At 46.8% G+C, this 134,037-nt stretch overlaps 4 protein-coding genes across 5 annotated transcripts; 3 read left to right on the top strand and 1 right to left on the bottom strand.

Moving 5' to 3' along the window:
* Positions 1–12,360: 12,360 nt before the first annotated feature.
* LOC144933481 (3-oxo-5-alpha-steroid 4-dehydrogenase 2-like) lies at positions 12,361–23,763 on the top strand. Of its 2 annotated transcripts, none has more exons than XM_078858286.1 (5): positions 12,361–12,755; positions 15,101–15,264; positions 16,425–16,526; positions 19,512–19,662; positions 23,126–23,763. In XM_078858286.1, exons 1-5 carry the CDS (start codon positions 12,466–12,468, stop codon positions 23,190–23,192), a joined length of 774 nt encoding a protein of 257 aa, XP_078714412.1. In that variant the 5' UTR covers positions 12,361–12,465; the 3' UTR covers positions 23,193–23,763. The 2 variants fall into 2 exon arrangements, with proteins under 2 accessions (XP_078714412.1, XP_078714411.1); XM_078858285.1 differs by having other exon boundaries at positions 19,474–19,662.
* Positions 23,764–31,653: 7,890 nt separating this feature from the next.
* On the top strand, positions 31,654–32,565 carry LOC144933252 (proteinase-activated receptor 1-like). Its single transcript, XM_078857930.1, has one exon. The coding sequence runs from the start codon at positions 31,654–31,656 to the stop codon at positions 32,563–32,565; it is 912 nt and encodes a 303-aa protein (XP_078714056.1).
* Positions 32,566–53,978: 21,413 nt separating this feature from the next.
* Positions 53,979–54,887, top strand: LOC144933251 (proteinase-activated receptor 1-like). The gene has a single exon (XM_078857929.1). It carries the CDS (start codon positions 53,979–53,981, stop codon positions 54,885–54,887), a length of 909 nt encoding a protein of 302 aa, XP_078714055.1.
* Positions 54,888–63,167: 8,280 nt separating this feature from the next.
* Positions 63,168–123,201, bottom strand: LOC144933480 (serine/threonine-protein kinase D3-like). Its single transcript, XM_078858284.1, has 18 exons — positions 122,806–123,201; positions 87,568–87,706; positions 82,987–83,118; positions 80,255–80,373; positions 76,782–76,983; positions 75,318–75,395; positions 74,482–74,611; positions 74,208–74,328; positions 73,042–73,119; positions 72,220–72,577; positions 71,464–71,516; positions 70,864–70,936; positions 70,021–70,127; positions 68,594–68,755; positions 68,164–68,262; positions 67,721–67,991; positions 67,136–67,221; positions 63,168–66,728 (listed from the first exon to the last, which is right to left on the bottom strand). The coding sequence occupies exons 1-18, from the start codon at positions 123,070–123,072 to the stop codon at positions 66,522–66,524; spliced, it is 2,682 nt and encodes an 893-aa protein (XP_078714410.1). The 5' UTR covers positions 123,073–123,201; the 3' UTR covers positions 63,168–66,521.
* Between the last annotated feature and the right edge of the window lie 10,836 nt (positions 123,202–134,037).

Below are 134,037 nucleotides of genomic sequence, written 5' to 3'. Positions count from 1 at the left end.
TGGACTTGCATAACAATGACTTTGTCCCACCTCTGGTTTCAAGCGTTATTATATTTCTATGCCAGTAGTTTGTTTTTTATCTCCCCATTCTATCCTTACGTTGATTCCTGTTGCAACAATGTGTTTTCCTTCGCTTGCGTTTCCACGCGCGTTTTCTTCTCCGCTTTCATACCATCTATCGTTTCGCACAACACGAACCCGACACTTTAATAAGCCGCCTCTCCTGGGCACTTCTCAAAGTCTCCATGAACAATGGTGCTGGCCGATGCATTTGCGCGACCGCTGTGAAGGCCCCCATGCGTCTTCTAAGGAAGGGGGTCCTTGTGAAGGCCACTCACGCGGGACCCCCTTGAGCTTGCACCCGTTGCGCCACGGTCCCCTTGATGCCTTAATCCGCGACACGGTTTACACTTTCATAGCGTAGCGCGAACATTCCGGCACCGGATAACAAGCCTGCCCCCGCTGAGAGATGCCCAGGCACCTCAAAGCAAGGCGGTCATGGACAGGCATCTTGGCTCAGCTGAGGTGCGATTACAGTAATCGGGTCACTGCATCACATTTCTTTTGTTTTCGCTGCTGCTTATCACCCGCACTGTGCACACCGACGGTAAACACTCCACCTGCCAGAACCAATGTTGTATATATTATAGACGATAAAAGTGCCCGGTAAAGGGCTCTGTCTGCTTTCTGTTGGGGTTGGTGTGAGACTCCACGGGAGGTGATTTTACTTGCTATACTGATAATGAGGATATTTTGTGCAAGTGTTTTGCATTAGACGTATATCAATGTTAAACTTTGGGCTAATTTAAGAGTGAAATTAATCAACATTCGGCCATAATGTTCGGGACCCACATTTATGCGAACATATAATTGTATTTATACCCAGTTTCTATTTTCCAGGACTTACAGACCATATTTACAATCTATATTAGTCCCTGAGTTTGAATCCCGGCAGCCATCTGTGAATACATTGGGGTCTCGAGTGTAATGAGTTGATGGTCTCCGCCCAGTTACCAACGACTGAACAAACAACCATCGTATTAAAATGGGATTTGCACATAATTTGGCTGAATTTGACGGTCATGCAACAAACATTACTCACAGTAGGTGGCAGTACGTTCACGCCCGCTCTCCCACCAAGGACAATGTTCGTCCGCATGAGTCAAACCGATATTCTTAATTTTCAGAGCTCAAATTGGTTCAAATTGACTTCAAAACCAAATTGACAACCAGGCTGACACTATCGACTCGCTACGTTTGAGATCCCAAGTTTAATTACAGACAGCTGATCTGACTCGAGCTCCAAATCTCAGCGGTGCCGGATCAGCACTTTACCCTCTGAGCCACAACGTCCACCTCCAAACGAACCGAAAACAATGATGACCTAATTGACCCTCATCCGTGTAATAATAATTGTTTTAATTTGTATAACTTCATTCATGCCAATTGCAGCTCACGACGCTGTACACTGATTATATAGGGAGGGCTAAATTCTATTTATAACAATGTTCAAGTAAATGGAACCCTCGTAAAAATGATTAAGCTAATAAAATAATGGCATGAATACAAAAGGCATAGACAACAATAACAAATAAGTTATCACAACGGAGCAATTAGTCCACAAATTGACATCGCAGAGCACAATCCCAACTTTAGTGCGGGCTGGTGAGCTGCGATAAGCGTTGGGGAGCAGCTCTCACACTCCAGCGATACAATCCCATGAAAGCATGACCAGGATAAGCCAACAATGCCTACAAGCTTGAGATGAAACGATAGCGAAGTAAATCAATAACAAAGACGCTCAAACATCGGGCAAAGACAGTGTCAGATGGTGAAAGTTTAAGGAAAGAGATTAAGCATGTAAAATAAGCACTAAGACTGAATGGCTACAATAATGCTAGAATTAACAGAGCATTCAATGCCAAATCAGGATCGAACAACAATACTGCTGAAAGTGATCAGATTATCAAAACAATTAAAATACCATATATCTCGGGAGTTACACACAAATTAGGCCGTGTTTTGCAAAAGCAAAACATTAAAGTGAGATTTTGACCGGTACACAATTCTAAAACTAGTGTCTTGTACTAAAGATGAATTACCAAAGTTATCAACAGAATGTGTATATCGGACCAATTGCTTATGCGGTAAGTGATAATTGGTTCTTTACCCTTCTATCTGGCAACAAAACTGACACCTTTTTACAATGAGTCATGTTTGCATAGACCGCAATACCTGCAGTCATAATACAAACAAAAGAACATAACTCTGATAATGTGCACTGTCCTTAAAGTTGATTGATCCACACCCGAGACAGCTTTCCTTAGAGCCTAGTCTCATATGGGTTGGACCAGATGACGCCAAAAGGCGCACAACTCAAAGAAAATGCACCATCAGAGTATGAGAGCTCGGGGCAAGCATCTACACTATGGGAACCTCATTTGCCAGTAAAAATATGATATATGAGACTAGGCTCTAAGGAAAGCTGTCTCGGGTGTGGATCAATCAACTTTAAGGACAGTGCACATTATCAGAGTTATGTTCTTTTGTTTGTATTATGACTGCAGGTATTGCGGTCTATGCAAACATGACTCCTTGTAAAAAGGTGTCAGTTTTGTTGCCAGATAGAAGGGTAAAGAACCAATTATCATATTTTTACTGGCAAATGAGGTTCCCATAGTATGCGGTAAGTGTTATATTGGACAGTAACATTAGCGTAAGACTAAAAAAACACCAATGGATCATTAAATTCTCCCAAACACAGCTGTCAGCAGTGGCAGAGCATGCTTGCCAACAAGGACATTCAATTGATTTTGATAACGTTGAAGTGTTATGCAGAACTAATTATGACTGGCCAAGATTAGTTAGAGAATCAATTGGAATTGAGAAGAATTCAAATAATTTCAACCGCTGTGATAGCTACAGACTCAGCGCATCCTGGAAGCGCATTATTACGTAATACACAACACATTGCAATTCCTTACAGGTGAGTCACATGCTAAGTGGCTGATTGCTGATCTATTACATAACTGCATACATCCCCACCCCCGCCTCTGATCTCGAATCCTGATGGGGTTCGACAATGATGACGTCATCCTGTACTATTTAAGACCGGAAGCAGGTGGATGGTTTCACTATTCTGACAAATCGCCCGAAGATGCTGGATGTTATTGCCAGCGAAACGCCGTACTCAAATTGTAAATGTTGTGGATTCACTTTTAAACACACCGGTGGACTAAAATAGTGTCGGGTGGTGGAGGGTTGCGACACATTTATAAATAACGCGATCTCACCCAAAAAACCTTTATTATGAACAATTTTTGTTTTATACAACCCTATGTAATTGAAGATTATTGCATTTTTCAAACGCAGTTGCAGAGAAAAAAACTAAAGCATTGCTCCGTGATGACGTTTGAACAGTGGTGGGCCTTGGGTTGTCACTTGTCCTGGGTTTCCCTGGATCGTCCTCTCTTTTTTGGAGTAACCGTCATGGGAAGTCAGCATGTCTTCCTGGTTCATTAAAAGTTTAGATTTTTGGTCACCTGAGTCCGACCACACCACTCAAGACAACGCATTCACGAGTACTTCCCCGAATTGTGAGATATTCCTCTTCCCACGATATGTCCTGGGCTTTTTTTTGTACTTCAGAAGTGGAAATCCTAGGTGGGTCTAAATCACCCAAAAATGTTCTAAATAAATAAACCGACGAGTTACACCTAATTCCCACATGTACTTTGGCAACTAAATAAAAGTAAAGTTTACACATCCAATCAGCCACACATCCTTCTTGGAGTGTTTTTTTTTCTTTTCCGGCAGCATTTATTTCATACAATCAAACTCTGGACTGGTCTCGACATTCAAATATGTACTTTACTGTGCATTTACATATTAAACAACGGCTGTATTTCACAATAGGAATTGGGTCTATACTACATAGGCATATTGCGACGATGCTATACATTTAATTAATCCGTGTATTTAACGCAAATGCAATACCATATTTATACAGGTAGGAACAACAGGTTCCACACTGCCCACCAGAAATTATTTGTCTGTCGTGCATATCCGGAATTCCGCCCACCCATGCCCCTCCCCACCGAACACCGAGCTACGCCGCGATTGGTTGACGATGTCGGGGAGGGTGGGGGGGAAGGGTCAACACGCCCACTCATCCAACTGCCCCCCCCGCCCCACCCCCCTGAACGCCGCGCTGTCCAACCAAGTTCCTACCTGCCCACTCCGAAGGAACGTGTTTTTGTACAAATTAAAGCTGCTGCTCTGAGATCTACAGACCTATTTCTCGAGTCGACACATCTGACTTAATGTGATCACACGAGTGAGTCTTCTTCTTTGGATGGCTCACATTTGATGTATAGCTTGATGTAGAGCAACAACTATAGGTTTGCATGCAGGTGGTTGAGCCAGATGTTTGCATCAGAAGTGTATCGCCGTGATGCCTCCTTCGTATGTGTGAATGGGGCATTGAGTCGCTATATGTCCCATGGTCTGTTCTGGGTGGCCACATTCGCGCACCGGAGATGTTTTCATTTCAATTTGTCCATCAACTATCAGCTGTCATCGTGCAGATGTGGTTTAGGAGTTGTGGTCCAGAAGCTCCGTGGAAGATCAAAGCCATCGGGTCTTTCACGAGGTGTTTGTTTGTGACCTATTGTGAACTCATTTGGCTTTCCCACCATCATCATCAGGGGTTGAAGTTTAAACTATATTTTACACATTCCGTTTTTAGCATTTTCCTGTTGATAGCCTTTTACTGGATATTCCCACCATCAATTATCGCAAGCGCGTGTGGGTACGCAAGTGCTTGCACGCCGTCAAGCAGTGGTATTGAGATCGAGTGAGTGATAATGCTAGTCGAGACGTCACGACCCAGTGCGCCACTCAACTTATTTATTCGCAATGTGACCTTTCTGCCTGCCCATAATAAACATGACACGCGCTATTGTTATCAATTCGCGTGTCGGAATTGAAGACACCGATTGACTCTGCTACCTAGTTTTGAAAACCGTGACATTCTCAGCAACGTATCCCTGTCGTCATCAGCCAAGATCAAACCAGTGCTGGATGACAGCACACATCAAGCCATTCCTATATAACGTCCAGTAAATGCCTTACACTGCAGTAGAGTAATTACAAAGCGTGTGACATTTGATTTATTGGTCGATTCCAATCGAGTGTTACGCTCACGATACGTATACATGTTATCAAAATTATTTGGCGACATTGCGTTGGCAGTGATGTACAATCACTGCCAACGCAATCAATCAAATGGTATCTGCTACGAAGAAGCGCCATTGAACCAAAGCGTCACCCATTATCTATGTTTTTTCCTTTTAAGGCAGTGTTGACGAATGTATCGAGTTGAAATGTGTATATACTGTATATAGCATTGTGCGCCTGAGAATTGAGTCTTTTCTATTCGGAACATGTATGCACGTTTTAGAACAGAATATGGGGAAATGGCCCAAGCAAAACAGAATTGAACAAACGAGACAAAACAACACGGACCAGAATGCACTGAAGGCGACCTGCTCGGGCGTGGGGAGTCAAGTGGAACGGAGCGGTGATTTGCAGTTTTTTGTAAAAATAGAAGGACGCTACGGTATTAAACGTATTTGGAATGTAACAGGGCCGCGCCTTGCGTGCGGTACACATGCAGGTAGGCAGGTTTGGTCCGGCCAACGCGTCTGTAGATCCAGCACCGGTGGCCATTGTTGGTGGATCACATCGCAAAACAATGCTATACCCTGGCTTGCTAGGAGATGCACATGTGTGGACTCCACCTATTAGGTCTGCACGGGATAGAGTGTTGCCCCCTCGCACACGTGGGTTTCCTGCAGGTGCTCCGGTTTCCTTCCACGTGTTAGCACTCAATAGTTGGCTGCTGATAACAGTCTCACTATATGTAGGGGACCGCGGAGCTCGGGCCCACCGCGTGGCTGCTGCCTTCCCACTTGTCCGTGGGTTCTTGCGCCTCCGAGTCGCTCTCTGTCTACGAGATTGAGTGACTGGTGATCGCGCTACGAGTTGAAGTGATTCCCATGCACCACGGCCAGTCGGTAGGTGGGTCGCGTGAATGAGGTACTTCAAGTATGAGTAATCCCAAGGCTGTAATTGTAATATATATTGGGGGGGCACATCCCCCCCAATATATATTATTCCCCCCCCCCCCCATATTCAAATATGCTCAAAATGTCAATATATTGCGAAAAAATAGATTTCTGTTCATATGATTGTGGTTATGGTTGTACTTTATTAATCCCTAATCTCTACCATTACATACAATGAAACAAGTAAAGGTAAAAAAAGATAAAACAGAGCAATGTAATACAATACACTATTAGTCATTATTGTAAAAAAAAAGTCCATCCCATGTGTTAGTGAATATTTTCATATTTTAGGCAGGAAATGAGTTTTCAAATTTAGATTTTTTTATGGGGGGAAGACCCCCAGACCCCCTGGAAGATTTGGTCCCCCCCAACGTTGACTCGACGGCTACGGCCTTGAGTAATCCCACCTTTTACAACGCGTCTGACCAGCGTGTAAAAGCAGGCCCAATACCGTAGTCGTATGACGTTATGCTTTACACGCACGGTATTACACGAATTCGTACAACTGGGTTGTAACACTCCCGCGGCTATACAGCCCCGCCTTCACCGAGCCGCACTCAAGAGGGATTTGAAGGACGGTCAAACAATCCCCACGACCCGCACGGTGCAAGTCGGGGCCCTCATCCAGCAGTGGATCAACCAGGAGCTAAGGGCAATGCAAAGCCACTTTTTAATGCTGCCCATTCAGATAACTCTGCTCAGAAATTACTCGATGTGCTTTTGCGATCTGGATTTCATAAGCCTGTTCTTTATATCCACATAAAAAATGGTTTATTCTGTTTGACCGGATGGAATTCCAGACGTATGTAAGCGAGTGGAAAGTGTTTGAGCATGAATACTTTGAACCAGTTTTAATTTTTAGGATCTCATCAGCAGAGTCTAACTCCCTCACCAATTCTCCTCTGAAGAAGATAAATCTGGTCTCATTGATCCCCTTGCCTTGTACAATCATTCATAACGTACTTCTCCATTTTCACTTAAGCTTCAGTTTCGCTTTGCAGACATTGCCCTCTCCTGGCGCAACTTCGAAATGTCTTTGCTCACGCGGTGAGCGAGGAGCGGGAAAGTTCATACTGGTAGGAACCTCCTGGTTACACCAGCCCACAAGCGATTATTGTGTCCGTCCGTCCGTCCGTCGTGCAGGGAGGGGCTGGGTGGGGAGGGAGGGCCTGGGTGGGGAGAGGAGGGTGGGGAAGGGCTGGGTGGGGAGGGTGGGGAGGGGCTGGTCACCCCGTGGTGCCCTTATAAAACTCAACGTTTAAACTACTCACGCCGGCTTGTGCCCGCCCTCACAGTCGGCCATATTTGCGGAATACACCACGCCGCCGTTGACCCTGGCCATTGACCGAGCAACCCAACGTTCCTACCAGCTCCCTTCGCATGAACGTGTTAGTTATACCACCTAGCAGGCTTTCGCGGATGTGCTAGGTTCAGCTCTCCGATTGTGATGTCGGGTTGCACCACGTGTCGTTCGGCACGATGTCCGAAATTACGCTCAACGCGCTGGAGGCTTCTTCACGGAATGAATGATTACGCAGCTGCTCGGACGCAGAAGAGTTCTACATTACGAGGAGAGCGTGGGCGCGCGTTTTGTCCCCAGTTGACTCAAGCGGGCTTGCTGCCCGGTCGGGAACATCATAATAATAATAAACACATCGAATGTTTTTATACCGCTTTGGCAATGGTGCACAAGCAATAACACCCAAATCGCAACTTTGTACAAACCTGAGATCTTTAAAGATGCACTTTTCAAACTACATTGCACACATTATTTGCTGATCCCGCTGCGTTGGCGCAAGCACACTCGTCAACAACACTTTCTTAAAATATCTATAAAATCTGCGACGTTTCGGGCAATGGCCCTTTCTTCACGGCACATATCTTGCGCGCCAAAAAATAATGCCTATAGCCAAATTACCCGCAATGCGACGAACTTGTCAGATCTAGCGAGCTAAGCAGGTCTGAGCCTGGATACAACAGAGATTGCGGGGCTGCATGGTGGGACAGTGGTTGGGTGGGCTGGGTGTTCGGCAAATCCAATCGTTGTGTTCCGTACTTTGTCAGCTACCACGTCTACAACTTCCTGCCTTCAGCGTCCCGCGCCGACCAAGCGTGATGAATCATGGTGTTTTATTTCCTACATAAGTGGCGTAGCAAGCGCTCGCCAAACTGCGAAATGCTGTGAGATGTAAACCATCAGGCGTGTAGTCATCGCTGACGACTGCCCAATATCAGCCCCGCTGTGCTCTGGTGGAACAATGGGAGACTCAATTCGCCTAGCACCCCGAATGCCGCTGAATATATTTACAAAATAATAATGAAAACTACAATTACAGTAATTTCAACTTGTTCCTTTTTTTCTCTCAAACGCCATACGAAAGTGTATCCCGTCATTTCTCGCACCTCCGATTAGTACGGTTGGCTACGTATGGTGCGAAAGAAGTTCAACGTACATACATGACTACTGACACGTCTTGAGGAGACCTTCATTCAGCAGTGGATTGATAACAAAAGGGTGCCATGCACGGCGAAATCACCTTGGCACATCCATGAGAGCTGGAATGCACGAACGGAAAATAGCGGTGCCTGCAGCGTGTCGAGCCCACTATCCACCTGAAACTCTGAAAGCCGAATGCGCTCATTACGTTACATAATTTAATTACGTGACAAATGGGCAATACATCGAATTTGCAGCTGCGTGCAAAACTGCAAGGAGTTGAATGGCGCAATGCACTCCATGCGCCGCACTGGCTCCAAACTTAAAATGCTATGCAGACGAAGAAAGTGAATGCGCTGAGTCGTAAGAACTCTGCGTACGGGTGCTTCCAAACAAAGAGCCCGTGTTGTCGGCATCTGGACAGCCTGGACAAATAGCGGGCGCGTGAGGAATGTGGCCGCAGAGACAGCTGATGCTACCGATTGGTATTCCTCCAACTTTTGCGTCGAATTGGAAATCAACCGGTCCCAAACCCCCCCCCCTCAAATCGCCAACCACATCCCCACTTAACCAGACCCCCCCCCCCTCACGTGAACCCCCCCCCCCACACACGAGGAGATGAGTCACCGCCAGCTCAGAGGACACAACCCAAAGATCGTCCCCCCCCCCCCCACTGAGTGTTCTCTCGCCTTGTGACAGTCCGGATAATGCGACGGGGTCCAACACACACACCACACCACACACACCACCCACCACACACACAGACCACACACACCACCCACACACACACCACACACACACACATCCAAACCTCAGTGGAAAGAAGGCTGCAGTGAAGGCTGTAAATACGGCACGCTAATTGACGGTGCCTTTGTCAATACACTGTTCGATTTCTGACGGTTCGAGGTCGTTTTTTTGTTTGGGTGGAGCGGCGGTGCAGTGGCTAGTGTGATGCCCTTTCGAACCACGTCCACCTGAGTTCGACTTTCGGCCAGAGAGAGAGAGAGAGAGGTATCTTCTCCGATCGGAGTGAGGTATGGTCAAACGACTCCCCATGACCGACTCGGCGTTCATCCAGCAGTGAATTGACAAAGGGCTGGAGTTTTTGTATTTAGCTAAACCAGAGGTCATCAACCTAAAGACCCGGAGCCGCATGCGGCTCTTTAAGGACCGCTTCACGATTGTCGCCAAGTAAAACAAAAAAAAACCTCCAAATTATTTTCGATAAACGATGAACGTCCGAAAGCCCAACAATGATTTGTAGATATGGTATTACAAATCATTGTGCGTGTGCTGTTCTTAAATAGTGATTACAGGCTTGACGGTATTCATCAAGTACCATCTTGTGTTCACGTGCCATTGCGGCTCTCGAAATATTTCGGGTTTTTTGACCGAATTCGAAGAAAATCGCTCCTTTTGTAATTTTGATTGCCAACCCCCAGAGCTGAACTTATGCCACACGGTCACGATGGGCTCGTATCACCTGGCCACAGACATTACCTTCACATAGTTTACACGGCGCCTTGACCGAGGCGCTTTACGGATAATAAACAATGCTACGTATGAATATACGGTGATAAACGGTGCTTTTTCTGGAAGACTTTGCTGTTTTTTCCTGGCTTTTTCTGTTGCGCTTAGTCACTTTAAGATGTTTCTTGTTCATGTTTTTGTTTCTTGCGGTTGCACCCGATTCAAGAGCCGCATGGCTCACAGGGCTATACCTAATCAATGAAACTGAAAACTGAAACTGAGAGGTGAATGAAATAGACGAGAGGAAGCAACTGGGCGAACCATTGACGCGCGATTGCGTCTCGACACTGTGAACGCGCTCGTCCCGGAGTCCCGAAGGTGAAGTCATCACTCATTCTGAAGACACAAAGCTTGTTGAAGAGTAGAGTGTGCTACGCACGGCATTATGTAAACCACTCGACACTCGAGAATTTCTCGCTTTCAAGGAACCCTGCTTGGAGAGAGGAATGGAACATCGCAAACGCAGCTTTAGACATCGCGACATGCGCTTCGTTTCAGCCGGAATAGAGTGCTTCACTATTCCAGGAATGTGTTACTGGAAGAAACCTCCTGGTTACACGAGCCCGTGGAGAGGGGATGGTGGGGAGGGGCTGCGTGGGGAAGGTGGGGAGGGGCTGGGTGGGGGAGGTGAGGGTGGGGCTGGGTGGGGGGTGGGAGGGGTGGGGCTGAGTGGGGAGGGTGGGGTGGGGCTGAGTGGGGAGGGTGGGGCTGGGTGGGGAGGGGAGGATGGGGAGGTGCTGGGTGGGAGGGGTGGGGCTGGGTGGGGAGGGGAGGGGAGGGGCTGGTCACCCCGTGGTGCCCTTATAAAACTCAACGTTTAGCCTACTCACGCCGGCTTGTGCCTGCCCTCACAGTCGGGCATATTTGCGGAATACACCACGCCGCCGTTGACCCTGGCCATTGACCGAGCAACCCAACGTTTATACCAACTCCCCCCGCTGGAATGTGTTAAGGAAGACCCACCCGTCTCGCCTTCTACGGTATTATAGGATTATAGGAATACAACATATGCACTAGTCGTCTCGTGGTATTACGCCGATAATAATCCCATGTCCATGCCAGCCTAAGCAGCGTTCTGGAAAGATCGAATGAGAAGTCAAGCCCTGCGTGTAAGTAATATCGCATCGGACACACACAACTATGTGTGTGTGTGTTTATGCTGTTGCCAAGAAGCCAACTCAGGTAGCCGGTGTCAGGAGCGAGTGGGATCTAAACGGGTCCTGGGTTTCACCGCCAGCACCTTCATCAACGTACCCTGATCAGCATGGCAATTCGTAGTGCCTTGCTGAGATCTTTATCCAACAGTGAATTTACAACAGGATGCTGTCTTTTTTTTGTATATATATAACCTATAGGCCATATGTGACCGCACACGTTACAAATGGAATTACAACACTATTGATTTGAAGCTTTCGTGACTGCAGGAATCCATACTCTTTGGTTCTTTCGGTAAAGTTACGTAGGTAGAAAAATAATAGATCACGACGTTTCGATCGCAACACAAGCACTCGTCATCAGGTGGGACAACCACGCCTACTTCAGCAGTTTTTTCTCGCTGTGGTTGTCCCACCTGATGACGATTGCTTGTGTTGCGATCGAAACGTCGTGATCTATACATTTTCTACCTACGTGACTTTACCGAAACAACGCAAGAGTATGGATTGCAACACGTTCATAGCTACCATCCTCAAACTATAGCACAGAGCGGCGTTCGTTGGCGCTGGCCGTCCCAATTCCACATTTTCAGGGCGGGCACTCGTATCGTCTGTGGCACTGTACAATGCACACGCGAGTTAAAAACACTGCAGTAGTATCACTGCGACAGGGATGAGCGTGAGGTTATTGCTCACAGCGACCCAGTGATCTCGCACGGTCTAAGGGGCATAGGGATTCCCCATCCACCCTTTGCAGCACGGCTAAAAAGAACAAAGCGCGACTATTTCACATACTATGAAGAAGGACCATTGCCCGAAACGTCGCCGATTTTATATATAACATTTCTTTCGAGACAGTGTTGTTGTTGGAGTGTGTTGATTCGTTTTTTTGTTATGCCACGTGTTTTTGCTCAGGTGCTCTTTTCCAGCTGGCAGCCCAGCCCCCACGTGCTTGCAGCAGCAGCAGCCAGCAGCAGCCCCGAGACAGCCACCCACCGCAACAATGCCTCCTCTGCAAACGCGGACCGCCCCGCGCCCGCCGCGTCATGCACACTTCAGCTTATAAGACAAAAAAACCAGCCACTCTTTCTCCATTTGGAAACAACTCAAGCCGTACAAACAACACGTACATGCGCACGCCTGACCCCCAGGCCGCATAGACAACAGGGGCAGTAGCAACGAGCAACAACGCCACCATCACCCCCATCACGCAGCAATGCCCACGCATTGCAATGAGGTTCTGCTCACCTGGATGGGGCTGTGCATGGCCGCGGCAGGTGTCCTCAACACGCTGGCCAAGGAGATGGCCTACGGTCGCTTCTGGGACCGCGAGGGGCAGCCGCGTGTGATGCTTCCCGCAAGGCTGGCGTGGTGCACGCAAGAGCTGCCCTCTTTCGCGGTGCCAGTGATCCTCCTGCTGATGCACGTGGGCTCCTCCGAGCGCGACTCCGTCGATACGGTGAACATTGTGCATCTCGCAATGTTCTGCGGGCACTACTTCCAAAGGTGCGTTGCGTGTGACGCGGAGTCGGGAGTGATTTCTCTGCGCATTGATCACCAGAGGTGTGGTTCGAGGCGCGCGGTCTCAAACATGACACTTTGACTCGCACCAAGGGAGGGATTGATTGAGGAATGCATGCATGGGTGCCACGATGGCGAGATGTTAACTTCCTTGCCTGGTTTTACAGGAGATCGTGGGTTCAATGCCGACCCTGACGCCTGCATATCTAGATTTTTCATGTTTTCCCCGTGGTCACGTGGATTTTTCTCTGGGTCTTCTGGTTTTTCTCACCACAATTTAAGAATCATGCGTTTAGAGTATTTGTCTGCTCTCCATTTCCACATAAGCTACTTCATTGGGCGATCATTTGTGACTAGGACGCTTCTGAAAAAGAGCTGTACATCTCAGTGGACCTTTGCTGGGAAAATAAAAATGTAGTAGCTGCAGTGGCCTAACATTATTGATCATGTCAAAATGAAACAAATGACCTGGTGATGCTCCATTGACGGTGGTGCACAAGCACACTTAACAATAAATAAACACCTCAAGGCGTTCATCAATAGGCGATGTCTTGAGACCAGTGGTTCTGAACCTTTGTTTCTCAATCGTTAAAAAATTTATACAGTAATGCTACTCAATACATAGGTTTATCCATATTTTTTGTTGTAGTACAGAGTTATACGTATAACTTTCATCTAAATTGTCTTATGGTTGTTATTGTTTGACTTGCATCCCACTGGCATTTTTGGCACACAGCGTTGATATACGGTGCTTTTCCTGGAAGACTTTGCTGTTTTTTCCTGGATTTTTCTGTTGCGTGTAGTCACTTTAAGATGTTCCTTGTTCATGTGTTTTGCTTGTTGCGGTTGCACCCGAGTCAAGAGCCGCATGGCTCACAGGGCTATACCTAATCAATGAAACTGAAAACTGAACTGAAGTCGTACTTACGAGCCCGTGCTTAATTTGTGTTTCGATTATTTACCTTCCAGAAATGGCATCTCGCATCCCCAAGGGGCGCATGCACCCCAGGCTAAGGACCACTGTTTTAGACAATCGCCCTTATTATCATTATTATCCATGGCACCTGATTGAAGAAAGGCCATTGCCAAAAGCGTCGCCGTTTAATTTTTTTTTTGTTTCCTTTAAGGCGGAGTGCTTTTTGACGAGCGCTTTGTGTTTTTCCCTCCACATTTAGAATCATGCGTTAAGTGGGCGTTGAAATGAAGGGGCGACCCTCACAATTGTTCTCGTCGAGATGCTGTTTCATCGTTTTGTTATACTCCTGTGACTTGTCCCCCATATACAGTATATGCACAAGTATGTAATGCAACCACTTGACCAGGTTGCAGGGCCTTTGATATTCACATTTGTTTTTATTGCGCATCGACATACTGCCGGATATCCGTTCAACAAAACAATAACCGATAGCGTGACGCCATCCTTGAAGTGAAACATGTTAAGTGATTATTTTTTATAAAATGTAAAAAAAAAATCTGGGACAAGGGATAGTTTTGAGAAAGAAAAAAACACAATCTAGCGAAAGTGTAATTTCAACATCTTTCAAATAGTTAAATATTTAAAAAAGCATTATCCAGACTACAAAATTGGCATAACTTGGCATTTAACTAACTCTTAGTTACCCATGTGGGTTTCACCTTCATTTAAAACGCACCTACCTTGATCACGCGAAACGTCATCCACGATGTGTTCGCCTAAGACCCTAAGTGAAACACACCAACGATAGACCCAGCATCCACTGGCCCTCCCTAGTGATGGTTGACGAACGCTCGTGTGGATTGTGGCGTCACCGGGTGATAGGGCTGAACGATTTGGGATTCAATTTGTTGAAGTCAAGCTTCAGTTAAATTGTCACTGTGTAATAGATTTAAAACATGTGATGGAGCATTGCCACATGATACCATCAAAATATTAACTGCTCTATATATTCTAAAGCAAGGATGAGAACTTAAAATATATTAATTGCTTCCAACATATATTTATTAAATGTTTTAATTGAAATAGAACAATCAAACATAGAACCATTGTTAAGTAAAATAAATAAAGTTATACTAATAAAAAAACAATTCCAATAAGAAAGTAATAGGACTTTTCAAATCGCAAACAAAATTCAGCTAATCGCATCGTTTAAAATTGCGATTTCGATTTTAAATCGATTAATCGTTCAGCCCTACCGGGTGGCAAGGGACAATGGGTTCGGGCTGGAGGGAGGGGGCCATGGACCTGCCCCTGATCGGTGAACTGAAGTAGGACTTTATTTGTCGTGCGCTCGTCAATAGGCGGGCAGTACCTGCGCTGATGGCGGTGTGCGTGCGGTTACCTCTCCCCGCAGGACATTCATCTTCTCATTGCTGTCTCGGGGCCGCCCCACATCCTTGTCCGTCATGGTGAAGGCATTTGTATTTTGCGCCCTCAACGGATACCTGCAAAGCTACAACCTTCTGAAATGCAAGAGCTACCCGTCGGACTGGCTCACCGATGCACGTTTTCTCATAGGTAGGGGGCCAACACTGTGGTGTGGCTACCGAGTGTGCAGGCGGTGCTGCTGCACCAGGGCGCACACGCCGGAGGTGCCAGGCACCGGGCCACAAAGGGGTGGAGAGAAGTTTTTCATTCCTTGCACCAGGGATGCATGCTGACGCCACTCGGCTAACAACCAAAATTGTCCACATACAATATACAGTACAAGGTCCTGGAGAGCCTCACCGAGTCTACACATTGTCGATGTATTCGTTGAGACCATTTTCAAAGCAGGGCCTTGCTTGTGACGTTTGGCCAGTTTCGTGAATGTTTTCAAATATGACAAGGAAGTGGAGTGCCTGGAAAACATTAGGTGAAATACTCTCTCCATGTCGAGGTGATGCAGAAACTCCACGTCCAAAACAGTCATCAGAGGAGTGCGCCGCTAAAGTGAACGAAACCAAACCTTGACCACACGAGGGCGTGGCTGACTCAGAGCCCTGCTGGTTTATGTACAAGGCTTTTAGCTGCCCGTAATCGGATTAACGTTTTGCTGTTCTGCTTGTCTATTCAATTCCAAATGATCCATTCCATCAGCTGTATCGATAATCTCCTTTGTACATCAGGTGGCAAAGTCCGGATAATGTGTTACATAATTCCTACACTGCCAAACTGACAGAACAAGATTATATTGTTCTGTTTTGCAGCAACACACTGAACACAGCATGACTTGTAAATGCTCTAGTTTAATCCTTCATTGGCAGCACGGTTGAATAGTCTGGATTTATAAATTGTATAAATATAACTACATCCCAAGGTCAATTCAATGTTTGGCATGGAGAGTCTTCTCAAAGAAGGAACAGTCACACACCAAGGAATGACAGCCTTCAACTTGGATATAAATATGGTTTGGGCAGGAAAGAGTTGCAAATGTGGGTGTGTGTATTATACAGGTGTGCGTGTGCGTGTGACTACGAGCTACCTGGCCAACACCAGTGGCGATTATCTGAACCGGTCCTGGGACTACCCTTTAATGCGATGTGTAAACATCGCCACTAGGGAGACAAAGGTGGTCGGGCGTGATGCTGGTCACAAACCCCCTCGTGTGCCATACTGGCCTTCATTGGTGCTCGCAAACAAATGTCGGTTCAGGCTATATGGTTGCATCTTTGTTGTTTTTGTGTCTGTGCTGCTAGGCTCCATCATCTTCCTGGCTGGCATGGCTATGAACATTCACAGCGATCGGATCCTTCGAAATCTGCGGAAACCTGGGGAGTATGTGTACAGAATCCCACGTGGTGAGAACCCATGAACCCTGAACTGCAGATTCACTATTGCCATCTACTTCTTGACTTGTCAGTCACCGATGTTGCCCCCAGTCACGCGCAGATATAACCATACACCCCTTGCCCCTTCATCAAGCCGTTCAACATTTTAGTTTGCAGTCACAAGTTTGTTTTAATTACAAACTGGCAGAGTGGCCGTGCGGTGGTTGGTGTATTGCACGATGAACCCGGTAACTTGAGGTAGCTAGGTGGTTCAGAGGGCTGAAATGGTGCACCTGAGATTCTGGGTTCCAATCCAGGTAGCTGGCTGTGATGAAATTGAGTTTTTGAGTGAAGCGGGTAGATATTCTCAACCAGGTAACGAATAAACTTAATTTGGTTCTGAATTTAATTGGCTAAATTCCAACTCTGGGAATTCAAAATATCAGGTTGACTGTCATTTGACAAACATATCTCGGTCACCAAGCCCCACATACCCCCACCTATAGACGCAGTGCGAGAAGCCCTCCCTTGTTTTGGAAAGTTATTTTAAAACGTGATCGCATGGATTATTTTCTTCGCGTTTAAAGTATTTGACTGCTATAAAATGTCCACGTGATAAGCCACTTCGTCGAGCTGTCATTTGTGTCCAGGTCGCTTCTGAATAACGAGCCATATCGCTCAGTGGGCATTACCTGGTAAAATAAAAATAAAAGTTTAGTTTTGCAATCCTCAATGATCTGACATTCACTTATCTTCAGAAATGTTCATACAAAGTAGAACATTCTCTTCCAGATTAATATGTTTGCAGTCGAGTTCAACAGGTTTGCTTATAGTGTAGTGGATTCACTCCTTCATAAATCATGATGTGTCACAAAATACCTTTACAGACCACTAAGAATAACACATTCGGTAAACCCTCATTCATCCATGAGTCACGTGCCTGTAGCACCATCCCCTTCATCCCTTCTACAATTAATGTGGGTCCCCTCTTAACTGTACGTAGTTAACCGTGCTAATCGGAGAAGCTGAGTGCAATCGATTCTGATCATTGTTTCTATATTATTTGAGTATTCCATCGTATTGCTCTATAACAGTATTTTCTTGAATAATTTTTACAAAAGTCGACACCGATATTGTTGACTTTTCTCTCCTTTGTTGGTTCAGCTCTGTACGTTTAGCCTTGTATTACAGATTGGGCAATCACCTTTGACCCAGATTAACCTCAAAATAAAGTCTTAAGATATCAATGGGCTCTCGCCTGGGAAAGTATAGTATCTTCATAGAGTTTTATAATAGCATGTACAGCGTGGGCCGTAAGAAACTACCGGATTTATTTCGCCTATAACTTTGGAAAATTGAAATAAAGACACAAACGCAAAAATAGAGCATTATATTCATACTCTTTGGTTCTTTCGGTAAAATCACGTTGATAGAAAAATAAATAATAAATCACAACCTTTCGATCGCAACACAAGCAATCGTCATCAGGTGGAAAGATACAGCAGTAGAACTGCTGAACAGCAAAGGGCTGCTGCAACACAAGGTTATATCTAGGTTTGAGGTGGGTGTCACCCGAGGGTAAGTAGGCGGGGTCAGAGATGGAAAGCAGTCCCTTCGCCGCACACACGCACAGCAGCTGCGTGAAAGGGAGAGATTGGTATGTTAATGTAAACTAGTTTAATGGGAAATGTACACCGTCGTCGCACCCGTTCAAGTCTTAATATATCAGCGATCGTCTCTCTGTGTGGAGATAATTGAACAATTGTTTCTGAAATACATTTACACTATTCTTGCACGCTGCTGAGGTGTATACCGGTTTATCGTAAACTCCCAGGCTTCTACTTTATTTGTGGAAAAAAATCAACAAAATAATAATTTAACACAAAATACCGCCATTACAAAGCAGGTTAGTTACTTATGGCCCACCCTGTATAAACACAGCAGGCATATCCGCGTGTGTATGTGCTCTCCTCACAAGCGCACTGTCAGTTCAGCAACAAAAAAAACAGACGTTGGAGCACAGCGCAGCAGATGATAACATTGGGACACTGTTTAATGTTGGGTTAGAAAAGTAAAATGTGTTTTTTTTCATGCCTAAAGTTACTCACCAGAAGTAGTCATTGAGAGAGAGAGAGGAGGGGGTGGGGGTGTGTTATCATTCTATGACTACTGTTAACTGATTTTAAAATGACACAGACATTATGCCGGGGTGTTTCCTGAACTCCAGTCCTCGCGACTCACCACTCAACGTCTTTCCGCAATGACCAATTTCCCAGCGTTCAAATGAACTCGTTCCTGGCTGCACGCGCCCGATAGCAATGAAACGATGTCTGCGTTAATCGAGCCGATTCACATGAAGATTGGGAGCTGAGTGTGTGTGTGTTGCAGGTGTGCGTGTAAACGTGCTCCACGTGACGCGGGCAGATTTAATTGCTTAGCACGTCACGTGGCACGTTTATCAATCACCAGGAGCATGTGAAGTCTGGAACGAGTTCATTTGTATTTGAAAGGGGAGTAAATTGGTAATCACGGACGGACGTTACGTCGGGAGTCGTTGGGACTGGAGTTTGGGAAAGCCAAAGTCGACCACGGTACATCACACCAAAGTGCATCTACAAAAGTTGTGTCATTTTTAATCCAGATCATGAGGGTCCTGCATATAACCGTAGATAACCATCACCTCCACTCAAGTTCAGCAGGGGGGTGTTGATAACCAGAGTTCCAGTAAAAAATGGTTTTCAACAACTGAAAAAGCAGGCTTGTAGAAATGAACAACACGTAATTCACAGAATATGTTTTTTCTCACAGAAAATAACATTTGCATTCATTTCTACTATTTATTTCTAGCACAAAACTAGGTTTACTTAATTACCAACATGCATCCAAAACCAATTCAGGTCTGTCTATATCCTTTATAATCAGCCATGTTCCATCCACTGCTGGATGAGGTGTTCTTACTTGTGTGCTTGGCCACCAGTGCCTCCAGTGCCTGTCTGTGCGCTGGTGCGGCTGCAGGAGGGTTGTTCGAGCTGGTATCCGGTGCCAACTTCCTGGGCGAGATTGTGGAGTGGATCGGCTACGCCCTGGCCACCTGGACCTTCCCTGCCTTTGCCTTCGCTATTTTCACCATCGGCTGCATCGGGCCTCGCGCCCTGCACCACCACCGGTGGGCTTCCCGATCAGCCACACGAGTTGGCATGGGTCACCAGGCAACAGAGGTGTGGACTCGAGTCATGTGACTTGGACTCGAGTCAGACTCGAGTCATGAATTTGATGACTTGCGACTCGACTTGGACTTGCATAACAATGACTTTGTCCCACCTATGAGATGTGGACTCGAGTCATGTGACTTGGACTCGAGTCAGACTCGAGTCATGAATTTGATGACTTGCGACTCGACTTGGACTTGCATAACAATGACTTTGTCCCACCTATGAGATGTGGACTCGAGTCATGTGACTTGGACTCGAGTCAGACTCGAGTCATGAATTTGATGACTTGCGACTCGACTTGGACTTGCATAACAATGACTTTGTCCCACCTATGAGATGTGGACTCGAGTCATGTGACTTGGACTCGAGTCAGACTCGAGTCATGAATTTGATGACTTGCGACTCGACTTGGACTTGCATAACAATGACTTTGTCCCACCTATGAGATGTGGACTCGAGTCATGTGACTTGGACTCGAGTCAGACTCGAGTCATGAATTTGATGACTTGCGACTCGACTTGGACTTGCATAACAATGACTTTGTCCCACCTATGAGATGTGGACTCGAGTCATGTGACTTGGACTCGAGTCAGACTCGAGTCATGAATTTGATGACTTGCGACTCGACTTGGACTTGCTTAACAATGACTTTGTCCCACCTATGAGATGTGGACTCGAGTCATGTGACTTGGACTCGAGTCAGACTCGAGTCATGAATTTGATGACTTGCGACTCGACTCGGACTTGCATAACAATGACTTTGTCCCACCTATGAGATGTGGACTCGAGTCATGTGACTTGGACTCGAGTCAGACTCGAGTCATGAATTTGATGACTTGCGACTCGACTCGGACTTGCATAACAATGACTTTGTCCCACCTATGAGATGTGGACTCGAGTCATGTGACTTGGACTCGAGTCAGACTCGAGTCATGAATTTGATGACTTGCGACTCGACTTGGACTTGCATAACAATGACTTTGTCCCACCTATGAGATGTGGACTCGAGTCATGTGACTTGGACTCGAGTCAGACTCGAGTCATGAATTTGATGACTTGCGACTCGACTTGGACTTGCATAACAATGACTTTGTCCCACCTATGAGATGTGGACTCGAGTCATGTGACTTGGACTCGAGTCAGACTCGAGTCATGAATTTGATGACTTGCGACTCGACTTGGACTTGCATAACAATGACTTTGTCCCACCTATGAGATGTGGACTCGAGTCATGTGACTTGGACTCGAGTCAGACTCGAGTCATGAATTTGATGACTTGCGACTCGACTTGGACTTGCATAACAATGACTTTGTCCCACCTATGAGATGTGGACTCGAGTCATGTGACTTGGACTCGAGTCAGACTCGAGTCATGAATTTGATGACTTGCGACTCGACTTGGACTTGCATAACAATGACTTTGTCCCACCTATGAGATGTGGACTCGAGTCATGTGACTTGGACTCGAGTCAGACTCGAGTCATGAATTTGATGACTTGCGACTCGACTTGGACTTGCTTAACAATGACTTTGTCCCACCTATGAGATGTGGACTCGAGTCATGTGACTTGGACTCGAGTCAGACTCGAGTCATGAATTTGATGACTTGCGACTCGACTTGGACTTGCTTAACAATGACTTTGTCCCACCTATGAGATGTGGACTCGAGTCATGTGACTTGGACTCGAGTCAGACTCGAGTCATGAATTTGATGACTTGCGACTCGACTCGGACTTGCATAACAATGACTTTGTCCCACCTATGAGATGTGGACTCGAGTCATGTGACTTGGACTCGAGTCAGACTCGAGTCATGAATTTGATGACTTGCGACTCGACTCGGACTTGCATAACAATGACTTTGTCCCACCTATGAGATGTGGACTCGAGTCATGTGACTTGGACTCGAGTCAGACTCGAGTCATGAATTTGATGACTTGCGACTCGACTTGGACTTGCATAACAATGACTTTGTCCCACCTATGAGATGTGGACTCGAGTCATGTGACTTGGACTCGAGTCAGACTCGAGTCATGAATTTGATGACTTGCGACTCGACTTGGACTTGCATAACAATGACTTTGTCCCACCTCTGCGAGGCAACGATCGTGGCGTTGAGCCATCTCATACTTTTGTAATGTTCTTGGAGGGAGACGGAGTCTTCGTAGAGGCAACACGCTTTATTTCACCAAACAGTTACACTAATCCCTAACACAAAGGGGTAATGGCCCCTTTCACCCACAACCTGGGGAGGTACAGCTTCCGGGCTATGGTACCTACAACTCTCCTTACTTCAGCCCTCCGGCTGGCTAGACCTAGGGGAGGCTGACCCACCGCTGACCCGGTGGGTCCCTGACCACTGGCCCGTCCGGACCTGGCCCTCACAAGGGCATCAGGCTGAGGAAACCTCAGGGTCCTAACCCCACGACCACTGGCACCGCAGTGAGCCCTGGCCCTTAGAAGGACATCGGCGGCTTGGGGTCCAGGGTCTTCTTCTTCTTCCGGCGGCTTCTGGCTTCGGCTTGAGACGGACTGCCTCGCGCTCTCAGGGACCCGCCTTATATACTCTTTCTCCCTGAGGGGTGGGGTTCTGGGGGATCGTAGCTCCTGCCAGCCCCCTTCCCTCAGAGGGGTTCCAACCGCCATTGGCCCAACAGGTCCGGACCGGTTCTACCCCTCCCCCTGGGTGTGGCACGTGTGTCAATCATTACCACCACACTTTGAACAACTCAACGCCGCATTCTCACGACTGCTTGAGAGTTAGTCAACCCTGGTTCATAAATGGGGCAAGTGGGCTTCCCCCAGATTTCCACAGTAGCGTCACTGAGCCAAGCCAAATACACGGCAAAAAATATTACAAAAGTAATGGATTGATTGGGCCAGCATAACTTTACCCGAGCCTACATTACACGAAATAAAAATTTAATATAAATATACATTTGGCACAGGTCATCGTCACCCAGTGTCAAAGTATTACACATCCTCAAAATCCACCTAATATTGAAATCTCTTTGGTAGCTGAAAATATTACACAGGCAATGCCAAATATTATCAGCAGTGGCTGAATGGTTTAATGTATGGAGACATCACCGGTAATTATTAGTAATAGCTTTAAAAACGAAAAAATGCTGTGTGCTGAGTTTTATCACTTGAAACAAGGTATTTTTTTTTTATAAACAGTATATAATTGAAAAACAGCAAAGTAAAATCAATAACTGTAGTAGTTGAGCCAATACGGAATATATCAGATATCATCTGATGAGGCCGATACGTTTCCACCCTTACTAAAGAGCTGACAAATACTCCATCAGAATGCTGAGATGCCATTACTGAAGCTGCATTACAATGTACAGTTTTTAATTGGTCTGTTTGCCATGAGATTAACTCATTATGTATATTTTTTTCTCTCTTCTTTCAGATATTACCATGAAAATTTTTCAGACTATCCCAAGTCAAGAAAAGCTTTAATTCCCTATTTTCTGTAAAAGGCCACTTCTGGCCTTAATTGAGTTGTCATTGTGCTTTATATTTTAATAAAACATTATAGAATTTACATTTACCACTTTGAACGCCGCTACCAAGGACAGTATAACGAGAACTTGATGGGAGGCTATATTTGGGGGCTGATTCGTGAAAGTGATTTACATTAACATCGTAAATTAAGAAAAACTACTCCCTTCTAAATTTGTTGTCGTCATTTTTGTATTACTTTAGTATAAATACATGTAAATTTTGATTCATGTGTTGTTTTTTCTGACATTATGTGAACGTAAAGACACAAATTCGCCCGTTTGCTCATTGAAAATAGGTAAATTTCAAAATATCACTGTTCTGGTCATAAAAGCAAAAACTGTGGGGAATAATAGCCATTTTCTGTACTCATAAGTGCTTCTGTTTAATAGGCAAGTTAATAAACGCAGGAGGCATCACATTGAGTGAGTGAGTTATGTTGGCTACTGGCTTTGATTTTTTTGGTCGTAGATTTAAGTTTTCTCAGTTTTTACCAATGGTGCAAAATGGTTACTACATAATGCGCATATACATGTACAATTTGAGTGGCTGTATATCAATAATTCACAATCGAGTGACAGCTTTTCAACAATAAACACAACATTCAAAGTTAACATATCTGTACCTGCAGGGCTTTCCCTTGCAAGAACTGTTGTCATTATATGTGTAGTGACATGGAATGGGTCACTACATAGCATAGTGCGGGTTGCTGGCAGAAAAGAGAATCTGCAGTTGCAGCAGCCCTGTCAGCAGGTCACGTGATAAGCCAGAGAGAGAGATGTCGGGGAAAGGTGACAGAGGGGTCCCGTGAGGTAAGCCCGGGAACCCGCTAGTATGTTCTAGAAGGGGGGCGTGGCTGGGGCGAAACGAGGCCACGCTGGGAGGATAAAAGGGGACCCTGAGCGAAGGCTCGGGGCTGTTGCCTGGAGTGGGATCCCCTCGTCGTGCTGCTGGAGTCTTCGTCACCGTCTACGTCTTCACCATCTCGGCGTCGTCAGTCAGGCAGTCTGCCAGCTGTGCTGACTGGGAGCTGTAGTTACCTCTTGTGAACTGTGATGGCTATTAATAGAGTGCCTCCTACTCCTAGTGTCACCACATATGCATTCAACTAAGATTGCATCATACAGGAATGTCAATAGGTGATGCCAGAAACGTGAATTACCAGCACCCTGTCAAGACCGTCCATACTTTATGCCAGCAAGGCATTGCCAAACTTAATTTTGCTGTTTGTGTTTAGAAATAATTATCTAAGAGTATCTGCCACAAAAATGATTTGCTTTGGTGGACAGCGTACTTGTACAGCTGGGCTGATGTACATTTAAGTACAGGTGAAAACCTGACTTTTAAGTGAAAACACATAGCAACTATTGCACGTGGCAGGGACAGCAACTGATTGGTGACATTGCTGGACAAAATAATCAGATTCTTAGGTTTTTTTTTCGGTAAAGTCACGTAGGTAAAACATTTAAATTACTTGATACAGCTATCGTGCTGTGACGGTTCCACCTGCAGACGGAAGCTTGTGTTGCCTCCGAAACGTCGTGATTTTTATTTTTATTTTACTTTTATTAATTTTAATTTTATTTTTTTTACCTACGTGACTTTACCGAAAAAACCCCCCCTAAAAATATGAATTTTTGCAGTCACGAAAGCTTCAAATCTAGAAAATAATCAGAGTACAGTATTTGGGGAAATATGTATTACATGTAGTGGTGGCAGTCAATATATTTGTAAACAGTAACCTGTACTACAATGTTAAACAATGACAGCATTTTTTTAATTAAAATAAGTATACTTATAATTGTACAGCCATATCCATTTCTTCCAGTGGTGTTCTATTCCCAACCTGATATGCCACCATCACTCGCCGGGCAGGCGCTGCACAACAAAAAGAATACAGATGGTTATCTATCGGCTTAACTCATGCTAATCCCGTGCACCACCATCCACACTCCTTGCCACAGATGCCCCCCCCCCGACCTCTTGACCCCCCCCCTAACACCCTATAGAAACACCTTGTCTCGTAATAACTCTCTTCACACGCCTCAGTAATGTTGCTGGAGCAGTCAGCACCTGATGACGGTTGCTTGTGTTGCTTCCGAAACGTCGTGATTTAATTTATTTTCTCTTTTTTACCTACGTGACTTTACCGGAAAAAAAACAAAGAGTAAGTATACTCTACATGATTGATAACCGATACGCGGAAGGGTGATGCAGTGATAACACTATATGTCCGACTTGGGCACCTGTGTTGGCGTTTGTATGTTCTTGCCTTGTTCTGCATGGGTTTTCTTTGAGTTGTGTTGTTCCCTCCCATAGCTAAAACAACCTAATATAGTTGGTATTGGCCCAAACATCCCGATGCAGAATTATCTGCAAATCACTTAATTGGGATTACAGACAACGGCAACATCATCCCCTCCTGCGAAACATTGGCAGAACCCTGCTAAAAACGAGTTTTGAGACGCGGTGAGGCTTTCCTGGGTTTAACAAGCAAAATAATAATACAAATAAAAACAAGAATATACCTGAGCTCGGAAACTAAGCTGGCTCGAGCCTGGATAGAGCTTGATAGGTCACCACTGTGCACCAACGGCGTTATAAACTGACGTGACGTATATGTTACGTGATGAGCAACATAAGGCCGAATGCGGCTCATCCTCACGCCCACCAGGGGTCACTGCAAACAATAGGACGACTTTCCATGGAGCGAATGCCAAAGCCAAGTTTTCAAAAGACGGCCACGCAAGGTGCGTCGGGAATTTCGCAAAGGTCCCAGAGACAACAGGAATCTTTCCTGGGAGGTCTCTTGAAATAATCCCCTTCAGACAATAACGCACACATTCGATTAAGTGGGGACTCCCTTAAACAGATATAACAGCGAACCTGACCCTCATGGTGGCAGCTACGAAGCGCTTGTGAATATCTGTCCCAAAGGAATCCCAGGACCCCGGTATTGGACAGCTTCTCGAATGGATTTCATCCCGTTCAAAAAAAGGCAACGAAACACTTTGGGAATCATAAAACAGGGCAGGAAGGCGGAAAGCAGATCCTGGTCGAAGGGGATGTGTCCGCTACCACCCCTTCACAGAGGAGACGTAAACACAGCTCTATGCCTTTAATGTGTTCTTCTGATGAAAACGGATACATTCCTAGGAGATCAGAATCTTTAGACCCATTCCCCAAGCTGCACCGAGCAGAAGGGGGGGGGGGGTTTGTCCTCCTGCACGGCCTGCAGCTCATCGGTTTGTCTGCTGATAATTTAATGGGCTTCGGGGACATTTCCAGCACCTTTTGCACAGTGCCGGATTATCCCAGTTGCAAAAGTAGATACATTTGTAGCTACGGGGCCCGCACTTTCAAGGGCCCCGCGCTAAATTCTTTCAAGCTATCAATTCCGGTTCAGTGATTCTGCACTTGCTCTATTACTATAGTACTATACCGCCTTCAACTTTTAGGAACGACTGGGTGTTAAGGTTAGCGATTTGTCGTATTATCTGGCTGTATAGCAAATGAAAAATAAAATGACTTTACTATGAGCGACAAAGGATACCAAGTTGAGCATGGACAGGCCTTCTTATTGACCAAGACAGCCTTTCGCAGGGCTTTGATATAACGTTTAAAAAAAATGTTTTGCAGCAATGTAATTGTCCCTGTCGAAGTTGTATGGGCGAGACCGCCTCGCGAGAGGGGCGCCCTCTCCTGGCGAGTTCATCTCCATGACCCCCCCCCCGACCCACCGCGTGCTTCTCAATAAATAAAACATTCTCTTGAATTAAGATAAATGAATAGATGTATGACTCGCTCAGGCAACCAGCGGTGGCAACTGCACTGTGTAATGTAGTATAATATGTATAAATGCTGACAACAATCGGATACACTCTTCTTGATTGCATTTTGCGTTCATAAGTATTGACTCTACACAAACGAGGTACGACACACTAACAAAAAAAGTCTAAGATTCCAAACTGGAAATATGCAGGGAAGGTGCTGTATCTCGGCCTCGCTGTGCGCTGCGTTGCACCGCTAGTCGAGTAGATAACCATGTGTTCAATAAACCCTCAGAGCCAGGATGACCGTCCAACTCCGATCGTCATTTATTGATTGTAACAGGTAAAACTGGTGAGAAAACACAGATACAGCATCTGTTATAATTCGGAAACACCCACACAATGAACACCACAGCATCAGAACATTGTCTCAGATAACAATAGATCCTGGAAGGACCAGGCCCCCACATTACCCCTGAACAACTAGACAAAGGCACAAGCTGGTGCGTTGCATACAGGCACATAGTGTATTCATCCCACTGCACCCCAAATGTACAGCATTACACTTAACACTAAACTGTGGATGAGATACTTCGTCATCACTCTCAGGATCGCAACATAGGCACAAATCTGACTCGACCTACTAAATCACAAGTAACATCCACAATAAGGAAAGTCACAGGCTTCGTTACTAACTAGGCCTCGTATTTACTACAACAACTTAACGGCACCATAAAGGCATTTACATTGCTATAACGGTCATTCCAACATTACAGCAGCATTTCCAATATTATAGGAATATAAACAACTTACAGATAATGCTTCTTAAGCTCCCACAATGGACAAGTGCGGCTGTGGTCTCACTGAGATGCGATGCATGCCGCCATCTTGACTTATCTGTGTAATGGCCGACGCCCGCGTGGTACAGTGGAAATCTAACACCGTCACTTCCTGGTCACGTGACCAACATTAGCATAAAAAAACAGGACCTTCCTGTGAACGTACGCTCCCCATCTGCCGTGAGGCAAGACATGCTGCGTTACATTTTTATTGCATTTTAAGAAATGTTTTGGGACCTTTTTGGCAATATCAAGTATCTTTTTGATACTGGCAAAAAGGTAACATTTTATAGCTGTTCACCCCGAGCTATAAATGCTCTGATAGTGGCATTGTCTCACCAGTGTCAGACGAGGCCCTAAAGAAGGCTGTCTCTGGTGTCGGCCAATCAGTTTAAAAGACAATGCCATATTTTGCTCCTGCGAGAAAACCGGTATGCCCAGAGAAAACCCAAGCATACGAGACGATAACACATAGGTGTCTGCACAAATGGCTTCAGGGATAACACATTCCTGCGGAGGGAGCTGGTAGGAACGTTGGATTGCTCGGTCAATGGCCAGGGTCAACAGCGGCGTGGTGTATTCCGCAAATATGGCCGACTGTGAGGGCGGGCACAAGCCGGCGCGAGTAGGTTAAACGCTGAGTTTTATAAGGGCACCACGGGGTGACCAGCCCCTCCCCACCCAGCCCCACCCCTCCCACCCAGCCCCACCCTCACCACCCAGCCCCTCTCCACCCCACCCTCCCCACCCAGCCCCTCCCCAACCTCCCCACCCAGCCCATCTCACCCTCTCCACCCAGCCCCTCCCTGCACGACGGACACAATAATCCCCTGTGGGCTGGTGTAACCAGGAGGTTCCTACCAGTATCATCTACTGTAATGCCACACCTAGCGGGGTTTCAGATTATCACAAATCGGCATCGCCCACCAACACGTGCCTCCAAATTTCTGGATCACAGAGGTGTTGAACCACCACACCTGACTCAAGGTAAGGCCATGTACCTCCGATTAGCACCGTTGGCTACGTATGATGCGAAAGACGTTCAACATGCACACATGTACATGCCCATCTTGTTGGAAACCAAAAATAGTCGTTGGTAGCCCTCAAAGGAGACAAGGGATATTGTGTAGCCAAGAGGGATCTGTGAGATGTCTTTATCTCTGAAGATGGGAAACGTGTCCTCTTAGCGTATTACATCGCTACATCCACTTGAACACATCACGGTTCATTTGCTTACTCAATCACTGTTGATTTGAGCCTCTGTACAAACAGTGCGAAATACTTTACTGGAATATCACAATAAAATCTGATTCCAACTCATCTGGTGCATATTGATAGCGGGTCAAATGGATAATAACGCCTTGTTGACACAAACTGTGAGTAAAGGGCAAATTACAATTTCCATGAGACATTTTGCGAAATTACAACCGTGATTCATAACCAAACAAGACTGTGTTCCCTTTTTTTTTTAAACATAAACACATAGTGGTTTTACGCTGATACCAGGAACTTCAGTCACTTGCACAGAAGGCTTTATCATGCGGGGCGTATTTACGTCTGATGGTTTTTCAACACGACTTGATATCTGTGGGACATCACCATCTCGACGCTGAAGACAACGGGCATAGAAGACATCTGGCTACTACAAAAGTACGTTTACCGCTTTTGAAGTTGCAGTAATGTTGATGTGGTAAAACGATTAGTGGGTTTATATAATAAATTCAGAAATGGTCATCTGTAAACTGCCAGTATGAAGTGAGCCTCTGGCATATGGTAAAGCTCATCATTTCAGAACGTTTAAGAAAACAGAGCAAATTCAGCATAATGCAATTATAACCAATGAAAATGCAAAAAATCTTATTTTGGGACCAAATGTTGATATACCACATCAACACAGGTACCCCAGACTATAACGGTACAATCGTATATAGTTACTGCAATAGAAAATCATAATTTAATATGACTAAGCGAAAGTGTTGACACATGAGCAATGAAATTCATCACTAAATAATGATACCACAATGTGTTTCATATCCATATTGGGTATAATATCTTACTATTATTTCTTGTTAAATTTATTTCAAAATAGCCAATGAAATCGATTGAATATAATTTGCCCTTACAGTTTCGATAAGAGGCAAACCAATGGATAGTTGTGACTGCAAACAAATGTTTATTACTGCACTACACAACGGGATTCTAGATTGAAAACTAATTTATTTACAAGTTATTTTATGTTTCGTTTGTTGTCCTTCCCCCACACCTCCGATTAGCATGGTTGACTAAGTACGGTGTGAAAAAAGTTAAACATACATGCATAACAACATTTTAAAACTCTACATAGATTAAGTATTTTGTTATATACATAAGGCTCACGATAATATCAAGTATTATCTTACTTTTCGATTTAAAGCTTTCGTGACTGCAGGGATTCATATTTTTGGTTCTTTCGGTAAAGTCACATAGAAGGGAAATAATAAAATAATAATAAATTATTAAAAATCAAACATGATAAAATTCTCACGATGTTTCGGCCACAACGCAAGCAGCCGTCCTCAGGTGAAGAACAGAGCTGTCGGAAAGACAGCATCCTAATGAACACTGCTAAGCTTGGCAGCGTATTTTAAGCTGGGTGGGAGGAGGAGAGCGCCTTGACAAAGGAGTTTACATATCAACAGGGTAATTTAGCATGTTGATGACAAATACAGATATGGGGTGAGTCACTCCTTGTCGAATGTGTAGGCGGTGGGGGGTCTCAAAGTCATATTATACTAGTGTATTATGTAGGATTAGCAGTAATAAAGGGAGGGAAATTTTACTAAAGGTACTAAGAGGGAGCAAAGAAATATGTCAATGGGAGAGTGGTAGAGGGAAACTTGCAGCGGAGCAAAAAACTCCCATCCGTGAGGAGAATACCAAAGCTATATAGTCAATGCCAGCGAAAGGAATGCGGTCTGAAAGTCACCGTAAACGAGAACACAATCAATAAAGACCCGAAATGGTTTATCACGTCCTTCCAATGATTGCTGAGCCAGAATCCATCTCCTCGGTTAAAATTGTATATTTGCATATGTGGATGGCCTCATGAGCGAATCTTTCATGGTAGCCGGATGGCTTGCAGAGAACCTCCGTCTTGGAGAAGTCAATGGCATGTGAGCCCACTGAATTATAACAATGATCTGCTACGGCTGAGCATTTTATGTTTTATTTTTATGATTTTATTATTTCCCTTCTACATGACTTTACCGAAAGAACCAAGAATATTATCTTACTGTTAATTATTTTAACTTCCCCCCGCCCCCCCATTGAAATGGCAAGACGATTGCCACCATAGACGTGTGGCATTGTCAACACTGGCTCGCGGTCGCTGAGATGAGCATTAACTGATGCTCATTTGCGTAATAGCGTCAGCGTCACTAATTGCGCTCTGATGTCAGTCATGACACAAATACATTCCCACTCGAAGCTGCCACAGGAAGCCGTGTAACACTGCCCCCACGTTAGAGAACGGCCCCCTGGAAGGTGACATCACAGAACTACATCTCAGGTCCCTTCAAGTGCCTCTCATCTCACTGGCTGCTCAACCTCCTCGTGTGCCCTGATCAAGGGAATTTGATTGCATACCTATTGAACATGAATATTGTTCGAAATATAATTTCATTATGTGCATATCACGAATTTATTGGGCTTTTAAAGTATTTGTTTTACATCTTTATATTGTCCAAATACGTTATTCAACGGGCACTGTAGTATTGTGTAAATGGATACATTGATAACTAGTTGCTGTATCTGTATATTGACGTTAACGTCACTCATCCAGGTCAACTATGCACTTAACCGAAGACGTGGTGCCGGCTGTCAGCTGCCTGGTGGTCGTGCTCGCCCTGCCGCTCAACCTCGTGGCCATCTACATCCTCTGTGCGTGCATCAAGAGGAAGTCCTCCACCACCATGCTGATGATCAACCTGGCTGTAGCAGATGTCCTCTTCGTCTGCTGCCTATTCTTCATCATCCCGTACTACTTCAAGGGGAACGTGTGGGTCTTCGGACTTTTCCTCTGCCACTTCATCTACACGGTCTTCTTTACGACCACCTACGTGAGCATTTTGTCCGTGATGGCCCTCTCTGTGGACCGCTACTTCGCCATCCTCTACCCCATCAAGTCCAAGGTGTGGAGGAACAAGGTGTGGGGCTGCATGGCAAGTGCCATCATCTGGGTGGTGGTATTAATCCACATTTTACCCATTAATCTGGTCAACTTGATGAATATCGACCCAGCTCACAACACGAGTGAAGCCGCCTCCTCCTGCTATGATAATTTCAGCCAAGATGACTTGCATTTCATAGAGGGTCTTCGGTTAGTGCTGTGCATAGTCTTGTACGTGATTCCGCTGTTCGTCACATCCTACTGCTACGCCTCCATCATGAAAGTGCTCCTCTCCAAAAATGTTCTCAGCATGCGGAAAGAAAAGAAGACACGTGCCATTAAGCTGATCATAATTACGATGCTCATTTATCTGTTTTGTTTTGGTTGTTACAATGCTACGCATGTCATCGGTTATGTTAGCCACTCTAACATATGGTGGCGCCCTCTGTCACTTGTGTTCAACACCTTCAACTGCATGCTGGACCCTCTCATTTACTACTTTGCCTCATTCACCTGCCAGGAGGTCCTGAAACGATACTTCAGCCAAAAAAGACGGCTCAGCAATGGCAATGAAGCACCTCTGGATACCTAGCATCGAAAGCAAAACGGATGTGCTTGACTTTTCAAGAAAAATATGACATCTTAAACACTTTCTTTTCATTTTAGCAACTGCAGAGTATAAAGGGTGTCCATAGAGCCCCTATCCATTTCATTGAACTAATGGTATATGCACGTTTTTTTGCAGGACCCTATGAATATGAACGTACAAGAAGGTGTGATAGTAGTAACATTTTCAATAAAATGGGGTTCCTTGTCATTACGCAAACATCGTTTAGAAGTACCTGAATGAACGTTTTACAAATCGCTTGATGAGACGCAGTGGCATCAGATCCCTGGACAGCTCCATCTCCGGATTTAACGCCTTTGGATTTCTTTGCACGGGACTTTATCAAGTCAGAGGCGGTATCAAACACGAGCTAGAGATCTGCAAGGTTTAGGATATCATACCTATATATGGGCGGCAGTTCCAAAAAAAGAACTCCACAGATGCTGCAAAATGTGTTCCGCAATGCGGCTGACATATTTGAACTGTGCCCAGATATTGACGGTGCTGATGCTTGAGTGTTAAGTTTGGTACCAGTGCCAATGCTGTGTGCGGAGGTGAGACCGAATACGTCTAGTCGATACCTTCCCTTCCCCACCAGTGACATGGGCATTCCAACGTCCACGTAGCGAGTCTGTCCATCGCCGGTGTTCAGCCTGTCCGAGACTCATCCCTCTCTCCCTTCCATACTGACTGGCATCACGCACACGCCCCTTCACCCGTGTAGACGTTCCGGGCTGGGCCCAACCGGGTTACGTGGGTCACCCGGCCACCGGGCGCTTGTCGGCGAACACCACCTTCAGGACGAACTGTGATTTGTATTATTGCGTAATTTACCTTAAATTGCTTTGCTTTCAATAAAAGTAGAGGGGCGTTTCATGGAAGCCCTGTATTTTGTATGCTCAAGGTGTCCGCAGAATCGGTCACTTGCTTCAACGAACGTACTCTTGAGTCTTGAGGCCTACGGTGGAATGCAAAATGCATGCGCTTAAATTAGATGGAGACTCAGTATGTTACAGGCATCAATGGGATTGGTAATTTACTTTAAATAAATAAATAATCAATTTCTTCCCCCTGATGACTCCCCTCGTGGTGTCTTAACTGATCAAAACAAGCCTCTCACCAGTTGAAATTATGACAAAGTATCCATGTTTGTACTGAGGACACTTGCCATGGCATAATTGTCAATCTATGTCGAGTATTACATGCGCCTGTTTGTTGGAGGTTGAATCTACCATATGTGGGATTCAGCCTTAGGGGTTTCATGAGTACAAATTATCTTTTATTTGTTTTGACTTGGTTAGTAATGGTTACTCCATTACGATATAAATATGCTCAGTTTAAAGCGTACATTTCACGCATTTGGCATAGAAATCGTGCTTCCAATATCTCACACAGCAACGATGCTCACGCAGAATTTGTACTTTTCAAATCTTTCAGAGCAACTAGAGGCTGCTCATCACCCACTTCTTGAAATCGTTCATCTCCTTCTCTGCTGTTGGTATTGTTAGGTCCAATTGTGCCAAGTCTCTGTCGACTACGTCTTCCAATCTGCTCTGAGCTCTTCCTATTTTCCATCGTGTGTCGGTTTCTGTTGCATCAGCTATCACGATATCCTCAAACCTGAGTAGATACCCGAACTATTGTGACCTCTTGTCTCATCCTTTACGTGTCACCTACTTTTGTTTGCCCTTGGATTCGTATAATCTTATGCAGGCAACAATGCTCGCATCCCGCCATTGATCAGTCTCACACCACCCGCTGGACAAACTCATACATATTGTCCATCTTCTCAATTTGAAGTCTGGAAAAATCTTACACAAGCCGACATGTATTTGTATTCTCTTACATGTGTTGTTATTTCGTAGACAGCCAAAAGGAACTGTATAGTTTTGCCAATATTTTAACAAATGTATAAATGATATATCATTTTGTTCCCAGTCCACCTTTAATAAGTGCACGAGGTATATATATATTGTGATGCGTTTCCAGTTGTCTCCCAAACAAATATTTTAATTTTTTCAGCGAACTTGTTGATGATGAATTTAGTTTTTTTTTCATCGTGATCCGAACTTTAAAACAATTACCTTCAATCTTGATTTGAAGCTTTGGTGACTGCAGGAATCCATATTCGTTGGTTCTTTCGATAAAGTCACGTAGGTGACCGAAAGGTTGGTGACTTTACCTTCAATAATTCATTTTCCATTTGTTATTGTAATCATTGTATCATCAGCAACACTGAGATGTATATATGGTTATCCATTAATGTTTACGCTCTTATTTCCCCAATTAAATTTATGGAATAAAACATTTTCTGATGTTCCTGTGAAGAACTTTGGTGAAAGTATCTCTCCTTGCCTGACTCTCCTTCTGATATGTAATTTGTTTAATTGTGACATGTAATCTCACTGTGGCTGTTCCATTGTTGAAAATGTTTTTCGTTATTTATTGATGTCTTTTTTATATCGGTCTTAATTATTGGGAAACTTCATCGTGTTTCAACGAGTCAAATGCTGAATCGTAATCTGCAAAAGCAAGGCATAATGTTACACGATATTCATTGGATTTTTCCAGAATATTTTTCATTGTATGTATGTGATCGATGGTAGAGAAACATTTCCAAAGCCTGGATTGCTTACAATTTCTGGATGGTCTCAAATGTTTCTCCTGATTTTCTGTTCCCATTGGTCATTGTGCATTCGTAGAGTGGAAAGTCATGGAGTCACCCAAGCTCTCACAAACCAAGGCCTAAACAACATATATCTAGAAAATATAAAAACACATTTACAGAGATAGAACAGCTACACTGAGATTGCATGAAGAAAGTAAACAGTGCATATGTTATAAGGGCAGCCAGGCAAGGAGATACATCTTCGGACACAATGACCACAATTCACTAATTCTTCAAAGGGATCCTTGACAAATACAAAAATGAGGCACATTTCCCAACAGCTCCGAGGACATATTGCAAATGCATTCTTAGCATCATCGCTGTTTGATATTCACAATGGTTGGAGAAGACAAAATTTCAACCTCTACTTGGTGAGTACACAACAATATATGCAAGCCTTGGCAAATTTTACACCATCTTGGCAGATTTACTGGCAAGCACACTTTAGATTTTTATTACAAGTGAACACATGCCAGAGGTCACGACTGACTTAGAATTAAACTTCACTCAGAATAGCACGTTTCTGCTCCCAGAGCACCGCCTTTCCCAAACACATTCCTGTGGAGGGAGCTGGTAGGAACGTTGGGTTGCTCGGTCAATGGCCAGGGTCAACGGCGGCGTGGTATATTCCGCGAATATGCCCGACTGTGAGGGCGGGCACAGGCCGGCGTGAGTAGGTTAAACGTTGCGTTTTATAAGGGCACCACGGGGTGACTAGCCCCTCCCCACCCAGCCCAACCCCTCCCCACCCTCCCTACCCAGCCCCTTCCCACCCTCCCCACCCAGCCCCTCCCCACCCTCCCCTCCCCACCCAGCCCCACCCTCCCCACCCAGCCCCTCCCCACCCAGCCCCACCCTCCCCACCCAGCCTCTCCCCACCCTCCCCTCCCCACCCAGCCCCTCCCTCCCCACCCAGCCCCTCCCTGCACGACGGACACAATAATCCCCTGTGGGCTGGTGTAACCAGGAGGTTCCTACCAGTATAATTATAAGTCCTGCTGCCTTCTAACATCATTGAGATACTAACAAATACACAAGTGTATATTCATCAATGCAACCGATTTGTTTTCCCCAAATGTATTTCAATGCCTTTCATTACCGTGGCTGTTATTCCGTAAGCGCTACGTAACCAAAGTTTGGAATTCGCACAGAATTTGGTGAAAAGTTAACCCAAGCATACATACTTGGCTTTGTTCAACTGACATCTGGAACGCATGTGTTAGATTGTGTATGAATTACATTTGCCATTCCAGTACAAACAAAATCACACATTATATTTAATTAATATCCGTTGCAATTCAAAATGTATATGAAATATGTGCAATTAAATAACCGTTTAAGGTGGAAATCGCATTGTAATTTCACAAAATATTTCAGCGACAATTAGAGCAAAACACACGACACTGAATTGTAGTTATGTCAGCTTAAGGCCATTCGTATATTTGGCGTTATTTTGGCTAATTAATGAGTTTTTTTACCTTTTCAGTTATCCTAATTTTAACAGATGTATGTAATGCACATGTATAATTTGAGTGACTCTACATACAGGAATACACAAACGCGTTATCATTTCCCAAGACTTATCACAACACGAAAATACAAAATTAACATATCTGAACCTGTAGCATTTTTCCTTGCGAGAACAACTCTTATCATCATATTCTTAGGTTTTTTCGGTAAAGTCACGTAGGTAAAACATCAAACTTAATGAAAATAAAATAAAATAAAAACAAAAATCGCGACGTTTCGGAGGCAACACAAGTCTCCGTCATCAGGTGGGACCGTCACAGCCGAATTAGCTGCATCAAGTGAGGCAATGATTCAAGAAGTAATCCCTTATAAGCAAGTTGAAGGGGGGAGGAGAGGGGGGGTAGCTCATCAGAATGTGGTAGCCAATAAATGGAACGTATCGGGAGGGAGGGGGGCGGGGCTCAAAGACAGCACGGAGTGCTAAGTACAACGCATCGGGAGGGGGAGGGGGGGTGAGCGGGGCCAAAACAATGGACGACGGCTTGGACGCGGTTGCTGCTGCACACGCCAACACAATGGACAGAGAGGGGGGAGGGGAGGTCTGATACACATGATAGACAAAAGAACGAAAATGCCCATGTTTATACCAATGCTGGCTGAACAATGAAGAGAGCACTGCCAAAAAATAACTGGGGATGTTAACACTCGGTAAAGTAAAGTAAAATAGTGCCTGTCAGATAAGATGGTCCAAAAAAGTGTAATTAAGTCTTTTTTGCGTGGTTGATAACATCTTTCCAATGATTACTAAGTTTGTACCCATCATCACGGTTGAAATTATGTCTGTGTTTGTATATTTGTATGGCTTCGTGTACAAACCTTTGATGGTAGCCGGGAGGTTTGCAGAGAACCTTGGTCTCGGAAAAGACAATTTCATGAGAGCCCACCGAGTTGTAGCAATGATCGGCAACGGCAGAAGAATCAGTTCTGCCGTGTTTCAGATCTGACTTGTGCTCGCGGACACGATCAGAAACATGACGTTTCGTTTCTCCAATGTAGCAATCACCACAAATGCAACTCAATTTGTAGACTCCAGGATACTGTAAGTCAGGAACGACATCCTTCACAGATGGAATCAGATCACGGATTTTATGCACTGTACTGAATCGGACTTGGATCTTATGTTTGTTTAGAATTTTGGAGATCTTTTTGGTCACGCCTGCTATGTATGGTAACGTGATGGTTTTGGTCGGAGTTTCAAGTGGCTGTTTCTGTGTGGTGGGAGAGACAGCTTGGTGGATAGTACGGTCAGAGTATCCGTTCATCCTGAGGGCCCGATGTACATCTCTTAATTCACCGGTCAGGTGGTGTTTGTCAGAAATGCCATGGGCTCTGTGGTATAGCTTTTGATGAGATAATTCTTTTGAAATGGGTGGTGGTGGGAATCCGGTTTCAAGTAGGAATCTGTGTGGGTGGCTTTCCTGTAGACAGAATGTCCCAAGGATCCGTCAGGCCTCCTCTCAAACAGAATATCCAAGAATGGTAGTTTACCGTCTTTCTCCACTTCCATGGTGAATCATCATTCAACCAACAATGCACCAGACAGCATTGTCTTCAGGTGAAGAGAGAAATGCGAATCACGTCGATCCTCTCAAGATCACACAACGCCTTAATCTATGCGAGCAAGGATCGAAGTTGTCAAACTTGATGTTGCTGCTTGTGTTTAGAAGTAATGAATCAGCCAAGAGGATCTGCCACAAAGATGCTTTGTTTCGGTGGGCAGGGTACTTGAACGGCTGTGGTTGATCTAAATTTATGAACAGGTGAGTATACGTAGCAACTACTGCACGTGGCAGAGACAGAAATAGATTGGTGACATTGCTGATGCCGTATGATAGGTTAAAGCAAAAGTAGCAGAGTATTTGGGGAAATGAGTATAACATGCGGTGGTGGCAGTCGTCTTTTAAAAAAAAAAATACAGAGATTATAAAAATGTTCATCAGTATACATAGCCAGTTTTGACTGTTCAACGCGTTTATCACCTTCGATTAGCATGGTTTGGTATAAAAGAAGTTCAACAACATACACCTTCACTACTCAATGTATACGAATAGAAAACCGTTCGTATATATACTCTTAGGTTTTTTCCGATAAAGTCACGTAGTTTAACACGTAGGCTTTCGCGACCGATATTATTCATAATCAACGTTTTTGGGTTTACAATGTAAATGTTGTGGTTTGACGCTTCAACACACCGGTGGGCTAAAGCAGTGAACTATTTGTCTTTTGTCAACGTGACACTTTTTTACTGATTGGCCGTGTCGGGTGGTGGAGGGTTACGACACATTTATAAATAACGCGATCTAAACCCAAAAACGTTGATTATGAAAGTCACGTAGGTAAAAAATAAATAATTAAAATAAATAATTAAAATAATCGAAAACATTATTGAAATCTAACCTATATAATTCATTTTTTGTCTGTCTGTCTGTCTGTCCGTCCATCTGTCCGTCTGCGTACGCTCCCTTGCGGGGGATGTAGCTCTCGGACCGTGGGGTTCGCCGAGATTAAATTTTGCAGGTGGGCACGCCCCCGGCCCCGCGGTAAACTTAGGCATTTCTGATTTTTCGTCTCTAAACTTTAAATCGGACCGATTATCGATTTAGTGCGATTTCTCTTTATTTATTTATTTAACGCTTTATTTATTTATTTACTATTGCCGACCGGCGCGGCCCACGGTGGTTGCCCCTGGCAACGGGTAGCAATGCCTTCACTGCGGGGTGGACGCCATTTTTAATTCCCGTTAAAAATATGCGCACGCATTAACACGCGACTCTGAGGTAAATTCATCAAAGTTTCACGTCCTCTTCACTCCCCCCCCCACCCCAATGTGTGCAATTACTATTATAGGGTCGGTAGATAATAAAATTATAGCGATTAGACAGTATTATTGTAGCGCGGGGGGGGGGGGTAACGGCCCCAGTACCCAGCCTCAGCCGGGTGGGCAATCTAGGCGAGGCCGGAGGCTCTGCACGGTACTAGGCCTCGACACCCCACACGTGTCAAGCGACGACTTTGTGGTATAAACTCGATATACCCAGCGTTGCCCGGGGGGAAAATACATTTAAAATCTTCTGAAAACTTTAAAACATTACATACCAATGAAAATACAACTGTGTAATTACTTTTAAACCCGACGTGCCAAGAATCGATTCTCTGAATCGCGCAAAGGAATCTAAGGTTGTAGATTCCTTTAGAATCGGACGATTCCCGTTTACTATAAGTTGGTTATAGTCGATATAAACTGCTACGAACGGGAAATATCCGGCGTTGACCGGGGCAAAAATGTAATTAAAAACTCCTGAAAACATTAAAACATAACATACCAATGAAAATAAAGCTCTGTCATTCAAAACGTAAACCCCCAACATGCCAGGAATCGATTCTTTGAATCGCACAGAGGACTAATCGAAGGTTGTAGATTACTTTAGGATCGCGCTGTTCCCGTTTAATATAAGTTGGTTATAGAGTTGATATGAACTGCTACGAATGGGAAATATCCGGCGTTGACTGGGGCAAAAATATAATGGTGAGGGTGTGATTTGTGAGGATGAGTAGTGAGGGTGAGTGGTGAGGGTGAGTGGCGGTTGTGAGTGGCGATTGTGAGTGGTGATTAGTGAGTGGTGAGGGTGAGTGGTGAGTTGTGAGGGTGAGCGGTGAGCGTGAATGGTTGTTGTGAGTGGTGAGGGTGAGTGGTGAGGGGTGAGAGATTGGTTAGTGGTGAGGGTGAGTGGTGAGGGTGAGTGGTAAGGTTGAGTGATGATGTTGAGTGGTGAGGGTTAGTGGAGAGTGGTAAGGATGAGTGGTGAGAGAGTTGTTAGTTTTGAGGGTGAGTGGTGAGGTTGAGTGGTGAGGGTTAGTGGAGAGTGGTGAGTGGTGATTGGTCAGTGGTGATTGGTCAGGATGAATGGTGAGTAGTGAGGGTGAGGTTGAGTGGTGAGGTTGAGTGGTGAGGGTGAGTGGTGAGGGTGAGTGGTGGTTGTGACGGTGAGTGGTGAGTGGTGAGAGTGAGTGGTCAGGGTGAGTGGTGAGGGTGAGTGGTGAGGGTGAGTGGTGAGCGGTGAGGGTTAGTGGTTGTTGTGAGGGTGAGTGGCAGTTGTGAGTGGTGATGGGTGAGTGGTGAGTGGTGAGCGTGAGTGGTGAGGGTGAGTGGTGAGGGTGAGTGCTGAGTGGTGAGGGTGAGTGGTGAGAGAGTTGTTAGTTTTGAGGGTTAGTGGTGAGGGTTAGTGGAGAGTGGTCAGTGGTGATTGGTCAGTGATGATTGGTCAGGATGAATGGTGAGTAGTGAGGGTGAGGTTGAGTGGTGAGGTTGAGTGGTGAGGGTGAGTGGTGAGGGTGAGTGGTGGTTGTGACGGTGAGTGGTGAGAGGTGAGGGTGAGTGGTGAGGCTGAATGGTGAGGGTGAATGGTGAGAGTGAGTGGTGAGTGGTGAGGGAGAGTGGTGAGTGGTGAGGGAGAGTGGTGAGGGTGAGGGGTGAGTGGTGAGGGTGAGTGGTGACGAAGAGTGGTGAGGTTGAGTGGTGAGTAGTAAGGGTGAGTGGTGATGGTGAGGGTTAGTGTTGAGGGTGAGTGGTAAGGGTGAGTGGTGAGGGTTAGTGGTGAGGGTGAGTGGTCAGGGTGAGTGGTGAGGGTGAGTGGTGAGGGTGAGTGGTGAGTGGTGAGCGGTGAGGGTGAGTGGTTGTTGTGAGTGGTGATGGGTGAGTGGTGAGTGGTGAGCGTGAGTGGTGAGGGTGAGTGGTGAGGGTGAGTGGTGAGGGTGAGTGGTGAGGGTGAGTGCTGAGTGGTGAGGTTGAGTGGTAAAGGTGAGTGGTGAGGGTGAGTGGTGGTTGTGACGGTGAGTGGTGAGTGGTGAGGGTGAGTGGTCAGGGTGAGTGGTGAGGGTGAGTGGTGAGGGTGAGTGGTGAGCGGTGAGGGTGAGTGGTTGTTGTGAGGGTGAGTGGCAGTTGTGAGTGGTGATGGGTGAGTGGTGAGTGCTGAGCGTGAGTGGTGAGGGTGAGTGGTGAGGGTGAGTGGTGAGGGTGAGTGGTGAGCGGTGAGGGTGAGTGGTTGTTGTGAGGGTGAGTGGCAGTTGTGAGTGGTGATGGGTGAGTGGTGAGTGCTGAGCGTGAGTGCTGAGCGTGAGTAGTGAGGGTGAGTGGTGAGGGTGAGTAGTGAGGGTGAGGTTGAGTGGTGAAGGTGAGTGGTGAGGGTGAGTGGTGGTTGTGACGGTGAGTGGTGAGTGGTGAGGGTGAGTCGTGAGGGTGAGTTGTGAGGCTGAATGGTGAGGGTGAATGGTGAGAGTGAGTGGTGAGTGGTGAGGGTGCTTGGTGACGAAGAGTGGTGAGGTTGAGTGGTGAGTAGTAAGGGTGAGTGGTGATGGTGAGGGTTAGTGGTGAGGGTAAGTGGTAAGGGTGAGTGGTGAAGGTTAGTAGTGAGGGTTAGTGGTCAGGGTGAGTGGTGAGGGTGAGTGGTGAGGGTGAGTGGTGAGGTTGAGTGGTTTTTGTGAGGGTGAGTGGCAGTTGTGAGTGGTGATGGGTGAGTGGTGAGTGGTGAGCGTGAGTGGTGAGGGTGAGTGGTGAGGGTGAGTGCTGAGTGGTGAGGGTGAGTGGTGAGACAGTTGTTAGTTTTGAGGGTTAGTGGTGAGGTTGAGTGGTGAGGGTTAGTGGAGAGTGGTGAGTGGTGATTGGTCAGTGATGATTGGTCAGGATGAATGGTGAGTAGTGAGGGTGAGGTTGAGTGATGAGGTTGAGTGGTGAGGGTGAGTGGTGAGGGTGAGTGGTGGTTGTGACGGTGAGTGGTGAGTGGTGAGGGTGAGTGGTGAGGCTGAATGGTGAGGGTGAATGGTGAGAGTGAGTGGTGAGTGGTGAGGGAGAGTGGTTAGTGTGAGTGGTGATGGTGAGGGGTGAGTGGTGAGGGTGAGTGGTGAGTGGTGAGGGTGAGTGGTGACGAAGAGTGGTGAGGTTGAGTGGTGAGTAGTAAGGGTGAGTGGTGATGGTGAGGGTTAGTGGTGAGGGTGAGTGGTAAGGGTGAGTGGTGAGGGTTAGTGGTGAGGGTGAGTGGTCAGAGTGAGTGGTGAGGGTGAGTGGTGAGGGTGAGTGGTGAGCGGTGAGGGTGAGTGGTTGTTGTGAGGGTGAGTGTCAGTTGTGAGTGCTGATGGGTGAGTGGTGAGCGTGAGTGGTGAGGGTGAGTGGTGAGGGTGAGTGGTGGTTGTGACGGTGAGTGGTGAGGGTGAGTGGTGAGGCTGAATGGTGAGGGTGAATGGTGAGAGTGAGTGGTGAGTGGTGAGGGAGAGTGGTGAGGGTGAGTGGTGATGGTGAGGGGTGAGTGGTGAGGGTGAGTGGTGAGGGTGAGGGGTGAGTGGTGAGGGGTGAGTGGTGAGGGTGAGTGGTGACGAAGAGTGGTGAGGTTGAGTGGTGAGTAGTAAGGGTGAGTGGTGATGGTGAGGGTTAGTGGTGAGGGTGAGTGGTAAGGGTGAGTGGTGAGGGTTAGTGGTGAGGGTGAGTGGTCAGGGTGAGTGGTGAGGGTGAGTGGTGAGGGTGAGTGGTGAGGGTTAGTGGAGAGTGGTGAGTGATGATTGGTCAGTGGTGATTGGTCAGGATGAATGGTAAGTAGTGAGGGTGAGGTTGAGTGGTGAGGTTGAGTGGTGAGGGTGAGTGGTGAGGGTGAGTGGTGGTTGTGACGGTGAGTGGTGAGTGGTGAGGGTGAGTGGTGAGGGTGAGTGGTGAGGGTGAGTGGTGAGGCTGAATGGTGAGGGTGAGTGGTGATGGTGAGGGGTGAGTGGTGAGGGTGAGTGGTGAGGGTGAGGGGTGAGTGGTGAGGGGTGAGTGGTGAGGGTTAGTGGTGACGAAGAGTGGTGAGGTTGAGTGGTGAGTAGCAAGGGTGAGTGGTGATGGTGAGGGTTAGTGGTGAGGGTGAGTGGTAAGGGTGAGTGGTGAGCGTGAGTGGTGAGGGTGAGTGGTGAGGGTGAGTGCTGAGTGGTGAGGGTGAGTGGTGAGAGAGTCGTTAGTTTTGAGGGTGAGTAGTGAGGTTGAGTGGTGAGGGTTAGTGGTGGTTGTGACGGTGAGTGGTGAGGGTGAGTGGTGAGGCTGAATGGTGAGGGTGAATGGTGAGAGTGTGTGGTGAGTGGTGAGGGAGAGTGGTGAGGGTGAGTGGTGATGGTGAGGGGTGAGTGGTGAGGGTGAGTGGTGAGGGTGAGTGGTGAGGGGTGAGTGGTGAGGGTGAGTGGTGACGAAGAGTGGTGAGGTTGAGTGGTGAGTAGTAAGGGTGAGTGGTGATGGTGAGGGTTAGTGGTGAGGGTGAGTGGTAAGGGTGAGTGGTGAGGGTTAGTGGTGAGGGTGAGTGGTCAGGGTGAGTGGTGAGGGTGAGTGGTGAGGGTGAGTGCTGAGTGGTGAGGGTGAGTGCTGAGTGGTGAGGGTGAGTGGTGAGAGATTCGTTTGTTTTGAGGGTGAGTGGTGAGGTTGAGTTGTGAGGGTTAGTGGAGAGTGGTGAGTGGTGATTGGTCAGTGGTGATTGGTCAGGATGAATGGTGAGTAGTGAGGGTGAGGTTGAGTGGTGAGGTTGAGTGGTGAGGGTGAGTGGTGAGGGTGAATGGTGAAAGTGAGTGGTGAGTGGTGAGGGAGAGTGGTGAGGGTGAGTGGTGATGGTGAGGGGTGAGTGGTGAGGGTGAGTGGTGAGGGTGAGGGGTGAGTGGTGAGGGGTGAGTGGTGAAGGTTAGTGATGACGAAGAGTGGTGAGGTTGAGTGGTTAGTAGTAAGGGTGAATGGTGATGGTGAGGGTTAGTGGTGAGGGTGAGTGGTGAGTGGTCAGTGGTGAGGGGTCAGGGTTAGTGGTGAGGGTGAGTGGTGATGGTGAGGGGTGAGTGGTGAGTGGTGAGGGTGAGTGGTGAGTGGTGACGGTGAGTGGTGAGGGAGAGTGGTGAGGGAGAGGGGTTAGGGTGAGTGTTGAGGGTGAATGGTGAGGGTGAGTGGTGATGGTGAGTGGTGAGGTTGAGTGGTGAGGTTAAGTGGTGAGGGTGTGTGGTGAGGGTGAGTGGGGAGGGTGAGTGCTGAGGGTGTGGTGAGAGTGAGTGGTGAGGGTGAGTGGTGAGGGTGAGTGTTGATGTTGAGGGTGAGTGGTGATGATGTGTGGTGAATAGTAAGGGTGAGTGGTGAGAGTGAGTGGTGAGGGTAAGGGTGAGTGGTGAGTGGTCAGTGGTGAGGTTGAGTGGTGAGTAGGAAGGGTGAGTGGTGAGTGGGGAGGGTGAGTGGTCAGGGGTGAGGGTTAGTGGTGAGGTTGAGTGGTGAGTAGGAAGGGTGAGAGGGGAGGGTGAGTGGTGAGCGTCAGTGGTGAAGGTGAGTGGTGAAGGTGAGTAGTACGTAGTGAGGATGAGTGGTGAGTGGTGAGGGTGATTAGTGAGTAGTGAGGGTGAGTGGTGAGGGTGAGTGGAGAGGGAGAGAGTGAGTGGTGAGCGTCAGTGGTGAGGGTGAGTGGTGGTGGTGAGGGTGAGTGGTAAGCGTGAGTGGTGAGGGAGAGGGTGAGTGGTGAGGCTGAATAGTCAGGGTGAATGGTGAGAGTGAGTGGTGAGTGGTGAGGCTGAATGGTCATGGTGAATGGTGAGAGTGAGTGGTGAGGGTTCGTGGTGATTGGTGATTGGTGAGTGGTGAGGGTGAGTGGTGAGGGTGAGTGGTGAGGGTGAGGGAGATTGGTGAGGGAGTTTGGTGATTGGTGAGTTGTGATGGTGAATGGTGAGGGTGAGTAGTGAGTGGGAGTGGTGAGGATGAGTGGTGAGGGTGAGTTGTGAGTGGTGAAAGGTATTGTCAAAGCCCACCGGGCTTTGACAATACCTTAGTATCTGTGTATATATGTAAGGTTATTAAGACATATATTTTTCACCCGGGCAACGCCGGGTACTTCTGCTAGTAAAATAATAAATCACAACCGTTCATAGATAGTTTCTTGAAATGTGCAAGTGTTTTAGAAATATAATAATAAATCACGACGTTTCGGAGGCAACACAAGTCTCCGCCATCAGGTGGGACCGTCACACAGTAAATTTAGCTGTGACTTTACCGAAAAAACCTAAGAGTATGAATCCTTGCAGTCACGAAAGCTTCAAATCTAGAACTAAGACTTCCTGCAAAAGTCCCCCAGTCAGTCTTAGCTTTGCGGGAGGTCGCCCTTTGTCCTCTGCTGCCCCCAACCTGAAACTTCCTTCCACTCGCCATCTGTGCATTTGATTTATTGCCCCCGTTCCGGTCCAGGCTTAAGAGCTTCCGTGTTTATTATTATTACACACTTTTATTTAACTCACTCTGTTGTTGTTGTTCTTGTTGTTGTCGTTGTTGTATCCTCAAATCTTGTAACTCAATTTTTACCCACATCCCAATGTGATATCGACTGCAAACTTGGTATACTTATGTCATACTGATGACAATACTATATTCTATCATTAAAAAAACATATTTTAAAACATTATTTTTTAAATGTTATGTTTCGGCTTGGGTCTAATTGCCCATGGTAAACTGACGTTGGCTGTAATTGGCCACGGTCCCTTACGTTATGGCAAGCTTCGGGGGGCCACTTCCTGGAGTCGTGGAGTTTTTCCATTACTAGTACGGTACATTTCATTAAAGCGTGTTTTTTAAAAAGTTTTTTAAAATATAATTTTCTATCTCAACCAACAGCCTCTCTCTCTACCTGTCAGTGATGTGCGGTGAGGTCAATGGTTGGGGAGGCACTGGCTAGTATCAGAGCCAGATTTACACACATATGAACCCGATCGAGGTAGCTTCAATTCACCATTCAATTGGCAGGTTGCACAATGACGATTGGTTAGGCGGCCCTATGTTTCATATTTCATATCAGCATTCTTTACAACACGCGCACACAGATGAGTTACGTATTCGATTCACGTTTTATAGGCGAATGCAGTTCCACTATTCATACTCATTCGACACAAATTAAAATATATATTGCATGGTCTTACCTTTACTTGTAAATGAAGTCCATTTGCCTATCCTTCTGGACAAATATGTCAGTGGCTCTGCCTCCCCTGCCTCCCCTGACCATACGTCCCTGATACCTGTATAAAATAAATCTGAACCAATGTTTCTGTACATCATCTTGATAAATGGTTTAATTTAGTAGCTATATGAATGCAAATTGTCGTGTATAAAACATGAGACTACCGCTTTATTTTCCTGCCATGAGGTTACGTTAATGACAAACAAGATTCGTTTTGTATTTCTCATGGGTCATCTTTGCTAAAGCATTCCCTTCATGTTTATTGCTCGACATATGTTGTAGTAACTATAGAATAAGGTCAATTATGTAATTGTGACTATAAGTTGGTCTTAATTATGTATACACTGTAAACTAATAAATGTGCATTTGCAAGTATTTTTTTACTGCAAAAAAGATACATCATTTAAATATAGAATGTAAAAAATTTGCAGCATATTATATAGTAGTTTGTTTTTACAAGTGCTACAGCATTTGAAACTGAACTTGGTCCAGAATGTTTCACATTTGAAAGTTTCACACTCAACACAAATTCAAGGGTGTTTAAACAATACAAGTGAAAGAGCCATTGTTTCTCTCTGCCACAGACTCCATAACTCTCACGTGATCGCAGAAAGGAGTCAAAATAGAATTACACAATGTACAAACGTTATGTATGTGCACGCAGTCGCCTAGGGTACAAATGACTGAGATGTCACAGATGTCAACTCAAGTACAGCGTGTACCGGCAGCGCGGTTTTGTTGTTGTTGAAATAGCGACATAAAATCTAACCAGAAAACTATAGACAGACATATTAGCAGACAGATATCACCAAGATACATAGCGAGAGCAACACAGGTAACAGAGAGGGGTGATCGTCTCTGTGGGGTGGCCTTTGTCGTCTCTGTGGGGTGGCCTTTGTTGTTGTTGTTGAAAAGTTCACGATTCCCCCTTGCATCACGCACGATGGTATGTCCCTATTCAATGACCTGAAACACTCTGCAAAGGTGACATGACAAATAATATTCTTATAAAGTATGTAAAGCTTTGCGCTCATCGGCACCGGCAGTACTTAACAAAAGATGTTCAAAGACTATGATGTACCGTGCAACACACAAACACAGTAGCTTTACGTTTGTTTTGTGGCGTATCGCATTGTTTGCAAAACATGGTAATTGTGTTCTGGATATTATTGATTTCTTTAGTCGCCATTAATTAGAAGCAGATTTTTTCCAGCGCTGCTTTTCATGTTGACTAGCAGCCCACACATCAATTGGAAGTGATCGTCCATTCATCCGTCCCTCCAGCCAGCCATCCACCAAAACTCTTAAAATTATAGTGAAATTACCTGTCATTATTTTGTACTAAACATGGAATAAGCAAAAGTATGCAGGTGTGACAGTGGCGGCCATGGGCACACTAATTTATAATTGTGAGTCTTGATTTGTTTACAGTGGCAATTTAAAATATTAAATTGTGGTACATTTAAGAAATGCTTCCTTTCAGCATTTAAAATAGTTTTTTGTTGGCAATATATTATGTCAGATGGTAGCCAGCTACAAAAAACATGTTTTTAAAGGTACAGTTACAAATCTCACCATGTTCAAAATGCTTGAATTCTTACATTTGCTAATCCTCAATGAGGAAGACACGTAGATACAGCAAATAATTACATACACAGCCTAATGTACCATTCTTGACGACCCCTTGTAAAGACCATTGCAAATTCTGGTAAAAAAAATCAATTAGACATATAACAGTATTAATTTGTCAATCCATGGCTGGATGCGTATCGGTCATGGAGGTTGTTTGACCATACTTCACGATGCTGGTCAGTGTAAGTTGGTAAAGAGGGGCCCAGCACCAGCTCAGATATCACCTGCTACTGATGTTTTAGCGGTCGCCGACAATCAAACTCAGATTGCTTGGTTTGTAGTGAGCTATTCAATCTGCCAGCACCCCAGGTAGACGGATGGTCGACCTTTATTTATAACCAACATAAGAGGCCATTGAGACTCGAAGTCCTATTATCAAGCGAGACCTGAGTTGCCAAACAGATGGTGGAGATGTGCATATCTGTGTATCAACATTGCACTTAAGTACTGAGGCTTGGGGTACATCTCAACAAGCTATGAGTAATGAAGAGTCAGAACCCAGTCACACTAACATATGGCATCGTAGGCAGCAAATAATAACAGCACGACAGCCTAAGATCCTTATGATATATATAAACATTTAGCCACATTCTGAAAGTACCATTCCCAATTTCTAAACTCCTGCATCCCTTATGTGTTGTATGCAATTCAAGGTACTGTCACTATATGAACACATTTCCATCAAAACAAAGAGACTGCGTGTTGATTCACAGGCCTGTAGGTTTTGGGAAATCATTTCAGGAATATATCTCGATTATAATTAAGTTTAGAAAGCGGTGCACAAGTTAAGATTAGGGTGCTGCTTTGTATGGTGGATCAGTTTATTCGGTTTTCACAGCACAAATACGGAATCCGTTCAAATCAAGTTGCGAGCCAATATGTTCACTGTGTAGAAACTATGCAACGTACGTAGCCCCGTGTATTGTTTAGGGTGCAGTGAGTTGATGCACCTGTGTGTGAGCGCAGACCAATTTGGTCAACGGATGTGGGATATAAAAGGAGCTTGCAATTTAGCGCTTGGATTCAGTGAGTGGTTGGGTGGAAGCATCATTTGCATCTTTTGCCAAGAAATATATTACAACCAAAAGTAAACTTGATCTCAAGAACAATAATATGCAAGGCCCCCAAGGGATCATGGGATTCCAAAGACAATCACAGAGTACTGGCCCCAATCCAAAATTCACTATAAGCACTGTTACAATTTAGTTGAATGTTGCTTAACAGATCTTGTATGCCCAGCCTCAACAATTTCAGCTGTCAAGCCGCTGAAGTTATGGGGTGCAAGAGTCACGCACTGTGTGCATGAGTTTCAGCCACAGCATGCCAATGAGAGGCAGGCATGCTCCCTTTACAACCCTTCTTAATAATTAACACATGCTGAATTAAAAAGCCGAAGACACCCACACATGCAACATGGGTACAGAATGTAATAGAGTATTTCTTTTTGACCCTTTGGTTCATGTTCCACCCTGTAATTGATATTCGTTAGTCTGGCATTTGTTTATTAAAGTCCAAATTTCCTTAATGCATCTATCACGCAACACATACTGTTCTATTCCTTGCAACTGCGTTACTACAAGTATGCAGTAAAGCGTTATTATTAATATTGTCTGTTTTTGGTTGTTACTTTCATTCCAATACCACGTAGTACATTTCAATCATGACAGTACATGACTGCAACTGCAATTCCATCCGGTAAACGCTTATGAATACAAGTGCCCTATGGGAGGGCTACATCCAGCAGTGGATTAATCATGGCTGATGATAATGATATAAATTAGTTTTTATTAAATTTATCTTCTTGGTTCTTTCGGTAAAGTCACGTAGAAGGGAAATAATGAAATAATAAAAATTAAACATTAAAATACAATTGTTTTATAATAAAATAATAAAAATAAAACATTATAAAATACAATTGTTTTATTTTTATTATTGTATTATTTCCCTTTTACGTGACTTTACCGAAAGAACCAAGAAGATGAATCCCTGCAGTCACGAAAGCTTTAAATCGGTATTAAATCTATTTTCATGTTTTTTTTAATGAAAATGCATAGGACAGCGGCTCAATCATACCGCAAGTTCCAGCAAAGTCAGACACATAATTTCTTCCACAGTGATTTTTTTATTTAGAACACATTTGAAATGCTGTACGTTGTTTATTTTGTATGCCCAAAACTGATCTTTTGTAAAGTAACATATAGCAGATGTTTTGGTAACATGCTTGGAAATAAGCCAACATGAGTTATTTTTTTAATATGTGGTTTCTAGCACCGAGCCAAGACGCAGAGCGTATGTCTGCCCATCTGTACGTGCCAATAGGCAGCTACACATTTACCGGGAAGTGTTGCAAAGGCCTGTTTCATGAAACCTGTCTAATTCCCCACATTTGCTAAAACAGCCAAAGTGGTTGTCAAGCAGAAATGTTATTCAATCACCACATGTCTGCTGTAAAATAAATATATTGTCCAAAATGTGTTTCCTGTGCAGTATTATCCTATACGGCCTATATAAGTGAACCACTCCACTCCTTCTCACATTCATAGTGGGTACAAACAAGAATAATGTAATAATGTCCTTTATCCAGAAAAACCACACCGAGTCTCAACATTATTTTCAGACTTTTACAAATGCATCATCTACCAACCCTTGCCTCCAATACGATCACAATTGTGCGCAACCACAGCCGACTCAAGGTAAAGTAATGCACATTCCTGGCTTCTTGGAAACCAACAAGAATGGAAGATAGCCTTTAATGCAGGGAGAACTGTTCCATAGCCACGAGGGCAAGGAGAGATCGTCTTGGCTTATTACATAGATTAATTCACTCTGAACTCCATTGTTCTTTGGCTAACGCGATCATTGTTCCCTTTTAAACGCTCTCCCTAAACACTGTTGAGCAGAGCCTCTAAAAGAACAGTATTACGTCCTTCACTGGAATTGCACAACATGTTCGGATTCTAACTCATCTGGTGTACATTGATCATGGGTCACATGCATAATAATGCCTTTCTGTTGACGGAAAGTACGACTAAAGGGCAAATTGCAAATGCCAGTAGACATTTTGCAAGTGGCAACTGCAATTTGGCTGCGATTCTGGAGGCTTTGCTCCAATCTTATTTTGGCATATACTGTCACATAGTGGGTTTTATGTTGACACAAGGAACTCCTGTCACTTGCATAAAAGGGTAAAATATGAATTGAAGCTTTGCCTCTCGTGGTTTTTTTTTTACACGATGGACCTCAGTGGAACATCAGCATCATCATCGCTACGCTGAAGACTAAAGACTGCATTGGCAAAAAAGACACCTGGCTACTACAAAAGTGAGTGTACCGCTGTTGAAGTTTCAGTCATGTTTATGTCCTAGAAAGTTTCATGGGATTATGTCCTCATTGCAGGAGAGTACTCGGTGAGCTGCCAGTGTTTAACGAAAGAAAAATCTGCTACAAATTTTGGCCAGTCTGAAATATGGCAAACCTCACAAGTGCAGAATGTGTTAGAAAAAAAGAGCATATTTATGGAAAATTAATTAATAACCAATGAAAACACCATCAGCAACATTTTGGGATCTTGTTTTTCTATACACCAAAACTAGTATCCCAGATTATAAGCATACCACAATAGTGTATAGCTGCTGAATTAAAACATTACAATTTAAAATGACGAGGATGCAACAGTGTTGATAAGTGATTAATAAAGCCCGTCACTAACTTATACCGCCACAAGGTATTTTCGTCTGCACTTTAGGCATATTACGTGACAGCAAATTTAAGTAAAAAAAATAGAAAATCGACAACAGTGACTTTTGATTGCATGAGTTTTGTACTTACAGTGTAGACTTCGACACCCGTTGGGTCAGCGTTTCCTTCTGCGTTATGCAAGTACTTTACACAACAGCAGTACGACGACAACAACAATAGTGTAAACATACTTTATATAAGTTTTCTAAGGTGTCCTTCCTTTTTTTAAGCCTTACTTTTGCATGCATTAATATGAATTATTTTACCCATATCTAATTGTTAAAATTGGTTATAAGTACTCTTATTCGACTTACTGGTTGAGCTTAAACAATGATAATTAGCGCACTAAACACTTGTGACGGTGATAATTGACTTTGATGGGCTAAGTCAGTTGGTGGCGGGTTTTACAACAGGAATTTAGCCAGATCATTACGCGGCCTTACCCAAAAAACTATTTTGAATTAATAGTGTCTGCAAAAACCCCTGTTAAGTTATTTTACTTATGTTCTTTAAAGTTACGTACAACAAGCTGACAAAACAATTTTGGTTATCTGTTGGAAGGACGCCATTGTAAAACACATCACAGTATGTATAGATAGGGAGGTTATTAAAGATGGATCAGGATGGAAATCATGAAATAGAGAGGTGGACAAAAATATCTTGGAGTGCTTTTGGAAAGCGGAACATAACGATGAAAATGTATTTTCTAAACTAAGAGTTTTCAATAAATGCATATCACCTGATATGGAATAAATATGGACATTGACAAAGACCGTGAAACAAAAGGAAAAAAATGCAACAAAAGGCATGTCATGTGCATGCTTGGAATTACACGGAGGCACAGGAAGGATCAAAAAACACGCAAGCAAGAGACATCGTATTGACTGTTAAGAAAAGGAAGTGGACTTGGGCAGTGCACTTCATTAACAGGGATGATGACCGAGGCCGAAACTAGCAACAAAGTGATCGTCAAAGGAGAGAAGACACCCAACGTTACATTCGCAGTGAGGTGGAGGAACGAGTTCAGCTTGAGTGCAGAAGCTAGATGTATTCTTCTTCTTGGTTCTTTCGGTAAAGTCACGTAGAAGGGAAATAATAAAATAATAAAAAAAATTTACATAATAAAAGACATTTCTTTTAATTACTTTATTATTTCCCTTCTACGTGACTTTACCGAAAGAACCAAGAAGATGAATCCCTGCAGTCACGAAAGCTTTAAATCGAAATTTAGATGTATTCTTGTCATGTGAGACCATGGGAGATGGTGATGGCTTGGAGAGACCTTCATCCAGCAGTAAAGAGACCATGGCTGTTTATGATATAAATATATCCTATAGCAAGACTGCCTCACACCATGTAAATGTGGTATTGCCAACACTGTGGGGCAGGACCGACAACTAAGATGAGCATTAACTAAAGCTAATTTTCATACTAGCGTTAGCGTCACTAAGTGCGCTATCATGCAATAATGTGGGCATTTCCAATCAGAACTCTAAAGGATAGCCATGCAACATTATCTCTTATTAAAGCATGGCCTGCCGAAGTTGACATCACAGAACTATTTCTGAGGTCCTTTGATATTAGATTGGATGCTCCATTAGATGCTACACCTTCTCACATGCCTGGATAGAAAGATGTTCATCACATACATATTCAAACTATTGTTTGTACAAAATATTTGCTAGTTGCTAATACTTTTTTTACATTTAACATTTCAATGTTGTGCCCATGCAAGTTTAAGTTTGCTTTCAGGTCCAAGTATTTAAATGCCAATCCAGTACTCTGTATATGCTAAATTGATGATGAATGACGTATCTGTGTACTGACGTTAGCGTCACTCATCCAGATCTACCATGGACTTAATCGAACACGTGGTGCCGGCTGTCAGCTGCCTGGTGGTCGTGCTCGCCCTGCCGCTCAACCTCGTGGCCATCTACATCCTCTGTGCGTGCATCAAGAGGAAGTCCTCCACCACCGTGCTGATGATCAACCTGGCCGTAGCAGATGTCCTCTTCGTCTGCTGCCTATTCTTCATCATCCCGTACTACTTCAAGGGGAACGTGTGGGTCTTCGGACTTTTCCTCTGCCACTTCATCTACACGGTCTTCTTTACGACCACCTACGTGAGCATTTTGTCCGTGATGGCCCTCTCTGTGGACCGCTACTTCGCCATCCTGTACCCCATCAAGTCCAAGGTGTGGAGGAACAAGGTGTGGGGCTGCATGGCGAGTGCCATCACTTGGGTGATAGCATTCATCCACGTTGTGCCTATGAACGCGACCAAGATGATGAATATCAACACAGATCACAACACGAGCGAAGCCTCCTCCTGCTGCGATAATTTCGCCCCAGATGACCTGGAATTCATAGCGAGACTGCGGTTAGTGCTGTGCATTACCTTGTACGTGTTCCCACTGTTCGTCACATCCTACTGCTACGCCTCCATCATGAAAGTGCTCCTCTCCAATAATGTGCTCAACATGGGGCAAGAAAAGAAGACACGTGCCATTAGGCTGATCATAATTACGATGCTCATTTATCTGTTTTGTTTTGGTTGCTACAATGCTACGCATGTCATCGGTTATGTTAACCACCTTAACTTATGGTGGCGCCCGCTGTCACTTGTGTTCAACACTCTCAACTGCATGTTGGACCCTCTCATTTACTACTTTGCCTCAACAACTTGCCAGGAGGTGCTCAAAGAATACTTCACTAAAAGAACACAGTCCAGCAATGGCAACGAAGCAACTCTAGCGACCTAGAGTGGAACGCAAATGGATATGCTTCACTTAGATGCAGTCTCAGTGTGTCGCAAGCATCAATGGAAAAGGTAATTTTCTTCAACCGAATGAATCATCACTTTCTTCCCCATGATGACTTCGTCCATAGATCTTAACTGGTAAAACAAGCAGCTCGCCAGTTGGACTGCTGACAATTGTTTGAAATGTCAATCTTTGTGTACTGTATTTATGCACATATTTTTGTCTATTTCATAAAACACCAAAAACGATGTTTCCCTAGTTCTTGGTTCTTTCGGTAACGTCACGTAGAAGGGAAATAATAAAATAATAAAAATATAACATAATAATGTAATGTTTTCTTTTTATTACTTTCTTATTTTATTATTTCCCTTCTACGTGACTTTACCGATAAAACCAAGAATATTAATCCCTGCAGTCACGAAAGCTTTAAATTGAGATGTTTCCCTTAGTTTATACTGATGTGGGCTTTTACCACAACGAGTTAATATATGAGGTTAGGGTAGGCTATGTGGGGGAATATCACAACCAGAAACACCAGCATGATGTTCCAATGACCTCGTGGTGTAACGAATTAGGGGGGGGGGGGTGGAGGGATTATACTCATTGCAACCATATTTTTAAACATATTTTCTGTTGTTCGACTTGGTTAGTAAGGGCTAGTCCACAACGGCACGTATGTAATTCTAGATTTGAAGTTTTCGTGACTGCAAAGATCCATACTCTTTGGTTTTTTCGGTAAAGTCACGTAGATGAAAAATGTAAAAAAAAAATGAAAATAACTAATTTAAATCACGACGTTTCGGAGGCAACACAAGCTTCCGTCATCAGGTGGAACAGCCACGTCTGTATATGGTCATTTCAAAGCAGACGTCTCAAGTCTCAGGCATTTGGGGCGAGACCCGTGCATTTAATGTGTATCACACAAAACCAACATTCATGCATTTCACATCTCGTGAGAATTGGTACGCTTAGGGCGCCTCGAAAGTTCCACCCGGTAGGTCTCACACCGCCCACTGGCCAAACGCACGCATTGCCCATCTTCTGGAGAAACAACTGCATGGCAACGTTTAACGTCGTTGTGATGCCGGTCCACCTTTAAATACTGCCCAGGGTAGGCATATTTTGACGTGTTTAAAGTTGTATCCCTTCAACAGGAATTTTTGATTTGCTGGGAAAACTTGTAGTATGTGACTTTTGTTCTGACAATTTTATCTTGAACTTTGCAACCTTCTTTATTAAGACCTTTAATCATTTCCATCGGTTGGTACAATGACGATGCCATAAGGAAAAAATCTGAGGTTGTAAATATTTTCTCCATTTTACGTCAATGCCTTTATTTCTCCAATCCAATTTTTTGCAAAACATCTTCCAATGCAGCTGTGAATAACTTTGGCGAAGATCTTCTTGCCCGCCTCTCTTGCCGATATAGTTTGTTGCATTTCTCCATGTAAACTCAGTATAGATTTCTTGGTTTTGCTTATATAAGGGGCCGTCCATAAATGACGTCACGCACCTGGGGGGGGGGGCTCAGACATTTGTGACGATGTGTGACGAGGGGAGGGGGGTTGAGAAATGTGACGTCACATCAAAATGCGCAACTTTCAATAAATATAGACAAAACACGTTCTACTTAATTAAATATACTTTTTAACAAATGTTTTCTACTAAAACATCAGAGTACAGCGCCACATTAAATACGCACTACAATGGCAATAGTTTAAAGCGATTTGAAGCATGTTTTATTTTTTGGGGGGGAGGGGGGCAGAACTTTGTGACGTCATATTTTAGGGGGGAGTCTGACTTTATGTGACGCCGTGTGACGAGGGGGGGGGTTAAAAATCGTCCAAAATCGCGTGACGTCATTTATGGACGGCCCCTAATAACTGCATACATTTTCACTGAATCGAATGGGAGAGTACCATCTACAGCTACCAACCACCAAGCGACAACGTGGTCTGGCATATTTGTTTCCGTTTGATTTTGGGCAAAATATTTAATAAACTTATTAGGTATATCCTCAATTACTGGCAGCATATATAATATCACGCGTATGATATGCGGTCAAAAATTGAGGATTCGATAAGTTTGGTAAATGTATTGCTAGAGATCATACACATATAACTAAATACGGCAACAAATAGCGTACGATATTTAGCTACACATTGGCTGTGCTTGCCAGACCAGAGCTATCGACCGCACTATTCAACCATTGAACATGCTGCAAATGATATAGCTGCGTGGTTTGTTGTTGATTCAAAAGGCAGCAGTATAAAATAGGCATTGAGATGCAGAATTTGTTTTATATTTTTGATAATTGAACATGTTTAATACCTCTTGATTTGTTTATTTCATGTTGTTAATCATTGACGACACATAAAATAAGTGATTTGATATGTTGTCGTTAATTTAGAATATACAAAATAAGTTGTGAATTTCTATTGTCCAAAATTAAACATATAAAATAGCAACATATATCATGCCACATACATGAGCTCTTTTGAGGACTACATACAATGTGACTTCGGTGCAATCGATAAGGTGTGCTGGTATATTAGTTATATAAAGCTCAAGATTCATGTATCGAGATGCGCGTGTACACATCTTTCAGTTTTCAGTTTCATTTATTTGGTATAGCCCTGTGAGCCATTCGGCTCTTGAATCGGGTGCAACCGCAACAAACAAAAAACAAAAACATGAACAAGAAAACATCTTAAAGTGACTATGTGACTACGTGCAAACAGAACATCCAAGAAAAGACCGCAACATATTGCAGAAAAAGCACCGTACACCAACGCTGTGTGCACAAATCCCAGTGGGATGCAAGTCAAACAACAACCACAAGACAACTTAGATTAAGGCCATCAGTTTAACTCCGTACTACAACAAACAAACATGGCCACACCAAAAAATGTTTTCGAAATCACCAAAATAAAGCCATAAAAATCTAAGTGTTAAACTGGGTCCGCGTAACCCCCTCCAGCCACTAGAGGCCGCTGCATCGGGAGGGATGTCATTTGTTAGCATCCTAATACCTGAACGGCGAAGGCGCTTGGGAGGCTTTCATCCCGGGGTGAATAGGTCACGGTTGTTGATGATCAAACTGTGATTGGGCAGTATACGACTACTACTATGGTTCAAGCAAGCCTGACTGCTGATGAGACACTGTACGTCGAAACTGGTCCTGTGTTCATCTTCTTGGTTCTTTCGGTAAAGTCACGTAGAATGGAAATAATAAAATAATAAAAATAAAACATAATAAAATAATTCTCACAACGTTTCGGCCACAACGCGAGCAGCCGTCCTCAGGTGAAGAACTAGTCTGTCGAGAAGACAGAGTCTGAAGTCTCTCCATTCTACGTGACTTTACTGAAAGAACCAAGAAGATGAATCCCTGCAGTCACGAAAGCTTTAAATCGAAATTTGGTCCTGTGTTGCTTGGACTGAACCAATACGGCTGCAATTACGCACTCTCAAGAGGTCACGGTGGTTGACTGGAAGTGGATGGGACAGACGTACGAAGGAGATATTTTGTCGGCTAATTTATTTTGTTCTATTTCCACAACTACGCTAATGATTGCAGTATCTTGTGTCGTGTGGGCCAGTGGTTTTTACCCGGGAGCACGTGGACCCCTGGGGATTTCGTGGCCATGTCCCAAGGAGTACGCGAGGTGACTTATCAATGCGTGAAATTATATCGTGCATGACAGTCATTGGCGAATAATCGCGTATGAATCTGCCAACATAACAGAGCTAATAAAAATGTAAATCCATATGGTGACCGAGAACAACGTTAAATAACGTTCTAAATTATTTTCTTGTAAACAATGTGGTTTCCAAGGGTAACGCTTGCAAGTTACTAGCCAGTTAGGATACAGTACTTCACAAAATAGATCATTTGTAACAAAATTAATTTATTTATACATTAATTTATTTCTCAGAAACACGTTGGGTCATGCAAGAGGGTTATTCGGTTGAAACCAAATTCAAGAAGGGGTTATAATGGTAGTGGCCCAAAAAAAATGTCCAGAAACATGTGATGATGTGAATGAATAATATCGGGTTCACTGCGAGTGGTGGCACCATCTGGTTCATGGTTTATAACAACCACACGCCGAGTCTCGCCGCTTGCAAGCCACTAGAGACGCTACAATTAAATGTGCAACGGGTACAACAACAACCTCTGCTGGAAACAATCGAAAACGCCAGGTCCTTCCACGAGGGGGGAGGGTGTGGTTTGTGAGAATCGTTCAAGGTACCCTCCTGCAACCTTCACGGGAACATAATATAATGGAAATAAATCGAGTTGCAAGAATTTAAAAAAAACCATACCGTTTCAGGCCGGAACGGTGCTGCGATTCACAATGCGATCACCACGAGTTCAATCTCTGATCAGTGTTCAATGAGCTCATCATCTTTTCGGGGGGGGGTCAATAGAATAGGTACCAACTCAGCCACGATATCTGTGAACCGCCACTTGTCTGGGAGGCAAACACTGTCGTACTCAACACACACTGGGAGCTTGAGCTACCATCGAAATGCGACGCTTCCACACGCGCCACCGAGGGTCTCCAACAACAATCCGGTTGAGGCTCAACAACATCAGTGGAGACCGTCTCTCACAAATCACCTCAAGTTTGTGATTGCGTGAACATTTACTTACCACTGTTCTGAAGAGTGTGTGCTCTCACGGTCTGGCTTTTAGGTGTTCTTTTAGGTGTTCTCCTCGGTGTCAAAGTTCGGTTGTTGTTGTTGTTGTTTATTTCGTCTCTCTTCACGCACCACAGCCACACGCGCGCGACTCGAGGGGGGCCACCTCACCCGGGACGACTCAAACTCCGGGCGATGGACACCAAATCGAGTAATCGCGATGACTGATTAGGAGCCATCCATTTAGTCCGTACGCATAGGAAACGGGGGGGAGGGGCTGAAGCCTCGATAATAATTTGTCTACATTGGCCTTCAAATGAGTTAGACAGTCCGGCGGTGGACTATCTGTTTGCTTAAACACGTTAATATTATTCATCCTTGATCGTTTCTGCGTGGATTAAATATCGGCCGTTCTATAGGATTCAGGGGAAAGGGGGTGTAAAAAGTCCGCGTGCGTACAGGGAGGGGGGAGGGGTCAAGTTTTGACAGATTTTTGCGTTACGTCCTAAATGGATGGCCCCTTTGGGTCGACGAAATCAATTAGTAAACGATGACTTACTGCGGTAGTACCTCGGTTAACGTTTTGAAAACCCGCTCCACGAAAACTAGCGATCACCGACATAACTGTTCGATCGAATAATAGGAATTGCATGCGTAGCTGTCAACCCATACGGTTTAGCCGTATTCGTCTGCAGGGAAATTGAGTTTTCAGGTCCATACGCGCGTACAGACGTTTCAATACGAGCAACAACAACAAAAATGTCAATTTGTGTCTCTCCCTTGTGATTGGCCTTTGTAGAATGAACGTTGACATTTGAGCCGTTTCCCACTGCCAAAAAAAAAGTAAAATGTAAACAAAGCCGGTCGGGATCTAAACGCTGATGAATGGGCGTCGCTGATTGGCTGAGGGCATGCTCGTAAACGTGCCGTTCGTCGACACGTTCGCGTTAGTCGAAGCACACGGGGTCCTGTGGGTCGGCGAAACGTAACCCGAAAACACCGTTAACCTTTGTCACTGTTAACCGAAAGGACCGCTGTATTTGGATTACTGGGTACGGCAGTTGGCGGCCTAGGGTGGCTTTATTTGGAAACGAGGGGGTGGGGGTTCGTGAAAGGGAATGTCAAATCTTCGTCTTCTTTTTCCTATGGCTGGGGAAACAGTTACAGTTTGGTGTCGATGTTAGCGATCCATTCAACGGCTTCAGGTGAGGCACAGTGAGTGGTTGCGATTCCACCTGCAATGGATTTCTCAGAGCAGGAGCTTCAATACGTGGGCGATCGTCTGACCTGGGTGATCGCCAGTGACAATTTGGGCTGCTCCCTCATGTGGAGCAAGTGGCCACATCTTCCCTGGCCAGTCCTCAAGCGGTTGAAGGTTGTCAGATTTTTCCATGGGAGTTTGGACCCTGGGATTTCACTGCTCTGGTCAGTTACCGAGTTGCAATTGGTGATGTTTGCGATCAACCAGCAGAGTGCGTCGCCGAGATGTCGGGCTGTCATCGGTTTGTAGGGGTTGGAGTGTATTCCAGCCGGGACTGCGGGATTTTGGATGTTGCGGGATTTTGGATGTGTGCGTGGGGCGGGGGGCGGAGTTTTGAGGTCGCCGCGGTGGCGAGATGTTAACTACCTCGCTTGATATACAAGAGGTCGTGGGTTCGATCCCAACCCTGACGCCTGTATATTTGGAGTTTGCATGTTCTCCCCGTGGTCGCGTGGATCTTTCTCTGGGTCTTACCTCCACATTTAGAAATATGCCTTGAGAGTATTTGACTGCGAGACATTTCCACATAATAAGCCAGTTGATTTGAGCTATTATTTGTGGCCAGGTTACTTCTGAAATAAAGCTATTTTGCTAGTGGGCTTTACTTGGTAACATAAAGCGTTATTTGCCTAGTTGCGGTCGTTTGCCAGTGGGAGTGCTTTGTTGACCGACAGCCGGTGGTGTTATTGTAGAATGTTTTCCCCTCCAGACGTCTGGAGGTTCAATGTGGGCTTGTGCAGGAAGCCACTCAAGCTGTGTTGGTCTCCGTGCTCCAAAGATGGCCCTCTTGGCTGCCCGGATGTTGGTATCTGGCAGATCGAGTCGTGGTACAAAAAGAAAGAACTGATTGTGGACTCAACCTCACCAATCACCCGCCCGACAATTGACAATCGGACGCAACGGACAGAAAGTAATGGAGGTGTTGGTCAACCAATCTTTCAATGAACCTCCGTTCTGTTACGTGTCGAGTCGGTCCCGCTCACATCCTCAGATGTGGTAACGTGGGCAAACCTAGCCAGGGGCTGTCCCCAAAAAAACACTGGCAGCGTGGCGCGGTGCAGGAGGGGAGTGGGTGGAGTGTGCGTGTGTCGTGCAACGGTACGGACCCGGCGACCCGAGTTAGATTCCCGTTCACGGCCACCAACACCAGTGACGATTATCAGAACCGGTCATGGGGAGACAAAGACGGCCGGGCGTGGTGCTGGCCACTCACCCCCTCCCTCGTGTGACGTGCCGGCCTTTATAGGTGCAACTCGCGAACAGCACTTGCTATATCGGTGGGGGGTTCTCGGCCAGGTACCCACCCCATTATTCTCCCCATCCTCCAATGCCGATCAACATTCAGTGAAAGAATGTTTTTTCGATAATCGAGAGTAATTCGTCGATTAATCGACTCGTAAGACATTAATCGATTACTGGGGAATTTTGTTAAGGTAATCGAAGTTATGTATTCTTTGTAATTCATTATCTCTTCTAATCCATTCTAATCGATTACCCCCCCCACCCCATTACGCCCATCCCGACTCAAGTGTCTCACTTTAAATGATGATCATCAATGTAGTCGAGTTCTTTTTACATTAGGTGTCCCTTTGTAATGTCGACGCGGATAAACGAGAAAGTGCCACCTGTTCAGATATTAGTGACGTCACTGCAATGTCTCGACGGCGCTATGGCGGCCACCATTGAAAGTAATTTTTAAAGTATTTTTAACATCACTTAATCTTCAATATCATCACCATTGGAACCTCCTTTGCCAGTAGCAAAATATGATAATTGTTTTTTTTTACCCTTTTATCTGGCAATAAAACTGACACCTTTTTTTATGCTTACCCCGAGCTCTCATACTCTGATGGTGCATTGTCTTTGAGTTGTGCGTCTTTTGACGTCATCTGGTCCAACACCATGTGAGACTGGGCTCTAAGGAAAGCTGTCTCGGGTGTGGACCAATCAATTTCAAGGACAGTTGCATACATTATCAGAGTTGTGTTTTTTGTTTGCATTCCGACTGCAGGTATTGTGGTCAATGCAAACATGACTCCTTGTAAAAAAGGTGTCAGTTTTGTTGCCAGATAAAAGGGTAAAAAAAACAATTATTATATTTCAATATCGTGTCATTGTCACGGGCAATGCGTAGTACTGCAACAGGTTTTCAAGATTAGTAACATTTCATTGTTAGCTTAATGAAAAATAACCCGGGCCCTATTGATGGAATCGTTTTGCCATCATCTTACCCAACGTTACATTTGGTATCGATAGTCCCTAGAAACAAATTTCGCGACAAACTAAAATGACTATTCACGAAACATTAAAAAGACAATTCACTGACCCCCTTATTGTTTTTTTTATTTAAAGCTCGACTGTCAACGTGTGTTCAGTTAAACCACCGGCCATTCTACGAGTAGCCACAACAATCTAATTAAATACAGCATGTTCTGGATTTAAAAAGAGCTGGTAGCAAAATACACTTAATGGTATTTTTCCGTGTGCAGTTCTTATAATTTATCTACATTTCTCATGTTACTACACTACTTGTGTGAATATGCAATTATTTACAACAGTTTGTGTTTTAAATGGAACCCAGGGTGACTCATGATAAACATGACATGCAACTGCCGTATGTGTGTGTGTAAACCAGCAGTCAGTTACATTAAACCACTTCAGGGCATGCCCTTGGGGGTGGCAACTGTGGCACCGATCCGTGCACTGCGCTGTGCATCATGCCACCTGAGTATGATTCCTGGCCAGAGCGAATATCAGTGGCGAGTGATAGCTGGATCGGTTCTGGGCCAATCCCTTCAACAGACACGTAGCAGCGTGGTAAATATCGTTAAACCCCCATTATCAAGCAGTGGCCTGACAAAGGGGCTGTACATTTTTGTGTTTTATGCAACATGCCCAGCTCGTCAGTACTACCAAAGTCTACATTTGGCACAGCCATCAAGTTAACAACTGTATAGGCTACATCTCTGTTTTGAATGCAGCATGTCATTTATGGATGCTATGCACGCAACTGAAATGGCCTTCCCTGCTTGCATTAAAAAGCCCTTTTGCAACAGCTGGTGTACAGATCTTTGCAACATGAAAGTGAGCGTCAATAAAATTACGAAATCACAATTCCCAAGAGAATTTGAACATATACAAACCATCCCTTACGATAATGAAAAGATATGAAGCTGTCAACGATCAGCTTTTTATCAATGTTTTTTTTAAGGAAACAACCATGTAAGTTCACCCTCAATAATTATACACAAACTTACAATGTAACATACATCTTCAGCAGTATTCATAATCGAACGTAAAAATGTGTTAAACCATTACAAGTATACACAAATAAACGACCGCACAGAGGCGTGCACCTTCAAACCGCCTGTAAAGCGTCATCCCTTCACCGCCTGTACACACAGACTAACTCGGCAATCCCTCGGTCAGCATTGGCAGGCGGTAGCACGTTCAACTCCGAAACCCTCTCTACCCGTGACCCGAATTAACTATTGGGTGTCCATGTGGTCCTATCATAATGCTGACCATTCCGAGGCACCATGGCTTGCAATTACACATACTCCTAGACTATAGCCTGTGTATATACTGCATACACATTACACCACAATGCAATCCTCCATTACAGTTTTGTTAGAGAAGTTACACGGATAACAGTGATGCAGCAGTTTGCTCGCGTTGCTCATCAGTCACTGAAGCGTGCCCAGAGTTCCATGACGTGGAGCCTCACGGTGCTGGTGGTTGTCACTGGTTCACTGAGTGGATTCGTGCTGAGTCGATGCACATGTCCATTTTTTTAAAGTTCAGTTCAGCCATATGCTTGACAGTATAAAAACACACACACACCACCAATGAATCATTTAATATTTTTTTGGGGTTTTGGCAATGGAAGAAATGCGTTGTCTCCTGCCATTCTACCATTTAATGCGTTATTGTTGCCTGCTTAATTTCACGTAATTTGGAAAATTTTAAGAAAAACATATTCAACCTCTATACATCCCTGTACTTACTTATCAGAATAGATTAAGTACCAAATATGTTCTTAATAAAAACATTACAATGTAAACGTTTTAAAAATATATACAGTATAAAATGCTTTAAAATAGCAGTTTAGAATTTGCAAAGTAAAGCAAAATTACATTAAAAAAATTAGTGAATGGGCAAACTCCACGAGTTGGAAACACAGCGCTGTCAACCCATACGGTTCACCCGTATTTTTGCACAGATAAATTGAGTTTTCAGGTCCATACGGCGTACAGCCGTTTCAATACGGGCAAACCACATTCTTTATCTATTTGTTTGTGTTTCTCCCTTGTGATGGGACTTTGTAGGATGAACGTTGAGATTCATAAGGGCACAGGGTGACCAATAAGGTCTAAATTGGTCTGTAATAATGTAGGCACTGATAAGGGGTTGACAGGCATGGGAACACGTGAGGAAGAAGTCGTGAGAGAAAGGATGCATGTCACTGATTTGTGGGATACACTCTTGCATGAGCAATACCAAGCACACACGCAACAAGCCATCTGGCCATCCGCCAAGACTCGCCTTGTTTTGATTTTATATCTGCACTTAACTTTGTACAGTAGAGTTTTATCCTATATTGTCTCTGTTACTGCCTTTTGGGTCTCATTGGACACTCACATTGTTCCAAATAAAGGTCACTGGGAGACTGGGCATATTGACTTTATAGTCAAGACAATCTCAATAGCCTAAATAGCCTAACTAAACGATGGCAAGCATTTGTTGTGGCGGCCATCCTGGTGCTTGCTACCTCAATGCTGACAATAATCACAGTCACAAGTGAGAAATGGTAGCCTAATAGAATCTGGTTTAATGCACAGTCTCATTGTTGCGTGGGAATTTATCTGTGAACCAACCCTAGAATGATGTGCCAAAAATAATTACTTGCAGCAGCCTGGGGATAAATGCTTCTGCATTCCCGTTGAAAATAATTTGATCCTCGAGCTACGGAAAAATAAGCACTCCATATGTGCGGACAGACGATATGGTGCAGAGTCAAGCGCTGACTGCTGCATTTCTTAAATATGCCCCTCCTCCATCCATCTCCACTGCTTGCTTCCATTCTCCATTTCAGTTTTTCACCAAATACTCGGCTTGGTCCAAGGGTCTTCCTCGACAATCCCAATCCCAACTAATCTCCGAGTCCATTCAAAGGGATGTGAGCTAACCTTTGATTTGGACGATCTCATTCACTGTGGACGGGACTGGCGGTGAAATGTGTTGGTGGCAGCTGCGTTTCCCTCCGTACGACTGTGTAGCGCTGACGACTCATTAAGACCATCGCCGACACCCGTAATCAAGCCCAAGTGAACACAACCCAAAGGTGAAGTGAGCAATGGGTCGAATTGCTACTCCTCAAATGAAACAAAATGTAAAATGTCCACATTATTTTATTCATCTTTTGATTGCTTCGGTTGTAATCTGAAAACAAACATACTGTAAAAAAGAGCAAATACACTCAAGAATAAACCATCGAGTGAAAGGTGTGTTGCAATGTCTCTTGCGCCCTGCCAGAGCACTAAAGTCGCAGTTCATCCCTTTGTTCGTGCAAGCAGCTGCAGGTCCTGCCCAACGTTCAAATGGCAGGCAAGGCAGGCAGACATCCTGCAAACGCACCGATGTGCAGGGCCAATGTCCACACTGCCATTTCTCGCGTGCCAGCGGGGCGAGCGGTTGAGTGAGCGGGTGGGTGGGCGCGTGGGTGGTTAGAGGCGCGTTATGCGCTGCGACTCGCCGTCCTCCGCGTCGGAGTCGATCCCATCGGGCTGCCGCTCGGGCACAAGGTGCGCGGGCACGCAAGTCTTGCTCGTGCGCGCAAACTGCATCCAGCGTGCATCGTCGCTCTCGTGCGTCAGGTAGCGCGTGCCCAGGCGCGTCTCCAACGTTCGCAGGTCCAGCCACGTTTGGAAGTCCTGCGAGTGGAACGTGGACACCAGCAAGCAGTGCACGAGCATGCAGGCACGCACGCACGCACGCCGATCATAGAGGCAAGTGTTAGCACAGTCCCAATCACAGCAAGTGAATATCAAGTTCCAGAAGCGCTGAAACTTAAGTTGACAAGGTACATTGCAATTCACCGACTAAAATCAATTCTTACATTCGCAATAAATTTGCATCGAATCGCGTGCGGAAAATGTATTATTTTAAAGTCGTATATTGTGATCGATTGGTTTGCATGATCTCTGCTGCTATTCGAGCATTACATTCCTACAATGTTTAAAACGACATCTATTCTTCAATTGTGACTCTGAATGGACTGTAAATCACGGAGATTGGCTCGAGTTTTACATCTGCATTTGGTGTGTGCGGGGATCTTTACCTGCAGCCACGGGTGGCTGAGCGATTTGTCCACACTGAAGCGCTGCCTTGTGTTCACCTGCAGCAGGTGTGAAATCAAGTCGATGGCTAAAAAAAAAAAACACACACACAAATATTAATTTAATGAAAAACAAACGTTGAAGATGTTACCGCAAATGTGTACTGTGTACAGCCCTTCTGGCTAATCCACTGCTGGATGAGGGGCTTCCTCACACCATGTGGGTCGTGGGACTCATTGACAATCCTTGAACCCGCTGGTGGTCATTGTGGGTCGCCAAATTCATGGGAAGCGCAGACGTAGCATAGAACAGTACAAACATTATTTTGCTGCATTGCACTCTACTGAAAATGTAGGCCTGCAACAGCCTAAAATATGCTTGGTGGTTACCCATTTGTAAAAATCTGACATGCGAACACCGATATGAAGTTACAGTTACACCACATAGACATACTACACTTGGTACGGGTGGTTAATGTATCGGGGTGGCGAAGTAAATTGTATGTGACGTACAAAAGACGCATGGAACAAGCTGGAAGTGAAAATGACGACACATGCACCGCAAGGCAATCCCCCGCCCCCAGCTACCATCGGGCGAGTTCTCCTTCCACGGGTTGGCCGGGAACATGAAAGCGGCGTTCTGGATCTGCTCGTTGATGTCCTCGTCCTCGTTGAAGGGGAAGGTGCCGCTGAGGCTCACGTAGATGATGACGCCCACCGACCACATGTCGAGCGAGCGGTTGTAGCCCTGCTTGCTGCGGATCACCTCGGGCGCCAGGTAGGCCGGCGTGCCCACCACGGAGCGGCGGAACGACTTCTCGCCGATGATGCGCGCGAAGCCGAAGTCGCACAGCTTCACCTGCCCGTCCGAGACGCAGTGGCGTGCGGCGAAAGGGGACAGAGGGCGAGAGGTTAGGTGGGAAGGAGCGGCGAGGCGAGAGTCGGGCCCCCCCGCGTTGGTGGGCAAGAGGAAGCGTGTGTTTTTATGACGTCGGCTCGAATGCCGACGTCGTGAGAGGGCGCGTGCCGACCTGCGGGAAGGGCTCCGAGGAGGCGAGCAGCACGTTCTCCGGCTTCAGGTCGCAGTGCACGATGTTCTTGAAGTGCAGGTGGCGCAGCGCCATGAGGATCTGTCGACAGAGCAGCAAGCAGCCGGCACGTTTACATGCAATGCAAAAATACCTACAACCAGCCTGCCTACACCACAGGTGTTTCATGCTGCATGGCCAATCGTTGAGCTCGCATCTCCACAATCGTAACATCAAATGCAAAGTGCAAACCACTGCGGCTTCGCTTCCGACACAGACACGCAAAACGCACTTTTGCACGCAAAATAGACATCTGTGCAGTGGGGCATAGAAGCCTGCGGGGGAGAGAGTATATGTCATTTATAATGAGTAGGTAAGTATTTTGAAGGTGTGCGGGCCCCACTGCCACCTAAATTCTGAGCCAAAACTGCACCTGTGAGATGAAGTACTTGGTAATGCGTTCGGGCAACCGGCCACGTTCGCTGGACAGGATCATCTCAAGCATGTCCCCGTGCAGCTTCTCCATGACCACGAAGACACGCTCCGCCGTCTCGAACATGCTCTGCAGGTACACCACGCCCGGGTGCTGCAGGCTCTGTGGGGGTGGAGGGGGCACACACCGTATATCAGGTTTGTTTTGTTTAATCAGGTGCAAACTCAAAGACACCAGGATAGTCTTATTTGCAAGAGCAACCTGGGGGTCACCACAAACGACAATGTTTCACGTAACGTAAATGACAACAGTGAAGTAAATACAGCTGTGTCAGAGAATAAAGAGAGAATACTTGCACAAACGTGAATCGATATGAAATAATAATAATAAAAACAACTCCTGTAACGCAGAGACGGACGCGAACAACCGCGCGCGACGTCCACACCGCCACGCGCTCGTGCAAAACACGCGCTCCGCAGATTCACTGCACACCTTCATAACACGTCTCGTGAGCTGATGTCGCCGGGTTGTGAGGTTTGACGGTTGGGTGCGCCACGCACAGCGACTGCACGGGGTGTGGGCACTTAATCGTGCAGCTTTCATTGAAGACGTCGCGGATGAGAATGCGTTCTAGCCGAGGTTGTTAAAAACAGCAGGTTGAAATGAGGGGCATTTTGGGCGTTGGCCCTTTCCTTTACAGAATATGCTCGAAATGTCACCTATTTTCTATTCTCCTTTAAGGGCAGTGTTATCGACAAACGTGTCGAGGTTTGTTGTTACGTGTCCTTGTGCCCCACTGCCAATGGAGCAGCCACCAAATAATTTGTTAGCATGGAATGACTGCTGCTACCACGTTATCCACGATCCACCACAACAGTGCATGTTACATGTTGTACTTTTGCTTACTCTGCTGAACAGGCTGATGGAGCTCCGTGGCATTCCTCTCGTTTTAAAACGACACTCTGCTGATGGCACTTAGAAAGTTGACTGCAGTCCAGAATGTTCTCATTTTTAAAAAATGCTGCTGGAAGGCACACAGGCTGATGGACAAATTTATTTTGGTCTATTTAAAGTGGTGAAACAGACTGTGGTCTGGTAGTTTAGCAAGTTATTACCCAAAATGCCCTGATGCAGTGCATATTATATTTTCTACAGGACTGTGGGAGTGGTGGCACAGTGGTTAGCGCACTGCATGATAAACTCGGCATCCACCTACAGTTCCATTCCCGGTCACAGCCACCATCAGTGACGAGTGATATCTGAACCAATCCTGGCTGCCCCCCTTTGCCATCCCTCACTGACCAGTGTGGTGAATTATGGGGAAAAAAAAAAGACAAAACTGCGCAATAATGACGATGTGGGGAGGCCTTCATCCAGCAGCAGATTGATCACAGCTGTTGTTGGGGACTCGAGAGCAGCAGCGTTACCTGCAGTATGGCCACCTCGTTACGGAGCTGACTATCCTCGTTGGTGGGGAAGCGAAGCTTGTCGATCACCTTGATGGCCACATCGCGCCCAGTCTTACGGTGCTTCCCTGTGCACACAGACACCACCGCACAGCACGGTCATCATCTCATACCGCAGTGTAACCACACAGACACCACCAAACCGCCAGGTCGTGTCACACCGCAATATAACCACCGCCACACACATGCCTAGTAGTCCTCGAACGGTTCTTCTCTACCAGTATGCAATGTCCACTTTTACCAAGAGCTAGTACAGGAAACTCTGGCATGTAGACATTGACTCCTACACAATCCAATTGTTATGAGTTCAAGTCACTTTAATAAAAGAAACAATTGATTTTGTCTAATTTGTACTGTCTGTTTCATATTTCACCTGTTCCGTCCGATTTGATTTTTAGAAATCTTAAATAATGGGTTATTATATGGACGATTCAATGCATGCATCGTGAGAATAACAATATATTAATTGATTATATTATTTCATGCCCATTGATGGAAGTGTCACAATGGTTAGCACACTCCATTATAAACCCAATGATCCGAGTTCCATTCCCGGCCACGGCTAATGTCAGTGTATATTCCTCCGTGTTAATCGGAGGTGACGGGCAATAATTTGCACTGATCCTGCACCCCCAGCCCCTCTCCCCCTTCATTTGCCTGCACAAACCAGCGTGGTGAAGTATGGTAGTAAGCTACGTGACTGCTGTCAACTATACTTGTACATTGCAGAGTGAGTCTGCGAGTTTGATCAAAGGCAAAGTGTGTGCGACGATGGGCGCAGTTACAGCACGCATGTACCCTCACCTCCATACACCACTCCGAACTGGCCCGAGCCCAGCACCTCGTTCGGGAAGATCTGGTAAATACTGCTGATGTCCTGAAAATGGCACAACGCGCCAACCAACGTTATACGAGCTCCACGAAAAAAATATTAAAATTAACAACACTTGACAGTTTTCTAAAATTAAGTTTACGTAGATTACTAATTTATTTTCGGGTTAGGCAACGTAATGATCCGAACCAGTTTGTATTGCCAAGACTCTCCACCACCCAACACAGCCAAACAAATGAATTGTCACATGTACAAGCGTTTAACGTGACAATTAATTATTATTGTTTAAAATCACCGGCAAGTTAAAGGGCAATTAAGACAACTAAATTTAGCCAACATCCTGGAAGTCAGAATAACAAACCAGGAAGTAAAAAAAAAGGATGTCAGAATTAGCATGTCACCGAATACAGCTTCTCAAATAAGTATCATGTTCGAAAACAGGCACCACCAACCAAGCAAACAATATTATTGCCAACCTTCCTCTAGCCCTCAGATTCCGAATTCACCGCCCTATTCTCCTGTCACGTGGATATCAAATAGCAGTCTGCACGAGTGTGTACGCTGCTACTCACCACGTTCTCCTGGATCTTGCAGTTGGACATGGAGAAGCTCACGCACACCTCCGCTGCAAAAACAAGTAACACCACAGCCCTCAATGCCATTGGCCGATCTCAACGCATCGTCCTCTCTTAGTGATAACACATGTCTTCTGTCCAACGGTGGGGGGGGGGGGGTCGCAGAAGCGTTGAAGAACACAGTTCTAAACAAAACCCAATCACTCTATGCCACTGCCGTGCCAAGTTGCCGACATACAGCATTTATGGAAGGAAATAATGGATGCTTCTATTACCTCACTATTACCTATTTTCATTTTACCAGGTAAGGCCCACTGAGCTTTATATTTTTTTTTTTCAGAAACGACCTGTCCACAAATTATATCTCATCGAAGTGGCTTATCATGTGGAAATTAATTGCAGCCAAATACTCTAAATGCGTGTTTATAAATGTGGAGGGAAAAACCGGAGGACCTTAAAAAAATCCACTCTACCATATGGAGAACACGCAAACTCCAAACAAAAAGACGTCAAGGTCGGGATTGAACTCACGACCTCCTTCAAACCAGGCGAGGTATTTAACATCTCTACCGTCCCTTCGCTCAAACCCCCCCCACCCCTTGATACACATCCATTCGTGATGATTGCTGATGACAATTGCTTTCAATTGCCCCAGTGGGTCCTATGTTCTAACCCCACATTGCCACCACTCGTGCGGCCTGCCCTTCTCCCGACCGGCCGTGACAATCCTAAGCTCCCAGTGTCGCCGCTGACCGTGTGATTTGGCGCCCGTGGCGGAAGAGGCGTTGGCCGTCTGCTGTGGCATGACGGGCATGAGGGCGTGCCGGATGGCCATTTCCCACGCGTGCGCCACCTCGGCGCCGAGGCCCGAGTTGAGCAAGCTGTAGTCGCGGCTCGAGCCACCGCGGCCACCCCCTTCCTTGGGCCGCATCACGGCCTTTGCGTCGCCGTCGGCACCGGACTCCACCTTGGCGGCAAGGCCCAGGTTCTCGCCCACGTAGTATTCCATGGTGGAGGTAATGAGCTCGAAGCAGTGGGGGCGGCTCTGCGGGCCCAGCATGGTGAAGCTGTGGGCAGCCTCCACGCGCAGGACCTCCGACAGTGGGATTTCCTGGTGAACATCGTGAGCGGGAGAACGGGTCAGGAGGAGACGTCGGCTCAAGTGAACTTTCCCAGGGGTTGTTGCTAGACGCCATCAAAAACTATCCCCCACGTGGTCCTGGTAACAGCCATTTGCGATGATGCGTTTGCCATGTCCTCTTGCATAAATATAATGTTAGTGTGGTGGAGCTGGTGGTGGAGCTGGGTGAGGTGTAAAATTATGGTGGCACACAGTGCACCACCGCATACACCGGTTGTGCTGATGTTTCCTCCTGACTCTTATCCTTTCAGCTATCCCATTTAAACATATTCCTTCTTAAGGGAAGGACAATAAGCTTGTAATTAGTAATTTCATTCACGTGGCATACGTACAATCTTACAACATTGTTGTATTTGTTTCATCAGCAACACATCACTGCACGCCTCGCGTAACAACGGCGTGTGCAGCAGAAGCCGAGACTAAAAGCGCGGTACCTTGTAGTACTTGCTGCCCGTGTCCGATTGGAAGAGAGTGATGCACTTGCAGTCCAAGCGCCAATAGTGCCTCTTCCTCTGCAGGAGCAACGCACAATCCAAGTGAGAAAAGAATGTGCGTGTGCGCACGTGTGTGTGCGGTAGTGTAGCGGTTAGCGCGCTGCGCTATGAACCTGGCGACCCGGGTTCGATTCCCGCTCACGGCTAACACCCAGTGACGATTATCTGAACCGGTCCTGGGCCTCCCCTAGGTCGACTCAGCCTTAAATGAGTACCTGGTGCAGTGTGTAAACATCGCCACTGGGGAGACAAAGGTGGTCGGGCGTGGTGCTGGCCACCCACCCCCTCGTGTACCGTTCCGGCCTTCATAGGTGCTCGCTAACAGCACTTGCCCCTACAGTCTGTTAAGGCTATACGGGGGATCTTTGTCTTTGTGTGCGCTTGTATGCACGTGAGTGGTAGTGTAACGGGTAGCGCGCTGCGCTACGAGCTCGGCAACCTGCACCTCTGATAAGCATGGTTGGCTTCGTAAGGGTGCAAAAGAAATTCAACATACGTACATACATTTTACTTTATTATAAGGCGCAGCAGACCCAACAAAGGGCTGCAGAGCGCCCTACAGAAATAAATAAAACAAATAATAGAAAATAAACACGTTCCTTCGGAGTGGGCAGGGAGGAACTTGGTTGGACAGCGCATTCGTGCACGACAAAAAGCTCGCGGTCACGTGACGCATTTCAACAAATCCAGGAGCGTACATGTTTGGGAGGGGCTATGCACGACAGACAAATAATCCCTGGTGGGCAGTGTGGAACTGTTGTTCCTACCTGTATAATAAAGCTCTAGTTTATTGAACATATCATAGGTAATAATTATGTTTTTTGTTGCTTTTTAAACGGGAGAATATCTGAGGTCAAGTTGCAGTTCTACAGGCACAAATGTGAGAGCCAAGGACCGAAAACTTTTTGGCGTAAGCGTGACTGCCAAAGGAGCCCGATCACGTGCGAGGACCTCAAACTCTTAGAAGTATTGTAAAGCTGCAGTTTATCGGTGATCAATTAAAGCAATCGCTGAAAGAGTGCTTTGTGCATTAAGCACAGAAATGTCTATCGTGCTGCTGCTGCTGCTGTGGTTTTCGTGGTTCCTGCTGCGTGTGCGGCTCTCACGAGGTTGTCCTTGTTGGTGAAGTGAACCATCCAGCCCTCACGCAGCACGGTGCTTGATCGCCGTTTCGTCTGTCGCACCGACTGAATCACGCGCATCAGCGGGATGTTGCTTGCAGTTTGCCTTTTGGAGTGCACACGCACATACACAGACACAGGCACACAAACAAGCAGAGGATGGAAGAGTTAACACGAGAGAAGGCCCCATCCTCGTTTTGCTTTATCCCTTTAACTCGGGCGTCCGCCCTCACACGGCAACAGGTTCCGCACATCTCACCCGATTGGGCGGTCAGGGAACATGTCCGGGTCGGCGTCTTCTGGCATGTCGACGTCGCCCTGCGGGTCGGGCTCGCTGCTCCTCCCGCTGCCGTCGTCGCTGTTCTCCTCCATCACCACGTCGCTCTCTCCTACCCGGCGCACGCGACAAGCACACGCGCCCAATCGCAGGTGCGTGGGTTAGCACCAATCCACGAGCGGGCAAGATCATTACGAGCTCCGGATTGCAGCAGGGGCCACTGCACGATTGAACTTTGTGATTTGAAGTTTTCGTGACTGCAGGGATCCATACTCTTTGGTTATTTCGGTAAAGTCACGTAGGTATAAAAATATAAATAAATAATCATATTATTATTGTGATTACATTTATTTTTATACCTATGTGACTTTACCGAAAGAACCAAAGAGTATGAACTATGCGACCCGAGTTGAATCAGTGGCAGGTGACATGCAAACAAGTCCTTGGCGTCACTTCCCCAAACAGATTGTTTAAATAAATAATCATAATAATTTACATCCCTTTGTTAATCTACTGCTGGATGAAGGCCTCCCCACGCAGTGTCGGGTCATGGGAGCTGTTTGACAATTCTCCAACATGCAGGTCACTGCGGGATGGTGAAGTAGGGGGATTGAGACCGGTACAGATATCACTTGCCATTGACGTTGGCCATGGTCAGGAATCTAACTCGGGTCACCGGATTCAAAGCACAGTGCGCACTAACCCGCTGAACAAACAGTCCACTACAAAATGTTAAAGGCCTCATTCATTCACAACTGAAGCGCATTTGAGAATGCGAAGAATATTTACAAGAGGACTTCGCATAGAGCAGGACCTACCTCCATTGAAAAGTGTTTCACCAATGCACTCCTTGGGCACCTTGGTGGCACAGCGATTGTGACAGTTAAACTTGCAGTCTGTGGGGACACAGTCACAATGCATCACGCACTTAACACAGCAGCGACAGAGGAGGTGTGCGACACACATCCACCACGAATAAAGACGAAGCATTAGCTTTGCTCATGAACTACATTCAAACTGTTTTGAGTCTATAAACATGCAGTAAAACCTTGGATTGCGAGTAACTTGGTCTGCGAGTGTTTTGCAAGACGAGCAAATTTTTTTAATAAATATTAATTTGATAAACGAGCGAGGTCTTGCAATACGAGCAGTACGTGTATACGCTTTGTCTGCCGAGCGTCACGTGATCACAACTGATATACGAGTGCTTTGATATACGAGTGCTTGGGATTACAAACACGTTTCCGGAACGAATTATGTTCACAATCCAAGGTTTTACTGTATGTTCTTGACTTGCTGTGTTTCTTCCATGTGAAATGTTCACATGCAGACAGGACAACAGGACAATGGGCACAGATCCAACCGCTTAGTGGCCACTAGCAGCTCAAGTAGAACGTTTCACTCGCCTGTCATTTACAAAAATACAAGTTCAGGGGTAAAAAAAACACACACACAACAGACTAAATGTGTTTTATGCAACGTATCACTTGCATTGATGACACTGTGGCACAAGAGACACAGGTGTACACAAACGTCACTCACTTACGGGCAGTCATACGTCTCCTTATCACGCCGCTATTGCTGCCGCCATGGTTACTTCACTCATCGATTCCTCCACCTGTGTTGTTGAGGACCTGGCCCACCGGACTGACTGTTTCGTCTCAACCACACACCGCGTACAACTACCACGCTGCAGGTCACCTCACCTCCCTTTCCGATTGGTCCCTCGCACTGCTCACACTTTGGAATTCCTTCCCATCGTCTATTCTCGAAAACTCTCACAACCGCCTTGCTTGACTCAATCAACGTGTGAACTATTATCTCTTGCAACTTTGACGGTGAAATTTTGTTGCTGGTCCCTATTGTGTTATGTGCCTTTGGGCGCAAACTGTGCAACTGTATTGAAAATTTCTGAATGTGCCAGTGCAGCACACTCATGCACTGGCGGGATGCGCGTGCATGTGCGTGCATGTGCGTGCATGTGCGTGCATGTGCATGCGCGCACATACAACAGTGGAGGGCAGAGGAGCGATGCTCACAATAATGAGCGCCAGGTGGCTAAAACACAGCAAGTTGGCATAGTAGGGGGCACAGATGGCGCATCTGCCAGTCATTACAGTCAGTCAACCCATGGCACCTGGGTCTGCTCCATGACCTCCTGTCAGCGGGCGTTCGACACTTCACGTGGCCTCAAGGTGCACATCGCCTGGGCACAAGTATGGTGGTGACATCACCGCCATTTCAGTGGCGGTTGCTGTTATTGTTGTTGTTGTTACACGTACCCCTGCATTGCAGCCCCTGGCGGAAGATGCCTTTGAGCAGGCGACGGCAGTGCTGGCACATGGTGGGGAGCTTGTAGGAGTGGGTGACGAACGTGTGCGGCACTTTCACCTTGCCTGCCACGGCGCGGTCCACCCACACGGGGCGGCCGCTCCACGAGGCCGTGCGCTTGTCACGCCACGCCAGCGGCATGCTGTCCGAGCGCTGTCAGGGCAGGGTGGGAGAGCGAAGCCGGGGCGGGGTGAGGGGGCAGCCGCACATGGTGTCACAGCGTTTCGTACACGGACAATCCTGGCAAGATCTTCGCGCGCAATAGTTCGTGGGTTTCTGCGTGAGATTGTTGCCGGGATTTGTTGTGGTGTTTGTACATTTTGGGTTGATAACACTGGTCAACACACTTTTTCCAAATCTGGCATCAGTTTTTGTCTATCACATCAGGTTTTTGAGATATCAAATATTGCATTTTCAATAAAAACTGCAGAATGAAAATATTAAATAAATGTGGATATCTACATAAAATGATATTATAAACACACTATCCTAGAAATACAACACCATATTTTAACACTAAAGCAGTCACTGACTCCCAACAACTTGCAATCATAAGTGACAGAGTTAATTTCGGGTAAAATCAATGAAAATGGGGTATGCCGATAGCATAAAATGAGATGTGATAGAGCAAATCTGAGATAAGATTTGGAATCAGCACCCTGAAATTAGTCTAAAACAGCTGCAAAAGTCATGCCCAGAATTTTTTTTTTTGTTGACCAGTGTAAATAGCAAGTGTATTTATCGATAACGCTAGTGGCGGGTTGATGAAGCGGGAAGGGAGGGGCCGGTTCAGATATCGTTAGCCGCTGATGTTGGCCGTGGCTGGCAAATCGAATTTAGGATGCTCACTCCTCATGCAGTTTGTGAATATTTTTGTAACCGGTATACCCCATACTTCAGGATATCTACAAGAACTGTTTACCTTTTAATGTACCAACATACATAATTATGAGTAATTGTTATTACACAAGGCCCAGGGCGTGATGCCAAAATCGATGTCAGGAGCCACATTAGACACAGTTTACCTATCGTACATGGTGGATGAAAGGCAGCCGACTGCTCTCTGTTATTGTTGTCTATCACTGCATGACTGCTGCTTTCAATTGGTCACATTTGCTCAAATGTATTTTGATGGTGATCTAAGACAAGAGAATCACAATGCACTTCTTCCGGAATTGCCGATGGATTTTTGCATAATCCACCCAGGCATTGTGCCCTACACACATTTTTGCATCCTTTTTGAAACATATAACTGACTGCTGTCGAATATTTACGTACATTTCAGCATTCTTAAGCAGCACCCAGAGTCACAATCCTCACGTGCGTGACAAGTCAACTGTGTCTCATGCGGCCCCTGGATTCCTGTGTGTCGCTGCAGAGTTTCAGGGCCATTTAGGGCAACTGCTTGGGGGCTGAGAGCCGTGGGGCAAAATCCCAGATGAGGCCCCCTAATCCTCAAGCTAAGCTAACCCACTTGCCCCCAATCTCTACCACCCTGGGGCCTTTCATAAAGTTGAAATTGAGGACCCCTGATTTTATAAATATCATCATGTTCGAATACTGCAGAACAAAGTTGAGATTTTTTGGGGTTATTTGTGCTTGTGCACCACTACCAACGCTGTAACACCGCGTAATTAGTTTAACACGAACAAGCTGGTCACTACTAGTCAACAGCAACAGCAGAGAGAAGCGGTGAGGCCTGATCGACAAGGAAGCCGAGACTTGGGAGTGAAAAGCTGATGCCATCATCACCTCTGTCCACTAGAGGGAAACCACGCATCATTCGCACAGTCGACTGGCCACTTCGAGTTTTAGAACCCAATCGGACATGATCCGTGGTGACATCGTCAACCATGGCAATGTGTCCTGCCGTTGGTGATGGGGTCAAAGACACTCTATTTTTCCCAACACAAACGGGGCCAACATGAATTTTAGTCACAATGTCAATCTGACCAAAAACGCCGTTGAAAGATAACAGTGTGTGCGTGTGCAAATGTGTTTGTGCATAAGTGAAGTAGAGCTTACCCATGAAACAGAGAGCCTGAGGAGAGTGTGAGCAGCCAGGTAAAGAGCAACGCAAGGGGAGTGAGAGGGGGGGTAGAAGACGTCTGAGATGGAGAGAAAGAAAGAAAAATGGAGAGGAGAGAGATTCACCAGACAAAGATGTGAGAAAAGCGAGACGCATCCAAGTTGCATGAAAGTTGTGTTTATGTTATATTACACTGAGCATGTTATATTACACTGGGTACGATTTAATTTGTTCTGCGTCATTTGTTGGGCATCTGGGTCGCGGAAAATGCTACTTAGCAAACTTTTGAAAGGAACACATAGGAACGATACATTTCTGTGTGCACAGAAGGCGGGCTTGCCGCCCTTCACCACTGACGGCTCTGAGCCTCACGCCTAGGCCTCAGGCACAGGAGGCACAACATAGCTCAAAAATGTAAGCATCTATCATTAGCAACCCCTGATTAAAAGTCGAGGGATGGAACAAGTGGGCATCGTTTTCGTTAAAAGCGCTGACAAGCATGCCCACCCTCCAGAATTGACGCAAGGCGTTCATGTTCGCACACCACATTCTCAAAGCCAAAAAACATAAACAAACACGCCCCTTCGGTCCCTCAAAACTGTCAATAGCTCGGATGGTATTTAGAGTTAAAAAAACACATCCATATGAGTTTGAAAAAAAAACATTTATCACAATTTCTCTGACAGGGGAGGAGACAGCCTTTTGTAGCAAGCCTCGGCTTCCACACCCACACGACTGCGTTGAAATCAGCAAAAAGAGCGAGCTTTGGCATTTCACTTTAAAAGTAAGCTTCGAGCAATTGCGAGAGGAGAAAAAAATAGTTGAACCTTATATTCGCAGCGTTCCAAGCTTGAGCAGAAGCAGACACAAGCACAGAAAGGGTGGTGGTTTGCACTCCCTTATGTTGGAAAAGACTACGACACATTTTTCTGCACAACTATGATCGCGTAGCTAGAGGCAACGGCAAAATGACGGAGTTGTGTCTAGCCAACGCAATTTATTTTATTTAAGAGTGTGTTTTCATAATATAGGTTTTTTTTGTTAAATTAATAGTGTGTTTTATCATCAATGCTTGGTCTAACTGGGCACACAACCTCCACTATGTGACCTCTGTCTGCGATCCAAATGGAAGTTACAACCCCAGTTACACCCTAGTGGGAGCAGCAATTAGACGTATCCACCAGTGGGCAACTACATTTTTTTTTACTTACAATAGAAAGTGGTGCAAAAACTGCTGCTGTCGACGACTGCACTAAAATTACCATAGTGGTACTAAAGGTGTTATTGGTGCGAGCCAGGTCACACTCTGGGAGACGCCAAACAAAAGAGACACCTCGCTTTGGCCGAGCAAGGATGGTGGCACGTGTCGGGTGGCGCGTGTCGAGCAGTGCTCACCAGGGAGCACGAGTCGTCGGAGCTTCCTGTCGAGTGCGTGGACTGCCGTCGCTTGCGCATGCCGCTGCAGTTGTTGGGGATCTTGAACGCGCAGCGCTTGTGGTAGTTGAGTCCACAGCCTTCACACAAAGTGCACGCCATAGCCACGCACAAAGACAAAGATCCCCCGCATAGCCTTTAACAGACTGTTGGGAAAAGTAATTTTAGCGAGCACCTATGAAGGCCGGCATGGTGCACGAGGGAGTGGGTGTCCAGCACCACCCCTGACCATCTTTGTCTCCCCAGTAGCGATATTTTTACACATCACACAGGTCCTCATTTTAAGCTGAGTCGACCTAGGGGAGGCCCAAGTCCGATTCTGATAATCGTGACTGGTGTTGGCCGTGAGTGGGAATACAACTCCAGTCCTCGGGTTCGTAGCGCAGCGCGCTAACCACTACACTACCACTCCCCACAGCCACACACAGAAAGACGAGCACACACACACGCACGCACATGACAACATCTCACCCGTATCACTATTAGCAGACTTTTGGAGCACTAATAGCGAGCACCTATGAAGGCACCAAAACCGGCCACCTTTGCCTCCCTAGAGCGAATGTTCACACACTGCAATATGTGCTCATTTTCGGCCAAGTTGAACCATGGAAACTCTAGGCCCACTGATGTTATCCATGGCCAGGAGTCAAACCCAGGCAGTCGAGATCATAGCGCAAAGCGTATTCCATTGCAGCGCGACCACGCAACAATTAGCGCTTTAGCCAGAGCAGCAAATTGGTGAGTCAAATGGTAAAACTTTAGTTGTACCCATTACGGAAAGTATTTTGTGACAGAGGTGAAACAATACATTGATTCATAAATTAATATCAATGTTAAAGGACACCATACATGCATTGGAATGTTTGTAAAAACTGATTTTGTGGTGGGGGGGGGGGGAGTGAATCCCTATTATAAATTCACTCAATACTCAAAACCTTTTGTGAAGGTGGGATAAATGGGTAGTGTAGTGGTTATTGCACTGCGCTACGAATCCCAGCTACGTGAATTTTGATTTCAGGCAAAGGTTAATATCAGTGGCAAGTGATATCTATACCGATCCTGGCTCCCACACTCCAACACGTATTTACCAGCATGGTGAATTATAAACAATCCCTATAGCTAACATGGTGCAAGGAGGCCTTCAAAGGGCTGAATGTTCACACGACAAAGCACCGATGCACCCTGTGCCTGACACCGCTGCACATGACCGTGAGTTTGAGCTCACTACATGGGGTCCATTTCACACGCAGGAGTGGAAGGCAGGGGGGGAAAAAATGTAGTTCAAGTCTGAGTGAATCACTGTGACCGGCGATAATTACCTCTGGCCAGGCAGGTTGGGGGCCAAGGACAGTTTTTACTTCACATTGTTTTGCATGCGCCACCAGATGTGGTGAGAGAACTTTTTCATGGACTGGCGACAGACACTTGACGTCCGTCACCAGTCATCCGAAGTGCCACCACATCGCCCTCCTTTCCTGCTGCTTATAATATCCAATAGCAAGTCCTTGCAATTGCACCGAATGTATGCTACGAAGAAAGGGCAACCACATGGCTGATGTCTGAAACATTTAGTCTGACAAAAGGCAACTGAAACAAACATTACTAACGTGAATATGTTTGTGCCGAGGCGAACACCACAACAGCTCGGTGTAAAGTCTCGTAACTTCAAATGCAGCTCAAATCGAAACCCGCGACGAGAATGATCGTGACAAAACAAGAATCCCACGGGTGTTCCTAGCCGCTACGACTGGACCCTGCGGGCATTGCGTGGGAGTTTCAAGGATCGCGTGCGTTTGAGCGTGCGTGCGTGCTACCTAAACGCACGCTGTCAATGTGACTCATTCGAGCTGGGAGATGTGCAGAGGTTCTCATCCCAAGGCATCTCCCCAAACAAATGGTGACGTGAAGTGAGAGCAGATCTCAGCATGCCTCCTGACACATGTTGCAGCGACAACACAACCTCGCTATGAGGAAGCCGCAAGAGCTATGCGCTTTTAAAATTGAAAACAAATTTCTTTAGAACTGCTTTTTGTGTTTGGTTTAGTTGTCCATGACCCACACCTCTGAAAAGTACAGCTGCCTACATACAGCGTGAAATAAGTTCAACGTACATGCAACTTTGTCTGGGCTTTAAAGTTTCACTGCCTTGTCGAGCACATCCTGGCAAAATTTCTTAAGCAAAATGTCTCGTCAAATATTCGGGTGAATAATGTGTCTTGGCAACAATCTTAATGAAGCCAACGGTAACTTAATCAAGTGAAGGGCATTCAGATTCATTATTTTACTTTGAAAAAGTAAAGTTTAGAAAACAGAAATGATAGAACATTTTTTAATTACATTTTTGTAAGTTAGATGTGCAATTCAATATTCTGAACCTGATGGGTAATGCAACAAAATGGGCTGTTCTTGCAAAGGGCATCCAACAGCCCTTAAAATCCACTCAGTGTAGACTACTCACTTTGCTTCATTCCTGTATGGAAATTACCAGGCGCAGTCAACAGTTGAGCCACTTAGAGATTTTGCAATCTCTAAGTGTTAAACAAAGCACCTTATTTGCCTATTTTGCAACACGTTTGCAAAACAACGAGGCATTACAATCAATCGCGGACTCATGTCTACGTATAACAAAGTCGAGGTATGGAGGGCCAACCGGCTACCCTCAGCTGCACCGTGAGCAGGTTCCTGGGCCTCACCCTCGCACTTGAGGCCCTGCCGCACAAGGCCAAACAGCATCTCCCCACAGTGGTCGCAGAACGTGGGCGACTTGTACGAGTGCACGAAGAGAGCATGCTGCCGGATCTGGATGTCCTCCAAAGTCGCCGATCCTGCCAGGAGGGGGTGGGGTGAGGTGGGGAGAACACGAGGGTAGAGCGAGAGGTGGATGAGGGGATGAGAGGGCAGGTGGAGGCACTTTACAGCGGTTGGCAGCCCTGGTGTGCAACCACCACCAAAAGGTGTCATTTCAAGTCAAGTAATTATAGGGGGGGGGGTATAAATTGTTTAAACTGCTTAAATACAGGTGGGGCGGGGTTTTTTCTACAGACACTGCCTTCCAGGAATAAGTGAGTGATTTGTGCAGCTGGCTTCAAAGTTGCTCCGCTCATAAAGACACAATTAGCACACAATGAGGCTTTATTTAGACCTGGTCGATAATGCGCACTTCAAGCAACGAGGCAGGCTTTCTGCCTTGGTCATTGAGACAACGCGAAAGCAGACACTTAATGAGTGCTGGCTTGGTGGCACGACCATCAGGCGCTCGCTGCTGCGGCGTCATCCTCATACATTCATGCAATCTACCAGGGTCAACGAAACGGTACGCACACCGCGCAGCCCAGAGCTGCCACCCCCGTGCCCAGGATCGTCCTCCTTCTGAGGCAGCGGTCCCAGGAAACCTGTAAGTCTCTCCGGGGCATTAGAAACTACTTTTTTTTTGTCAGCGACGGAATAAGATATTCGTCTCCCACGATATGCCCTGATTCTATTGTATCCTCGTAGGTGGCAACCCTCGATGCAGCATCCCGACTGGAAGGAGGGGGCTCTGCAGCGGTGGTGGTGGTGGTGGGGGGCCAGCTATGTTTGAACGACGACCGACGACGAGGCAACCAGTGTTGTGGTGTACGGGAAGCGGTGAGGCTCGGGTGGGACCGGCACGCCTCGACATGCCCGGATCCCAGCCCGGCTACGCTAGGCCTCCCCTTGGGCGTTTTCTCACGCTCAGAGCCACCCACAATTACACTCAATTCTCGAGCTGCTGTAGCAGGGGGATTCGAATTCACAACAACAACCGGACACTCTTGCCGGTGCACATGCCACCCGCAAACTAGAAAACTTACGAAAGGTCCCCTGTTTGGCCTTATAGACTGTTGTGGCAAGTACTGTTATAATGAGCAACAATTAAGGAAGGAAAGGCATATGCTTGTCTTGGTGTGGCAAGGGACATTCCTGGCCAGCTCCCTTTTGTTTCTTCGGCATCAATGCCAACACATTACACCTGGTACGTAACTCATTTAAGGCTGAGTTGACTTAGTAGAGGGACAGGACAGGTTTGTTTTCCAAATTTCCCAGAGTGTTATGCATGGCCAATACCAAGGTGCAGTTGGCTCCATTCCAAAGGGAAAAGCACACAGATTATTTTACTTTTGTGACAACTTTATTTCAGCTGTGCACACGAGCGAGACACGAGTGATGAAAGTTAACAACCCCTAGGCGCAAGCACTCACGGGGCATAACACCGGGACTATAAAATGTTTCCTAAACATACAGTATCATGTCATTGAAAACTCTGCATACACTAAAGTTAACCGCCACAACGAGCCGTTTCAATATTTGAATATATGGGTCTACAGAAGAACTGTAAAAATTTACCTCGACACCGAAATGAACGGCTAAAACGTGCTGTATTATTGTTGCCAACACCACCTCTCTATGGGTGACAGTGGCATGGTTGTGTGTGGCAGCAGCTGCCGCGTTGACACAGCCTAAATAAATACAAAATAGACACTTTAAAACCAATCCTGGTGACATTTTTACAGCCAATTTCCCACAGCCATCAAGAATGATAATGCACGAGTTGGCACAACATCGATAGCGTTATTTACTTTTGACGCAAATCCGCACAAAGCAAAGCAGGTGGTGAAGTCGCAGATTTCTGGCCGGAATTTACCCGAGAATGTTTTCTGGTAAGTCTGTGGCACCGTCGTTCTTGGCGGCATCCATTCATACGGTCACGTCGCTCGCAATCACGAAAGTGTCCGTACCCCCCCCACCCCCTCTGGGGATTGACTGTAAAATCAGAGCTCACTGAGCAGAGACACCAGCCTAGGCCCACACCGCAGCCGGCAGCCAAGTTAGGCCACAGCACTGTGCAATTTGGCAATTTGTTTACTAAATATTTATCAACACAAACGGTATCACACATCTGCTGTTCTTGTGTTTAGGATGTAATGTGATGATCTGATTCGATACTGGGCTTCCTCCGAAGTCGACCCAGGCTTAATATGGTAACTTGCTGACCCGCCCATACTGGAAATCTGTGAAAAAGAGCTTCATGGCTCATCGGATCCCTCTAGTCTAAAGAAAGATTATGATTCTGCTTACGATTATACTTTGATTTGTCTTTTTTTAATCCCAGCTGTACATTTTCACGTTTTAATTAACAGTTTATATTTTGTAATGCCGCACTATTATGCATACACAGTAACTTTCCACTGTTTTGCACGCCAATTCCTAGGCCCCAGGACCCTAGCACATGCGTTTCTCATCTCCTTATTGCTCCTCACATCTCCCTCGCAAGGCAGGAGCCAGAGGGCAACGGTGTGAATCTCCACGAGCAGCGCACGAGGAGACCGGACGCACGTGATGATTGAGAAACAAAAATGTATGTATGCGTACAGTATTCGCCGAAACTGCGTTGGCAGTGGTGCACAAGCACAAATAACAAACAAAAACCCAAGCACGTTCGTCAACAAGAGAGGTCACCTCTCTGTACTATGAAGAAGGGCCACTGCTCAAAATGTTGCATATTGGATACTTAGTAATAATAATTAAAGGCACATTTTCTTTGTCCCAGCGCCATAGTTCAGAGCAAATGTCAGAATCTTTATCTTTATTCATTTTCATTTTTTCACAATCAGAATCTTTATTTATACTGGAGGAATCCGATGAGCTATTAAGCTCTTTTTTCACAGATGTCCAGTAGATGTCACGAGGCCTATGGCGATGCTCCAAGGTCCCCTGGCAGAGCATTTCCAGCCCAATGGAGAGGCGACGCGAAACGTCCTGCCGGCCACTACGGTTCGAGGCGCAGTGCTGTGGGTGAATGCGTTCACGCGCACGCGCGTGCGTGCGCGTACGATCTCGCCGCCTCGAACGCATGACGGCGTCCGGGCGGCCCACGTCGTGTACGTCGCTTGGCGAGGGAGTGAGTGGGCACCGCAATCGGCGCGCACCGGATTCGCGCACGGCGTCACGCCGCTCACATTACCAGCCGCCGTTTAGTGTTCCCGTGCACTGTATGGGAGTAGCATTGCTTCGTCAGCCGAGGTGGGGGGGAGGTGGGGGGGCCGTGAAAATTTACGACGAAGCTGACAAACGTAGCCCGGCGACTCGCCAGACGTTGTGGCCACGGTATGGGTGGGCACTGTCACTACTTTGCGCGTTTATCATTTTCGTACGTCTGCAACATTGCAGACGTAAATGCGTCAATGTTCAACACTGTTTTACAGGATGCTCTTGACTTTGTCGTCTGTACTCTATTATTATGATGATTATCATTGTGCTCGTTTTACCCAGGTAAGCCTCACTGAGTCTCACAATTCTTTTTTCAGGCGGGTCCTGCCAAGGTGACAATTGAGCAATTCAAAGTTTCCAATTTACGTTGTGTATTTTGTTGTAACATTGCAATGCATAATGCACTAAGTTAACAGTAATTTGCATAATTTTTCATGTTTATTCTTGGTACCCGTACATGCGCGGGCCGTGGAAATGGGGGGGGGGGGGGGAGGCAGAGGAAATGCTGAAGCATTCGTTTCAAATGGGTCAACTCGCTGGCGTCACCACAAACAGTGACGAGTGGCAAAGTTGTGTCTGCGAAGCGAACAACCGCTAGCTCAATGGTCAACGGTGAGAAGCGGTCTCTTCTATGTGGAGGAACTGTAGCCAAGGGGATAGGACTCGTGGCGGCTTAGTTTAACATATGAATGAAGTGGCAGCTTTGAACCCTTTCCTCGGATTACATGGGGTTTGTTTTACCCACGCCCTTGGCTTCAGCACCTGTCCACCGAGTGACACTGTTTCTAATGTATGTAATCTATAGTGGATTCCACTTAAAATGTGGTCTGGTTAACTGCAAAACCCATGTCTTCATAGAGATATGCGATTTTTCACTGGCAATTTCTCCGTATCTGGCCGTGACCAAACGGTGACATGCTGACTTCCCAACGCATACGAATCTACCCTCGGGGCTAAGTAGGACCAGGGATGGAGCTAACGTGTTCAATGCATCTGTCGGTACACTGAGGGCACCGTGTCACCTCGTCACCTACACGCATTTCGACGTCACACACTGCATGCGATGTCATCGGCACGGCTCGGCCTCTGTCGTGGAAAAACAACTTCACACCTCCTGATCCCTGGGCAGCCTAGCCTGGCATGGCCCTGGTGCGGTTCAGATGTGCCAGTGAAAGCAGGGTGTAAGTGGAAGGCTAACTTACCCAGGTCTGCCAGTAGTGTCCACTCGGACCGTATATAAACCAGGATGAGCGAGAGAGACTTACTGGACAGGACCACCTCGATGAGGTCGCCCTCCTTGACGCTCTCCGCCGACGTTAGCAGCTGCAGGACGTTCTCAGACTGCGGGTCATGGCGGAAGAGCAGGATCTTCTCGTACATGCCGTAGAAGCCGCACTCCGGGAACTACGGCACAGACGCACGGAGACATCGCACTCGCGGTCAAAAAAACATCCCAAACTCATTGCCATGGCTGAGGCCAGAAAGGGGTCCTTGAATTAGCAAAATGTGGACTTGGTGGCTTGGCCCATTATCTTGAAGCCAGCGAGCGCCTTTAATTTTGTGTTGTATATATGAAATCTTAAAAATCCATATCAACACTGTTTCTACAAACTCACACGTGCATGCCCATACACATATACATGCATTACAAGCATGACTCATACTTAGAGACATTACTCATACTTGTCTGCATTTGTCGTATGAGCCAACATGATGTGACAACCAACAATCAAACCGTGTTTGAGGTTTTACTAACTGTTGGGTGAAGGCTCCCGCACGCCGTGTTGGTCATAACAGTTGTTTGGCCATACTTCGCCATTTAGGTGAATGCGAATTTGTGAAGAGGGTGGAGCCCAGGACCGGTTGAGATATCATCTGCCACTGGCACGAGCCATGACCGGTAAACTTGGGTCACTGGGTTTCGTAGCATAGTTCATCAACCACTGCGCGCCACCACCTCTGTATCATTTGTGAAAATAATTATATAAAGCCCTTTGTAAATCTACTGCTGGATGAAGGCCTCCCCAGCCTAATTTCAGTTGCCATCATTCTTACCAGAAGTCAAACCCTTAAGTTATTTGAATGATACAAAATGTCAAAAACGATTAACACGGTGCCATCGAACATGCGTCAAGACACCGAGCAATGTTTAATTTCACAAAATGCAACTTTTGTATTGCGGGAAAAAAAGGTAAATTATAAAATAAGCACAAGGATGGAAATTGATTCACTCCGACTTGCATTACATGTACCGTCCCTGAAGGGCATCACAACGAACATTTTGTCTGTTTGTTATCGCGTGCTGCCCGACATGTGCTACAAACACAAAAACCAAAACACACGCTCTTCCCGTATACATTTCCGAAAGCAGGCGCTCTCCTAAATGCTCCGTTAGAAATTAGGGCATTGCCGCAGGGACAGATAGCAAAGCCTCGCAAACACCGGCAATAAAATAAAGGTGGCGAAGAATGTTTTGTAAATCGACGTTTTTTCAAAAGACGAAAAAAAAGGCTCTGCAGCATGCGAAAAGGGTTCGTGATTTAACATCCTCGCTCAATAGCGCAGAGATAAATTAGGAACACGACAATGTCAAAGCCCCCACGTGCTCCGAGCTAGTGAAAATGGCAATGAGGCGTTTGAGTCTGGCGGATCTCACTGACGACAGACATAGCCAACGGTCACTCGAGCAGCAGACCCAAAGCAGGAGCAATGAGCTTGAGAGGACACTGCCAAAACGATGTGTTTTGTACATGGCCGCTCCATCGCTGGCCACGATAATCCGCGGCCACGTCGCACTGCGCACTGGCCTGGGGCCCGAGCTGAAGATTGTGTTGTTTAAGCCAAAAAGGGAAAGAAAAAAAAGTTCCGCTTTGCACTCAATCGACGATCTGTGAGCCTTCAGAGAATTTCGACATTACCTGTGCGCTAGAGGGAAAGGCTTTTTTTTAAACAGCCCCCATACAAAAACGCTTTCAGTTTTCAGAGGCGTTAAAGTGCCTAAAACCCAGTGGGACAGTTTTTGTTGGCCGAGAAACGCTCCTGCTGGCTCCAGAGCTGGCAGGGTGCAAGTAGCAACGGGGCTGGGGCGCGCAGCCAGTATATGGGGGAGTAGTGGAATTGGGGGAAGAGAGGTCAGGAAATTGCCAAAGATGTGGAGAAATACAACTAAAAAGAGACTGATGATTGTCAAGGGAGCAAACACTTCGTTATCACAAGGGCAGGGAGTGTTTCTTTCTTTCCATGCAGTGAGATGCACGGATAAACCCAAGTGCTCAATCGTTGCCAGTTCTTTGCGCCAAAACTCTGCTAAACACAGTGCCATAGCTTGTCAAACAGTGTTTTTTTATAAATATATATTAATAATTCTAATATTATTTATTAAAATACACTGCCTTAACCCAGACATCACATTCACCATTTTACAGGATTCAAGCAAACTTTGCTTCGTGAACGAAGAAAAAACAATGCTCCTACTGTATGTATACAAGAGCCACACACACACACACCAATGGTTGATTAAATTAATATTAGCAATGGCATTATGAACCTAGTCAAACCAGTCGGGACAGCCCCACTGTTCACCACAGCTCTAATACCACGTTTCCATGGCCACTGGGAACCAGGCTCGGATGGCCCAGGCGCGGCCCAGGGGCGGCCCAGGGGCAGGCCAGGGGCAGGCCAGGGGCAGGCCAGGGGCAGGCCAGGGGCAGGCCAGGGGCGGCCCAGGGGCGGCCCAGGCTCGCCTCTGAAAGCCCTGCCAGGCATGATGGTTGGGGAAGAAACCTTTAAATGTTTATAGATTTAAAAAACTTCAACGTAGGCATACACCATATTAAGTTAAACTTTTTCCAACATTATCATTCGTCGGGCGTGTTTTTAACGCCAGCACGCCAAGAACGTTCGCGACTAAGCGAGTGACGGCACTGCGCGTGGAGTTTCCTTCGCGTGCAGATCCCCATTACGATGCAACTGGCTGCGGAGTCGCCCCAGATAGAAGCGTGTCACGCAGTCATCGTGCTGCGCTCGCACGAGTCGGGGAGTCGAACTGGACTGGGGTCCACGCGGTGCCTGGAACGAGCCAGCCCAGTTCAAGCACTGGATCAACGCAGTTCCACGGGGACGAGGCACGTGCCACGAGCTCACACCCGGCACCATCGCCACCATCATCACGGCGCAGTGGCCAATGTGTATTCACGGCATTCTTCAAATACCACGCACAAAATCAGAAGATTTCAAGGCCGCTTCCCGCAGCCACCACACTGCATAATTATAGGGTGGAAGCACGTGCAGCCGAGCGGTCAACGCGTGGAGCAGCCGTGGGAATTTGCGTTAGGAAAGAGAAGCAACTGCACCTGGGGGCGGGGGTGGGCTCACCGCCATCGCCCGGTCACCGAGACGCAGCTGCAATCGTTCGTCTCCCCCTTCTGCCATGCGCTTCTCAGCAGCGTGACAGCAGCGTGGCCCCTGCATGGCGTTTAACGGAGCCCGGGTGTCCCCCGTGTGTCTCTCTCGGCGTCATCTCACGGGGGTGTTATTGCAACGCTACGTGTAGATGGAGTGAGGGTGGTGTGGCGGTGGGGTGTTACAGAGAGCAGCTGTACAAGGACGGATAGAGAAATGCAGAGAGAGCTATGTAATAATAAACACACAAAGACACGTGGAAAGAGGCAGAGCGAAAGATCGACACAGAGCGATACAAACACAGAGACACATGCAGAGAGACGTAGGAAGAGAGAGAGAGAGACAGGAAGCAATGCACGGAGAGACAATGGAGACAAAGTGGGAGGTAGAAAAAAAAGAGACGGACACAAAAACAGAACTCCCTCATTGTCCCTCCCCAACCCCTCTGCTCGCATGCCCCAGTAAAGAGTTGGGAGAGTCTCACAGTCTCCGATGTCCGACTTCGTGATCGCCCCTGCATATCTATGGAGCTCGCGAAGTTGTGACAATGGGCACAGGACATCTCCGAATCAACACCGCAAATCTGGAATTTGTGAAATCTCGATGAGCAGCAGCAGCGGCGCACAATCAACGGGATTGAGAGTTCAAATCAGGGCAAGAGCAGGAGGAGGAGGGGTCAAGTTGGCCACGTCCGCTAAACCTGAATTGGGCAGCAGGGGGGGGGGGTAACTTTCCATTGTTTTAAAATTCGAATGAGCAACTTGCAACAACCCTCGACAAACAGACGCTACTTATTTAGACAAAGGTTCTACCTCTGTTTATGCTCTCGCTTCCAAAACCGCCCTGCCGTGTAAACAATCGTAAACACGCGACAGCAAGCCACTAACGGGGCCGTCTAAGCCCTCTCCAAACAATGTCCACCGTGAACGCGCATCAAAGCGCAGCGCAGGTCACCGCTGGCGACATCAGATCAGCCAGGCGTGGCCGCGTCGTGCGTGTGTGTGTGTTACAGGGGGGGGAGGGGGGCAACAAGGAGACAAGTGTTTTACTGTGCTTGGAAGCAGCAGCGCTGCTTCTCTCTCTGTTCATCCCTAAATCACAGCCTCTTTGGCAAAAGAGATCAACTCGCCGGGCGGGAGCGGTTGCGTTGTTTAGGAGTTATTTGTTTAGGGGGGGGGGAGGGGGTGGATGGGTCAAAGAGTGCGTGATTAGCCAGCGTTCCAACTTCATCTGAAGTTGTTTAAGAGCAAATGGAAAAAAAAGTTACGTAAAATATAAATAACAATAATTATGGTCGCGTTCAAAAGGGCGTTCGCCGTCGTAAATACCACGACCACGATAGCAACAACGCTGCGTCTGATGAAGAGCGCGATTTCAGGACAAAGGCCTCTCAGAAAGTGCTCAACGATCCGTAAACAGTGCCAGTAACTCGCATCAAGACGAAGAGGATAAATACAATCGAGCATTAAGGGGAGCCCAATTCCTAGCTGACGAATTAGAAGCGAAGAAGAACATGGGGGGCGATGGGGGGCGACCAGCATGGCGATGAATCCCAACGGAAACGGGGGGAGGGGGAGAAGTGGTACCGAGGAGGCATCTCCATTCCTCGTATGGGGAACTTCTTTCGCACCGTACTTAGCCAACCTGTGCTAATCGAAGGTTCCCGAGCGCAACTTCACACCATCCTCGAGGGAATAACTCCAACAATGATTCTTTAAGATCATCATTACAGCAAGTACGTTCAATCAGGGTGTTTTGCAGAGTAATCTTGGCACTGTGCGCACACACACACACACGGTGACTTCCGATAACTATATGCACGATAATACTGGTAGGAACCTCCTGGTGACACCAGCCCACAGGGGATTATTGTGTCCGTCCGTCGTGCAAGGAGGGGCTGGGTGGGGAGGGTGGGGAAGGGAGGGTGGGGAGGGGCTGGGTGGGGAGGGTGGGGCTGGGTGGGGTGGGGAGGGGAGGGTGAGGCTGGGTGGGGAGGGGCTGGGTGGGGAGGGGCTGGGCTGGGTGGGAGGGGTGGGGCTGGGTGTGGGGTGGGAGGGTTGCTGCTGGGTGGGGAGGGGCTGGTCACCCCGTGGTGCTCTTATAAAACTCAACGTTTAACCTACTCACGCCGGCTTGTGCCCGCCCTCACAGTCGGGCATATTTGCGGAATACACCACGCCGCCGTTGACCCTGGCCATTGACCGAGCAACCCAACGTTCCTACCAGCTCCCTCCACAGGAATGTGTTTATTCTGCTTGTCCCAATCTTTGGTTCTGCTTACATTTTATGCGCGATGCAAATACTGTATATTTTATCAGCAGCCATGATCTATCCACTGCTGGGTGAAGGTCTCCCCCTTGTCATCATCATCTCATGGTTTCGCGATGCAACAATCCGTCGAGCTCCTGCCCAGGAGTCAATTTCATTGCTCCATCTTTCGCGATGGATAACCCTTTGTGCATGTTACCTTCTTAGGAGGGAACTCTCACGAACGAGTACAGATTCCACACGAAGGAACCTACTTCTCTTTTCAACCGACCCACCCCACCTAGACCAACATATCCTAACTACCTCCCTCCAGAACGAATCTACGTCCTGATCCACTCATCCACCCACGTAGCTTACTCACCCACCTCTATCTGATCGACCAGCCTACACACCCACCTGCCTATCCAAAATATCCAAACCACCTCCGTGCCAAACCATACTACTTACTGACACACCCACCCACACGCCTCCCTACCCACCTACCTATACACCATAACCTACCTCTCTCCCTGCCAAACGAATCTATTTACTGACCCACCCATACGCCTACCCACTAACCCCTTATAACCCACAACATACCCATGGCGGTGCATACTGAGCTGTTTTGTGCAATAGAATGAGATTGGCAGGGCCGAGAACTGGAGCCAAGATGGGTTGGGACAAAATGATGAGCACACCGCCCCCACTCACTAGAGGCGAGCGGATGGACAGGTGTGGGAAACTGAATCACAATATTCAAATTAAGATGATGCTCTTGGGGGTTGTTTTTTCACATGCTTACGAATTTTATAATATGACGTGTCCCCCGAGCGCTCGCAGCCAGCCATAACGGGAAGTATACTGAACGTGGTGTGCCGGGCATGGATTTATTTTTCCAGTCTCTTACCCGAATAGACCCCCCTCCCCCCACCACGTAAAAAAATGAATAATGTAATTTTATTTAATTTTATTTAGTTTTTTTGTGTGAGCATCTTCGTCTCTAACCTGAACATATTTGGCTGTTTTTTAAAAAAAATTCTACAAATAACCTCATTGTTATCATTTATTGCAATATACTGTAGTAGTGTTCAGCCATCATGCTCATTGCTATGCCCCTGTTGGCAGAATATGCTGTTAAGAGCTGCATGCAAGTGCGATACGCACTTACAAGCAAACATAGATGCCCGCACCCTCAGTGTCACTCATCACTTCTGTTCTTCATGCTTCCTGTTCGTGTGAAAACACCGAGGGGCTTTTTAAACCACACATCTTTACCAACGACTTATTTTACCGCTTTAAATTCATCCCCATAGAAACACAGCATTCTAACGAGCCCATTAAGCGTTTTAATGCATCGCGTGACTTTCAAGACACGGGCACTCCTCAGCTGCGAACGAGGTGGATGAAATAACCTCCACCACCCCGCCACCTCCAGATACACAAAAAATGATGAAGACAAAAAATCCCCCCCCCCCCCATAGGCTTAACAGACTGTTGGTGCAAAGGGCTGTTAGCGAGCACCTATGAAGGCCCACACAGCACACGAGGGGGTGGGTGGGTGGCCAGCAACACATCCGGCCACCTTTGTCTCCTTATTGGCGATGTTTACACACCGCACCAGGTACTCATTTGAGGCTGAGTCGACCTGAGGGTGTGGCCGAGGATGAGTTAAGATAATCGTGACTGGTGTTGGCCATAAGCAGGAATCGAACTTAGGTCGCCAGGTTTGTAGCACAGTGCGCTAACTACTCCGCTACCGCTCCAGACAATACAGCACGCACACGCACGCACACACTCGCACCCCTACAAGTGCAAACACGACTTGTTTTAATTCTAGATTTGTGTTGCCTCCGAAACGTCGTGATTTTTGTTTTTATTTTATTTTACTTTCTACGTGACTTTACCGAAAAAACCTAAGAAGACGACTTGTTTTGTTTTTTAAAGAAGGTAATTACACCAAATTGCAATCTCTGGTCTTCAAGACCAGGCCTAGGCCTCGAGGATGGATATTTTCCCAACTCTTGTCCTCGGCCTTGGGCATGACCTCTGGTGTCCTTAGTCCAAGAACCTTCAGCACTTGGGTCGTGTTTCAAACTGGTCACGTGTAATTGCTCATAACAATAACTTTCACAGAAATTCAACATGTTTTTCATTTTAAACAATTGATCTTAAAACATTTTATTCAAACTGTGAGGACGTTAATGAAATGTAATCTATCACTTTTGTGTGAAAGCGCTTGAGTGTCCATGATGCAGCTTTGCTTACTGTAACTACGCAGGCAACGCAGGGGATGCAGCCGTGGCTGGATTTGACATTGACCTCAACCTTAACGGCCTTGGTTTGTGCTTGGTCTTGTAAGCTCCCTGGTAAACATGGGACGTTCGGGCCAACGTTGGCTCAACGTTTGCATCTGTTTATGGGTCCTGACTTCAACCTTTGCCCTTGTGAGTACCAGATCTGAAATCCATGTCTGTCAAATGCAAGCACTTTCCTCATCTGAAGAGGCAAATTCAACAGAAGCGCAAAAAAAATGCATGAAGCCTGGAAACAAATGCTAATATATCTGGGCATTACATCGAAACACATTACAGGAATCTCAGCATGTTTTGGATGTGAAGATAACATAACCATAATGTTATAATTTACCATAATGTTAAACTTTTTAAGATGTTTTGAAACCAAACCTCATACATGCACACACATGCACAGACACACACAGATGTGGATGAAACGATTTGGCATTCAATAGCAACCATTCCTGTATACTTTAGGGTAGCAAAATAATGTTCTCTCATTTAACAGGCACCCTACATATGTTGCGTATTACTAAATCTCAAGACTTGTTTTTATATTCGTGTGGAAGGATCCTGCGCAGGCCTGATAGGTGAATTCCATTCCCGAGTTTTTAGCATACGAGAGGAAAAATAAGAGTGCACGGATGAAACCCTATGGATACAAGGGAGATAAACACTGAATGCTCCACACAGATATATTCAATAATCCATTGCTGTACTGTCATCACCTGACCAACTCGCAGCCCAAGTCTTTTTACCATCGAACAAAGATGGCCACCGCATCGCGTGCTTCCAGATGCCCTTCTGCGTCCGTCTAAAACGCACTAGAGTTATGCACTTTCAAATCTACATTGAAAACTCATCTCTTTCGAACTGCTTTTTGTGTTTGGTTTGTTGTCCTTCCCCTGCACCTCCGATTAACACGGTTAGCTACGTATGGTGCGAAAGAAGTTTAACATACAAGTCTAAACCTAAACCACCAAGTATTCTATTGCCCAGGAGTCACCTATACAAGTACTAACCAGGATCTAGCCTGCTTAGCTCCGGATTTGGCCGTCGGCAGTCATCATCACGATGCCCCCCCCCCATCGCTCGCCGAACGGCCACGAGCGGCTCTGATGTCATCTTTCCTAAGTGGGTTAATCTCGCGTGTCCACACACGACCAGGGGGCCTCTGCTATCAGATGAGAGAGCAATGTGTGGCACAGCCACAACCTCAGCCAAGTCGAAATGTATTTTGGCAAACGCAGCGGCGTAGCTATCGAGCGTGCAGGCGGTGAAACTGCACAGGGGTCCACGTGCCGGAGGAGTCTAGGTTAGAGCGTGGCGGGGGGGGGAGAAATCGGCCAGGGCGGTAACCCCCGTTTCATTCCTTCCACGAGGCCTCGCACGCTAAAGCCAAGTTACGCCGCCGAGCACGCGCCGATCGTGGCGTCGCAACGGCGAGTTCGCAAAATGTTCACGTGTGCCGTGTGCACGCCCCAAGCACGTGCGTTGCTCACGCCGACATGCACGTGTGAAGATGCACAATGGACACAACACGCGCGCGCGAGCGCACTGTGCGGAGCGCGCACTGAAATGCTCCCAGAGAGATGGACGCATATGGGCTGATAAGGGTCAACGCAAACTTCTTCTTGTTTTGTTCGCCACCTGTAGGCTGCGTCAACTCGGCAATCTGTCGCCAACATCACCGAGCGGACTCGTCACGATAAAAATATGTGACGCGCACGGAGACGGTGACCAGCATGATCGACTCCTGAAGTAACCAATGGATCTATCCATTGTGCATGCAAATTATTTGGTGATGCTGCTGCTGCTGCATTGGCAATTGTACACAAGCACTCACCACATTCGCCAATAACACTGCCTAAAATTGGGAAAGTATACAATAAGTGACGTTTCAGGTATTGGGCCTTCTTCACAGCACATACAGAAGCCAGATATGTTTTCTCTCTTTTTGACGAAAGTGTTGAGTTAAATCTACGTATTGATTGAATATTTTCTACAATCATTACTATTTTATCTCTTCTCTGGTTCTGCCTGTCCATCTTCTTTTTGCTGTTGCGCGCTTGTGACACACGTGCCATTCGACACCCCGGACGCCCTTGCGAATGAGACGTTCCATTTTAGGTGGTCATCCGGTTGAAATTTTTGTAGGATCAGAATGATCACATTCCAGAGATGATGGGCCGAATGAGAACTCTCCACCTCATTCTGTATTTCACCAGCTTAATGGCATCCTCTACTTTGTCACCCTATTTGTTTCAAGAGATTTACGGCTCATCGGATTCCTCCAGTACAATTAAATATTCTGATTCTGAAAACAATATTGTGAGTACTGTAATACTGTCCTGAGTAAACAAGCGTTTTTTTACTTTATGTAACGAATGAATCAATTTAACCCATTAACCGTTTTGCAAACTCATTCCAGCGTCATAGTTTTAACATCTCAGGCCTCGGACACGAGGAAATGAGGGTAGAAACAAGCACGTTACGGAGAACATTCAAGCACACGGATGTAACAAAGGAATAGAAATATCTCTCATAGTGCTGTGGTGTTAAACCCACCAACGCCACACCTGTTTGCGTGCGGCAGTGGAATGCACGGCTATAGCAACGCATCCATCGATGGTCATTATCAGTTCCATGAGTTAACGGTAGACATGTCAATCGCATGTATAAGAATCGCTATTTTATTTTCTATTTCAATACATTGTGCGTAATGGGTTTACATGACCCCCACGTAGCCGCCACAGGTGCCGCTTACGGTCATCGCAATGTTTTAAAATAGTAAGCGAATCCTGACCCCCCGAATCAACAACTGCATCGTGACAATTCCTCGAATCTCCGGGAGTTGGGAAGGTGAATCGTTATTCACCTCGTGGTTTGTATCTCACAGCGTTGGACAATCCACGACGGTTTCATAAGCTGCGCTGTTCTACACTGGGGACCAGGAGTTGTGGACCCCAACTGTTTCATTCAGTGATCGCACCATCAGGGACTCTTTCATGGACCAGCTTCATTTGTTATACCACTTTCCAGTAAAACAACTAACTATTAACTATTTTTATTTCACTAGCTAAGGCCCCACTTAGCTATGTAGCTCTTTTTCAGAAGCAACCTGGTCACAAACGATAGCTCCGTGAAGTGGCTTATCATGTGGAAATTTATAGCAGACAAATACTCTAAACGCACGTTTATAAATGTGGAGGGAAAAGCTGGAGAATCTGGAGAAAAACCCAGGCGACCACAGGGAGAGAACACTCCAAATACACAACAGGCGTCAGGGTTGGGATCGAACTCATGTTTCCTGCATACCAGGCGAGGGAGTTGACGTCTCGCCACCGCGGCGCCCCTAAAATAGTTTTCAAGGGGCCACATTCGAACAAACCGCGGCCTTCACACAAACCCACGGCTTGAGAGGCAATTCCATCTTGAGACAACCCCCTGGGCAAGAAGGGTGAGTGAGCTCTCCCATCCAGTGTGTGCGCGCGTGCGAGCTCGGGACAGGGAACAAGCGAGGACAAATTGCCAGCCGTCAGCCCACATGACAGAGTAAGAATGAGAGAGACGGCACACAAAATCCTAGAAATCCGCAGCCAATTCTATAAGTTGCCTAGTATTGTTTTAAGAGTGATTGTGTGGTGACGCTCTTGCGGCATTGGTCATACGGGGGCAACAAGGTCGCGGGGCGCGCGAGTTGAGTTTTCCAAACAGGATATTGCGTAATGGCCGTCCCACAGAGAAAATGATATTGCTGGGATTAATATTTAAACAATGCCACCACCTAAGAGAATAATGTGGTTTGCTCACAACAAAACATCCAGGCCCTTTCAAATAAAGGACTGCAAACCGAAACGCCAACCACGCTCCGGCCGGGCCAGCACGGCACGCAAGGGTGCCCCCGATTAGAATGACTTATGAATAATAAAATGTAATATTGCGATATAAAATTACAGGCTGCATGCGCAGGTCCACAGACACATACTTGAAGTCTCGTACTGTGCTGGTGGCTGGCCTGGAGAGGCAGCGTCTACTGGTTAAAGCAGTGGATACCTTAAAATAAGTCATAAATGGGCATTGAAGACTCTTGCGACAGTGCCAGCAACATGCTGCTGTGAGCACAAAGCAGCCTGGGGCACCGCTCAAGGCACAACGCATCGCAACGTATCACAACAACGCATCACAACAACGTACAGGGTCACAGTAGAGGATTGTGGGGAATCTCACACAATGGGTGAATTTAGCAATAAAAACTTTGAAACTGAGATAATTCTACCTTAACAATGGACGCGTTTGTGTGCGAGATCGGTTTGCCAGACTGAACCACTTTGTTGGAGCCAGTTTTAAAAGACCCTGACCATCATCAACAGCACGAGCAAAAAAAAGCTTGGCCCGTCCCTTTAACTTGCAGGGCCACATCAAAGTGTTGTTGGCGAACGTGCCTGTCTGTCCTAGCTTTGGTGAACACGCACCAATGTCTCCATTACCAGCAGTGGCGCAAAATCACCAAGATGACGCGGTTCGGCTGTTCAAAACAAAATGTTCATCTGCATTACGGTGTTTTAAACAGTTATACAATGGTCCGGAGGTAGCTGTGGTCAGTTCTCTAACACAAAAGATGGCACTGCTTTGCGAGTGATTACCTCGACAGCACAATAGGGATAGATATAAGAAAGAGATAAAAAATGCAAGCAATACTTTTAGAAACAGGGGAGCATGGTGCACGAGTTGTTCCTCTGTGGACCTGTGAATGGGCTACTGTATCATCAGAGGAAGAACATCACAGCAGTTGTGTCAGGATCCGGCCAGTCTCGAGGGCCCACCAGCCTCCCACGGGGCCTCACAGTGTGGATGGGGAACACGCAGGACATTGACTGCAAAAATAAATATCATGTCTCACTCTGCTCCACATCTCAGGGCCGGTGTAGTGGGCGCGTGGATGCTCGCGCGCGCCTCTAATCTAGACCTTTGGAAGCGAGATTGACAAATTGAGCCGTGTGAGACACATCCACCCGCAGGGACTGCAAGGTGTCAGGAGGAGGAAGTACAACAAAAGTAGGCCACTCATCCCGAATCGGGACAATCTGGCCGACAGAGTTTGGCGATTTGCATCCTGCCCAATGTATCGGCAGTTTGGCGCAGATGGTGCGCAATCGAACGAGCGGCGAAACAAACAATCCCTGCCCACAGCGGAAGATGCTGAGAGCCAATCGACCAGCCGGGAGAAAAACAAACACTGGGTGGGAAGCGTTGTTGTCCTTGCCACCGCCACCCAGCGACCACACGCACAGCAGGGCGAGTGGTGGAAAAAGGCAGCTTTTTGGGTGGCCCACGTGTGTATGAAAACAGGAACCCCGCTCTTATTTTGATGGGGGGGGGGGAGGGTTTTTTCCATGATATAAATAAAATATTCCTTTTATCTGGTCACGAGCGGGGAGAGGGAATTCAACACAAGATACATCTGCAGCCTCCGACGTGAATTTGATAACCGAGATAGGACGACTCATGTGACAACAACATCCTTCACTATGGGAACCTCATTTGCCAGTAAAAATATGATAATTGGTTATTTTTTACCCTTCTATCTGGCAACAAAACTGACACCTTTTTACAAGGAGTCATGTTTGCATAGACCGCAATACCTGCAGTCATAATACAAACAAAAGACATAACTGATAATGTGCACTGTCCTGAGTGCGCCTTTTGGCGTCATCTGGTCCAACACCATGTGAGACTAGGCTCTAAGAAAAGCTGTCTCGGGTGTGGACCAATCAACTTCAAGGACAGTGCATACATTATCAGAGTTATGTTCTTTTGTTTGTATTATGACTGCAGGTATTGCGGTCTATGCAAACATGACTCCTTGTAAAAAGGTGTCAGTTTTGTTGCCAGATAGAAGGGTAAAAAAACCAATTAGCAACATCCATGTTTGAAATATTATTGAAGTTGACCGCTCGGTGCAACAAGCTGCGTTGTCAATCGACTTTTGGGATGAAGGCCTCCTCCATGCCGTGTCAGTCACTGCAGCGGTTGTTTCAACCGCACTGCACCACGCTGGTCAATGCGAATTGATGAAGGGTTGTTGTTGGGGGTTAGGGATTGGCTCCGATGTCGCTCGCTACCAATGTTAGGCGCCGTGGCTGGCGATCAAACTCGGGTCGCTGGGTTTGTCGCACAGTGCGCTAACCCGCTGTGCCAAGGCTCCACCCCAAGTTTACTGAAATAGTAACATTATTTGTGCCATCTCGTATTCCATCCGAAATATAAACCTACTGTACGGCTCAAAAGCAAAGGGACCGCTGAAATCTTTTTAGATATGAAAAATACACAAACGCCTGCATATATGACACGCAGTGCAGTTCTTCATATTTCTAAAAAACAGTCTCCGCATCAGTGTCCAGCATAAGCCGATACAATGCGTGGTACTGATGCAGGGACTGCTGGACACAAACTGATGCCGAGCTTCTAGGCCCAGTGTTTGGCCAGAGAGACTTTGAGTGTACTACCTTTCTCAATACCTTGAAACCTCTCCGCGAGTGCGGGTGACTGCGTCGGTCTGTGTATGCGAGTACGTGCATGCGTGTCTGTGAATGTCCGTCCATGTGTAAACGCGCATGCGAGAAAGTCTGTGTGCGCATTCGTGTCTGCGCGCACGTCTGTATGTGCACTACAAACGCGGCGAACCGAGTTCGATTCCGGCTCATGGCCAACATTAGTGACGATTATCTGAATCGGTTCTGGGCCTCCCCTAAGTCAATTCAGTCTTAAATTAATACTTGGTGCGGTGTGTAAACATCAGCACTGGGGAGACAAAGGCGGCCGAGCGCGGTGCTGGCCACCCTCCCCCTCGTGTGCCGTGTTGGCCTTCATAGGTGCTCGCTTACGGCACTTGTCCCGACAGTCTATTAAAGCTATCGGGGGGAGCTTTGTCTCTGGATGCGAGCATCAGTCCACGTGCGAGTTTGTCTGAGTGACTGTGTGTGTGTGTACGTCCACGGGGGCGAGTATCCGTGTACGTGCGCGTAATGAGCTTTCAAGGGAAGCGGAGAGAGAAGGCGAGCGAGAGCGCGACTCACAGCCCCCACTCTCTCACAGCATAGCAAACCCCCCACACCCCCTCCCCCGTAAGCACAGGTGGACATTCCTGTGAATACGGGGAATCGTTACTTGGGGAGTTTACTCGCTCGTACTTACCGCCATCCTCCAACCCCCCGCAGCATGTGAAGAGTAAATCTGCCCCTGTGTGCGCGTCCCACACCTGCATAATGAGGTTCGGTGCTGAAGACAAAAGGGCTTATGGCAGGCAAGATCAACGTTGCAGATGCGATGCCCCTGGCAATGACCTTTGCCTGGGTCAGAGAAGCGACCACAGCTGATGTGGACCCAGTCAGCTCATTCTTGGACAAAACTGTAGACTGACAAACTGGACCTTTGTATCTTGATTTGAAGCTTTCGTGACTACAAGGATCCATACTCGTTGGTTCTTTCGGTAAAGTCACGTAGGTCGAAAATAAACGTCGCGATTTATTTTATTTTATACCTACGTGACTTTACCGAATGAACCAAACAGTATGGACCTTTGTCGACGAGCTGCATTTTCTGTGTCTACTTGTGTGTGTCGTGTGTACTCAGGTCAAAACCGAAACAAAAAGACTTCTAGTCTCAACGGGCTCATTATCAACATAATCCATAATCTATCCACTGCTGGATGAAAGCCTCTCCAAGCATTCGTCGTCTCTCAATATCAAGTTGCAGAATTCCCTCCGGCTCCTGCACGCGGGCCGATTTCATCGCTCCATCTCCCCTACGCAACGCCCTCTCGGGCGTGCTCGCCTCCTTTGGCTGCCACTCCATCCTTAGCCTTGACCACCGGCCATCGTTCATATGGGCAACGTGTTATGCCCAAGCCCCACTTACTTTTCTAAATGGTCAGCACGGACTATTATACCCAGCGATTACACCGAGATGAAGCCGGGCTTATTCTGCGGATCCATGTCACGTACGAACTATACACGGTACAACACATTTACAGAGATACATACAAGGGCAGAGTGGTGACATAGTGGTTAGCACACTGCGCTATAAGTCCAGCAAGCAGAGTTTAATTCCAACCTGCATGGTGAAGTATGGTCAAACATCCCCCATGATCGACATGGTGTGTGGAGGTCTTCATCCACCAGCGGATTGTTAGTATTCGTACGATGTGTGTATATGTATAGATATAATAGGGGGAGTGGTCGTGCAGCGGATAGCGCGCTGCGCTGCGAACACGGCGGTCTGAGTTCAATTCCGGCCCACGGTCACCAAAACCAGCGACGATAATCTGAACCGGTCCTGTGCTTCCCTGAGGTCGACTCAGCCTTAAATGAGTACCTGGTGCGGTGTGTAAAAACATCAGCACTGGGGAGACAAAGGTGGCCGGGTGTGGTGCTGGCCGTTCCGGACTTTCTAGGTGCTCGCTAACAGCACTTGCCCCAAAAGCTTATTCAAGGCTATACGGGAGATCTTTCTTGTTTTGTAAGACTGTATATATATGACATGGGCGCTATTGCGAAAAGCAAGAATAGTCCTACAGTAAGTGCAAGTGCTGGCTTATCTCAATTACAGGAAAAAATCTTCTGAGCAGCCCTCACAATCTTAAATATGGCACATCCCTCCTCGTTCTGCGCGACGCGTGTATATTTTACTGGACTGTAAAATTTGCACGCTCTTAAAATGGAATTCCGTCCCAAATCCAGTTACACAACTCGGGGTGAAATTTGCGTAACACAGCCGTGTGCCATGGCCACTCGACATTTACGGCAGCCAAGGATTGAATGCGTTGCAAACAAACGGCATGTTTGTTTTCTCCATGATAAACAAGACACATATCTCCTGTACAGCCTTAATAGACTGTTGTGGCAAGTGCTGTTAGCGAGCACCTATCAAGGCCGGCACGGCACACGAGGGGGTGGCTGGCCAGCACCACGCCCGGCCGCCTTTGTCTACGCACACCACACCAGGTAATCATTAGGAGGCAGAGTCGACCTAGGTGAAGCCCAGGACCAAAATAAAACAGAGGTGTCAAACTTGTAGACCTTCACCGCCAGCCAGCCGGGCAGATAGTGCTTGTTGTCGAGGTATTCAATAACTGAAGACTTCATTATTCGCTGGTAGGCAAACAAACGAGCCTCCGTGGATATGGACGAAGGCAAAACAATTCCCCGTATAGGCACTACAGGCTGTTTGGGACAAGTGCTTTGAACGAGCACGTGCAAAAGCCGGCAAAGGCACACGAGGAGATTGGTTGTGACCAGCACTATGACTGGCCATGTTTGCCTCCACAGTACTTAATGTTTACACAGTGCTGCGAGGAAGCCAACAGTTCAGATATCAAGTTCAAGTTTCATGTATTAGGTATAGCCCTGTGAGCCATGCGGCTCTTGAGCCGGGTGCAACCGCAACAAACTAAATATGAACGGAGAACATCTTAAAGCGACGACACGCAACAGAAACATCCTGGACAAACCCAGCAATGTTGGCCGTGAGCAGGAATCGAATTCCAGGTCGGGCGGGTTCGTAACGCAGCGCGCTACCCCGCAATAACAAGCTTGTTCCATTCGCCAGAGCTGAAATCGGTGCCACCCCAGGTAGCAAAACGTAAGTAATAGCGATGTATCTATGCGTACCTAAAGCCTGTATAGCCACGTGTTGCAGCTGCTCTTTCTCCTGCATCAGCAGTTCTCCTGCTGCGTTCGTCTCACCTGATGAGGTTTGCTTGTATTGCGATCGAAACGTCGTGATCAATTAATTTTCTATCTACGTGACTTTACCGAAAGAACCAAAGAGTATGGATTCCTGCAGTCACGACAGCTTCAAATCAAGAATGAATGAATTACTTGATACCTATATAATCTCTTGCCACGGCAGCTCTCTCGCCCACTTCAGCAATTTTTTCTTGCTGTGGTTGTTCCCACCTGGTGAAGGTTGCTTATGTTGCAATCGAAACGTCGTGATTTGTTTAATTTTATTACTAACTACGTGACTTTACCGAAAGAACCAAAGAGTACTTGATAACTCTCTTCTTGCAAATTGGTTGTCGCATCATTCAACGTCGTTGGCCAAAAAAAAAGCGTCAGTTTTGTTGCCAAATAAAAGGGTAAAAAACCAATTATCACATTTTGCTACTGGCAAAGGAGGTTCCAATGGTGTCGTTGGCCACATCGAGGCATTGGGCGGCACCGACGGCACGTGCGCGCGACCGTCTGGTGTGGGCTCACGGACCGACTCTCGCTCGCACGCCACCAACACCGGCGCGACGGAGAGAGCGCGACGGCGACAGCTCAAACAACGCCACGCTCGTCCTTCCCGTGCGCCAATCCCACCCACGACACAGATTACATCTCGGAAGAACTGCCAAGCGGGCGAGCAGGCTTCAGCGTCACGCGGGAAGGGCATTCACACCCACGTACAAAGACAATGATCCCCCGCATAGCCTTTACATACTGTTGGGGCAAGTGCTCTTAGCGAGCACCTATGAAAGCCGGCACGGCACAAGAGGGGGTGGGGTGGCCAGCACCACGCCCGACCGCCTTTGTCTCCTCGGTGGTCGACGTTTACACACAGCACCAGGTCCTCATTTAAGGCCGAGTCGACCGATGGAAGGGCCAGGACCGATTCATATAATCGTCACCGGTGTTTGGTGGCCATGAGCAACGCCCACGTGCACATTGCATGCAAGCACGCACGCACGCACCTACATGACAGCTCCGCAGTGGCGGCGCTTGTCAAGCGGACACACACGGACGGACGTGCGAGGGCATAAACCCAAAAACCCAGCCCCATCGCAGCAAACGCATCACTCTAACCCCCCCACCCAAACACCGGCACGCTGCTCCACAAACACGCACACACACCCACACACTTCCGGCCGAGATGCACTGGGGTGGGAGCGCAAGGGGGGCAGCCGCAAGGAGGAGAGCGGGTTTGCGTTCGGGATAGATAGGTGGCGAGACCGAGCAAGCAGCTTCGATTTCATTCAAATACCATCATCGACAGCCATGGTTTATCCACTGCTGGAGTGATGTATAAACTAAAAAAAACTGACGTTGCAACTTCTCTGTGGTGGTCGTCCCTTCTCTCACTTGGCTGGCATTTCCATCACCCTGGCCCATTGGCGCCTGCTCGCGATGTGCCCCGCCCAAGCCCTACCGCGGATGCACAATAGAATAATGTACAGCCCCCATTTGGTCACTGCCCTGCTAATCGCAGGCCTCACTCTCCGTGCCACGTCATAGCGATTGTTTTGACCATACTTCACCATGCTGGAGAGTGCAGCCTGAAGGGGAGGCCCAGGATCGGTTCGGAAATCACTGGCCACTGGAGTTAGCCAAGGCCGGGAATGGTACGATTAATTCTACACTTGAAGCACAACCGCAATTGTAGTCTATTTATAATTGTGCACCGCAAAGTGGTTTATAAATGATTGTTACTTTTATCATCAATCGAGGCTAATGGGGGGGGGGAGGATCTCCCAATTCTCTCTCTTTAAAATCGTTTAACGCAAGCCCCAGGCTTCATATATGCACACACATTTTTCCATTGCTCTGGAGCAATCATTGCTCAATAATGATTGGCAAAGTTATCCAGAGTTAATATGAAATCCAGCATGACCAAATCAGTATATTTGCATGGGAGACCTTGCCTACAATGACATCAGATCAACGCAGAGTGGCTAGAAATTCCATGAATTTGCAGATGACCGCGTAACCGGCGCGCACATAAGATCAAAAGACGAGCCTGTTACGAACTGAAACAAAAAAAAAGTTTGGGCTTCTTAGCAAAATAAACTGGAGTAGTGTATGAACGCTAAAAAAAACTAATTAAACCAACAAACCATGAGATGAGCAGTGACTCTAGGCAATGTTTTGAAAAATTCAAACTAGAATTTTTGTTGTTGCATTTGGAAGCTCTTCACGTGCTCCATTCAGCGTTTTCTGGAATCTATTCAGGAACGTAGCTCCAAACACTCATTGCGTGGAAAACGAGTAGTGTCACATAGGTGAACCGATCAGTTGCGCACGGGTAAACTGATGATTGGTGCACGGGTGAATAATTGCACAGAGAACTCTGCCCGATGCATGGCTTAAGCTTCAGCGAGTATTCTCCAGGTCACGAGTCATCTGGAGTAGGCACGTGGCTCGTTGCCACAGCCATAGCGAGAGGCATGCTGGGTGTCGTCTGCCGAGTGCTGACTTTTTACACATCACCGACCGAGACAGACCCAGCTGATATGGATCCCTGCCGAGGTGGACGGTTCGGTTCCCGCAGTTGGTGAAGCCAGTGGGGGGACATCGCCACAGAATCACCTAAAGCAGGGACTCGGAACTCATCGCCGAGTCCCAGGGTTATCGCAGTACCCAAATGCTGCACCGTAAAGCCGGGCGGTGGTGGCTACGCATGTGGCCTGTAAATCCAGCACTGTGAAGGCAGCGAGGGTTGGTGAATCACACATATGTTGTGAAACTCCCTTCCCATGGGGCACCAAGGAGGTGCCATACCCTGGCTTGCCAGGAGAAAGAGGCACAGCAAATGTGGACTCGACCTGCTTCATCCGAGTGCTGCCCCCTCGCACGAGTGGGTTTTCTCCGGGTGCTCGTGTTTCCTCCCAGATGTAAACACTCATTAAATAAGCTGATTAAACTTTAATAGAAAGAGGACCACTGAGCTTGGGGTGGGAATTTGGGGACGACTCACCACCTGGCTGCCTTTCCCGCTTGCCTGTGGTTCCTCCTTGCCAGGCCCCCCCCCCGCCCCCCGAGACGTTCTCTCTCTTTGAGAGCGAGCGAATAACGGTGCGGTGCTTTACAAACGCAAATTAATTAATCATCAATAAATGCTCCTTCGGAATGACGTTAAACTGCTTCCGGCGAAGGCGTCACCTTAAACAAAGTGCTGAGGGAAAGCCAACCTGAAACGATTTCACCATCCTTCCATAGTTATGGCTCAAGAACCCTCGTGCGGTGTGAGATCAAGAGGATGGAGGGGAGATTGGATAGGAATGGGGGGAAGCTTCAGCTTCGGAAATGAATGAGTCAAGATCACAAAAATCGCAGTGCCCTTAATTCACAAGCGAGGCCACATTCAGTTGAAGCATACTGCTCCACAAAAAAATGGAAGTACCCCATTGCACAACATGATTTTGCGATGTCTTGCTGGACTGTGGGTAGTAAAATATACAAGGAATTACATTCTCAGACATGGGTCCTGTTCCAATACTCATAATTTAAAAAAATGTGTTTTTGTACTCTGCCTCTGGCCCTTCGGGACAAATGTTTTCATGCAGAATTTGTTTGCTTAAAAACACGAACGCTCTTGGATCCTTGTTCCCACCACCCCGCAGCGCTTGAGCAGAACTCACAAATACACCACCGATGCTGCCTATAGTTATCTTCCAGAACACTGAACCGCACACAGCGATGTGCATAAAGAGACTACTTCATTGATTCTTGAAGCATCTGGGAAAAACCTCAGCAAGCGTCACGACCAAGGCCGCTGCAAAAAACGAACACGGACCGACGCGAGGGCCAACGCGTCGAGTGGAAAAAATCGTCGCTCCAAAGCAGTCCCACGGTGGGATGACCGTAAAGTTGTTCCGTTTTCTATTTCGGCGGCGACACGGACAAAATCGCCGAAATAAAGAGGAGGTGAGTTTGGCATCTCGCGAAAACTCGCCAACGGCCTGGGTGGCACGCAGTTGTCACGCGGCAACGCTGCCGCCACCTCTGTTTGCGCGCAAGTTAGCTGTTCATTGCCCCCTTCGCCCCAACCGCCTCTCCCGTTGAGGAGGAAAGACAACGATAGGAACCGTCACCGGTGGTGACCGATGGCGAAAATATTCCATGGCAATGGAGACTGACGATGAAAGCGATTGTCGTGTACGAACTTCCGGCGCAAACTCAATTCGTTTGTCAGAGCGCTTTCCAAACCACTTAGCGGCCACGGCAGTCGTGTCGGCATGAGTCGAGCGCATTCCATCGAAGTCTTGGGAGGCATGGGCGTAGCGATAAACAAAATCCTGCTGCTCTGAAAAATCCTGCTGCTGCTACCACACGGTCAGATTTGTAACTCACAGGGTACAGGAGTAATGGGCATGATGTCACCGTCTGTAACAATTCCCCCTTCCCTCACACCCCAGAAAGTGAATTAACTATCATGAATCTTATCTGTGATTCGATTAGTTGCAGTTTCGTTTGTAATGTTTCTTGTTCGGTCCGTCTCTTTCACATCGTCTCGTGAGCGACATTAGCTTACACGTAACATTAGCATATTCTTATTTGGCGCACAATACATTGCATGCATTGCGATCGTAACAATCAATATTTACTGTTTAGTCGATGCGTCAATATACGCCGAATGGACGGTGTTGATTGTTATGGATACTGTTAGCGCTATAGTTTGACTGCAGTGATATTTTTCAAATAAGCATCATTTAATCACTTTCAGCGCCACCATGGAAGGAAGAAGCCCCACTGCGATGGGGTCACACAGACAGGTGATGCCCATCTATTTCAAAACTGCAGATTCAAGTCCTCCAGTCAAATCTTCGCTGAGTGGGAAGGTCGCTCCTTCTCCTCTGCTGCCTCCGTAGTTTGGAAATCTCACCCCCTGGTCATCCGTGCTGTCAACTCCCTGTGCTTAAGTTCAAGTCCAGGCTCAACCCCTTCTTCTCACCTCCCTCTATCCATGGCCTTCTCGTCTCTTCATTTAAATCTATACACGCACCAAGACAAATACTTCTCTTCGCTCCCCACGGTTAAACATTATCCGCTGTTCTGTGCCGGCGTGTCCAGACACAATTGGATCTCGACACGCCATGAACCCAAACGTCATTGCATTGTAAAAAAATAATTACAAGCCTGCTCCTAATCTATCCCCGAACCTCAGAACACCAACACTCCACAGCGCACTAGAGCGGGGCAGCACGAGACTATCGTTCACTTCAATTGTTTCCCTTTATAGTGTTCGTAACCTCTTCCTTCTGAAGCCAACCCAGGCTCATTCCTCGCGTTCCGCTGATCAGACGCCGGAAGAGTATTCGACGCTAAAAGAAATGCATTATTTCATTTTCGTTTCCTGGAAAGCCCACATGAGTTCCAGCCGAGAATCAATTAAACTATTTATGGTCATGCAGTTTATATACATTCCTCATTGTGCCATTCAGGACCACATTCCTACGAAAGCCAATATATACACGGTACGCCTTCGATGGTTCTCTAGAGCTACGTACTGTGCGTGTTGGTTTGTCGGATGATTCTAGAACTGTCCAACGCAAGGGTTGTTCTGCTCTAGACAGTAATGAACATGGAAACTAGGGCGGGAGAGAGGAGCTACTTACCCAGTCATGTCCAAGGAATGCATTTACCTGCAATGACCTTTGACCAAAGCCAGAGAGATTATATAAAGGGGGCACGCCATTCGGGCGCGGGTAGATTTACAGACTAGTGTCACGCTCATTGCTGTATGATGAAAGCAGCACACGGATGCCGGGACACTCACACATGTGCGCGCTTCGAGAGACACGCACATGCCTAGACACAAAGCCAGTAACAAGACAAAGATCCCCCGTGTGGCCTCAATAGACTGTTGGAGCAAGTGCTGTTACCAAACCCCAATACACAAGCAACATACACACATATAAAAAGACAAAGATTCCTCCCTATAACCTTGACATACTGTTGGGGCAAGTACTGTTAGCGAACACCTATGAAGGTTGGCACGGTACACGAGGGGGTGGGTGGCCAACACCACGCCCGGCCACCTTTGTCTCCCCAGTGGCGATAGTCACGTTGTACCAGGTACTCATTCGAGGTTGCGGCGATAATCATCAGTGGTGTTGGTTGTAAGCGTGATTCGAACTGGGATTACCGGGCTCGTAGCGGAGCACGCTAACCACTCCTCCACCGCTCCCCACATACACAAACACACGCAAACACCTGCACACCTGGACACATCTCGGACACACACTTGTGTAGAGACACACACACACACCTAAACACAAGGACACGTGCAGACGTCTAGACAAACACACACTCATGTACAAACACACTCGTGCAGACTTTTCACGACATCATAGCTCCCTCTCTCCCAGGGGTTTTGGCGGCGCTGGATAGACGACAATCCCTGCAAGGTCAGACTCTCAACCCTTGACCTTCGCGTGCCCCATCCCATCGCTTGTGCATTTTCGAAAATGGCCCGGGAGGCATGCAACCACAGAGAATCTTTATAACCACCGCCGATGGCTGGGGCTGGGGTTTTCTCCACCCTTCCCAAGTTTCCCATCTGCTCCCTGTTGAATAATTGCACCCCGTTGGCAAATTCGAGGTGTTCACCCCCCCCCCCGCCCAGTCCCCCACTCCCGGAAAGGACTTTGGATTTAGGGAACATTAATTTTGTTTGGTAAGCATCGCGGAGATGGAGCTGGTCGAAATAAGCTCATGTGCAGGTGGGCTAGTCGGATTATATTCAACCGCGTGATCGTGGGCGATGGTGGTGGCTTGGGGAGGTCTTCATCCAGCAGTGGATGGACCCATGGCTGATTATGTTGCTTATGAAGCATAACCGAGATGATAGTATTAACACAGAGGGCTGTTTTTTTGTTTATAGTACAACCTTGTATTTCATTTTCATGCTATTTTAGTGGGCTAATCATCTGCAGCTGCCATTTAGATTACACATGCCATGCAGTGGGTGTGTGTGCCATCGGTGGCAAGTGGTATCTGAACCTGCCCTGGGCCAACCCCGAAGTGAATTTAGCCTTAAACGTGTAGCTGGTGAAGTGTGAGAACGGTAACAGTGGGGGGGGGGGGGGACAAAAGACAACTGGGCGTGGTGCTGGACACACTACCCTCCCAACACGCACTAATAGGACTTTAATTGGCGCGCTTAGAGCACTTGCCCTGATGGCGTACAGGCATAACTGAGGTACATTTGTTTGGTCTGTACACGTGTGCTAATAACCTAAATGGAAAGCGGTGGCAGAGTGGTTCGTGGAACTGCACCACAAACCCAGTGATCCGAGCCTTTTAGATTTCCAGCCACGGGCCAACATCGGTGGCGTCGGAACGTGTCCAGCGTCTCCACTGGGGTCGACTCCGCCGCACCGCCCCCATCGGTTTACCGCGCGCGTTCCTTTGCAGGCGCTCGCAAACGGCGATTGCCCAACAACGGTGTGCATGGCTGCGCAGCGGGACCTTTGTATTCTTTCGTGGCGCAGTAATAACCAAGACAGAACGAAACGCGATGGGCAGCGCTGCCATTGCTGTTACGACGAGTCACACGTCGGTGGAGGGGGGGGGCGGGGCGGCGGGGGTTTGTTGTCGTTGTGCCAAAGAGAAATCCTGTCGCGCCACCGAGGTTTGGTCGACAAAGACAACGGGCACCTCACGGCATCCTACCTTGAGGTGCGCGCGTCTAAGCAGCTGACACCCCAATCTCGATATTGTCCGCCGGATTCATTGGAGCGCACGCGCGCACGCGTTTTTTTTTTAAACCAGCTCCACTTCCCCCCCCCCCTACCCACTGCCAGTGCCGCAAATGCTACACGACGACTGTAAGGTGAACGACACTCGACAATCGGCGGAGTGGCTTTGTTTGTTCCAAAGTTGTTTAACTTGCAGGAACACCAGCGTAGATTGTGGACCTCGGACCGAGAGCATGAATGCAGAAAGTACATTTCTTTGTCCAAAGGTATTTCACGTGGAGACGCTCGCTCACACTCGCTTGTTCTGGCCAAATGTGGGCCAATCCACCTGGCACAGCAATACCCCTCCCCAATAAAGAGTAAGCCGAATCGCATGTTTGTGCCAACACTCACTACTGCTGGAGGACACGCAATGCACACTTCCACGTGTTGCACAGCACGAATACTGTGCTAAACGTACGAGGCATGGGTTACAGATCAAGATTTGAGAGCAAGATGAGGCAAATAATAATCAGTGAAGCAGCTGAATGTAATACAATAGTTTACAGCCATTTGTGACATTATTGCTAAAATTAGGCCTCCCCATGTTGGTTGTGCCTGTCGTGGCAGTTGTTTAACCATACTTCACTACACTGGAGATTGCGGTGTTGGTCAGGCGGCAGGGGGCCCAAGACCAGGTGAGGTCACCACTCGTCACTGATGCTTGCCGTGGCTGGGAATCGAATCTCGGGTAACCACGGTCATAGCTCAGTGCGTTAATCCCTGCACCACCGATCCACCCCCAAGGTAATGTAATGTTGAGATAATACACTGTACCGTGTTCACTACGGTCATGGAATTTCAGTCACTCAAGTAAGGTGAATTGAGGGAGTGCGAATTCTGAAAGAAAACGAATACGATCGCAGAATAACAGTGTGCTTGTTAAAAGTGTCTATCAACCACCAGGTCGAATAATATATAGACTTTCACACGTACCGAAACAAGGCAAAATGATAATTCAATGGAAAGTAACGAATCAAGCATTAAGGGCGCCGCGGTGGCGAGACGTTATTTCCCTCACCTGCATGAATGTATGTTTGTTGAACTTCTTACGCACCATACTTAACCAACCGTGGGTAGCCAACCAGCAGCAAGGCGTAACGGTGGCGAGATGTTAGCTACCTTGCCTGGTATGCAGGAGGTTGTTTTCAATCCCGACCGATATGCCTGTATATTTTGAGTTTGCATGTTCTCCCCGTATATTATTTGGCTGCTATAGATTTCCACATGAGGAGACACTTCTTTGAGGTATCAATTGCGGCTGGGTCGCTTATGAAGAAGATAATAGCTCAGTGGGCTTCATCTGGTAAAATAAAATAGTTTTTAGTTTAGTTAGTTTTAAGGCATAAATCCTACATCAATCAAAATCTATAATAAAACCACACCGAGTGCTGTAGTGGAGCTTTCAGGGTAATATATTAATCTCCATCCTTTGGATATCTCCACACAAACATAACATTTATTTAAATCTACCAGCCTAATGACCTTTGTGGTGTAGAGAAAGGGCTTTTTGGAATAAGGTCTGGGCAAGCAGTATTTGTTCGTACACCTATGGACATGTACGTGAAAAACCTAAATATGCAGCGCTTGCATAAATTATCTCACAGTGCCAGAGTCCCAGACACACGCATTACATTCCAGTAACATGCACTCACTATGTCGCACACACCCCGTCTTGCGTCCGAGGCCTCTAATGTCTCTAAGATAAACTCCCTGACCACGAACATCAAATAGCATTTTAAAAGTCAGGACACTTAGGGTAACATTTATTTGAACAAATTATATTCGGTTATTTAATTTATTTTAACAAATGTTCAAACTTATTTACATTAATACATGCATGCATTGTTTTTTAAATGAATTTAGGACTTTTTTTTATTAAGATTACAGCGGTGTAATCTTTGAACATTCATCAATGTTTTGCCTCAACTGTTTTTAAATGAATTTAGGACTTTTTTTTTAATTAAGATTACAGCGGTGTAATCTTTGAAAATTCATCAATTATGTTTCGCCTCAATTGGTCGAGTTTTGTAAACGACGAATTTCAGGTAACTGAATAATAACAGATAAAATATAAACCTAAAGAAACCAAAATAACAATGTTTTAATGGCAGTTTTAAAATAAATGCAATAAACCCAACGCCACCTGACTTCTGGGCCACCCTGGATTTAAAGATTCCTTCAAATTGCTGCCAGCAGTGGCTACCTCGCAGAGGCCCTCTGCCCAGCACATCGCCCACACAGCAGACGCGGCGGACAAGCCCCCACGCAGCCCGACTCGGCGGGAAATCCGAGTAAAGCCCCCTTCTTCTTGGTTCTTTCGGTAAAGTCACGTAGAATGGGAATAATAAAATAATAAAATAAAACATTATAAAATAATTTCTCACGACGTTTCGGCCACAACGCAAGCAGCCGTCCGACAGACCTGGTCTTCACCTGAGGACGGCTGCTTGCGTTGTGGCCGAAACGTCGTGAGAAATTATTTTATTTTATTATTCCCATTCTACGTGACTTTACCGAAAGAACCAAGAAGATGAATCCCTGCAGTCACGAAAGCTTTAAATCGAAAAATAAAGCCCCCTTCTTCTTCTTCTCTCAACCGCCTTGCGAACTCTCAGCGTTGCAGCGCAAACGGCGCCGGTCGACTTTCTTTCAGCATAGCTCGTTCCCCCCCCCCCCCCCGCAAAAGCCGCCTTACTCCGAGCCACTTGACACTGGCAGGCAAGCCAGGCACTGTAATAACGCACGATACAGGTTTGTCCAGTTATCTGCGTTTTTTCGCTGGCGCTCTGCAACTTGCGGGCTAGCGCGCCCATGCGTGTGCGCGTGAGTGAGGTTTGTCTGACGTGCAAGCGCACGCATTTTTGGTTGCGTGCGGTGCGTAAACATTTGCCACTGGGGAGACAAAGGCGGTCGGGCGAGGTGTTGGCCACCCACACCCTCGTGTGCCCTGCCGGCCTTCATAGGCGCTTACTCGCTAACAGCACTTGCCCCAACCGTCTGTGAAGGCCATAACGGGGGATCTTTGTCTTGTGGAGGAACACAGTTCACCACTTTTTTTTAAATGGTGTGGGCCCACGTGCTATCGGCGAGCGCGTTGTCAACCTCTCGTCCAGACGCAGGCGCGCCTCGCAGGTCTCCTTCTTTCGGGGGAGCCGCCAGGAGGAGGTTATTGATGCGTTAGCTAAAGAAGATACAGCCCTCGTTTGCAGTCAACAATGCACTATCCCTGGTGCAATGTCCAAACACAAGCACACCGCGACGGACTTGAGAACCTGTATCAAGATCGAGCGTCCGTGAACGGCTCAGAATGACGCAGCACTCGGGAACTTTACTAAGGAGTTGGGCTATGTGTTGTGACCTGATGAGTAGAAAGACTAGATATCCATGGATATACGCGGATATCCGATGTGTTTTCAAATCATTAAGGCCAAATTAGTTTGTTTTTTGCTTACATCAAGAACAATCCATGACCTTGACCCCACCTGTTAATTTCTAACGTGGGTGGACACTCAAGGCATTTTATTTCCTGATAAACTGCAACGGGTCTCTCCAGGGGACGTTACCCCTGCCTGCGGCAGATCCAACCGCTAACACGTGAGTTCACGAGCAGGACTTCAAAGTGCAGGGTTCCGCCCGTGATACAATTTTCCAGCAACTTCAAGGTTTTCAAGCCAGACCCCTCCCCTCCCTGACATCTGACAGGAAATGATACATATTCTGGCCAATGCTTGCTCTCACGCCGCCGTACAAATCAAGGTCAAATTTGGTTCTTTCGGTAAAGTCACGTAGAAGGGAAATAATAAAAATAAAACATAATAAAATACAATTCTCACGACGTTTCGGCCACAACGCAAGCAGCCGTCCACAGGTGAAGAACAGGTCCGTCGGAAAGACAGCGTCTTGCGTTGTGGCCGAAACGTCGTGAGAATTGAATTTTATTATGTAAAATTTTTATTATTTTATTATCTCCCTTCTACGTGACTTTACCGAAAGAACCAAGAAGATGAATCCCTGCAGTCACGAAAGCTTTAAATCGAAATTTAAGGTCAAAAATTGTCCCTGTGTTGCTCGAAGTTGTGTCCCCAAGACTTGATTGGCATTGGCCCCTCTCTCCACCTGTTATTGGAAAACCTCGATACTTGCACAATGAGAAAATGTTTAAGTTCTCGGCACAAGACGGCAGATCAGTCCTGCCGTAACTGTGCCAGTTGGCCAAGGCAAAGGTCTGCCTGTTGTACTGTTTTACGACTTTTTTTTTTTTTACGGCCGACTGTTAGCCCAATGGGGCAATGAGGTAGGTTCATCTTCAACAGTGAGCTCCAAAATTGCTTTAAGGTCAGCTGGGCAGACGACGGCACGCCAGGAGTCGGTGACTTCTTGCTTAAAACTGCGGTGGCTCATCGCCTGCTAACATCTCCGCAGAGCCAGCGGTGGAAATTCCATTAAGAACACCAGCATTCTGAACTCGCAACCTCATGCTTTGCGAACCAATCACTCGAACCTGCCGAGCCGCCGTGGCCATCTGTAATTGTCGGACACGCGACGCCGTTGAAGGTGTGTACACGCTGTATAAACGTGCGCAGGGAGGGGATGCCTGTGGCGAGCCCACGTGAATGTCACCTTTATTTTTCACCTTCTATTGGCCGTGACCGAATTCTTGGGATGGTTCAAATTCGCAAGGTATGCCCAGGGCAGCGACGGTCAAATAAATGTCCCTAACACTGTCATCGGACGTACAAAACATTACATTTAAAGGGCATCGGCAAAACACACAGTGCATGCTGGTATCATTCAGTATTGATTTGATTTTTAATAAAGCAGAAAAGTAGTACCGTGGTCAGGATGTCTTCCGAGATGCCTGACCAAGGTGGACAAAGAGGCCAAATACCATCTAGAGAGGCTGTCCAGAGATCCCTCAAAGGGAGGCCTTTACGGCAGCAGTGGCATGAGTAATACATTTCAAAGCTGCACCTTTACCTTTTCACGATGTGGTGGGGGTGTAACGCTCCATCATCGATGAAAGCCAATACTTACGCTCACACTACGCGCATCGGATCGTACGTGCAACAATCAATTCATCTTGAGGAGGCTTTCATCTCACAGTGGAATGACCATGGCTGATGTTGCATTGTTTAAATGGGTTTCACGTGACACCTGCCCCCACTGGAGGCCGCTACATTCATCAAGATGAAAACCAATTACCGATTATTGAATCACAATTTTTCGTAGCAACAAAACAGACGTTGGGGGTGGGGGTGTGGAGCAGCCACCTGAGTTTGATTCCCAACCACGGCTAACATCAGTGGGGAGTGATATCTAAACCGGTCCTGAGCTCACCCACTTCACTATCACGCACTTCTGACGACAGTGGTGAAGTATGGTCAAACACTGCATGCGTGGGGGGGGGGGCCTTCATCCAGCGGTGGGTTGACAAAGTGCTGTGAATCATTTTTTTGAAGAAATGTATAAGAGCAGAGGATTCCAGATGCTCTCACTGAAGACAATGGGACACGTACCAAAAACAAACGTAACCACTCCCAATCCTATTCATGAAGCCCCTTTCATCAGACATCTCATAGCAATCTATAGGAGGCACACCAGACACTCATGATGACGATGACAATAACTTACGTGGAAAAAGAAGGGGGGCAAAATAAGCAAATAATTGCGACAAACCATTTGCTAAATTAGCTCAAAGTTGAATAAACGCAAGCGTAGCGATCATATTTAAGACACGCTTTAGAAATGTCCAGACATCCTGACATCACGTCGGGGAGAGAGTCACAGAGTATGGAGAAAACAGCTCGGCAGCCCATCAACCGAAGCCTCGGGCCAGGGAACGCAGAGCAGATCTGCAATCCCCAGATCATCAAATTAAGGGCGCTGTTTGAGTGTTTTATTGAACCCAACCCTGGGCATCTTGCTCGAGTTTGGTTCTAATTGTTCCCCGGCTGTTGCTAATTCACAGATGACTCTTATTTCCCCTGTCAATTAAACAGGGAGCGAATTCAGGATGCATTGAAAAGGGGGTTGGGGGTGTGTCCAGCTAGCAAACACAATAGGGCTGAAGGGAATCATAAACTCGACCTATCCAATTTCGATTTAAAGCTTTCGTGACTGCAGGGATTCATCTTCTTGGTTCTTTCGGTAAAGTCACGTAGAAGGGAAGTAATAAAATAATAAAAATAAAACATAATAAAACAATTCTCACGACGTTTCGGCCACAATGCAAGCAGCCGTCCTCAGGTGAAAACCAGGTATGTCGAGGCTGATTTTCACCTGAGGACGGCTGCTTGCGTTGTGGACGAAACGTCGTGAGAATTGTTTTACTATGTTTTATTTTTATTATTTTATTACTTCCCTTCTACGTGACTTTACCGAAAGAACCAAGCAGGTCGACCTAACCAGTCAAGATTAAGCATACGAAAGAAAAAACCACTAACCGCATTTCCTCATTAACACTGCGATACAACAGAAGGAAGTATAACAGACTGACCCTACTAAGGAAATGGCTCTTCTTCACAGCAGAGCCATTGTCTGCCTCACGAGCCGATTAGAACATCGTACGTACAAGCACTCATTTCTGCTATAAGGCAGCTAAGCAAAGACAGTAAAGGGGAACGCATGGATGTTTCAGAGTGAACGAAAATGAACAAAAGAACTCACATTCGTTTGTAACACTGAGGACTTAAAATGAAAAGTATACCACATAGGTGACATTTCACGCAACAGTCGTTCCCCACAGCACAGAGCGAGTGGACGTCCACTCTACCTCTCTGGCCTCTGTATTCGAGTGCTGAGAAAAAGGGAAATTGCCCAAAATGTCAACTATGATATTTTGTCCCTTTTAAGGCCGCAGTGACATTGGCAAACGTGCTGCACTGTTTTTGCGATTTGTGCTTGTGCACCACTGCCAACGCAACATGACAAAATAATGACTGTTTAAACACGAATTAGAGCCATCGTATGAACTATTGAGAAAAGTAGGCTTCAACGGGACATATCGCTACGAAGGTTGATGCAGCCGGTGGTCGAGACTAACACCAAAGTGATGAAATCAGTGCAAGCACAGGTGCTGTACGGATTGTTGCATCGCATGGCCACGGAAGGCGGTGGAGGCAGCTTAGGGGGGAGGCCTTCAACCGGAATTGGATGTAGGTCATATGAACTTTGACAATGAAGACAGTTTCAATAAGGAAACTGTTGAGTTGTGGTTTCTGATTTGTGCGTATACCACTGCTGCCCATGCAGTTCTAGGCAGCTTATGTTCTTTTCGGTAGCTTTTATATTATTTTAATCGGGCGAGACAACATCCGGTCACTCCTGCTTCGTCGCATAAGCCAAACAGCCATGAATGGAAATATCTAAACATCCCAAATGCAGGACACTCATGAAAAGAACCACAGCTTTCCTGAATAAATAGAGATAAAATAATTGTACGCTATCGTTCACCATAAACAGGCCAATAAACAGCAGAAGGGGCAGCAGTGGCAGCCCATGATAATCATATGGTCTGAACATCCCAGGGTGGACATAAGGGGGTGACACGGTTGGTGGCCAGGGTGGCTGAGTGCAAACATGGCCCATCCAGAGTGGACAAATATGGATCAAATCCCATAATCCCACAGGCATGGCTCCTCTGCACTAGCATTTGTGGGCAGACAATTCTCTGCACCTAAAGTGTCTCTTGAGTGTCCCGCCCCCCCTCCCCTAAACCAACAATCTGCCATCACACCACCGCCTCAGGATCAATGACATGCCAGCATACACCTCTTCAGAGTGCACATTCCACAAAGCACCAATACTGTATTGTGCATTCCTAAGTGGCCAGTCTGATGATGAAAGGATAAAGGTTATAGATTTCACATATGTTCTCAAGTTGCAAGTATTCGCAATTAATCGAGGGAGAATGTATGTACAGTATGTTGAACTTATCGTACCATACGTAGCCAATCCAACCGTGCGAATCAGAATGCGAGCGGCTTAATGCAGTTCCTGAAGAAGCTCCCGGAAAGTAGAGCAAAACGTTGGACATCGTGCCGAACAACACGCAGTAGAACCCGAAAAGCACATCGGAGAGGTGTTCAGGACAAACGGCGAAAGTCTTCGTGGTAGTAATAGTAGTACAAAACAATACAATTTAGACTTATATAGCGGTCTCAGTGAGACCACAACTAAAGACAACTCGCGAAATTTGTATCTAAAACTAAAATTACGGAAAGAAAATGAACAGCACAATTGGACAAGCCAAACGGCGTGACCGGAAGTGACGTGAGGATACCCTTGAATCTACACGGCGAAACCGAGTGCACGCGTCTTCAAATGTAAACACAGCCAAGGAACAAATTTGTTAGAATTGTAAAAAAAAAAACTCACATTCATCAATAACATTGTGGCCTGAAAATAAGAAATATATATTTAAAATTGGCAACGGCCCTTCTTCATAGCCGGGCTGTTACCCGCAACGTTGCCGATTTTTTTATTTTATTTTAAAGCCACAGCGTTATTGACACGAAACGTGTATTTAGGAAATTGTGCTTGTGCACCACTACCAACGCAGCAGTAGCAGCAGTATCATCTCCACATTTTATTTTGTAGAATAGCAGCCTAGGCATAACAAGTCCATGGGTAATCTGAATTAACCTGGTAGGCAAGGGGACAGCCAGCCATCCGCCCAGGTCTTGATTGTAGCAGTGTAAGTTACTGTAGGCAGGCAGAAGAGCAAACAACACAAATTCCAACAGTGGGGACAGCAAACACAACTCAAGTGAGACTGCCCCTGACGGTGGTTGCGCGCAAGACTGGATTATGAACCCAACGTACGATTACACGGCAATGTGAAACCCACATAAAAGCGTGGAAGATTCCCCCCGTAGAACATTTCACAAAGTTGAGTTTTGACGCAAGTGCTGTTAGCGAGCACCTATTGAGACCGGCACGGGGTGTGGTCCACAGCACCACGCCCGTCCGGCCACCTTTGTCTCCCCACCCAGTGCTTGTGCTTTTTTTTTACACCCGAGGTATTCATTTATGACCGAGTCAACCTAGGGGTGGGCTCAAGAAACGGTTTTAGAGATTACTCGCCACTGATGCGAGCCGTGACCGGCATGCACAACTCCGGTCGCCGGGTGCGGCGGATGGCGTGCAAACCACTGCGCCACCGCTCCCCACGCACACCAACCCTGAAGCGTGACCCCGTTTAAGTTGGAGGCGGTCGGGGGGGGCAAGGTTCAAACAACACTCATGGGGGGGGGGGTATGGCACAGTCAATGTTAAAGAAACTTTAACCAAATGTTCAGAGTTTAAATGGGAAGGGGGGGGGGCTGAGCCTTCAGCAGACTCGGGGGGGGTCAGAGGGGGGTCAGGGGGGGTCGGGGGGGGTCGGGGGGGGGGTCGGTTGGGGGCTCAGCCACCTCCAGCATCCGCGACGCAACAGCAAACGCACAGACACCGACATCTCGTCCGTCATTCTCCACTATCAAAGCGCTTGTGCCAGGTTAGGTACACTATTGAGGCAGGCCCAGCGCGCACAGACACACACACACACGTAACACGACAAACACACACGAAACAATTCCAAGACGCCAACATTTATGTAACCAGAAAGCCATTGTCGTAGATAATAACGACGTTATCAGCTCAGGGAGTGCGGGGCAATCAGTCCTGTGGTCCCGGTGGGGCCACCAATATTTGATTCGTCTAGCACGGTCGCCGGACGTTACAGCTCTCAATTAAATTGAAATAACATCACCGTGGGACTTGAATTAAAGCATTCTCATTCAAGCATTCTCATTGAAACATTTTCATTCAAACATTCTCATTAAAGCATTCTCATTAAAACATTTTAAACCGCGTTTCAAATACGTGTTCAGTTCTTTGACACTACTGTTGAAAACATCTCGTGGTGGCTGTCAAAGGGGGCCCACCAACTCATTGCTTTTGCCACCAGGGATTGGGAGTAGGGGGGGGGGCTCAGGCTCAAGGCACCCCCCTGCAGCGCACGCTCGTTACACCTTCTGGAACCCAACCCCCGAACACGTCTCTCCCCTCCTCACCTTCTGGTCGACCACGGAGCAGGCGAGCTCCTTGAGCGCGGCCAGGCTGGTCTCTGCGGCATCCATGGTGACGTTCTCGCGGGCCAGTCCGACCTGTATCTGGAAGGAGACGGGGTTGGTGGGCTCCTTCATGGGCAAGTAGCTGCCCGGCACGCTGGCCATGCTGCACAGAGACGAGCCCGAAGCCGACAGACTGCTGCTGGGCGCTGGGCAGCCCGGCGGGTGGACGAAGTTTGCGGGCCGCCCGCTCGCCAGACCCGCGGACATCGCTGAAGCTGTCGTCGTTGTCCAGAGAGGTACAGCAGGAAAACGTCTTGGGGAGACGGCCTCTCCCTCTGAGCCCCACCGAGAGGGCAAGCTACATGAATGCCTCGGTCTCTCTTCAAGAGTTCTCACTCGTCGGAGACGCGGATCACCCTCCCACCCCAACCCACCCGCCCACCCCGCACGCTCCTACGTTGTCTGCTGTGTAATCTGTAGGTGTGTAGTGTCTGTGTGTAACGTCTTCTGACTGTGTGTGTGCGTGTGTGAGTTCACGTCCCTCTGTGTCTGCCACCTCTGTCTGTGTGTAGAGCCCACTGACTGTCCCTCCCCACGTCTGTCCCCCTCTGTCTGCCCTTCCCTCTGTCTCCGCAGCCGTCCCCCACAACGGCGGCCAGCAGACTCCGTCTCTGACTCAGAGGAGGCTCTCTCTGAGCTCCACGCCGCGCCAACGCGGAAGCTTCCGTGGAACTCCCCCCCTACCACACACACCCGCCCCCCACACACACACACAGCCGCCCCCGTCAACCCGGTCTGGGCGGGCCCCGTGCCCTGTATGTTCATGGCGCCAGGTCCCACTCCTCCCCCTTCCTCCTCTTCCCTCCCCCCTCTCCCTTCCCCCTCTCCCTCCCCCCTCCCTTCTCACCCCCCTCCCTCCTCTCCCCTCCCCCCTTCTCTCACCCTCCTCTCCCTCCCACCCTCCTCTCCCTCCCCCCCTCCTCTCCCTCCCCCCCTCCTCTCCTCCCCCTCCCTTCTCTCTCCCCCTCCTCTCCCCTCCCCCCTCCTCTCCCCCCCTCTCTCCCCCTCCCTCCCCCTCCTCTCCCCTCCCCCCTCCTCTCCCCCCCTCTCTCCCCCTCCCCCCCACCATCCTCCCCACCTCCCTCCTCTCCTCCCTCCCCCCCTCCTCTCCCCCCACCATCCTCCTCTCCCCCACTTCCCTCCTCTCCACCCCCTATCTCATTCACCTCCTCATCTAACTCCCTTTCCTCTCTCTCCACATCCTCTGTCTCTCATCTCCCCTCCGACTCGCTCTTCTTTCTCATGCCCGCATCGCCGTCTTGACTTTGTGTGTTGTTGTTTATTGGGCAGCTCGATTTGTAATGCCTCGAGATGTCACTTCGGACAACGGGGGGAGGGCACGCGATATCCAGCAACCGATGATCCATTCCTGTGATGGTTGTTTGGTCATACTTCGCCACGCCGGTCAGTGCGGGTTGGCGAACCAGCAGCGTGGGTGGTTTCTATTACGTCAGGCTGTTTTTTGTACAAAACACACTCGGCCCAAACTTGCGCTCGGAGTCAATAAAGTTACACGGGGCACAAACACACACCTGCAGTATCGAGATTTGAAGACGCACCCTGCAAAAAAACGTTGGCCTTAAATGACAGGGTAAGAGATGTGCGTCGTATAATCCGGCTGCTAGATAACGCCTTTGTGTTTGTGTGGTGGCATGCACAGTACCGGACTGAGTTTTATATTCGCGCGTGGGAGAGGAAAAGCCGGAACCCAAAATGTCAAGACTAAGCGGTGAACGAAGTCTGTGGGGCCGTCCATAAATGACGTCACGCGATTTTGGACAATTTATGACCCCCCTCCCTCGTCACACGGCGTCACAAAAAGTCAGACCCCCCCCCCCTCAAATAAAAAGTCACAAAGCTCTGCCCCCCTCCCCCAAAAAATGAAACATGATTCCAATCGCTTTAAACTATTGTCATTGTAGTGCGTATTTAATGTGGCGCTGCACTCTGATGTTGTAGGAGAAAACATTTATTAAAAAGTCCATTTAATTAAGTAGAACGTGCTGTCTGTATTAATTTAAAGTTGCGCATTTTGATGTGACGTCACATTTCTCAACCCCCCCCCCCCTCGTCACACATCGTCACAAATGTCTGACCCCCCCCCCCCCCCTAGGTGCGTGACGTCATTTACGGACGGTCCCTGTCGCATTCCTCTCCTAACTCCGACACACCAATTGTCTGCTTCGGGGCCATCCATTAGTGTGTACGCATGGAGGGGGGAGGGGGGGATAACACAAACTCGTACGCTTGCGTATGGGGGGGGGGGGTCTACTGACAATGTGCGCATAGGAAACGGGGGGGAAGGGGGTGAAGCCTCGATAATAATGTGTCTACATTGGCCTTCAAATGAGTTAGATAGTCCGGCGGTGGACTATCTGTTTACTTAAACACGTTAATATTATATTCTTGGTTCTTTCGGTAAAGTCACGTAGAAGGGAAATAATAAAATCATAAAAAATATTAAAACATTAATTTACTTTATTATTTCCCTTCTACGTGACTTTACCGAAAGAACCAAGAATATGAATCCCTGCAGTCACGAAATCTTTAAATCACGTTAATATTATTAATCCTTCTGCGTGGATTAAATATTGGCCGATCTGTAGGATTCTAGGGGTGGGGGTGCGTCCGGCGGACGTACGCAGGTGAGGGGTGGGGTGTAAAAAGTCTGCGTGCGTACAGGGAGGGGGTGGAGGGGTCAAGTTTTGACAGATTTTTGCGTACCTACTAAACGGATGGCCCCTTCCCACATTGATCAAGCACATCAAACAAGTCACGAGTGCAGGGGTCAAAGAACGACGAATAGAGCCTGAGCAGAACTTGTGTTTTGTTTCTCAACATAAATGCTAAGCGTGCGTGTTTAGTCCAATCGGCGTTATTGTCTTACGCAAACAGCATGTGTTTAAACAAGCACATTCTGGACCGGTTTTGGCCTCCTGGGTCTCATCAGCAAGCGGGTATTGTTAAAACATGTGTTCTCAAATTTGTATTGGTAAGAGAACTCCGGTTACGCTTTGGACCCCGTGCATCGCAAAAGCAACACCAGCGCACAAAGTCGGTACGCGTTACGCGATGTGGAGCATATTGGGGGAGCGGTGGCACAGTGATTAGCGTACCGCGCTGTAATCCCGGACAACCTGAAGCTGATTCCCGGCTACGGCAAACATGAGTGGCGAGAGATACAGGAGCCGGCCCTGGGTCACAGCCAGAGGTCGCAAACGGGTTTTGATTCCTTACCCGTACCCGTACCTGGCCGCACCAGGGTCGAAAACGGGTACCCGTACCTTCCCCGATACCCGGCTACCCGTACCCAGTCGGGTATCGGGTAGGGTACGGGTACCCGATTGCGACCTCTGGGATGAAGCCATGTTGCAGGCGCGGGTGGGTTGATTCTAGGAACTTGAATTGTGAGAAGAGACAAGACGTTGGGAAATGAGTGACAAACGGTTACTCACCAGTGACTCACGGCCTACCCGTACCCGGCCGCACCAGGGTCGCAAACGGGTACCCGGCTACCCGTACCCGGCCGGGTACGGGTAGCCGGGTATCGGGTAGGGTACGGGTATCGGGTACCCGGTTGCGACCTCTGGTCACAGCCCCCGCGTTCGCCAACCCGCATTGACCAGCGTGGTGAAGTATGGTCAAGTAACCTCCATGATCGACATTAGTCAATTGAAATTATACATAGCAATCATCGTCCTCCCCCCTCTCACTGCGAATAGTTGACATGAGCCTCCTGAAAAAGTCACGAGACTCGGAGAGGCTTTGCTGGGCAAACAAGCCGAGTAATAATCAGGACGAGTGGATTGATAGAGGGGCTGTAAATGAGTAGCAACCAATCCGTGTCTTTGTGCACGATTCGACGCGTTGTTTTCACACGTCTCGGTGCTGTTCGGTGTGAGTAAATATCAAGTCTAATAGCGAATATTCCTCATCCCTAATTCAAATGAAAGGTCTCGTCGACTCGTGTCCACAAGCAGCGTCTCCACATCTTCATGTAGACTCATCGTCCGCAGACATGATCGATACACTGCTGGATAAAGGCCTCTCAAAGCCGTTGGCATGTCGCACGGTTATGCAATGCAGAAATCCTTCTAGCTCTTCTTCTTGGTTCTTTCGGTAAAGTCACGTAGAAGGGAAATAAAAAATAATTATATAATTTTACTTAATTATATATTTTTTATTTTTTATTTTTATTATTTCCCTTCTACGTGACTTTACCGAAAGAACCAAGAAGATGAATCCCTGCAGTCACGAAAGCTTTAAATCGAAAAATCCTAGCTCTTGCACACTGGCCGATTTCATCACTCATTCACAGCGGTGGACGTCTTCTCATGTGTGTTTGTTGATTGGTATGATTTTCAATAAGGAAGACCTGCATTGTTACAACTCGTCACATCCTCGAGGAAACTGCATATTTTCGCCATGGTGCCAGACGGGCTTTCTTTTTTGCTATTGTTAGGGCAGGGGTTTCTCGTGCACGGTAATTTGGAAGTCTGCAAGGTGGAGATTGTCTCCAATTTCACATCAAAGCACACCACACCGGGGTGAGAACTGTGGGGCGAAGAATCCAGCGGCCTCCCCCTCCCCTGCTCGAACGCCCCTGTGGTTGCTGCGCTGGTCAGCGAGGGCGATGGGTGAAGGGGACACAACCCGCACGTAAGTCACACGGTGCAAGGTCCGGCCCCACGCCGCGCGTAACGGTGTGGCAGGGCTGCCCTCCTTGCTCTTCCTATTACACGGGGATGGAGAAAGACGCGGGCAGGGGGGCAGGCGGGGGGGCAGATGCATGCGCACTGCCCCACAAAAGGTCACGCCAAATAATCTCACTCTTTGCGAGTATCTATGAAGGGTGGGTGATTTGGTTGCATGGTGAACTTAACTCTGGTTCCCGTCCTTACATAGTATGGACGGTACATACTTTAGATGGGTCTCCTCGGCACGGGTTTCACCCTTTCAAGAGTTCAGTGCGATTTGACCCCCGTTGTCCCATGCACGTTTGCCAGGACACGTGACTTTGCAGTACAACATGTTCGTGCAAGCTATTAAGCACCACACGTACTGGTCGGTTATTGGCTGAAATTCACAATTCCCTTGAAGTCGAGTTGCCAAGTGAAATTCAATGACATATATCGCAAATGTCCCCGACCAGGAATCGAACCAAGGTGCCGAGGAGGGTTTGACAATTGTCCCCGCCTCGCGATTCAAATAAATTGTTGCGATGAATGGTAGCACCACGAATGATAACGAAAACCCGTTACATACGGCATATATAACATTCGAAAACATTGATTCTTACACGCAATTATATGTATACATCGTGAGCTTCATGGGCATGACACGGTGAATCGTAGCAATACGTATATATGGACGTACTTAGCGCAGTGACAGCAATATGCTTACGACACACATTCCAGAGATGGAAATGTTTCCAGTGACGAAATGGCTTGGAACCTCGACAATCGTAAACACATAAATATTGTGTCACTCCGAGGGCCGGTTGCTCTAAAAGGAATGCGTGTTTATGTAGCTATTCATGAGCTTGCGTGCTCGTTAAAGGGGCCAGCGACCATGAATTTATGGCGCCATCAAAACTTTGGGTTGAGACCGTCTTCACCTAAGGCGAGCAGAATAGTATTTTTTTTATAATGGGAACAAGGCAATTCTTCCTGTCGCCAGTGATGGTCAATCAGTAAACAGATGAATGTACTCGCCAATAATAAATGGTTATTTTCACTTCCATAAACTCAAGAGAAACCACGGGGGCCAATAAATTCCCGCAACCTTTGTCGTTTCCCGGCATATTCTGCAATTAGACATAAGGTGGCGAATCTACAGGCAAAGGCACGTGCCCCATCCCCTAAAGAGCATTCATGCCACCCATGCACTTAAGAGGCAGCTCCGAAGGGTTCGGCTGGATAGGGCACCTCAAGTTCAAGTCAATTAGCTCACCTCGGCCAGTACCGATGATGTCGACACACCTCATGAGTGCTCCCCCTTACTTTACTACCTGTCACACGCCGTTATCAGTTGCACAGGTCAAGGTCTGCTCGTACAGTAGTGTCTGGAATTTTTAATCGAGGGTGTGAATATTGGGCACCGGCCAAAGTTGGCAGTTTCACAAATCTACGCGATCCAAAAACATTTTCCTTCTTAGCATGGTGGCACGTGATTTTGCGTGGTCACTGTTCGTGGCCACTTGTTCAAGCCGTAGCTATTGTGCTGTCAGTGGTGCCCAATTTATTTACATTCCACACGCGCTGTAGATGCGTGCGTACAGGTATTGCCCCGACAGCCGGGTATGTTCACCTCCCCCACTTCGCCGGAGACAAAGGAGACCGAGTCACCTGATGAAATTCTTACGACATGCAGAACACGACGCAATGGAAAGGATACCTCGTGGCACCTCATTCACTTACTGGAACTCACTGCTGGCTCGTCAGTCAGACTGAACTAGATATGACTGGTTTATAATAACAGCTGCCCCAACAGGGCTCCAGAATGAAACACCTCCGAGGTCAAACATGACCAACATTGTTTTTTTAAAGGATTCTGAAGCTCCCCCCCGCCCCGAGTCGTATTTTTCTCACGTATTTGCCTTAAATCGCAAGCCATGACCACACATTTGGCAAAGAAGAAAAATAGCTGCACGATTGGATTATTTCCTACAACTTGCCAGGGCTGGGTGCCACTGCTGAGTTTTGAAGGAATCACTCCGAGCCAAAACTACTCTTCCCTGACAATGTTTTTTAGTTTGGCATCATTTGCAAGGATAGGTCACGTTATCCTGTGCTGTAACTCATTACTAATATAATGAGCCAAGAATGTATGTTTGTGTGTAATGCAGAAGGTCGAGCGGAAATCATTTTTTTCGCAAATTCGCTTAAAGTTTCACGTTTCTTTATTGAAAGTGAATCTAATAAATAATTCTACGCAGCAACAAAGTGGATTTGGTGTCTTTATTTCTTCAGCACTTGAGACAAAAGGTAAGTCTAATTTATGCTTCTACATTATGGTAAAATAGACATTTCTCGGTGATTTCCAAGATATTGTATCGATTTCCAATTAATTTCAACCCCAGCGACCGAAAGCAGAAGAGAATAAAGTATCAGAGCAATTAATTTGAACAAATTGAAGATCAGTTATATACAGTGCTACAGTGAACTGCAATGAAGTGTTTATTTACTTCATTTTGTGCAAAATTCACTGCCATTAAATTTACACGAGATACAATTATACTCTGCTCAATGTTTTCGTAAATATTACAGCTTCCGTCCATAGACGGGAAAAAGGCGAGTTACTACTATAATCACCCAGGAATGTCTGTCCTTAACGCTCGTGACGTCACTCCACATTGACCAGCCCCCCTCATTAATATTCATGACCAGGTGACGTCCTCCAAATGGACACCCCCCCCCCTCATTCATAATAATTAGCGGCTGACGTCACTCCACATGGGGGGGCGAGGCGCCTCCTCCCCCCTCCTCGGCGTCAACTCACAACCCTCACTACAAAGGCAGAACCCTCACGTCGCGCGATCTCCGTAACGCTGTTGAGACATCAAAGTAAAAAGGACGTCACGATGAACAAGGGATTATAACCTTAAAATGAAATAGGTCTGTGTCACCGCGCCCTTACAAATTGCACGCGCATTGATGCAATGACTATCATGTCGCGGTCTGCTTTTCGCTTGCAAGTTTCAGATTTACTGCAATACACCCATCCTTGGACGGGCAAATGGCTAGTATCCCATATTTGTCAACCAGCTGCAAGCGATTAAAACGTCTTCAGCGACTATCGACCCTCCACCCGTGAAAAGTTACACCGATGGTCTCTCAACTGGTGACTCAGTGAAACTGGGATCTCAGTATGTCGAACTTTGTTTGCACCGTACGTATCCAACTGTGCTAATCGGAGGTGTCACTGACACTGGCGCAGGGCACTGAGACAGTGTCACAGAGATCCCAGATTCAAAACAAGTTGATGGTCTCAGCCTGGCCACCAATTACTGTTCTAAAACAACATGTTTTCACTTATTAGTCACTCGCATGGCGTTGCAGAGATAAGCAACTAATTGTATTAACATAAATTAAAGTTAAATATCTATATCTAGGATCTTTATCCATTCAACGGCGTTGGCTGCGAGCTGGTGGATTGCTGTGGTGCAGCCACTCAATGCTCTTGATGGGACGGCAAGTCGCTGGCCGTGTGTCCCATTGTTTGTTCCACTGCGCAGTGACAGGTAGAACTGGATCTTACCTTCCACGTGCGTAGATGAGAGCATCGGCACCATAACCGACACGGTGGTATGACAAAAGGCTGCACATTATTATTTATATACAAGTCTTACACTTTTTCTCCTCCACAAATGGACAGGCAAATTCTCCAGTATTTCCCATGAGAAATGTGAAAAAATATTAAACGTGCAGACTCCAGCGTTTATTTGTGTAATTGAGCCAACAATGCGATGAATGTAGATACAGGACGTTGTCCCGAAATTTGTTTAACCCTTTGCCTGCTTTGAGAACTGAATAGCAATAAAAAAAAAACCTTGAAAGGTTGCTTACCCACCCCAAGACAAGGGCAGTTGCACAAGTGAGATGTGTGCAGTGGGCTATGTAAGAGTAATGTCTTTTTTTACAGAGAAGATTCTTAACAATTGCTCTCGCAACAGTGACGCAAATTTAAAACAAAAAATTGTGACACCTGCGGAAAGGACTTATGAAACCGTCTTGTGAACAAATGTCACCTATTTTTACATCCACGGAAAAAAAGGATGTGATACTCTGTAAAAAAAAACGAATATTCTTTTGGAACCTCTGGCATGGAAGTTGAAATAATGGAAACACTTCTTAAATCCCTACCACCTCTCTCCAGCCAGGAGTATGTGTATACATCTCGGCCATCGGCAGGTCGTGTGTGCGGTTGGGTAAAGTGTGGACTACTCCCACCACTACCAAGACGTCTGACTGGTGTGAAGAGATGAGAAAATATCCTCCAGAGGGGCTCTTGAGAAATCAATTTATTTAATTTTTTACCACGGAAGGCCCACTGAAAACTATATAGCTCTTTTTCAGAAACGACCTGGCCACAAATAATAGCTAAGCAAAGTGGCTTATCGTGTGGAAATGAACAGCAGCCAAATACTCGAAACGCATGTTTCTAAATGTGGAATGAAAAACCGGAGAACAGAAAAATCCACACGACCACGGAAGAACATGCAAACTCCAAATATACAAGCATCACGGTCGGGCTCAAACCCACGACCTCCTGTATACCAGGCGAGGTAATTAACATCTCGCCACCGTGGCGCCTACATCCCTCTAGTGATCCATTACAAATTATTTTATGTTAAGTTACTTAAAAAATTGGGACATTTCCCATATTTCGAGAGCCACGGCGGGAAGGCAGCCGAGCACTCACAGGCACAGTGCTGTTAAGGAAATCAGTACCAAGAGGAGATACAGCGACTAGCAGTATTGCCTAAAACAGACACCTCTTTAAAGACTAAAACTTTGAAAATATGTATTGTCCACCTCACAACTCAATGCATTGTCATCATTCAGGTTGGCAAATGGATTCGACAATCTATTCTATTATTTTAAATTGTGGTGAATGCAGCCATCTCTAGTTATTATCGGGGATCCAATAAACCTATTACAGGTAACAAACCAAAAAAAAAATCAATAACACGCGTGATTTGACGAATCGTGAGCTCAAGAATCAATACTAACCATTGAATACATGCATCGTTAAACCATTTACTGCCGCAGCCATAAACATTTCTGCTGCAATGCTTGGCAACGGCTTGGGGAGGGCCTTGATGCAGCAGTAATATTTATCATGGCCGATGACAAGGCAATGTTCATGACCGAGGCGGTGAGCCGTTTGAATTTTTTCACTTTTCACCATGCGAGCAGATACCTCGCAGACTCCATCTGTCCTCACCAAGCGCACCTGCAAGCTGATGGATCTCAGGGCATGTGCCGCCACCACCGCCGTCACACCCGGCTGTAACTCGGCGACGTGCCGGCACGCGTCACATCAGGCAAAGTGCCGTACGCGGCCGATCGAATCCTCGTCACGAGAACAATGCCTGTCACGCGGCGAGCTCAGGCAGCCGGGAGGACTGCTCAGGAATGGCATTTGTGCCGCACGCCTCCACGTACCCACTCGCGGCCGGATAGCGGCCCGAATTCTACCTCGCCGCGCCAAGGGCTACGAGAGCACGTGCAGCCTGACGCACGCACCACGCCCCAGCGTCATGGCAGTGACGCTGGATGAGGCAAGTGGTGACGACAGTGCAGCGCTGAATGTGTGGCGTTGCTCTCCGATGGCATTTGCTCTGACAAGACTGATGTGGCAAAACCCGCAGTTACAATAGCTAGATGTTCATAATTTTAATACCACAAACCAGGTTGGATTCTGCTACGTATCATCACCCCTGACTCACAACCAAAGGAGCTACAAGTTCAAATGCAATTTTTTGGGGGCCTCGGGGAGGCTGATAAAATAAGCACCACTTTAGTAGAAAGGCAACAGAGGCTGTCATATAGAAAGAACCGTGCTACAAAATAGATTCGTGATTTAAGATTATTATTTATTTTACTTTGTGGCGAATGAAGCACCTCTAATGGCTGGGTCATACAAATACATACCCTGTTGCAGGAAGCAACAGCAGTTGTAATAACTATAAACTTCCTTGACACGTGGAATTATACCATTTGATTTACACACTTCGGATTTACAGAGCCTCTAATTGCAAATGCATCTCATAATTTGAGGACTGCCAACCGAGATTAACACAGCCCAAAGCGATTCCTGATTTATGCCATGTATTTCTTGTCTTAAATGAATGGGAATGTGCTTTATATCTTGAGTTCACCCACAAACTATCGATGTGGGAGTGAAACGTCAACAGGGAAGGGACACTCCCATTGCTTTGACCTTCACTTGCTTTACATTTTTTCAAATCTAGGTTTTTGTTCGTTCAGGTATGAAAGTGTATGAAAAAAATTTCAGTTAGTTTAAATAATCAAGCCACTCAGAGTGTCTTTATCACAAAAGTGAACTCGTTTCAGTGAGAGCTATTCAATCAGGTGTTTGCCTGCCAATGGGGAAACTTGTAAAAGCTTAAAACAATTGTTTAAATGACTGCTCTTTTACAACACA

This window comes from Lampetra fluviatilis, chromosome 7, assembly GCF_964198595.1.
Source record: "Lampetra fluviatilis chromosome 7, kcLamFluv1.1, whole genome shotgun sequence".
In the NCBI taxonomy this organism is placed as follows: Eukaryota; Metazoa; Chordata; class Hyperoartia; order Petromyzontiformes; family Petromyzontidae; genus Lampetra; species Lampetra fluviatilis.
The sequence above is the reverse complement of the archived record's forward strand: the minus strand, read 5'-3'. Positions and strand labels throughout refer to the sequence as shown.

Excerpts from the sequence above, each read along its gene's own strand:
- LOC144933251 (XM_078857929.1), top strand. The coding sequence starts at position 53,979 with ATGGACTTAATCGAACACGTGGTGCCGGCTGTCAGCTGCCTGGTGGTC.
- LOC144933481 (XM_078858285.1), top strand. The coding sequence starts at position 12,466 with ATGCCCACGCATTGCAATGAGGTTCTGCTCACCTGGATGGGGCTGTGC. Across the intron at positions 15,265-16,424 it reads CGATGCACGTTTTCTCATAG|GCTCCATCATCTTCCTGGCT; the intron begins GTAGGGGGCCAA and ends CTGTGCTGCTAG. Across the intron at positions 16,527-19,473 it reads TGTGTACAGAATCCCACGTG|TGCCTCCAGTGCCTGTCTGT; the intron begins GTGAGAACCCAT and ends CTTGGCCACCAG.
- LOC144933252 (XM_078857930.1), top strand. The coding sequence starts at position 31,654 with ATGCACTTAACCGAAGACGTGGTGCCGGCTGTCAGCTGCCTGGTGGTC.
- LOC144933480 (XM_078858284.1), bottom strand. The coding sequence starts at position 123,072 with ATGTCCGCGGGTCTGGCGAGCGGGCGGCCCGCAAACTTCGTCCACCCG. Across the intron at positions 70,937-71,463 it reads GCAAGATCCAGGAGAACGTG|GACATCAGCAGTATTTACCA; the intron begins GTGAGTAGCAGC and ends TGCCATTTTCAG. Across the intron at positions 68,263-68,593 it reads CCAAGTACTTCATCTCACAG|ATCCTCATGGCGCTGCGCCA; the intron begins GTGCAGTTTTGG and ends CTCTGTCGACAG.